Source organism: Manis javanica, chromosome 13 (genome assembly GCF_040802235.1).
Source record: "Manis javanica isolate MJ-LG chromosome 13, MJ_LKY, whole genome shotgun sequence".
NCBI classification, from domain to species: Eukaryota; Metazoa; Chordata; class Mammalia; order Pholidota; family Manidae; genus Manis; species Manis javanica.
In genome coordinates this window covers 50,161,219-50,305,397 of record NC_133168.1, presented here as the reverse complement: position 1 = coordinate 50,305,397, position 144,179 = coordinate 50,161,219, and the positions used below count along the sequence as shown (strand labels likewise).

General features: G+C 40.4%; 1 protein-coding gene across 2 annotated transcripts; it reads right to left on the bottom strand.

Moving 5' to 3' along the window:
• Nucleotides 1-49,518: 49,518 nt before the first annotated feature.
• On the bottom strand, nucleotides 49,519-142,161 carry TMEM200A (transmembrane protein 200A). 2 transcript variants are annotated; one of them, XM_036994073.2, is made up of 2 exons: nucleotides 140,806-142,161; nucleotides 49,519-52,449 (listed from the first exon to the last, which is right to left on the bottom strand). In XM_036994073.2, the coding sequence occupies exon 2, from the start codon at nucleotides 52,431-52,433 to the stop codon at nucleotides 50,958-50,960; it is 1,476 nt and encodes a 491-aa protein (XP_036849968.2). In that variant the 5' UTR covers nucleotides 52,434-52,449; nucleotides 140,806-142,161; the 3' UTR covers nucleotides 49,519-50,957. The 2 variants fall into 2 exon arrangements, with proteins under 2 accessions (XP_036849968.2, XP_036849966.2); XM_036994071.2 differs by lacking the exon at nucleotides 140,806-142,161 and adding an exon at nucleotides 140,004-140,449.
• Between the last annotated feature and the right edge of the window lie 2,018 nt (nucleotides 142,162-144,179).

Genomic DNA, 144,179 nt, shown 5'->3' with positions numbered 1-144,179 from the left:
AAGCAGGAGGCTTCAGGGTCCCAGGGGAACATTTGTCCTGAACTATCAAGGTTGACTGTCCTGAAAAAGAGCTAAATCTTTTCTCCATTCAAGGCAGATATGAGCTAGATGAGGTAGTGTATCAGGGGGTAGTCAAGAGAGATGATTAATTAGGCATATTATTGTTTTCAGCTAAAAATGCAAGTTAAAGTGTGAGAACTAGAAATTAAGGGGAAGACATGACAAAATAGTCTATTTATCACTCTTGGGTGCTCACGGATGAACCCTGCCAAACTGGCAACTCGTTTCCCCAAATTCTTTCCCTGCACAATTTCAGCACAATTCCTTTTAAAATACTGAACAGGGTTCAAATATGTGTGGAGTTCATAGGTACATTGACTTAAGCTGCCGTGGTCTGACTGCCTTTGATGCCAGTTATGTGACAAAGGATGGGCTTCTTTTCGCTACTGCTTTCAAGTTTTGAGCATTTATCAACATGAGTTGGTAGTAATTTCTTGGTTTTGTCTGTAAGGAGGAGAAATGAAATATGGTATAATCTTGGCAGATAGCTGGAATTAGTCTTATAAGACATTAATTTCATAGATATTTCATGTCTTCCAACATATTTGTAACATGTTAGATATGTGAATGCCTCTAGAAAAAAACTTTGAGTTTTAGAAAACCCAGTAATATGGAATGTTTGAATGAATATAATGAATTAAAACATTTGGCATACTATCTTTAGAAGGTTATGAAATAGTATGAATTGTCCCTTTTTTTATTTGGCAATTGTTTTTATCCCATTCACTAAGATCTGTTCACCAATTCACATTAAGTAAAAATGCAGGTGAAAAGCACAATCCTTTGGGTGTGCTTCAGGTCAAGATGGTACAGTTGAGTTTATACACTGAACTCATGCTCCAAACCTATAGCAATGATGGATTAAAACAGAAATCCAAAAATGTATGTCCAGGATGAAAAAGATGAAAATCTTGAAGTAGGAACTGCCTAGAAAGCCACACATAAATGCAGCTGGAGCTACTAGCATTCTGGGATCTGGTTTCAGAAGCCAGCAGTGGTGGCCAGGAGTAACATTTCTGCCAATAAAGGGAGCCAGAGTCCTCTACAAGATGAGGGATTAGAAAGAGGGGTGCTGGGGTGAAGCCATGGGCTCAGGTACAGCTCTCTGACCCATGAAATGAGAATAAATAAATACTGCTAAGCTGCATCTGGCTTTTCAGCTTTGCAGGAAGTTGAGGACCCAGAGATGTGGTCAGAGCAAGTCACCATTTCTTGACCATGAGCTGAACCAACACATCTGCTGGTTCAGTTTCTGCATTTGCAATATTCCCAGTATTGTCACAACACAGAAGTTCCAAAATATCATTATGAGTCCTTGTATTGGATCAGGAGCCCAAAATGCTGGGTGGAAGCAATAAAAAAACTTCCAGGCTGGAATGAGTGAGCTCATATTTGTGCTTTCTGGGAGGAAGGGGCAGCTGTTGCTGAGGAGAGATGAAGAGAAAACATGAGAGAAAGGAAAAGAGAGGAGAAGGGAGGAGAGAGAGGTAGAAGGAGAGAGGAGGAGGAAACAGGGATGGAGAGACAGGGAAAATCACAGATATTTTGTTTCACATTTTAAGCATGTAAAACTAAATTCCAAATACTTGAAGAAATAAAAATATGAGGAACACTAAAAAATGTAAAAGAAAAAACCAGAATGTGAATTCACTACATGTAATATCAAATGTGTTGAGGATGCTTAAAGAGATAAATAAAGAATACAGAAATCCTATTTTTGAATTAAACCTTTTATTTTGAGATTATGGATTCACATTCAGTTGTAAGAAATGATACAGAAAGATCCCTATACCCTTTATCCAGTGTCCCCCAATGGTGACATCTTGCCAAATAATAGAACAGTATCACAACCAAGATGTTGTCACTGAGGCAGACCCAGAAAATTTCCATTACCTCAAGGACCTACCTGTCTTGTTGACCTTTTATAGCAGAATCTGATTTCCTCATGAGATCATTTCTCTCATTCTTAACCCCTACCAACCACTAATCTGTCCTGCCTTTCTGTATTCTATAATTTTGTCAACTTAAGAATTTTTATAAATAAATGGAATCATATAATGTAACCTTTTGAGACTGGCTTTTATCACTGGAGATTCAACCTGGTTGCTACATTTACAAATAGTCTGTTCCTTGTTTATTGCTAACAGCATTCTATGATATGGATGTGCCACAGTTTAACCGTTCACCATTCACTGAAGGACATCTGGTGGTTCATGGCTACTACAAATAAAAGCTGCAATGAACACTCATGTATAGGTTTCTATGTGAGCAAGAGTTTTCATTTCTCTAGAACAAGTGACCAGGTATCCAGTTAAGGCTTTTTATGTGCTTACTATTACCTGTATATCTTGTATGCTGAAATGTCTGTCCATATCCATCACTCATTTACTAATGAGACTGTTTTTTCACTGTTGAGTTTTGAGGGTGTTCTATACAGTCTAGATACTAATCCTTTGTCAGATATACAGTTTGCAAAATATTCTCCCAGTCTTAAACTTGACTTTTCATCCTCTTCATGAGGTTTTCCACATATCAAAATATTTTAATTTTGATGGAGTCCAATGTGGCTATTTTCCCTTTCATGGATCATGCTTTTGTTGGTGTTAAGAAAGGAAAGGGTGTATGACCTGCTGGTGGTGAAAATCCTCACTTTCTGCTCGGTCTTCTCTGACAACACCCCAGTGGAGAGTGGGAGGTACACTTCCTTACTGCCAGGTGGGGTTTGAAGTCCAGGCTTCGCATATGGTCTCCATTTACACTGCAAGATACAGATGTCATGACCATTCAGTGGGAATGAGCCCAGCTTGTCTGGCTCCTGTGTGAGCCAGGAGCACCTCCTTGCAGCCTGGCGAGGGTGAAAATCAAGGCTTCCGACTCAACCTTTGCTGGTGTGAACAGAGTGGAGCCACAGTTTATTCTACAGTGTTAGGTTGGAGAATAGCAGTTATTTTCTGTGTTGTGTCTGGCAAGATTACCCATTTTCCAGTTCTTTGGCTGGAGAGAGCAGGCTTTCTTGGGAATTTTTTTGTCCAGCATCTGGGTTGCTGGCTTCTTCAGCTCCAAGTCTGATATATTTGAGGCAAAATGAAAACCAAGGGATTTCACTGCTGTGTCGTTCCTTGCATTTCAAGGTCTCCAGCTAACCTTCTCTCCATCTTTTAGAGTTGTGTCATGTTTGTTTTATATAAAATGTCCAGGGATTTTAGTTGTGCTTAGCAGCAGGAGTAGGGAAAAGTGTATCAAGTCCTTCTCCTTGGAAAAATAAGTCTTTACCTTCTATTTTAATGTAAGAGAGTTTGAATCAAAATGATCAGAACTGAAATATAATTTTTTAAATTATTAAAAAGATTTTTGAAACATCTGTATGCTAATAAAATTGAAAATCAGCACACAACATACAGATTTCTAAAGGAAAATAAAATGCCAGAAATCAGCACAAAAAAAAATAGAAAAGTTAAACAGATAAATAAATGTTCAATAGATAAAATTAAAAAAATTCCATCCCCAAAAGTTATAAGCTTTATATTGGGAGTTCTACCAATTTCAAGGAATAGTGAAATAGTTGAACACAAATTTTTGTAGAAAATAGAGATGGGGCACTTCCTTGTTCATTTCATAAGCATGGTGTAACTTGATTTCAAAATGAGAAAACAACACAAGAAAAAAAAAGGGCTCATTTTGCTGATGAACATAGAAGCAAAAACTCTAAATAAAATGTCAGCTAACTGAAACAAATAGTGTATTAAAAAATACCATGGCACAAGCTATGGGAGTTTATCACAGAAGATACAAGGGTTGGCTAGACATCAGAAAATGCATCAATGTAATTCTCCACATGAGTCAACTAGAGGAAATATAATATGTTTTTCTTACTAGAAGTGGAAAAACTATTTGATAAAGTCCAACATCTAGTAAGATTCCTGATTATCAAACTAGGAATATAAGCAAATTTCTTCAATTTAGTAAGGATTATGAATCAAATGTCTGTGACAAACATTATATCAAATACCACAGAATCCAAGTCAGTTATCAGTTATGTGACTCAGCATTATTTTATGTTCCACTAACAAAGAGAATTACATACTATCTATGGCTGCTTTCTTGCCACACAACAAAGGTTAAATAATTGCAATGAGAACCCATATGGTACCCAAAGCCTGAAATATTTACAGCTGGCCTTTCATAGACCAAGCTTGGTAACTCCTAATTCAAACCACAAGGGCACTTCTACAAACCAACAACATAAAGTCCAGAGCCTGACTAAAACAATGAGCACCCAAAAAGTCATACAACAGGCACATTAAAAAGAGGCAAATGAACTGGTTACAGAGCAACTGTAGAGATGCTGAAGCTTATTAGAATTTGAGAAAACAAATTCAAACAAAAAAAATTACATTTGTCATGGCAAAATTTAATTTAAAACCATTATTATAAACAGAATTTGGGGGAGGGGGAATTAGTTATTCTATTAATCTGACCCAGGTACTAACTAATTTGACTGATTTTTTGCTTTATGATGTATTTTTCCTGAAGTTCCTGTAAGGATATTAATAACATTTCCTTATCAGATTAACATAACCCCTAGTGATTTGTAAATCTCTCAGAATTGATTTTGCAAACCTGAATAGCTACTGGACCTGGAGATTTAAAAAATTCCAATTTAGTGTCAACAAGATACCAGATAAATGCTTTGGTAAAGTATTATCTTGCATGTATTTTCAGATATGATAGTTGTGATTCCCACACATACATATAACAATAACAATATTATACCCAGCAGTAACAGTAGTATAACACCATTCAGGTTCCTGGACCTGATTCCAGTGTGTGCAAATATGTGGGAGGGGGTCTTCCCACACATACTAACACCCAAGCAATTCTCAAACACCAGCAGGGTGTCTGAGAATTTAACTCTATTCTGATGCTATCTGCCCAGAGACAACACCAGATTCCCAGGTTAAGGGCTCCGTCTTACAAGACTGCCTTCCACCCTGACTTCAGATGCTGGTCGCAAGCCCCAGCAGTTACCTGTGCTTCTGACCTATGACTACAGATTGGGGTTTCCACGACTTCCCCCCTTAGGTTCGCTTATTTTACTAGAGCAGCTCACAGAACTCAGGAAAACATTTATGTTTACCAGTTTAATAAAGGATACCACAGAAGACACAAGTTGACAACCAGATGAAGAGAAACATAGGACAGGGGCCCAAATAAAGGAGCTTCTATCCTGTGGAGCTTGGGGCCTGGCTGAGTGGCACATAGAGGTGTTCCGGTTCCCGTATCGTAAAAGCTCTCCCTGACTGAGGAGGAGGATCCAACCGAGCGATAAGCTCTTCTCAGGGATTTTTGTGAGGGCTTCATTGCGTAGTCATAATTGACTAAATTATTGGCCATTAGTTGATTCAGCCTCCAGCCCCTGCCATCAGGTGGGGGTCCAAAAGCCTCTCATTAACATGATAAAACACCTATTTCACCTTTAAGACTCTGCAGTGTTTTCAGGAGCTGTGGACGAAGAACATATTTACCTGGGAAATATATATTTGGCCATATGAATGACCAAATATGTATTACTTATAACTCATTATATCTCAATAGTCTATTAATTGTGGACTTAATCCACTTGCTAAAACTTGTTATAAGAATGTTCTTACCCACCTCCACCTAGCCCCACCACCACCACCCACCACCACCATATTGCTCTGCTCTGTCATAGGAAGTTTTGATTCAGTCTGAAAATAATGAAGAAGCTATGGTATTTAGGTATGTTCTTATATGTAATCTTTGTAAACATTAAGTAAAATTATAGTGCCAGGATAAACCCTGTACTATTAGATTATTCATTTATTCAGGTATACCACATCCATTTATTTTATGCCAATAAAATGCCAGGTACTCAACATAAAAAAATAGTCCCTGCCCTCAAAAAATGTATAATCTAATTAACCAACAATTGCAGTACAGTCTGTATGTACTCAAAAAGAAGAATAATTTGGATGTTACTACAGCATAGAAAAGAGACATTTAGTCCATCCAGTTGTTAAGAGGGGAGAATATCAAGGAAAATTCCTATAAAACATAATGTCTGAACTGAGACCTGAAAGCCATGAAGTTGTCCTGCCACAAGGGTCTGGGAAATAAGGAGATGAGTTATTGACAGGAAGAGAAATGTAAATAAATTCAACTAATGAGTATTTAGTTTAATGTGTATATCACTTAAGATATCTATATGAGTCAGCTACTGTATATATATATATATATATATATATATATATATATATACACACACATATATATATATATTCATTGTATTAAAAATAATAGTGGATATCATACATTTGGGAGGAGAAATACCTGCTATCTACACTTATCTACTTTCTACCACCAGTAGAACACATCCAATCATCGTACACATGGAAATCTCTTTAAGGAAGCTACTTCCAAACTTTCTCAGGTGCTCTATTACAAGTCTTAAACCTTTGTTATTCAGAATGCTTTTTCTTATACTAAATTTTATAGTCAAAGGAAAATATGAAGGATTTAAGCAACAACAAAAACAAATTCCTTAGACCTTCCTGATGTATTGAGAATTAGTTTTAACCTACACGGAAACACTTTGGAGGATTATGAACCTGGGCAGAGGTCATAAATACGTGAAAAATAACTATACTTTTGGCCATAAGAAGATTAATTCTAACTGAAGTCCTAATCACATTTATTACATTTTCTCTTTGAGATGACTGTCTAATAAATGCAAATGGGTGATCATATTGGTGGTTATAAAGAGACCAGGAAACACTGATGCTCTCACATTTCAGTTGCTCATGTTGATCTTGCTTTGAACTAGTCCGAAAACTTGGAATATGGACATTGGTCGTTTCTTTCCTATGTCCCTTATTTCAGTAGATGGTTCCCCCTTTCAACTACTTGTTCATTCTAAAAACATGGAAGTGATACTGATTCTTACCCTTTCCTCCTCCTTCCCCTATGCCCTCACCCCCAATGCCCCTACCCCCATAAACAGCAACATGTGCATTTACACATACAGTGCATACATGAACATGTCCAGGTGTTTCTATGACCAAAGTATACTTCAGTTCCAACTGTTCTTTTATCTGCACCATCACCTCTCACATGGACTATTACAATAACTGTTTCTTGTACAATAACTTGTACAAGAACTGTTACAATAACATTCCTTTACTGCTTGACTTTCCTCCCCTCCCAATCTAGTCTCTACACTGTGGGTTGCATATATTAAAAATATAAATGATCCATGGTACTCCCTGACTTTTTTGAGGCTTTATATTGTATTGATAAAAAGTCCAGTCTTCTGACCTTTATCTAAAAGCCCTAAAAAATGTGGTACCTGCTTACCTTTCCAATTGCTTTTCTACTTGCTCAGTCTAGTCAATCCACATACCTGCTTTCAGTTATTTGAATGATTAATTGAATGCCAAATCTTTCTGTCCTTTATATATTCAGTTCCCTTTGCCTGGAAAATTCTTTTGCCATTTCTGCATGGCTGGCTTCTAAGTTTTTCTGTCTCAGCTTCCATGTCACCTTTTAAGTCCTACTGACAACCCTACCAACAAATCTGCCTCCTGGCTGTTACTTTCTACTACAAGGCTTTTTGTTTCCTTTATAACCTATCATGTTTTTAAATTATTCATGCCTTTTATTCCTTTACAACCTATCATGTTTTTTAATTCTTCATTTTTTCTTAATATGCTAACTGTTCATCTCTGAACTGGTACTGTAAGATCCATGAGGGCAGAGAATATATTCGTGTAACTCACCACTTCATATTAGGGTAATGGACTCAGTGCAAATTTGTTGAGTGAATAAATGAGTGAATCAATTGATGAATGGACCTGGGTCCTTTCCTTGGACTGCACTGATAATGAAAACTATGGAATAAAATGTCTATTAAGTTAATCTATCATGCACACCTGTGTGGGTGAGCAAGACTGAATAGCAACAGACGTTTCTGAATAAAGGAAATTGCTAAACCATTTTAGTACTGTTCCCCAGGAGGCTTGGGTTTTATTTTTAGTATTGGAATTTTAAGTAAAAAAATAAAAGCATAAAGAATAGAGCTGAAGAAAAATAAAAGCCATGTTTGGCTCTTCTTTCAATTGTATAAACCAAATACTTTAATTTGGTACAAACTAACAGCTGAAATGGAATTGGCAGACTTGTTCAGGATAGCACAACTATTAAATGAATTGTCTAGAAAGTTCTAAATTCTCCCAGGATGGTGACAGTGCATACATTTTTTAGTTTTAGTTGTCATATTTACTCCCTTCAGTCTTGAAAATTAACTACCTCAAGATGCCTATTATTTAGGAGATAAAGAAGACTTATAACACAATGGAAACTAAAGAACATATCACATATTTAGAGCATATGAAATGAAAACACTATATAACTGTGGATAAAGTGAAGCTTCCTATGGCCAGAATTCTCACCTGGCCCTGGTTGGCTAGCTCACTACACACGTGTAGGCAATATGTCATTACTGATGCTATATAAAGAACTCCACCCAGTGCTCTGGGCAACATAGCAGCACAGCTGGTGCATGGCTGCAGGGCTGCAAGGCTGCAGAAGAGCAGAGGCTGGAGTGGTGGCAGCATGGAGGACAGAGACTGAGATGGCTGCACAGGTAGAGCAGGCCAGAGGCAGAGACTGGCTTGCTGCATGCAGACTCACTCTGAGTGGACGGAATCCTAGTGACTGACCTGCCACCATGGGAATAAACTTGGGTAAACCCTTTCACCCCAAGAACATTCCACTGTCATTTCCTTGGTCTCATTGAATCCATGGTGAACTTGTCGGGCTGAAACCCACTGGCAAGACAGTAACTAAATAAAAACAGTGGACTAAGCTGCAAGCTTTCAGAAGGTAAGTTGACATGGATAAAAGTAAAATACCTACGCAGAACAATTGCTCCTTCTTGGGCAATTGAACTCCTTAAGAAACAATAAAGGGACTGGGGAGGATGGGTGGGTAGGGAGAGATAAGGGGGGAAGGAGAAAGGGGGTATTATGATTAGCATGCATAATGTGGGGGGTGGGAGAAAGGGGAGAGCTGTGCAACACAGAGAAGACAAGTAGTGATTCTACAACATTTTGCTAAGCTGATGGACAGTGACCATAATGGGTTTGTGGGGGGGACTTGGTATAGGGGAGAGCCTAGTAAACATAATATTCTTCAAGTAATTGTAGATTAATGATAACAAAAAAAAAATAGAAAGAAAATGGGGATTACTCCCTGATAGGATAAAACTAACTGCAAATCAACGAGTAATGCATGCTTTACATATCCTTAATTTTGATCTTTTAAAGGGTGTCAGATTATCCGCTAAGGAAGTACATTTTTCTGATAATATTCCTTTCTCTTAAAAAAAAAGCAGTTCCTGTGTGGTGGTCTCCAATAGGTTCTTCACAATGGTATAAAGGGCATATCAAAGTGTGGGCAAAGGGTTTGTTTGTGTCTATACAGAGGATCAAAGCCTAATTTGGCTACACAGAAAATGAATTAAGATATGATATGAAGAAGAACTTCCAACATCAACATCTTCTGGAAGAGTCATTCCAGAAGATGATCATCAAAAAACTTCATCAAAGATCCTGGCGCTGCTGCAGTTGTAGTGGCATTCATCCCACAGGTTACTGGACTTGCCATTGGAATGAAGAAGGAGATATCTAAGCTGGCCTGTGCATACAGTAAAACAACAAATTTGACTGGATCTATGCTGTTGGAACTCAACCAAGAATTAGGAGAAGTGCAAGTTGCAGTGCTCCAAAATCTTGCGCCTCTAGACTATCTACTGTTAAAAGAACACATGGGATGTGAACAGTTCCCAGGAATGTGTTGTTTTAATTTGTCTGATTTTTCTCAAACTATTCAAATTCAGTTAGACAATATCCATCACATCATTGATAAGTTTTCACAAATGCCTAGGGTACCTAACTGGTTCTCTTGGTTTTACTGGATATGGCTGGTAATTGTAGGTCTGCTTTTGTTATGTAGCTGTATTCCTATTATGTTAATGTGTGTGCACAATTTAATTAGTAGTTTAAAACCTATACATGCTTATGTTACTCTACAAGAACATATGTCAAAGAAATAATCAATCTGCCCATGTTTTCTTACATCTGCTACTTCTATAGCTTTTCTTCTTCCTTCCTAATTACAACCCTTTAGTAGAATTCATGCGTCATATAGAAAATTACCCAGTATCATAATTCTTCCAAGTGGTAAAAATGCCTCAAGACAAATGCTGGGCATAGAAGCCACAGGGCATAAATCTGCAAAGAAGTAAAAAGCTAACCTTTCAAACAATATTGCTTCTCTCTCACTTACCAACTTTACATTTCCCTGTATAGCCCCGGAAGATGACTGGTTAGCCAGAGACAGGTAAAATTCCTCAAGGGAGGAGCAACCTAAGACAGGCACAGTCACAGGGGGGCCATCAGGTGAGAAATTGGGGATCAACAGAGGGAGGCTTAGAACCTCACCCCCCACCCCCTGTTCTGAGAGAAATCTTCTGCATCCATGGATGTTTTGTTGTCCTTGTCTAGCTTGGATTAATACTTAGTCGTCTATAGGCACAGACCTGATCATCTACATTTGCCCTCTTACAGCACTAAATTATGTTTTCTACTTTTATCTTGCATCTACCTACCACTTCAGTATTTTATTTAAAATAATAATAATAACAATAATAATAATAATAATAAGGGAGAAATGTGGGTTTCACATATAAATCAAGTATAAAAATCAAATGAATAATCATATCTGACTTGATTGTTTATAGTTCATGATGCATGATCAAAACCAAAAATTTCTGTGATATGACTGCCCTTGCACTGTTCATCATGTAAGAACTTATTCACTATGTAAGAACTTGTTCATCATGTAAGAACTTGTTCGTTATGCTTCAGAAGGTTGGAGACTGTTGAGAAATAAGCTTGGGGTTGATTAATGACTGTGCATTGAGTCCCCTATACAGAATTTTATTGTTGTTAACAACCATTTGATCAAGATGCCCTCTCAAAAAAAAAAATATTACTTTTGCAGTAAACTAAATTTATGGGTAAAAAAAAAAAAGAAACAATAGTGATGACCCCAGGAAAAACTGCCACAACATTAAAGATTAGAAACCTATTTAGGTTTATGAAGCATTGTAGGGAAAATGGAAGTTGCCATGTCCAGGATTCTCACTTGATCCTAATCTACTCGCCCACTGGGTACATGTGATGATGTAATACTTAGCCTACTGCACAGGTGCATGCTTGTATACCTATTGGCAGTAAGCCATTATTGCCTGTGTTGCTATAAAAATAGCTCCATCTGTTGCTAACAGCAGAGGAGAGCAGGAGAGAAGAGCCTGGGAGCAGAGACAGAGCCTCTGGGACAGAGGCTGAGGCAGAGGGAGAAACAGAGACCTTCTACTCACAGACTGCTGGGTGCAGACATGATTCTAACACTCAACCTACCATTGTGAGAATGAAACTTGGTATGAGCCCCTTTTTACCCCAACTTTACATTGTCATTCTTCAGTCTCACTGAATCCGGAGGAAACTTTCCCTGAGCTGAAACCCCCTTTGGCCCAGAGCTACAAGAATATACAGACATAAGACAGCAAAGATGTGCTCAACACCAATGGCTTTCAGTTCATCATGCTTGAACTAAAGCCAGCCTAGTTTGGAAGAATTTATATCTAATAATTTAAGATAATTAGCCTCATTTTTAATCTTTCCAAATATTTACTGTCTTTGCTGAATTTCTGTGTCACACTACAACATGTTTAAGACCTTTCCAGAGTGAGGATTCTGATTAACAATCTAGAATGTAGGAAATATATGAAAATAAACATTTAATAAAAAATCCACTTCCAGCCAAGATGGAATAACAAAGATAAGACTTAATCTCCTGCCATGAAAACTGAAATGAGCAAATATGTAGGTAACAACTGTTTTCAGAACATAGTAGTGATGTAGGTATCACAGTCCTGTGATTCCTGAAAGAAGGAAAAAAAAACAAGGTAAGCCCTGTGATTGGACCTAGAACTCATATCAAGACTATAAAGGCAGAGAAGAGGAATGCATACATAGCCCAGCAACCTTGATGAGTTGAGAAGAAAGATATCAGGATCCAGGAGGCTGAAGGATCTGTTGATGGTGGAGCAGAGCTCTGGAAAGGAAGTAGCAATGCAGATAAAGGGCTCTCCAAACTCTAAATAGAGTTCCACTTGCATTTTTGTTGAGCAATAGGCTGTAGATACAAGGAGTAAAACTCCTCAGAACTAGACAGAGTCACCAACTAGTTGTATAGTGAACCAGAAGATATTTTAAAAAAGAAACAGCAATGTAAATGTACTTAATGCTACTGAACTGTACACTTAAAAATGATTAAAATGTTAAATTTTATGTTATGTATATTTTCCCACTAAATGGATCTTCAAAAGGTGAAACATATAGTATCTGAAATGAAAACTTCTATGGGTGAGACGAACAGATGACTATATATTGTAAAAACAAAAAACAAAACTTTTAAAGACATAACTATAGAAACTATCCAAAAATCACAGAAAGAAGACTGAAAAAATTTAACCAGATCTCAGTGACATGTGAGACAATATCAAGCGGTCTAACATATGCATAATTGGAGTCTCAGAAGGAAAAGAGAGAGAGACACATGCACAACAGGAGGGGACAGCAAATATATTTTAAAAAGAATGGCTAAAATGTTTCCAAATTTGACAGAAATTATAAACCCATAGTACAAACTCTAAAACTCTAACTATAAAAGAATACTCAACAATGAGAAAGAGAAAATCTTAAATATAGTCAAAAGAAAAATGTAGTGTCTCTTAAGAAACTCTTAAACTATTTCTCCAAATGTTTATACCATTTTGCATCCTGTCAGATATGTACCAAACCATCTGTTTTCTCACCTATTCAAATAAATCTGAAAAAAGCAAAGTTGCTATATCATGAAAGCATGACTTTTTTGGCCCATTAGATAAATAAAAAAGAATAAAATATATTTGTTCATATAGTCAGTGATTTAACTCCTATAGCACTGGCTTTAAGGTGGTCTTGGACATCTAAGACATCCAAGTAGAGAAATGATAAATGAGAAATGGGTGGGGGTGGGGTTGAAGCCAAATAGCAGGTACTACCCAAGTGCCACCCTTTAATACAATGGTAACTTGAATGCTGTAGCCTGATAGGCATTGTGATGGTTAATTTTTTGTGTTAACTTTACTGGGTCATGAGATGCCCAGACATTTGGTTAAAAATGATTTGGGGGAGTGTCTGTATGAGAGTTCCTGAAGAGACTGGCATTTGAATCGATGGACTACATAAGCCAGATGGCCCTCCCCAATGTGAGTGGGCATCAGCCCATACTTTGAAGGCCTGAATAGAACAAAAATGCTGAGGAATTCACTCTCTACCTGATTAGTTGAGCTGGGGCATCAATCTTCTGCAGCTCTCAGTGCTCCTGGTTCTCAGACTTTCAGATTTGGACTGGTGTCTACACCACTGGCTTTCTAGCTCTCAGGCCTTTCAACTACACCACTGGCTTTCCTGGGTCACCAGCCTGCGGACACCAGATTGTGGGACTTCTCAACCTCATGATTGTGTAAGCCAATTCCTCATAATAAATTTCATTCTATATCACTATTGGTTCTGTTTCTCTGGAGAACCCTGACTAACAGAGGCACACAGGTCCCTAAGGTCCACAATAGGCTTAGGGCAAAGAGACTATTTCTAGATTCACCTGCTGGTAGGGATAGGACTGGTAGACAGAAGCTAGATAGGGCTGACAATAGGTCAAAGGGGGCTCTTCAATACCTGAAGGAGATCAAACAGGGCTGATACCTGCAGCCATGCAAACTTTGTTGTGACATCTAGGACGTCCCATTTTGGAAAACACAGACTAGCAATGTCACCTGGAATGCTTGCAGGCTTTTCTGGTTGGCATGCTGGCAGGCAGCCTCATTTTTGGATCAGCAAGTACTAGTCTGTCTCTACTTCCTACTTTACAGAGAAAAAGGAAAATAACACATTGCAATTGCTATCAACTATCAATAGGTCCTTTGCTTATATCTCATCTCATTTCTACTTACTGTCCATGTTTTTATAATAGTAAATCATGAAACTAAAGTTCAGAAAAATTACCACCTGCTTAAGCTCACACATGAAATCATTAGTTAATTAAATTCACATCTCTCTTCCTCCAAAAACTAATCTTCTTACAACTTTGCAAAGATAAGAGATCATTTTGCCAGAACACCAAAAATTGATAAGACCTATATGGGCAGATTAATACTAACCAAATTCACAGAAGACCGATTCATTAAAAAAGTTCTAATTTATAAATATACAATGAGAAATAAAACTGACAAGGAAGACTAGAGTGCTTATGTCAAAAATGTAGTAAAAAATTAACAAAATTTTATTCAAAATATTGTTTGTTTAGAATGTCAGGAACAGAGGACTGGCATGATCTTTAAGGTGCCTCCATTAAGAGAGATGGAGGCTGTCTTTCTCTCTTATGAATGTGTTGCTATTGGTGGTGATATCCTTTGATCAGAGTTCACTCTCCAGTGGGCAATGCTGAGTACACACTACTACTTCCGTATTACACATACACATCACATGAAAATGCTTCTTTGTTTCAGCATCATTTATATTCATTCATTCATCATATATTATGCATCTCTAATGGCCAGACTACTCTAGGCACTAAGAATATAATAGTAAAGAAAATTAAATTCCCTGTTTTTGATGGAGGGAGTATTAAAAAATAATTTTTCAGGCCCAAGGAAATTAAAACATTGATTTAGCTACAGCCATACATATGCAAATAGAGTTGTTTTTACAAATTGGTTTTCTATAAGGCTCTTCTGCACAAATCATTATACTTCAAAATCTGGGGCTAGCTTACTATATCCCTGTATATATAAGGTAAATGGTTGAAAAGCTAAGAATGTTTTTGGTAAAAAACAGTAGTTCTGGGGTGATTTTTATATTGTAACCTTCCTGATTGTTCCTGAATCTCCTTTTAACTCACAAGCCACTGAATTCTTTGAAGATTTTCTAAATCTCTGAAGAGAGACGGTAAGCAAGAATTCGCTGTAGCATTACTCACACAACACATGTCATCCATTTTTGAGTGCTGTCTGTTCCTGGGAGACTGCTGGCTTTGTTCTCAACTGCCTTTTATGTTTAGACCTTTCTGAGTGAGATACTGACATCACTGTGCTTGCGTCAATGAAAATGCTTCCATAAATTTATACCAGGTGATCTGGGGATTTCATGTGGCACTGTTTTCCTTCTCATCACTAAGAGGATGCCATGACCTTGATTCTGTCTTATTTACTCCATATTCTAGAATTATGTTGCAAAAAACTCCAGCACAGCATTTACTAGTTGAATAGTCATGAACAAGTTACTTAGCCTCTTGATACCTTTGTTGCCTTATTTGTATAAAATGAGGTGTCTTAGTCCATTCAGGCTGCTGTAACAGAATACCATGGACTGGGTACCTTCAACAACCAACATTTGCATTTTTCACAGTTCTGGGAGCTGAGAAGTCCAAGATCATGGTGCCGACAGATTCTGTTTGGTGAGGGCCTGCTTCCTGGTTGGACAGCAGTCTTCTCACTGTGTCCTCACATGCTGGAGAGTAAGGGAGCTCTCCTGATCTCTGCTTCGTAAGGGCGCTAATCTCACTCATGGCCTAATCACCTCCTAAAGGCCCCTCCTCCAAATATCAGCACACTGCAGAGAAGCTTTCAACCTTTGAATTTGGGGTGGTGGGGAGACTCATTCATTGTATGGCACAAAGAGAGTAAAGTACATATTTCATGAGGGTGTTATGGGGTGAAAGGAGTTATTATGCAGAAGATCCTTAGGAAGTACCTGACAAAGCTAAGTGCTACAAATGTCAGCCTGCTGCAAAGGGTGGCTGACTCCATGCACGCCGGCTTTCACTTTTCAACCTCACTTCTCCTTTTCTTCACTCTTCCTTCTCTGGGATTGCACTCCTAAATAAAATCTTAAAAGATACACCATTGTCTGAGGTTTGCTTCCTGGAGATGGGTGGGGATGACCCCTAAGATTCCTTAGACCTATCATGGTGCAAAAAGAGTGTCCTTGCAGTCTGTCACAAGCCTTGGTTTTATGTCACAAGCCTAGGTTTTAATAATACCTGTGTGACCCTGGGCTAGCCATATAACCTCTTCCAATATTGATTTTCTTTTTATTAGATGTGGATAAGATGATTCTATGAAAAACAACTTTCTCCACAAAATGATTGTAAGGACTGCTTGGGATATTTATATGAAAATGGTTTGAGACTGTTGAGCTATACAATTCCGTATCTGTTGGGTGGCAGTCCTCACCCTTTCTACCACACATTTGTATGACTAGGGGCTACCCACAGGGGTGAGCTTTAGGGAGACCTCTTTTAGCTTTTTATTTCTCCTCCCCACAGGAAGCAGAATGGCCCAGGTTTGGGGTGGGCCGGGCACATGGCTCATGTGTGGCAGGCCCTTTGTGCTCAGGCATCTCTGTGAAATCAGACAAGGTGCATGCTCATTAATTTATTCATTCTTAACTTCCTGCTGCCCTGCTAACATAAGCCCATCAATTCCCCCCACATACACAGGCCTATGATTGGTCTCTCTCTCTTCCTGTCCTACCACTGACTAGGTATATGAGGCCACCCTGCTAATCTTGCAGCAGGTTAGAATAGACAAGTGTATTTGGTGTCTGTCCTAGAAATCCAACTGTCCTCACAGCCAGTCCCAACACTCAGGGGGAAGAAGGTCTTACTAGTCTAAACTATATGACTGCCAGAGTTTATAGATGCCTTGAAGTCTAGGGGTGGACAGCAGCTAGTAAAGCTGGCAGTCTGTGAGCCTATTCCATCTGGTTGGAATCTGGAAAGGAAGAAGGTTGTTTCCTCATGGCCCCAGTAGACCCCTCAGCCTCTAGCTGTATCTATAACAAGGAATCAACACTGTCCTCAAATATTTATCACCTTTATGTCTTCACTGATGTTAAATCTTCAAAAGGGAAAACTGAATTTGGAAAGGAACGTCTATACTCAATTTCCTTTTCAAAATAAAAGAAGAAAAAATTCTGCTTAGAGAGCTACACTTTTAACAGGAAACAGACCCTATCTGTGTTGAACTCTATTTAGATGGAAAGCCAGCTCACTACAGTCCAATTGTACTTCCACGTTCCGTTCAGAACTTAGCGTATTTTGTCTGTTCAACAAAATATACCACGAGCAGTAGACGTTGGCTATTTAATATGGGTTTTGAGTATTAGAAACAGCACTTCCAAAAATAATCAGGATAACTAGTATACTTCACTAAAAATCTGTAGGACAGAGAAAGTGATTAAAACACTTGTGACATAAAAGATTGAATGGAGCATACCACTGCTATTTCACACTCATAGAAAGAGTGCTGTCTCATTAGTGGGACCAGTTTCAGTTCACAATGTTAGTTATAAAGATCATATATTCTCATGTATGTATATTATTCCAGCTTAGCTAAAATGTAACTATATTGTCCAGAATCCCTTTCTCTGAATAGTTTCATATTAGCATGGGCCACAAGAGATACTTTCCGTGACATTTGGAAGGCATAAGTGAAGCAGAAGTCATATTCTTTTACACTCAGTGATAGGGTGAAACAAGCTGTTGCATATTATCAACTATCCGCTGACTTCCCTTGTTGGTGTGGAGCAGAGACTACTGGGCAGACAGCTCCTCCGGATCTTCCTTCTGACTTCTGGGGTCAGGTGCATGTCCTAACTCCAAAAGCTCACCCACCAAAGTTGGAAGCTTAGAGCTTGTGAGAGACCAGCATGGTTTCTAGCCCATCTTATGGGGTCTAGGTCGTCTGCTCTCTCCCCATCTTTATATTTATTTTCCTTTCCCAGTGGCCTCAAATGCTAGCACTAGATATAAAGGCAATAACCTTACATAGATTGTTTAACAGGTTCCCACAAATATGTAGGTCCAAATTCTTTCAATAAACCTTAATGGTTTTGTTTTTCTGATTGAAACTTAACTGATATAGTTTTTGGTACTGGAAGTTTTCCACAGAACAGAAACTTCAGGGTAGGCTGTCTGAACTAGGTTTACATTATCTGGAATTGATTTTCTGATATGATTTGACATAAAATCATTAATGACCCTGCTCCCAGTAGTAACAACTAATGAAGTCTAGCAATGAGCCCAGGCTCAGGGAATTCAATCTCTATCCCCCTCAAGCAGATGGCCTGATAGAATGGATGAATGGCCTTTTGAAGATTTGGTAATGGGTGGCAACACCAGGGTTGGGGTGAAACCCTCTAGGATATAGTATGTGCTCTAAATTAACAACCAGTAAGTAGTGACACTTGTCTCATAGCAAAGATTCATCAGTCTAGGAATCAAAGTCCTGGAAATGGGATTGCTCTTTTCATTAGAGATTAACTAGCAAAATTTTTGCTTACGACCCTGGTAATCTTAGACATTTTTAGTTTCCAAGTAAGGAATGTTTCCTCCAGAATACACTGCAGTGGTTCCACAAAACAGAAAGGTGAGACTGCCACCTATTATTTTAGGCAACATGTGCCTGTGCATGATGGTGGCACTGAGATGGGAAATACAAAGAAGCAAGCAGGTCTGGAGGGGATAAGAAGGGAGTGAGAGCCTCCATTTCGGACAAAGGCCTACTGTATTTGATATTTATGGGCAAAATCAAATCAGTGTGTGTGTGTGTGTGTGTGTGTGTGTGTGTGTGTGTGTGTGTGTGTGTGAAATATTTTATTTTACATGGTTGTGAGGTAACAATTTGGAAAGAGCAAGGGAACAGATTCGTTGTAGCACTTGAAAACTATAGTTGGAAATAAACAGACAAGCAAACAAAAAACCAATATCCCCTAAAATTAATTTGTTCAAATCTCATACAGAGTATTGGCTGAGCCTTTGTGACTGATAATGCTTTATCAGTTAATAGGTTTCAGAGATTTGTGGATGCAGATTTTTTCAGGTTGTAATATCAAACTTGGTTCAGGTCTGTGTTTATTTTCTGATGTTCTTGGAGAAGGCTTACCTGCTCATGATTTAAGTATATAGGCAATGAAGATTCAAGGGGAGAAAAAGAAGTTACTCAATAAATAAAGAAATGGGACCATTCCCCTCTCTCTATATTGCCACACCCACTTCAGCCTCAGGACTCTCATTTTTTTCTTCTCTGGCATCCAGGATGTAATATATAAAGAAAAACGGAAATCTGGCAAGGAGATTTAAAAGCAAGCTACTCAGCATGAGCATTAAACAGCAGCTGTAAAATCCTGCTGCCATTACCTATCAGAGGTGTTCTCTGAAGTAAAAGGTGAAAGGCAATGGTTAAATTCAGCCTTTTCCAAACCAGAGGCTATTCACATTGATAACTGAGTCTATAAAGCATGACGTGTTTAATACATTTTTAGGGATTAGAATAGAAAGTGAGGGCAACTTAATTAAAGACATAATTGCAATACGATTAAATCATGGGGTAGGACCTTCCCGCTGCTACAGGCATGGTCAATTTTCTTGCTTTGTGTATTTTGATAAGGCAAAATCAGTTGCACTATTTCAACAAAGGGACAATCTTATAAGAATTATCTCCTCTACACTATGTTTTTTCAGAAAGTTAACTGCAGCACAGGTCTATTTTATGTATGGCATACATACTCACACACATGAACTGTGTGAAAGGCTCTGTGCCCACAGCATCTACTTGACCTTGGTCTTCACACATGACCTGTTCTTTTAATCCTCAGAGAAATGAACTAAACATTTCTTTGTGTTCTGTCTCATCCGAATTCTTATATTTTTAGTACTCTTGGAAAACTTTCAGTTACTTCCATTAAAAGTAAGCAACAAGGAGTTTTACTCAAGATGAAAAATGGAAAGTGATCTACTGAATTAAACATAAAATCATGAGGTGTTTTCACAACTTATGAGAACAGTCATTGTTCTCATTATGAGCCATGTCATTTACCCATTAGTCGAAGGGCTGATAATGTGCAGAGATCAGGGTCTTCAGTCATATGTGGGCTCATTTTTTCCCAACTCATCATTATCTCTGCCACCAACTTGGCTTGGGTCTCATCATCTCTAACCTGGACTGTTGCAATAGCCTTCTAACTGGTTTCCTCTAAATCAGTGCCCTCCTGAAACTGTGCCTTCAAAATATCCCTGTAAGATTCATCTTCTCTGAGCACTGGGCTGTTCATGTCACTGCTCTGCTCAGCAGCTTTATTGTGACCCCACTACTTATCAGATTAAACCTGAGGTCCTCAGTCGCTCCAGTAAGGCTCTTCTCAGCACTGTCCTGCCTTCCTCTTCTAGAATCCTCTCCATATTTACTTTTCTTCTAAATATCAAGCAGACTCTGTCTTGTTCCTATTCATTGAACTCCCCCCCCATATCAAAATGCACAAATTTCCTCCATGACTGTGCTATTTCTTCTACATTAATTGCCCTCCCTTCTTGACTTAAGCCAATTTTTATGCCATGTTTGTCAAAAAATGCTACTAGCCATGCAAGGCCTCTTTCAATTATGACGTCTTTCATTAAGATTTTTTTTCTGACCACTTCCTCCTCCTTATTGAACCAAATGAAACCTTCAGCTCATGCATGTTTTGTGCAACTATCTTATACTGTTTTCTATTAGTTATTTGTTCCTTTAGAATAATGTCTCAATTTATTTAATAAAAGCTCCCTGTTTGAAAAAAAAATTCAAAACTCTTATTTTAATGTTTTTTGGATTTCAAATTATAATAAGGATTACTAAAATTACAAATCAAAATATAGTATTGATTATGCTTTTTAAAGCTGTAATGGCCTCAACAGAATCTGTTAATAATTATAATTCAGTATAATCAGTGGATTACACTGATAATATATATAAAAGCTAAGCACAGTGCTGTTTTATAGTATGTGTCTAATAAATATTAGCTATTTTTATGATTGTGATGAGCTCCTTGAGAGCAGGAATATCAACTATTGGTTGCAATAGACAACTCATCATATAGGCTAGTCTATTAAATGATATGAATTTTACTTCATGGAAATTCACAACCATGTTCTTTTAATAATGATAATCAATGGTAACAACCCACTTCACATTTTTTATAACATGGTTAATGGGCTTGAAGAATAAATGAAATGGTGGCTGAGAGGAGACAATATAAATTGGTACCATAGGGTAAAAGGGCCAAATCACAGTAAATTGATGCTGGGCATTTCTTGGCATTGCTGCAGGTTCAGAATTGGATTGTTCTCCTGCTGAAAGAGATATACAAGACACTCCAGGAATTCAGCAAATCAAGCAAATAGCTATTTCAGAACTTTAAACTGTTCAGTCATAATGAATGGGCTTGGGTGGAAAACATGTGGAAAACATGTGGAAAACATGTCATATGAATCAAATGACTTGTTTAACCCCCACAAAAGAGAATATCTCAGTGTTTCCAAATCACTGATTTTAAATGTGGATTTAGTAACAAAAGGACAAATTAATGATGTCAAACACCCACTTTAACTGTAAAATATTATGAGCTTGGAATCACCCAAACAGGATTTTTCTGAAGGGTTAGTTATAATCATTAGGAAAGAAAGCTCAGGGATTGAGCCAAAATCAAGAGATAAAATGAGATACAAAACTCAATCACCTCTGTTTTAAAAAAAAAAACTACAAGAACATTTCCTTTCCTTGTCAGATGGCTTAGAAGGATGTAATCCAGAAAAGGATGGTTGCACCATGTCAGATGAAAATAGCATCATACCTTCCAGAAAACATTACATTGTCCCTTAAAATTAATTTTATTATTTGTTTTTTAAAAAGCAAACAGCATTCTATAATAAATAAGGCAAACCATTCACTAGTACTTTTCATATTGTTGCACATACTGGTTTGATTATGGAGCTGGATAAAAAACTAGGAGTTCAAAGCAACATACTCACTTGGTTTTGAATCTTACCAAAAAATCGAGTCCTTTACCTCATTTTTTTACTCTCTTATCTTTAAATTGCAAGTAGTTCAACCAATAATTTTCATTAACTTGGTTAAGACTTTTAAACAAATACCCAAGCAGGCCCCCAGGAATGTTACAACGTGTCATCTGTATTTATGCTCTGCCCACACAGCTTCCAGGGGTAGACAATGCCTTTGCAACAAAGGGCTGGATTTGTAAAGGAGTCTCCATCCTATGCTCTGCGGACAGAGACAGTCCAATGGTCTCCCGGTGACCTTCAGCTGGGAAGACCTAGCCTGGGGTCTGCAGGATCAAGGAAGGCTTGCACGGAGACGGCTCCTGTGAGCTGAGAGCTTGGTGATGAGTAGCTGCCTTGGGTGGGAGGCAGTGAAGAATGTTCTCTCTGAGGAGGGAGAACAAGAAGCAGGAGAGCCTGAAAGGAGGCTTGTTGAGAAGCTGGGTATAACAAGGACTCTCTACTTGACCACACTTAAGCTAGACTCCTCTGAGCCCTCTTCTTAACCATGCCTTTGCCTGTCCCTGCCACCCACACCCTCCTCCAGTCCTGTCTGTGGCCTGCCTCACCCAGTTTTAGCAAGAATCCTGATAGGTCAGTTTAGAAGAGCCCCTAATAACTACTCTTAGTGATTTTCCATCACCAGCCTCCTCAGTCTGCTCATTGGCTATAAAGTCCCACTGTCTGTATTCTGTCGGGACTTGAGCCTGATCTTTCTCCCCTACTGTAATAGTCTTGACACCCACTGCAAATCCTGAAGAAAGCCTTCCTTCCCATTTTAACAAGTCTCAGGTCACTTTTTCCTTTAACAGGAGTGTCGAGATCAAGTAGGGGAGGGAGAGGAGAAATAAAGATGGGGTGTTGAAATAAATTTCTAGGCTCAAGAAGGAGCCACTCCTGCCCAGGGTGCCATGTCAGCAAATTGAAACGTAAGTAACTCTCAGGTCCCTGGAAATGCTTTCCTTGATCAGAAACAGATACCTAGCCGGCCAGCCCCCAAACGCCAAGCCAACTCTGGCTTATTTCTTGTGCTGTTTCACTTTCCATTTTTCTCTTCCTCATTCCTCACTTTGTATCTTATAGAAGCATCCTACCTTCCTTCCCATTTTGCAATTCTCTGGACCATTGGGAACAGAGACTGCCCACTTCATGAAGTGGTAAATAAAGCTTGCTTTGTATCATCTAAATTGACTTATATTTAATCATTTTGACAGGGGGACGAGGCAGAGGGAAAAGGAGTCAGGGGTGGAAGCAGGCAGGCGTGCCGCGGCTACACTGGAGAGTTTGGTCTTAATTAAAATAGATTAGAGAGGCATTGAAGAGTTTTAAGATAAAGAGTGGCATGATCAGATTTGCATTTTTGAAAGATCATTCTGTACTTTAACAAAGAGCAACAATATCAGTTAAAAAATTCTTTATGATTTAAAGGACATGAAAGAAAAATGAGGTCCTTTACACCTATGCAAATCTCCACCACAGGAGACTGTATCCCAGCAGGGATTTGGAATCTCGGTCAGTCCACAGCTTTTGCTGCTCCTCAAGTCCATGTTCCCCTACTCCGTCCACCTGCAGGTAAAAGATGGTAGGAGTAAATGGCCGCGACTAATTCAGCTACAAAATTCCCCCTTGGGCTGTGCATATGGGCTGGGAGGGCATTTGCTGTCATTCCAGCAGCCCCACCTGAGACTGGAGGACAGTGCTTGCTCACAGGATAGTTTATTCTCCAGGTTCTATCATAACATATGTTGACATTAAGGTATTATTTTGAGAACGCTCTTTCTAACTGCAAGTCAAGTACCTGGGGGTAGCAGAAGTAGGGGGATGGGGGATAATAACAGTAAAACCATTGAAGACCTTTAACACCCTAGGCAAAGTTGATTCATTGAGGTTAGCAGAATAAGAGCATTTGCTGAGCAAAATAGAATAGAAGAGGTAAGTTTTGGGTGAAGAAAGATCCAAGATTTCCATATCGTGAAACCACATGTAGGTAGGAGATGGGACAAGAGCACTTGGGCATTCAAATGGAGAGCCCAATAGCCCTGAGAGCAGACCCCAGGCAGGGAGGCAATGCAGAGTCTGAAAAGAAGCAATTGAAAAGCATAATGTGCAATCAACTGTATGGGCCTATGTGATCGATTTGTAGGAGATCGTACATGTCTTAGAGGAAACCACTGGATTATCTCACTACATTCTAGAATATTAAGACACCCTTGTTTGCTAGGACAAATAAACTCACCTGCAATGCCTCCCCTTCTGCTTTTCAGAAGAGTACTTTCAAGTACATTTTGTCAATGTTTGGAATTTGCCTCAGAAACACAAGTATGTGTTTAGTATCTCATTACTAAATTAGACTTACCAATAACTGTTTTTCTCTGATTAAAAAAAAATGTGGCTCCATTCATTATACCCAGTAAGATTTTTCCATCCTCTGTTGAATTGTGGGCTGTGGCTTTTCCATTTACGGTCAGCTAATTAGCAGAGCAGGTAAAATTTTCAGCAAAAAATTAGGTATGCATCTGGAAGGGAGCATTTTGCTTCATGATTCAGCTGCCAGCTCCTTTGAGATCTTTATTTTTTATGATTTAGTTATGGTGTATTATCTTTTGCTCCATAAGTGTTTGAAAATAGGAGTGAAATTTGTCAGATGGGAACACGAGTCGTGGCTAACAATGCTTTTGCAATGAGCAATGGAAGCATTTTAAGAAATTGAGCTGGATGCACTTATGTGCTCTTTGTGTGGCTAACTGTGATGATGACAACAAACAAAAGGACTTGCTGTCCTGTAGGTACAAACCAACATTACATTATAACAGCTGAAAAGCACAGTAGTTTCTAATCTGTTATATAAAAATGGGCTGCAATCAAGGCATCCTGGTATAGTCATCACAGAAACACAGGTATTTTTAAAGGCTGGAAAACTAGGTGAGAGTAACCAACATCACATGAATTCCTCCCCGCCCACCACCATTTTTTCTGTGGGTGGCAACTGACCTTAATAGAATTGAATGAGCACTAGGCTAGAGCATCAATTGGTAAGAATTTTGCCTTCATTAAGCAGTAGGAATTGTGACTTCCTATTTGGGTCAAGAAAGCTTGATGCAATCAGAGTTTTAATTAGAAACATGCCAGCTTTAATTACCTGTTTGTCAGTCTGTTTTGATGTCAGTGGAAATGGTCCTGCCTTTGATTTATAGTCCTTGGTTCCACCTCCTACTTACCTCCTAGGGCCAGTTAAATTGGTTGGACTAAAACCTAGAACATTCAGTATCTGAAAATCACCTCAATAGAGGCAAGAGACTGTCATAGGCTAAGAATGCAGATAATTATATAGTGGACTTCAGAAAACCGTCTCTTTTTGTGGAAAGTGGCTACTCAGGAGCATCTGCGGTGTCCTTTCCTGTTCTCACAGTTGGTAGATGATAAAGTTGACTTGCACAAAACAGAGCCAGTTCCATTCCTGCCATCCAGTCCCCAAATGCAGCAGGTCACTTCCCTGGAGCTCACTGATATCAGGCTATCCTCCTCCCCTGCCACACCACCGCTCTTGCAAGTGCTCAAAGCCACCCAGTGCACTGGCTGATCGATGGGCGTAGGTAGAATGATCTTGGAGGAAAAAGTCTGGATGGCTGGGGACACAGTAAACTTCTAGAAAGATGAAACCTCCTTTTTTCATCTCTGACCCCTTACCACACACACACATACACACACACCCTGCCCCTGGGCTTACAGCATCACTGAGCACATTGAAGATGCCTAATGCAGAGTTGTAGATTGATTGATATGATGACAGCCCAGGGAAACTTCCTGACAAGCTAGTCTGTCATACAAGGGAAATTCTGTAATAAGAGATGAAGTGATTTGTGTTCAGGTGATATTTTGAAAAAGCCCTTTTAAACTCCAATGACTTGAATGAAATAACACCAAGTCATCAGCGTTCATCATTAGTGTTTACTAAGTATTACTACATGCCCATGCTGAACACAACAAATTGTTAAATCCTGACCCTAACCTGGTCCAGGTAGACTCTTAAGGGGTGAAAAGAGTCTGTGTATTTGTTTCCTACTGCTACTGTAAGAAATCCCCAAAATTTAGTGGCCTAAAACAACAGATGCCTATCATCTTACATTTCTGGAGGTCAGAAGTCCTAATATCAAGGTGTTGGCATGGCTCTGTTTTTCTGGAAGCTCTGAGGGGCAGAACATCTTTGCTTCCCTCTTCTAGCTTCTTAAGGACACTCGATTTCCTTGGCTTGTGGCCCCACCCTTCCCTTTCAGGGCCAGTAGCATAGAATCTTCCAATCTCTTTCCGTGCTTCTGTCATCACATGGCCTTTTTCTGAATCTGACCCTCTTGTCTCCCTCTTATAAAGACATTAGTGCTTACATTGGGTTCACGCAGATAATCTAGGAAGTAATCCATCTCAAGAGCCTTCACCCAAGATCCCTGATGTGATCAGACCTACAAAGTTCCTTTTACTAAGGTAACATATTCATAGGTTCTAATTCCATAGGATGTGGACATCTTTGAAGTGCTGTTATTCAGTCTATCACAGTCAGTAAAAATCCAAGGTTCTCTAAATCCATTCTGTCTGATTGGCAAAAATCACAAGATTGGAAATCATCTACGTTGTGGGGAATGTGGAGGATGAGAATCAACCCACACAATGAATGAGCAGTGATGGATAGAGAGGAATTATGATCAAAGTTTTAAAAACTTGTATTTGCTTTTGACCAACAGTTTTGCAAGCATGCATTCCTCTGACTGTTCTGTGGTTTTTAAGTGCAGTCTGCTTGGAAGGAAAGGCAGAGGAGAAACTGGCTCCCACCTCTCTCAGGAAGAGCCCATATTGTTTGGCCCTACTTTCCCTCCATGGCTTAGTGACTTTATTTCTTGTCTCTGCAACAGCAACAGCATTCATTCTGCATTTCTTCTGCTTGTATCAGTTCTCCTTTCACTATGTGTACATAAAACGTGTGGTTTTGCATAATGGCATTAGGTATAGTGGTCTAAACTTATTTGTCCCTTTTCCCCACTCTAAGCCATGCATGTTAGAGCCCAGTTCTAATACAGTACACAGAGTCCATGTGTATCAATTCAACTGTGTTTCGCTACCAGCAATAGGACACCCAGAGCTCAAAGCATTCAGAACTCTGTCCTTCAAAACAAGGAGTCTGGGGAGTCTTAAGCTGGACCACAGTCCATAGATGCCATTGGGGCCCGGATTCCTTTGAGTCCCTGTCTCAGTGGGACGGGTGTGAGCCAAAGGACAGACGAGAATGCAGGCTGCTGGACTCTTCTACAGTATGTTCTTCTCGGTGATGTCTGCCTCAGTTTCACCAGCCAGAACCAACTCATTCTGTCAGTCAGGTTACAAGAAAGCACAGGGAGGCAAGCATCACAGCTTTCTGGATTTTCACAGCAGAGGCAAAGAGGGAAGTGGGTGACAGCTGTGGGTGGCCAAGCCAAAGCGTCTGCACCAGAGTGCTCCAGAAGTGCCGTAGGGGGGGGGCTTTGCATTTCTGAACTGAAAAAGTCTTTATCATCTAAGGTGGAGCTAAGTTTGTTTTCTACCAAAGCTGCTCTCATGGTGAACCCTGCCTGCATCTTAGACAGCCTACCCCAAAATTAATTTTTGATAGTGATTGCCACAGTACCTAGAAATTTGTCAGAATTACAATTCTATGAATTAAGGAAAAGTAGAGTATATCTATATCTGTACAATATCCCTACTGAAATTTCATTTATACCATTATTATATATAGGCACTACCAAAGCATGGAATTCAATGACAGTAAAATGCTTCAGAGATTATCCAGATTTACTCTCTTTCACAGATGAGGAAGCAAACCAGAGTGGTGGTGACATGATTTTCCAGGGTTACCCAGGCAGCCTGTGGCACAAAGGGCCAGTGTCCCCAGCACCCTCTCCTACAATGACCGGCCTGGTGCTCAGCCCATGTAGCTGAGCATGTAACATTGTATGTGGGGCTCCATAGCTTACCCAGGGGCCCTGCCCAGGGAGCTTCATAAACAATGGCTTACACAGCCTCTGTCTTTCTTTCCTTCCACACCCAGAAAAGTAATTTCATGCCGTTGCTGCTGTTTCAATCAACACATATTCTAGTTATATTTTTATAAAGGCAAATTTGATTTTAGGGGGAGAAATTTCTAGGCTGGAAGTGAGGAAATTCCAGTGTTTGTGTGTCTGTCTTAATGACAGCTAAAATACACTCCATAAACTACATATCTGCTTGTTAAAAATTTAAATAGGAGCATCTTGAGACAAATGCTTATTTTTAAATATTAAAGATGTTAATATCTCCAGTGAACCACAAAATTAACACATGTAATTTTGCTAAGTAATGTTGCCATAGTAACTTTAGATTCAGGATCAACCTTGAGGTTCTCATATGCTCATATTTTTTTCATTCTAATAATCTCTACTATTGATTTTTTAAAGAGAGAGAAGTTCAGTACTTGTATGATGTACCATCTAGCTTCCTGTCAGATATTAAACAAAATAATTGTAACAGTTCTCTTTTTTCCTAAAATAATTCTCCAAGCAGTGTCAAAGTACATTACTGCTTTGACACATCCTTTTTTCTAAAAAAGCAAACTGATTTCAAGTCAGTAATTTAAAATATGGTGATAGTCATTGTTAAATTAAAAATTTGAAACTCTGCAAGTCAGTCAGGTGCATCCTGTCCCTGTGCCTGCCAGATCAGCTGTGTGACCTCGGTGATGATCTTCATATCTCTGGCTTCAGTTTCCTCATCTGCAAATGAAGTTGGTGGACCAGATTACTGCTGTGGTGCTCAGAGTCAGTGCTTCAGAGAGAGTAGGTAATTCTCACTGTCTTTTTGGTCCTGTGCAATCCTTAACTGTGCCAGTTCAGGAAGCTGAATCTCTAAGAATTATGGGACAATAGATTAATTCCAGGAATTAGACCTCTCACAGCTGTGAGGAGGGGAGGGCACTGGGGAACTGGTGGTCTCATAGGGGAGATGGAGAGTCAAGAGTGTTTGTGAAACCAAACCCATGCGCTGCAGAAGTAGGTTGCAAGGAGGCTGCTGGTGGAGTAGCTGACGGGAGAAATCTGTGGGTCCACAGCCAGGTGGCTGGAGATTGGCGTGGGGCTGCCACTTGGTGTGGGGCTGCTATTGGTCAGCAGAGTCAGAAGTGAGGAAGAAAGGCTGAACGAGAAGCAGAAGAGAGGACATTTAAACTGGAACCCGCTGACACCTCTGACCATAAGACCTTCAGAGGCTGCGGCTTAGTTCTCTCTCCCAAATCTTGCACAAAGCTTTCTTGCGCAGTGTCCTGTGCTAGTTCTAACCTGGAACCACTCAAGGATGGGATCCTAGGAAATAAAGTTGCAGCTTAGTTAAGTTGCTAATAGAACAATTTATTACAAACACAGCCCAACAAAGTGGTGGGATCTTTGTTCTTACTCTCACCACTATTTATTCAATCTTTTTATATTTTATGCATCTTTGTGAATAGTCTCACTCAAATCCTTGGTGCACAAAGTTAGGGAATGAGCACCTTTAAAGTATGGCTGTGCACACATCTGAGGATTTGGGGACCATGTGGACAATCTTAAAGGGAAGTTTTTGGTCTAGAATTAACCTGACAGCCTGCTCCCACCAGCCCCTCCCTCCTCCCAGAGGCCCAGGCTGTGGGAGGGAAGAGTGGGAGGTTTTGCAGAAATGGGACACAGAGCCAGAAGGGAAGGGGAGGCAGTGGGAGGAAGTGGCAGGTGGAGATACAGGATGGAGAAAGAGAGGAGTTTGGGAGACGGGAATAGAGGGATAGGGGTTTGTAAGAAGCTCTAAGGAGAGTGAAAGTTGGAGAAACAACAATCAGACTGAATGTACTTCCATCCGATCTTAATAATTACCTGGGGAACTTCTGTTTCTCATTACAAGGAAATATTTTACATATCCCAAAGAATGCAAATAACATATGTTTAAAGGTTGATGCATTATAATATATCACATAGCCACCACCCTGCTCAAGAGAAATAAAATTACCCTCTATTGAAGCTTCCTGGGCACCAGACTCAGACTGCCTGTCTCTCACCCTGGGCAAGTAATAACCTCTCTCCTGAAACTAGAGCCCAGAAATGTGAAATTGCTTTTCAAAAGAATGCAAAAGATAATAAATTCTGTGAGTCAAATGAGAGTGAATAGGTTGCGTTGAGTAACTTCTCTTTCTCAAGAAGATATGTCCCCGAGTTTATGTGCACTCTGACCTCAACCCCGCTTCTGGGTGCTGCACGGGCTGCCTGCGTGGTCACTGATGCACCGATGAAACCTGAGGAGGCTGGCAGTGGTGACGTTCCTACTCTGACTCCAGGATGTTACACATCAGTGTCTTTTGCATTTTTTTTCCCAAGCAAAGTTGAGTCCTACGTGATTACACCTAAACTAGCACAATAACCTTGACTATGGATAGGTGCTCTCTACAAATTAGAGGCATTAACTGAGATAGTTCTAAATAGAAATGCAGTATTTAATAGCCCCATCGAAGGCTTGTTAACTTTGTAAATGATAAATTAGCAGAACCCTCGTATGAGAGGAACATTGTTCTGTTGCCATTTCTGGGATGGCTAGATTGGTCCCTTTGGGTCTTTTTAGGTTTGTAGGTCCTTAGAAGCCAGTAAACAGAAGTAAATCCTAACGAAGGGGTTTTTAGGTGGGTGAGGAGGAAGCACACAGCAGAGAGAAGGAAGGTGGGGCAGCTGAGGCTGAGAATCCTTAAGGAAGGGACTATCTTATCCAGTTTCGAATCTTTCCCTGTGTCTTATCTCCGCCTGGCACAGAACTGTTTGTTGAATTGTTGAGTTGAAAGGAGACAGACGTAATTGGTCAGCAAGCCTCCACAGCTTTCTAGTTTAACCATGCTTTTCTAGCATCTACTCTGATTCCAACTCCAGTATTTCAGAAAGGCAGGCGGAGTTGAAATCCGCAGAGAAATCTCTCCAGCTTCAGTGTGTCTGCCAAACCCAGTGGTAAGTCAGGAGTGGCCGCACAGCAGCCTGTCGTCCTTCAAGCCTATGAGTTTCATTGCCGCTAAAGGGTCAACGATGAGTCAGCATTTTCCACCTTAACGTCTTTGCACCCAGCTTGTCAAAATGCTTTGTAGTAAAATTCTGAGACTGAGCGGACTTAGGTTGGGGTACGTGGAAAGCAGGCGACAAGCACAAACTTGACTCAAGGGGAGACTACAAACTAAAGGCAGAATGTTCAGAGTTTTGGACCCACGGTTGATGAAGTCAAGGGGGCTGTAGAGCAGGTTTTCTCACCCTTCCAGGACCATGGGAATTCTTTGCCAAGGGGCGCTCTGTGTATTGTAGCTTATCTAACAGCATGTTTGCGCTCTGCCCACTAGATGCCAGTAGTAACCCTCCCCTCTCCCCAAATTGTGACAATCAGAAATACCTCCAGACACTGTGGGTTGGGGTGGAGGGGGGGGGTGGAAATTAACCTCCAACTGAGAACTACTGTTATAGAGAATGTATCTACAGCAGTTTTTCTCTAACCCACATGTATCCAAAACACCTGGTGGCCTATTAAAATGCAGAGTCCTAGAGGCCAATCCAGAATCACTGGGATGGAGCACCTTAGAAATTCTTATATGCATGAAGTTTGCAACCCTGGTCTTCACTAATACTTGAAATGGGCATTTTTTGATAATCCAAATATACATGGTATTTTTTTAAATTTTAGAATCCAATTTTAATTTAGATTTTATTCATCTAAACTCCTACAGCAAATACTTTACATCAATAGCTAGGTTGGAACAATGCTCAACGTTGCTCTATCCCCACCTTGGGGCTTAAGCTGGTTCTACTTATGTTACTGCATGTCGTAGCTAAGATTGTCTGTCACCCAACTCTGCTGATAGGCAGCTCCCACAGTTGCAACTGTGATCCAGAGGGTGTCTATACCATGATGCTGGTCACAAGCCACTTGCAGCATCTCTTCTTGCATCCTCTTTTGTAAACAAAAGCATTTTAATGAATTTCCTTTAAGTGAAGGATTTTGGTTAAGAAAGCATTTCCATGTCCCAAAGGATAGGGCTTGTTGATATCATAACCAACTCTGGTATCACCCCTTTACATAACATTTTCCAAAATTAATGGTAGCCATCTGCCTACCTGACACTGACATTCCTTACTGTACTAATCCATGTCCTTTATTCTTTACTCAGCCCAGCCGGCAAGTCTTACCACTATACATTCATTTAAGTTTGGGCAAAGGGAGTCCCTGTTATTATGTGATCATATTACCTGGCAGAGGAAATTCTTTAAAACTTAGTACCACTCAGTATTAAAGTTAGTCTCAGCATACAGCATGATGGAATGGTAAATAGACATTTAAATTTAGATGAGGGATGAGATGATTCTTGAGTTTTGAATAAGTTTTTCAAAACTAGACAATCTTGTAAGATCCTTCCTGTGAAGGCAACCTCAGTCTTTGGTTCATGGGGCCTGGTTGCTCTGTGCCCAGCTACTTCTAGTACAAGAGTCCTGGGTGTGATGGTTATGAGAATGTGGTACATGGACACTCCTCTGGATGTTGGCAGGTTGATGCTGCCCAATATGATACTGAAGAACTGAATGAAGAACACAAAGACTCTAAACATGGACAGATCATGCCTTTGAATTTTCTAAGGCTGACTGCAAATAACAGCAGCTAACACATGTAATGCACTTACTGCATGCTTCAGGGGCATTATCTAATTGTCTCAGCAGCCCTATGGAGAAGGTTCTCTGCTCTCCTTTGCAGATGAGAAAACTCAAGTTTAGAGGTAGAATCATGACCTGAAGACAAGCCTCTCTTCTCTAACCCATGTTCTTCACAGTCACATCATGGGCTGCCTACATTCCAAAGAATCTGACTTGGAAAACACCCTCTAGGGCACAAAGGTTGTCAGGCTTCCAGGTAATCCTATGATAACGGCTTTTGTTTTGGTTCACAACTGGGGCTCCTACTGTCGCAGAGTCACGTCCGCGTGCTCAGATCTGGTGGGCTGTGGGTGAAGGAGCAGAGCTGTCCCAGGGGTGAAGTAAGGCCCAGGAGGAATGTAGGTGGAGTCAGCAGGACCATCCTCCAGGGAAGGTCAGCAAGGCCTCGCACCCAGGGGACTGTGGCCCAGGAGGCAGTCCTGCGATTGCAAATGCAGACCAGAACACTTTAAACAGTTTGGAGTCATCTGATTTCTTTATCTAGACTCTGCCCTTCTGCTGCAGGCTCTTTTCTGCTTCTTTTCCTCTCCAACACATTCTCTTTCATCTGAGAATTCAGTCACTTAAAAATAAAAGGGAGGCGGGGAGGATGATTCTAAGTGATTTTTCCAGCTCTGCATGCCCACCGGGAAGACAGAGGCTCTGGAACTCTGCAGAGACCCCAGAGCAGTCTACCAGTCACCCTGGCAGACAAAAGGTCAGGGCTGAAAGGAGGGTGGCCACAGAGCTGAGTGTCTGGAGAGGAAAAGCAGCAAGCTTGTTTAATGTGAAAGGGCAAGCTCCCAGATTCTATTTCAGTCAATTGGGACCCAGATCCTACCTCAGCCAATCAGGACCTGGATCCTATTTCACCCAATCGGAGCTTGGTCTCTCTCCTCTCCAGTCAGCGAAGAGCTCACCCACCACCCTTAGACCCTGCCAATTGACCAGAGCCACGACCTATCACCCCACCAACTACCCCTAGATCCAGCCAATCAGCCAGGGCCATGACCATCACCCCACCAACTGCCCTAGAACCCCATAAAACCTTTGTGGTATTGAAACTCACTCTCTTTCTCTGGAATCTTGCCACTGTGTTGGTGTAGATGAGAGATTGAGCTCGAGCTAGCTCGAATAAAGGCTCTTTGCTTTTGCATCAGTGTTGTCTCCTTGGTGGTCTTCTGGGATTTGCGACTTTGGGCACAACAGTGTACAGCAGGAGACACAGCGGGAGGGAACACATGGTATTTTGATGGGACTGTAGAATGTTACTGTCCAATCCAGTGTACTGACATTATAATTTGCTTGTGCCGGTCTACTCTGTCCTTCAAGATTCTGTCATCTTTGACATCTTTCATTTCCTTTGGTTTTGCTCCCTCTGTCACCTGGTCTGAAAAACTCGGTGCCTCTGGAGGCAGGACCTAAGGCAATGGCAATGTGCTAGCACATTGTATTAGCTGGTGTCCAGCTTGAGCTCCCTCAAAATTCAACTTCCCCAGGTCACATAGAAAATGTCCATTTGAGCTATATTTGCCTGCAAAACATATGACACCCCTGCAGTAGGGCACGCCCCCAAGGGCCAGCACTTGGCCTCAGGCCTGGCTGCACACACAGCTTCCCCAGCTGCTCCTCCTTGTCTTTCTTTCTCTGCAAGGCCATCCTGTAAACCACCTGCAAATCCCAAATACTGTAACTGAGGGCTTTTCTTGTGCTTATTTCTGGATCTCTTGTTTCTTCAGGTTGGTGCACTTACACTCCTCCTTAGGGGAGAATTTGCCTCTAAGTGAGCCACTTAATACCTGTTTGTGCAGGGGGCAGGTCAGTGGGGAGGGGAAGCTTCCATTCCAAGGCCATGTGACCTGTACCCTGTAAGTACTCCACATTGTTAAGTGTCTTTGTGCCCCTGTGTTTGGGACGAGAAAAATGATCAAAACTGAAAATAAATAATGGAAGTAGAACTTCACTTCCACACAGGAAGTGACTCATTTCCACAAAAAGTTTAAAATAAATAAACAATATATAATAAAGGACAAAACGGAAAGAGTAATGTCTGAAAACCCAAATTTCCATCCACCCAGTTGGAGAGTAGCCACCACCAGGAACCCAGACGCTATAGCTAATTTCGTCAAATAATTTGGTTTTAAAGAATCACATCAATCTTGTCTATTTTAAAGGCTTCCCCCCACACACAACTCTGTGCCCTCTCTGAATAGCCTCTGCAAAGATAAAGTGCTTCCTTTCAGAGAACTGAACTAATTATATTCATGTGTAATTCAAATGATCCCTTTTATCATGATGACAGAACTTTGAAGTCAGTCTGAGATTCTATGGGGATTTTCCCAAGAAGGAGCATAAAACCATGACAGAGAAGCAGACCTAACAGTGTTGTTCTTTTTGGTGCCCTCCCCCCACCCCTTTTATAACAGAAGCATTGAAACAAATGACAGAATGACTTAATTCTTGAATTTCAAATTTTGGAGGAAGTAGCTAGATTTAAGATGGAATTCATTCTGTGGTCATGTTTCATATTTAGAGATACCCATTGTCTATGAATTAGGAATATTGTAGAAAAAGTTCAAAAGTTTGGTCTGTACAGCCTAGGAGATGGCCCTTTCTTTGAAATTGTGCTCCTTGCTAGAAATAAGTGCTTTCCTTTCATCTTTTTATAGTGTATTTTCTGAGCACACAGTGGTTTAAGACCCTTTCTGGGTGTTCAAAATTCCCTAAATTTTATCTCTGTAACCACCAGGCACCAGGCACTTCTGAACTTCCCAGGGCAGCTGTCACTGGAGGACCAGAGAGGAGTCCCCGGCTGTGTGACCCTTCTGAGGGGCTGATCCGCAACTGGTGCCTTCACTCTCTGTCCTAATATTTCCCCCTTTCTGCCCCTGCTTACATCACTCCCTGCCTCCTGTCCTAGAGATGACAAGGACAGGTTACTTAGAAGGCAATGTGCAATTCTGGGGTATCACTAGCAATGGAAAAAAATGGGGCCAGTTTTGTGCATAGACTGTATGGAAGATGCCTACATGGCATGATTTCTTTAAAAGTCTAGGAGAGCTCAATAAAGTTTATTGGTCTCATGGGTTAGTTGAATATTTTAGATGACATGCAGGATGAAAAGAACTTGAAGAAATATGACAGGGATACAGACACTATTAATTCAGGATGAGGTCCTATAATTCTGCCCCAGGCCATCTTTCAGAAAAGGCTTTCTTTCACTTTTGAATCTATCTAGGTGTAAGATAACCTGCTTGCTTCCACTGTTCCCGGAGACTTTCTAGGAAAATCTTGATATCTGGCACAATATTTATTACATCTGATGAAGACAGGAAAGACCAGAGACTTCCCTTCATTCACGATTCACTCCTGAATTTTATTAATTTCAATGAAATTTAGAAACTTTATTTCAATGTCAGTGGGGCTTGATTGATATCTGTTTTGAAGAATATATAAAGTCATACTTAATATTTATTTTCCCTTTCTTTGAGAGAGTTTTACCTAGACCTCCTTGGTCTATTTCCATATTAATATGAGAGTAATACATTATGTATGTTTAAAGTTATGAAAATTTGGATGCAAATACCTGAAGCTTATTTAGTCAGCAGAAAGCTTTTGGACTTTAAAGCCTGGTTACCTGGGACCCAAAGACTGGGTTGGCCCAGAATGCTTTTGTAATTCTGTTGTCTGAATACAGATTAGTATTAGATAGTTGGATGTGGTGAACTGGTTTGCCAACATTAGCAATGAGAAATTTATGACAGACTTAACATTTCAGGATTACTCTGCCTTCCCACCCATCAGAGACCAGCCAGTTCTGTAGTGCAAAAATAAATATTACAGTTACCATGGAAACTGAGATCACCTTGGAGAGGATTAATATCAGTAGGGCTAACAGTGGAGGTTGCAATCACATCATTTCTGGCCAAATTAATCATGACCAAACAAAGAGCAGCAAACAGTTTTGCAAAGGCATTATGAGCCCAAATCCTCTTTTCCAGACCATTGAAAAATTATCAAGTCTTGTTCTCTGTGAGTCAAGAAGTCTCCTAGTAAATAGTTCATTTCATTAACTGAGCAACTTTTGATTAGCTGAGTTGTAGGGGATGTTGAATGATTCAGAGCACAGAAAGAAAGGTTTGATAATGAGAGTACATCTTATACAGGAAAAATCTCAAGTTTTTTTTTTCTATTATTTTACTTTTGCTATAAATCCTCATCTTTTGAGAATCTGGTGACTCTAGATTATTACAGTCTTGGAGATTTTAAGTGTCTGGGGCTTTCACAGAGATAAATCTTGAGAGGGCTTTTCCAAACCATCAAATACATGAAGTTGCTATCAAGAAAGTCTATTATTGGACAGGAAGAAATTATTACTGTGTAAACAGAAGAGGTCTTAATGGAATGTAGAAACAACATAAATATCTTTGTTACCTGGCATGGTTGGTTGGAGATAAGGCTCTCCTGGTTTTAAAGATAATAAAATCATTATCAACACAGAGATTGTTCCAGTTAATATTTCTCTCAGAAAGTTTAATATCAGAGGGAAAAATAATAATAGAAATCATTATGCTTTCCAGGTACAGTTACATTATGAAAACATTATTAAAAATTGGTAATGTCTAAGATGATTGTTTTGATGCCTATAATTTACTTAATAATGTTTCTTCCAGACAAAGTGATATACTATAAATATATTTGTAATTATGATAAGTAAGATGGTTTCTGTAGTAGAAAATTCTAGAAATCTCAGATGTTTAATTCACATACAGATTATTGCTCAAGTCTAATAATACAACCTAATTTTAACAGCCCATTTAACAATCTTAGCATCACAAAAAGAGACCCTGGTCTATAAGCCTCCTAAGAGGACCCAATGAGAAGCACACAATACTATCTATAAAATACTCTTGCCAAAAACCTCACTGATCAAACAACCCAGACACAGGACATGTGGGACAGAGAAACTTGTCAAAAAACACCAGGGGCATGCAATCAGCTAAATCCAGAATGTGGAAAATAACAGAGGACAAGTGGTCTGTTTTCTTCAACAGAAAAACAGCAAGACCAAAAAAAAACAGGAGGAGGAGGAGGAATCTTAAGATTAAAAGGGTCTTAAGAGATATTAACCAATTGCAACATGGGTCTGTTATTTGGATCCTTAATATAAAGAAACCACCAGAGAAACATAAAAATTATGAAACAATCAGGGAAATTGTAATACCAAGTGAATATTTGATAATATTAAGGAATGAATGTTACTTTTTTAAAATGTGATAATGGTAGTGTGATTAAATTAAGATGAAAGAAGGCTCCTTTAGGGATAAATGCTGACACATTTACAAATGAAATGATATGTCTGGGATCTGCACCAAAATAAGTCAGTGGGTAATATAGTTGGGGTGAGACCTATAATTTTTTGTTCTTTAATCTCTCAGCAACAGCAGAGACTTTGCTAATTAGTGTAATGCTATTAGAAATGTGTTTCCATTATTATTGAAACCTGTGGCTTTCTAAAAGCAAAATAGATGTGAGATGGGCTTCCACTTGTGGAATCCATGGTAGTTTAGAAAAAAGGATTGGCTTCGATGCTTTGGAGTTATGCCTATACTTGTGTGAACAGGTTTAGAAGTCCTGGGATCCCTTTAATTTCCTTCTTTATCGTTCACTCTTAAGGACAGCGCCTGAGGTTTTATTACTGAACTTTCCCATACCCAGATATTGGTTTAGAGGATTCCAGTTGCTTCAGCTCGGTTTTGAGGAACCAATCCTGACTCTTGATCTGTGATTCTGAAAATATGTTTCTGGGACCTCTGGGGGCCCTCAAGACTTGAAAGAGGTCCATGAGGTCAAAATGATTTTCCTAATAACAAAGTTACATTTACTTTTCTCACTCTCTTTCTCTCAGCAGTGCACAGGGGAGTTTTCCAAAGGCTACATGATATGTGCAAACAGCATTGCTCTGACAGCTAGTGATATTTTCAAAAGTTACCAGTTTTTTTCTTACAATACAATAAATATCTGTAAAAACATAAACAAAATCTCATTGGAGTCTTTAAAAAATTCTAAGAGTGTAAAGGGGTCCTGAGCCCAAACAGTTTGAGAACCCCTACTTTAGATTGTTACCATGTCTGCTTTGTGTGAAACTGTCATACAAGGTGCTGATGGAGTTCAAGACATGCTACCTCAAAGTATGGGGGTATATTGAATATCTTTAGCTGAAAGACTTTGAGAAAACAACAGAAGCAGGGATGTCACTCTGACCTGCCCCCTCCACACACATTCTTGCCCTTCTTCCCAGAAAGCAGGTGATAAATCTCCTATGTGAAACGTACCCTCCCTTTACTGGGAAGGAGACATCCTTACCACCAGAGAAGGGGATTCAGGGCTGAGAAGGCTGTAAACAAACCTTGTTACTTTTTCACCATTTAATACCCATAACTTAAACCCTCTTGTCTTGTCAGTTCTTCACAAGTTTATTGTTTCTTTGTCTGAAAGGTAGAAAACCTACCTGCTTTGCCACTTCTTTGGGTCTTTATTCTCTTATGAAGGCTCCCATGTACTTGTAAAAATTTAATAAAATGTGTATGCTTTTCTTTTGTCTGCCTCTGTCAGTTTCATTTTCAGACTCATCCAGGGACTCTAAGAGGGTGGAGGAAAACTTTTTCCTCCCCTCCAGTGTAATAGAAGCAAACACATTTTTGGAAAATTAGGACTTTATCAAGCTTGCCAAACAAACTGTTTTTCACTCACTTGCTGATTCTATATTGTCGCTGAACTTGATCGGACACTTGCCTTCTTTATAACCTGGTGGCAAAGTAAGAGACTAGCTGGAGTGTAACTATAAATGAGTATTATAGCCAATCAAAAAGAACTTGATGGTTATTTGTGCTCACATTAGCTTAGGTCAGAATGTACCAGCAATAAAAACCATAAAGCTTAGCTCAGGAGACTTGAAAGAGAGGGTTAGGAAGTTGGTGAAGGAATAAGGTTAAAGGATAAGACTGTACAATGGAATCCAAATTCAGACAGAAACACGATGCAGAGCAGAAGGAATTGAGGGAAGGGCTAGTATAGTGGGAAGTCCTAAGTATAGAGGTTGTAAGTCCTAGAAAAAGTGGGTGATATGGGATAAGGCTCCTCCATTCCCAGTTCCTAAAACAGTTCTCTGGCAGCTCAGCCAGCTCTGGTTTTCCCTTCTTGAGAAAGGAGTTTCTAGAAGAGTAGAGCCTGCAGAACTATAAATTCCCCTTCCTGACCTGCTTGCAGAGCCTGGGAGGATTTGCTGGAGGACAAATATATTCACTTTACAGCTAGAGATTAAAGGCTTAAAATCGAAGTGTATCAATTAACCAGCATAAATGATCATTTTAGATCTTTTTTTCTTGGGAGCTCATTGGGTGAAGTTGCTCCTAAAGAGCCAGGTGTAGAGAAAGGAAGAGGAAAGCATGTGGAAGGCTGGGCTGCAAAAGGATAACAATTTCCTTGGTGTGGCTGGGTCAAGTGCGTGTCCTCGCTTCCGTGCTTTTTCAAGTGTGACTAAGAATACGTGCTACTCTGCTTCTGGAGGTTTGAGAAGATGTTGTTTTATCCTAAAGGACTTTTTCTTCTTCTTTTTTTTAAGTAATGATTTTTGTTCTCAAAAGATCTATCACTGGGAAAGCAAGAAATTTATAATATAGACAAATCCACTCAATTATAGGTGACATGACTTAATAATTTTTGAGTTCCTGGATCATCTCAGAAATAGTCTTCTCAAAACTGTTTGCCTTTGGTCTTCCTGGCCTCCTCCAGCCTCTCCATTCTGAGTGCACTGCTTCCACCTCATCATCCCTCATACTGTCAGCAGAGGCTTCTGTGCATCCTGTGCATCCGCAGGGCTGGAGCAGACCAGAGAGGCCAGAAGGTGACCCAGGCCAGAGTGGACGGTTAGTGTCCAGAGCTAGGTGTGAACTAAAGGTCATAGGACAGGGCTATGTCCATGCAGGAAAGGAGGATATGGTTTTCTGGGCTTTGTAAGCTTCCTGAAGGATAGGCAATGTCTTACTTGGTTGTTTTCACAGCATCTAACACAATGCCTGGCAAACAACAGGATGACGAAAAGTGATCATTTCAGGGGCCACGAAAGGGTGGGTCATGATGGACATTTCACTTTCTAAGTTATTTAGTGACATTTTGTTGGGATGTGCTTTTGAAATAGTGACCACACCTTATTCCCATAACCAGTAAAATCATGCAAATAATTTTAAATGTATGAATAATAATTGAAGAAAGTTCTAGAAGCAAAGATGAAGTAGTAAGTGTCAAATCTTGGGGTATCAAATCAAAAGGAAAAACCTAGACATGGTTGAGAGACTAAATAGACAGGGTACAGTTAAACACTGTAGAAGAAGCGAGAGAGGGATATGTGACAGGCATGGCTCAGGTAAGAATCAGTATCCATTGTCCATATGAGGCTAGACACAGATGTGGGTTCAAGATATACTCTGGAGGGCTGGGGGGAGGGAGAGAGTACGAAAAAAAGGTAAACCATGTCTACTATCTCAGATTTCCGAAGTGAAGAAGGCATGCCACCTGAGCTAGGACAGGGGCAGATGACGCTTGATCTAGGGTAGGGGTAGCATCTGGAGGAAAAGCAGCCCAGGCAAAAGAGCCTTGAGGCAGGACAATGTCCGTTGTGTTCTATGAACAGTGAGAAGGGTGAGTGGCTGGTGCTGGGTAAGGGGAGAGTAATAGATGAGGTCAGAAGGGTAACAAGGGACAGATTATGTAGGATCCTGCCAGGGGTAGGAAGCCAATGTGACATGGTTAATCTGGCTGCCATGTTGAGAACAGACAACATGGAAGCAAAGATGGGAAGTAGGAAGACAAGTGAGGTATTTCAGGATTCCAGGAGATACAATGACGGACAACCACGGAGGTGGTAAGGAATGTTCAGCTTGTGGATATACTTTGAAGGCAAAACCAACAGCTGAAATATTGATGTGGGATGTGAAAAAAGACTGGAGTCATGGGTGATGCTAAGGTTTTTGGGCTGAGCAATTGGAATGATGGAGTTGCCATCAACTGAGAAGGGGAAGACTACAGATGGGCCAAGTTTAGCAGGAAAGACTGGGAGTTCTGTGTCTGACATGTTACATTTCATCTGTCTGTTAAACATCCTGGTAGAAAAGACAGGAGCCTGGAATAAAGGAGAAAGTTTGGAAGTCACTAGCATATGTTGGTTTTAAAAGCCATTAGATCACTGAGTGAGTAAGGGGAGGTGTAGCAGGGAGAAGCGGAGACTGAGCCCCAGACCATACCTAGTGAAGAAAGTAGGAGAAAGGGCAAAATGAAGTGAAGTGGAGGAAGTGAAGAAGAAAGAGGAAAGCCTGTCATGGAGGCTGAGAAGAAGGGACTAATAACACAGGAGAACACAAGGGAAGATGGGGTACCCTGGAAACCAAGGATGAGGGAGAAAAAAACAGATGGCAAAGTAAGTAAGATGATGACTGAGAATCGAACATTTCCCCATTCCCGTTTCAACTACCTTGATCCAGGCCCCGGCTACTCTCGTTTTCTCCTTGCTTCCGATATTTTTCAAACCTTCCTGTGGATCACCACTAAGTTTATATTCCTAGAAAACATCCCTCAATGTATTTCTCTGTTGCTTATAGGAAGTCTCACCACTGTCCTGGGACCTAGTTCCTTGGCCTGGATTATGAAGTTACTGCTAATCTGAACTCCACGTTCCTTTCCAAATTATCTTTTCTCCCTCTCCAATTCAAAGTCAACACTCCAGGCAGGCAATGTGTCCACAGGCTTTACTTCTCCCTGATTCTAGGTCTTAACCTTGACTGCTATTTCTCTCTAAAAGGTTGTCCTTGAAATATTTCCTTGATTTATAAAAATCTTCTGAAGTCTATCTCAAGTTGTTTTATCTTACAGAGCATTATTTGCCTTTTGATATGCCTTCTCTGTGTCAAGGACAGTATATGTCTCAGAGTTAGCTCCCAATACCATGAATAAAAGTCACATGAGTGTGTTTCAGATACTTGGATCTTTTCAAAGATCTTTTCTTTATCTCTTTAATAAAATGAATAATGCCAAATTTTTTTCTTACTCAGCGTAAAGAGTGGAAGAGTGAAGCTTGCATTTTAAATTTCTGTTTTCCTACTCTTCTGGTATCTGCTGGTAGCTCATTCAAATAAAATTTCATTAGAGCAAGTTTCTATTTCAGGTTCACATTTAAGAAATGAAGCTAATTTGCATGCTCAGGTAATGTTGGAATTCTCAGGAGTCGAGAAAATGAGGAAGATGTATTGTGCCAATTACAGGACCTTGGTAAATGGACTGTAACCTTCAACTCTCAAGAAACACTAACTGAAAATGATCATGTTGACTTACAAATTCATGAAATTGAAATATTATGTACACTTGGGTAATTTTTTCATTGATGAAATGGAACTATCTGCTTTATTTCAAATAGGGCTAGGCCTCAAATGTTAAAAGGTAAATATATGGGACAAAAAGATAATACAAAGTTAATGTTTCATAAAGGTCACTGAACAACTACACAAGTACTAAATGCCTTTTGCATTTCAGAAATAGCTTTCTTGTTCTCCATGCTTTTAAAAAGACATGTACAGCTTTTGAAATTACTTTCTTGTTCATTCTAGGATCAAATAACCAAGAGTACCACTGGATTAATTCCTCCTTTACCTTCCTGCAATTGGTTTATAGGTTTATATTCCAGTAATGTAAAACTTAAAATTTTATAATCAGCCCACATATGCTCTTCCTTTGGTATCACAGAGTATTTTTACAAATTGATCCATAAGTGTAGGATAATGAAACTATCATGAACTAAAATGTACACATCGGGCCCATTGGGAGCCCAGTGTGTGCCAGCATTGTGCACGATTCTGAGGCATTTGGATGAATAAAGTCTGATGCCTAGAGGAATAGAAATATTCAGAAAAGAGTCTACAAAGAATATGCTAAAAATCAATTCCAGAATTACTTGGACTTTCCAACATACAAATAATTCAGTGACATACCCGAACTGACAATAACCTCCATTCTGACCAAGATCAACTCTTGGTTAACTATTGCAACAGGAGTGAGAGAACAAAAAGAACACATATGAAGTATTTTCTTAGAAATATGCCACATTGCACCTTCTCAGATACTCTCCCTTTTATTCCATTGTGAACCTTATACAGCAGAATGGTCAATAGTCAATTTTACTATCAACCAGAGAACATAGCCCTAAAATTGTGCTAACAAAAGTAAATAATGAAATACATCAATAAAGAAAATACATTGAAAAGGAGCCTGAATGATCCACAAATTAAACACTAAATATTTAAATGTTCAGGGTAAGCTATACTTTTAGAGCTAGATTTTTTTAGTGTAATTTTATAAGCATGCAGTAATTTTTGAATCAGGATTTCTTCGTATGTTTCATTGTCAGAACTCTAGCATAAGCAAAGAATGGCTTATATTGAATTTACTTTGTAAGTTGCTAAACATTTTGTTAGCCAACAGAACACAAAATGTAGTGCTCACATGCCAAAGAGAATATATTTACTTAGATTACTTCATAAGGGAGAATTTTTTCCTGTCTGTTAAATGATAATGAGCATGTTACACTGTGAGGGATGATTAACTATAGCCTACACTGAATGTGATCCATGTTGTAAACATCCTTCATATTTTTTTCTCACATATATTTTATTTGAGGCAGTACTAGAGGCCCTGAGGCAGTAATAGACCATAACGACAAACTCATAAAATGTAAGAAACTTTGAAAGATATTTCCATAACTCTTCAACTAACTGACTGGAATGTTATCATGACTTCCCCAGTCATCAACATTATAAATGATAACACAAGGTAATACACTTGGAATTTGGAAAAGCTTTGGGAAAAATGTATACCTAATGAACACAGAATATATCTGAGTGCAGAAGAAAAAGTGATTTCATTTTTGAAAATAATAATCTCTGAACACCTTTGAGCTATTGATGACTCATTCACTGACAACCTCAAATTAATGATTAATTCACTAACACTTAGGGTAACTGATTCAAATGAGCTGGGTAATAAATACTGTTAATATCTACTAAAATGTATTTTAAAATCAACTAAGAATATTTTCTCACTGCTTCAGTTATTAAAAATTATGAGCTTTGTTTAATTTTGAAATAAAGTAAAAATAGAATGCCTTTTGCTGTGCATGGGTTTTCAATAAGCAGTAAAAACATACGGCATTCTCATCTCTCAATCCCCCAAATCCCACACTTCTCCTTTCCCTCTTCCTTGTCTTCCTACCTTCCTTCTAGTACATGTAGTTCATTGAATATGGGTGGAAATGACTCATTTTAGTTCCACAGATCTTGTTCAAAGATAATATAATGGCTCAGAAGGGCATAATGGCATGATTTTCATGGCGTTGTTGTAGCTAATATATTAAAATACAGGAAATCAATGTATAAAATAAATACTAAAAATTCCCATTCCAAACGCTGCGTCCTCTAAAGACAGTCTCTAGTGTATCAGCCTTCCCAACTACCCCCACACACTTCTAACAGGTGATGAAAATTTCAACACTGTTATTTTCTGCTTGAAACTTTAGATACTTTTCTCTTTACCAGTCCTGATAAACCCAATATCTATTCATCAGATTTTGAACGTACGTTTTTAAAAAATTTGATTTGATTTTAATTGATACAGATACTGGGCAACTACAGTCCTGGATTCAAGTACTGATTTTGCCACTTGTGCATTCCACTGGAAAGTCAGTTCTATATCTTCATTGCTTCTAAATTTCAGGTTTTTATGTTTCCATTAGCAAGTATTTGCTCTTTTGTATCACAAATATTGTGAACTTGTCTAGGTTATGAACAATTACAGTGTAAACAAAAATCTCTAAATTTAATTCATAGAACACATACACTGCTGGAGACACAATCTAGACTGTTTAGAAATAAGAAATAACAAATTAGAGAATTGTCAGAAATCTCAAATTATTAGGTGGTGAATTAATAGGGGAGAAGACAACATAATAGTAATTTTCTTAATCATTTTTAATGTAAAACAACTACTGAACCAACCAGTAGTAGAAAGTAAAAAGGAGAGAATATAAGTTTAAGATTATAAAGAAAACCAACTTGATATTTTGAGAACGACAAGATTCTATGTGTTGAGGTTTCCTGTTTCCTCTTCATTACTTATCTTTTCTTGCTCTGTCAAAAAAAAAAGAAATACAAGTAAGTTTACCAAAGATGTGTTTCATGAATAGGAATTGATCTGCCAACATACCAAGGTTGAGTGACCTAATTCTGTCACTTTAATGAGCCCTGTTCTTGGGCAGGCCTGATTTTTAAATTACTACGTCAAGAAGACATCAATGAGCATACGGGGCTTCAATAAAGCTGGCCTTTTTTCCCTTGTGCCACTATCCTGAGAGAAATGGCATATAGAGAGAAACCAACTGAATTATATCAGTTTGAATTCAGATCACAAAGGACTTAAATAATTAAATGGGGATCTGATTCAATATCAAGGTTATATACTATTATTGATATAAGGTCTAAAATAGAATTACATATTGGGGGGAGGGTAACAGGGCAATTCATTGAAAGTAAGAGACAGGATAATCCATGTATGGCTGTTCTTACAGTTCCCACTAAGAGAACAAATGATTAAGATCTTTGACTCATCCAAATACCATAGCAGCTGGGCATATATCACCGGGCAGACCAACACTTAAATGTTTAAAACCAGCAGGACTGGTTTCTATACAGACTTTGAGAGGAAGATTCATTCCCATGCTTTTTCCAGCATCTAGAGCTTCGTTCCTTGCATTTCTTGGCTTATGGCTTTTCCTTCCACCTTTAAATCCAGGATTGTAGCATCCTCCATTCTCTCTGGTTGGGTGACATTATCTCTTCTCTAGTTCAATCTTCCTCTACCTCCTTTTTATAAGGGCCCTTGTGATTACACTGGGCCTGCCTGATAACCCAGGATAATCTCCCCCATCTCCATAACCTTAGAGTTGCAAGTCCATAGTGCCATATGAGGTAATATGCACAGGTTCTGGGAAATAAGACACGGACATTTTTAGGAGGTCTTATTCACCCTACCACAGGGTTTATACTTGGGGATAGGGTGGAGACAGGGTAAAGATTAGAAAGCTGTTAGGTGGCCAATTTCAGAGAGTAATAGCACAGATGTCTTGAATGCTCACTATGTACCCACCCAGACACCATTCCGGACCCTCTATAAGCATCAACCCATTTAGTCTACAGCAACTGGAGAGTAGGGCTGCCAGCTGGTTGGTCCACACCAGTGGTCTTGCCTCAACACTTCTCAGCACTTCTGATGGTCAGTGTCCATGCTCAGGCCACTCAACCAGAAAGTGGCAAAGCTAGGTGCAAATCCTGGTCCTCTGGCTCCAACATCCATTGAGTCCAGCCACTCTGCTCTCCTGCCATTCCTGCTCTTGTCATTTGAGAAGTAAACTGCAGCAAAGAGATAGTGACAGGCAGGGGATCTTCACCTAAAGGCACCAAGAACCCTGAATCTTTAGAGTTAGGACTTTGTAGCTTATGATTTTATTAATCGCACTTCACAGTTGAGGAATTTAAAGCTTGAAATTAAGAAAGTAAATTAAAATCAAATTAATCAAAATTGAGAGATTAAGTGATTTCTCAAGGCTACACAGCTAGTGTGGTAAAGCCATTGGGGACATCCTGTCCTCTTCTTACTTACTCAAGGCTAAGAACAATCACTCAGCTCTTGCACTTTTCATAGGCACACCCCATTTTATGGGCTGAATTATGTTCCCCACCCCCAAATTCATCTGCTAAAGTCCTAACCCCCTGTACCTCAGAATGTAACCATATTTGGAGATTGGTAGGGCCTTCAACAAGGTGGTTAAGGTGAAATGAGGCCTATAAAATGGGCTGCAAATCCAATATGACTAGTGTCCTTAAAAGAAGAGAGAGACACGAGAGATGTACATGCCAAGGGAAGGCCCTGTGAGGACACAGGGAAAAGACAGCCTTTTGTAAGCTGAGGAGAGGAGCCTCAGGAGAAACTGGACACCTTGATTTTGGAGTTCCACCCTAAATCTGTGAAAAAAACAAATGACTATTGCTTAAGCTATCCAGTCCATAGTATTTTGTTCTGGCAGCCTCAGCAAATGAATATGCCCCATGTATGTAGGCCACAGGCCTTAGAAACTCCGGGTTGGAGGCAGCTTATCCCATGGTCCAGATTCCTGGGGTTTCCCAAAGAAAGAAATGGAGTTCCTAGATGATTTTCAGTATTTATGAAACCCTAAGGGAAATGTACAAAATGCAGTCTAACTAAAATTCCTTTTGGGTGTACTTGTATCAAGTTAGTATGGTAACCTCAGCTGTCTGATATTAATCTGAGGCTTTAATTAGCAATGTGTATCTGATTAACTTAAAATGAGAAAGTTAAGATTTGTATTTATTCTAATTATTTATAATAAAGTCGATTTGTTTGGTAAACAAAAATCTCAGGCATTTTAATGGAGAGAAGCTTGAATAGGAATCACTGCTTTGAGCCCCACTTCCTGTATTTCAATCCTCCAAGACCCATGCTGTTTAATCCTCTTAAAATTGACAGAGCTCTTTCATGGGTGAACTGAGCAAATTATATGGCTTTAGTCATCTGTCACATAAGGAGTGCTGAGAGCCATTGTTTTCAAATCTGCGAGTATCACTGACATTTGCTAGATGCCATATATCTGGTTATTTTTCTGAGAGTCAATGAAATCTAAAGTGAAAATGATCCCAATTGTATTAATGATATATATAATGATATGTATATGATATATCATTATATCATGAGAGCCAATACCTCTGTGTATGTGTGTATATGTATATGCATACACATACATACACACACACACACACACACACACACACACATACACACACACACACAGATTTATTTTGAGGGATTGGCTCTCATGATTGTGGAGGCTGAGAAGTTCCACAATTTGCCATCTGCAAGCTAGAAAGGCCCAGGGAAGCTGGCAGTGCAGGTGTAGTCCAAACCTGAAGGTCTAAGAACCAGGGGTGCCAAAGGTGTAACCCATAATCTGAGGTTGAAGAGCCAAAGGATCAAGGGCACCCATGTCCAAGGGCAGGAGAAGATTAGATATCCCAGGTCAAGCAGAAACAGCAAATTTGCTTTTCCTCTGCCTTTGTTCTCTCCAGGCCCTCAACAGAGTGGATGATATACACCCAAACTAGGGAAGGTGATCGTTTTTTACTCAGTTTACCAATTCAAATGCTAATCTCTACTGGACACACCCTCACAAACACATCTCAAAATCTGGGGCATCCTTAGTGCAGGCAAGTTGACACATAAAGTTAACGATCACACCATGAGAATAAAATATGAAAACAGCCTAATTCAAAAGGTGGAATAGACCCAGCTCTTTAATCTAATAGAAGCAAAACAAAAAAGCCACAGCACCAACATGTCCTAGAGTATCAAGCATAGATACTGTCAATAGATGTATCTGAAAATATACTCATGTATATTTTTTAAAAAGTATATACTTTCAAAGCATATATTTGAAAAAAAACTTTAAACAGAAACACACTATTTCAAAAAATCATAGCAAATGTATGAAGAACACAAATTTCTATGAAGAACAGAAGTTTATTAAATGCTTTATAGTAAAATATTGGGCCCACTCTGTTACAATACACAGGCTTGATGTTCTAACAAGTCAGGAAAACTCATGATGCCAGTACAGGTGGATTGTGGGGAGCTACAAATAGAAATATATCTTCCTTTTCTTCCACAACAACTGTAATACTGATGTTCAGAAATGTTTAGGCATTGGAAAAAGCCTATAAAATTTCCTGAGTATGCCATTAAACAATTCTTTAAAATTATGTTACCTTAATGGAAAACATGAAGATATTTTGATGGAAACATCTATTTGAATATTTATTATCTTCAGTAACTGAGAACCACAATCCTAAAAATGTATTATACTATAAGAAAGTCTTTGGAGTTATCATAAGGCTTTCCAGCACAAGGTAAATTTCAAGGCAATTTGTCAAGGACTAAATTTTCTTGAACCATCAAGCTAGTGATATGCGAAGATAAAAAGAAATGTCAAGGTAAGCTGATTATTTCCCAAATAACAGGATCCAAAAAATACTGGGGGGAAATAGGGTGTGGGAATGAGTGCATATTGGGTGATTATACAAATGAGTAGGAAAATGAACTGAGACTAGTTAGCATTAACTACCGTATAATATATTTTCATTCATTAGTCGACATTTTCTTCATGTATATAATTATTTCAGGAAAGCATTTCTAAAAACTAAATTGGTTCATTCATCAAGCCAAAGTTTGATTCTGAATATCTAAATTTATAGCTAACAGCATTTTGATATTTACCCCTAAGAGTGGCTGGCATTCTTAGCATGGTTCCCAAATACCTGGCTTCTTGATAAAATATTACTAAAATAGAACTGATGTTGAAAAATACTACCTACCTAGAACTCACAGTACGAGTCACAACCAACTGAACCAATTCATATCAATTAGCTCACACAGAACTAAACCAATTTAACCAATTCATGTTAGCTCACCCTGTTCTGAAAGAAAATAATTTTACTAATTCTATATGAAAGCAATTACTCAGAAAAATCATAACTAAGATTTTCCCTTACACTCATTTATAAAGACATATTGAGTCTTGGGCCTAAATTTGGTACTTCTAGTCCACACTTTGGTATCTTACCTTTTCCAAACTGACCATCAATGGAAGAACTTAAAGCAAAGGAGCTTTACTTCAGATGGAAGCATTTTGTAATCATATTAATAAGAGAAACCATGCCTTCAATGGAATGGAAAAAAATAAAATCCTATCTGATAATAAAGAATACTGCATTCCTAAGTAACCCAAACATACAACCACCTCCATCAGAGAATTAAGCAGTCAGGTCTAATACACTACAAACCATTTGATTAAAAGGGTTTATAACCAATGCCTTAACAAGGAAAGACTGGTGAAAATAGTTTTAAAATATATAGCCTTGTAAAATGATATCTTTTTTAATATTAAAACCTTGTTTCAGAAGTTCCCCGTTTTAGGTTGTTACTCAAGAACTCATCATGTTCAAAACTCAAATTATTGTGAGATCTTGAAATCATAAGAAGCTTCTCCTTATTGGTAAAGTCTTTTTTCATTGCAGCTTGGGGCACAAGCAACCTCTCCATTGGGTCCTCTTTGTTCTCTAGTTTCATATATCCTTTGCTGTTGCTTCTATCCAACCGGGGCCAGCTTGGATGCTTCCGTTGTTCTGCCTGAACAGTAAGGGTGGAGGGACCCCGGTCTAAGTCTAAAGATTTTGAATGGGATGAGAGCAAATGCAAGGATGTGTTGGACCCAAACTGTCTCCTAGCAGCCCCGGGAGACAAGAGCTGTCCAGCCCCAGGTCCAAGGGCCACAGAGGACTTGTGCTGACTTGACAACGACTCCCCCATGGAATTATTCCGCGGGAACACTGTGCTGACCGGCTTGAAGGACTCACTGGTGTTGGGCAAAGGGACCGCAAGGGAATCCATTGACAGGTTCCTTGACCTACTTTTGAGGTTCTCAGCATCCTCGGTGATGTTATCTATACTGGGTTCATCAATAACACAGTTATTAAGCTTGATCACAGGCAGTGTAAAAGCACTGATGGATGATGACACAATTGTCTTGGTTTCACATTTCTTAGGGGCATTGGTCTTATCATTGGTTGTCTTGGAGGAAGGTGGACAGAGGCCAAAGACAGACACAGAGCTGTCAGACAGCAAAGGTGGCATAAGATGTCCCAAACTCTTGCTTTCATCGAGTACAAGTTCATCCTCCTCAACGGAGCTGTCCATCCGAAAACTGCTCCTAAATCCCGAGAAAGAGGCAATGGTGTTTGCCGCCAGTCTCGAGGCACAGGAGTTTCCGTTCTGTTTTACTTCAGTTTCTCCCATCAAACCAGTGTAGATGCCATTCATATGCTTTTGCTCCTTGATTCTTAGCGTGTGGATGTCGATGACGGTGGAATAGATATCCCTCATGTGGATGATTTTGGTTTCTTTGTCACGGTTCTCGTGAAGTATGGCATTAGCACAGATGAAAACAAAAATGCCGATTCCCATTGTGAAAGGACCGAGTAGTTTCATTTTGTCCGAATGTAAATGCTGCTCAAAGAAGCGAACCACCACACCACCTTGGTTCCTAATGACCTGAGTTTCGTTTGTTGACAGTGTTGTCTCAGCATCAATAAAATGTTCTTTTTGGGGCCAATATCCAAGGACAGCCATTGCAATTCCTGCAATGGAGATAAGCACTCCTAAAATGAGGAAAAAACCAGATGGGGAATAAAGCCGGATTTTGCCTCTAACAACCACAACGTCCGCCCGAGGCCGACGCCTGACTGGTTTCTTCTCTTGAGTAGCAGGGGATGGGCTGAGGTTGACATGATGCTGTGACCTGGCCGAGTCTTGCCTTTTCAACGCGGCCAGGCCAGTTATCACTCCACCAGTTGCTATCATAGCTTGGTCTTTTATTCTGAAAAGAAGGGAAAAAGATGATAATCTAAATATGTTGGGGGGTATGCTCATCAGTTCAACCATTATTTATATATTTTTGTAGTTGTTTCATATAATGAAATGGAACAGAAGAACATATTTTTGACATAGTTTTGTTTACTAACTAACATACAATTCTGTAGATTTCCTCTTTGGCTGAATTAGTGTTTCTTTTATCAATGAAAGGTGAGCTCAAGGTATATTGTACTCAAATAATTTTATCACTTATTATATGAAACAGTCTCCTGGTCACAAGATACTCTTTCTCTTGCGCGCGCACACACACACACACACAAACACACACACACACACTCCTATTGATTATCTGTGTTATTTTAAAGAAATGGAAAAATCCCGAACACTTAATAGGACCCAAACAATCAAACCATAGACTTAACAAAAAGAATATATTGCACCAACCCATGATTCCCAGACTACTCTTATGAAAGTCATCAGTGAACTCCTAACTACCACATTTAATTTCTCCCTCTCAATTCTCATCTTTCTCACTTCTCTGTCTCCATGACAACTGATGACCCTTTCTTTCTTGAAATTCTCTCTTGTCCAGTCTTTTATGACTCTAAGTCTTCCCTGGCTTCACTGACTATTTCAATTTTGGCTCAACGTCCCTCACCGTAAAGGTACATCATCTTCCCTTGAGAGCCGTGGCCTTGGCCATCTACTCCTTACAGACTCCCACGGCATTCATATCCTCTCCTACACCTTCCACCATTTCCTTTATGCTAATGGATCCCAAGTCTGTATTTCAAATCATAGCCTAAGTTTCAATTTCACATTTCCAGCTCTCCACTGGAGAACATATGTACATTCCTGCACTGCCCAGCAAAGCTGAGCTCACATCTCACAGGTCTGCTTGCCTTGTCTGACTTTTTTCATGGTGTCAGTTCCCAGACTTGCCTCTTTCGTTATCTTTAAATTCTCCCTTTCTTCTTCCTCTCATTTTTCAGTCAGGTTCTGCATCCCAGACATTTTTACTGTATAATGCCCCTCAATTCTACCTCTCCATTCCAATCTTACTCTTTGCAGCCCAGTGCAGCTCTCACTATCTCTTACTTGACCATTACAAGACCTCCTGACTGGTCTTCTAAACTCCAATTTCTCCTCCTCCACAATCGAGCTCACACACTGAAGGCAGATTCATCATCTGTTAAATTATCCTATTACACAGCTCTCAAGTTGTTTAAAGATGGAATAATGGATAAACTATTCCCTACCACCTACCAAAGTTTAATCTGGGATTTCAGACCCATGAAATTTAGCTTTATCTCTTAACTGCTCCTTTTCATTTATGTAAAACTAAAGCCCAGTAATACTCCCTATACTCCATACTACACTGTTTCTGAGACTTTGCTAATGTTCATCCATCTAGATTCTCTAGCTAGACCCCCTTCACTTCACATATTAACATGTGGCTGCTCATAATCCACTTCGGTAAAGCATCCTCTGGCTGATTCAGCAGTCCCACACAAGTTCTCATTCTCAGAGCTCTCGTTCTTCATTTTAGCAAGTTTTCTATGGCACTCGCTGTATTATAATGTTTCTGTTCTTCTACTTGTGGTCAAGAGTCAAGTTTAACTCATATATTTATTACCAGAAACATTCAATATAGCACCTTGCACATAACTAGTATTCAAGAAATACTTGCTAAAATGCTCAATAAGGGGGGGATAATTCTTTTTCTGAAATTTGCTGGATGACCCTATTACTATACAACTTTCCCAGTTAAACATATGAACAAACAAATGAACACCAAAACAAAAAGCAACATTTTGTGAGTAAAAATTCTGTGGTAAAATATTTGTCATTATTTGTAATGAACATTTCTCAAGCTGCCAGATCTGGCTGGTAGGAAATGGAGGATATTTTAAGACCCACAAGGTCTCAGGCAAATTTCTGAGAGTGTTTCTTCATGGCATTAGCACTGGGGAAATCGAGTTCTTCCTTTGAATGTCTGTTTATGATTTCTGAATTGTGTTTAAATAACGGGGTTGTGGATGGTATCTACAGTTTTAGTTAGCTGAACAAGCTGGTGAGTAAAGCAGTCTTCACTGGAATTATAACTAGGATTAAAATAGTTTAACACTGGAAGAACAAACATTGCAAACTATTACAACCCATAGCTCTAGTCTGTGAGTTTACTGAAGCACACACACTGTAGTTTAGAATTTCTCACAAACCTTGGCTAAAACAAAGCTTAGTTTCAACCTCTGTTTTCTTGAACCAAAAATAGTTGCAGATGTTTGAGTACAATGTTTAGATTAGATAGCAGCCATCTCCCTCAGTTATATCCATATAGCAGGGTAAGATTTCATCTGAAATCCTTCTCAATAGAATGAAACAAGGGAAGAAGGCTTTCATCTGCAGTAAAAGCAGCCACTGTGAATTACCATTCCACACAGATTCCAAGTCCTCCCCCACTTGTTAAACCATTCTCTGCAAAGCATTGCCATTTTCTATTCCTATGGCTCATAGAGGAAAGGTGGCTAGAAGAGAAAAAAATATTGTGAGAAAGATAGAGAAGGATAAATTGGTGGAAAAGAGCAATGAGGGACTGGGCTCCTCTGAGAGCAAGCAAAGCAGGTTAGACTAGACAGGGAGAAAGAAACAGGGCACTTAAGAGTGTGGACACTGATGGACAACAAAAGGACAGAAGACTCCTGGAGGAGTTCAGGAGTGAAGGATAGAAGGGGGAAGTGAAAGGGTCACAGAGCTCTTCAGCCAGTCTACCCATGGCCAGGCCCAGACAGGGGCAGGCACCACTAGGGGTCCACGACTCCTGAGGATTGGCAAGCTCAGGCTGGGTACCAATGAAGTATGGTTGATGTACAATATTATATTGGTTTCATGCATATAATATAGTGATTTGACAATTACACGTATTTACCTTGAAGAGAATAAATGTTCTCCTTTTATTCCACTCAAGGCAATTCAACACTAAGTGAGCCTTTGTTATGAATCACTGCCCCAAGCTGACCCTGAGGGGAAAGCAAAGGTGGGTAAACTCAGTCACTGCTTAAGAGCCAGAAACCTCCTGGAGGAGATAACATAGCTAAGCGAAACCCAGTGAGATAACCCCTAACCCCTAGCAGGCACGTTCAATTAGGGAGGCCCTTTACAACAGGCTTCCTGAAGGGAACAGCATTCTAATATTTACCTCAGGAACAAAGTCAAGTGAATGGCATTTCAGGTGAGGTCAAGATAAAGAAAGCCTGGTGAACAGTCTCTGGCCTGCCTCCCGTCCCCAGCTCAGTGCTGACAGAGGAGAGCGGATAAGGCTTGAATGGAAGGGCTGGCCTAGGTCTTGGAAGGTAGCAAGTGTCATTCCTTGATGCTTGACTTTTACACTCCTACTCAATGGAGTTGGAGTAAGCAAATACTACGTGCATAATCTTAGGAAAATTAATCTCAACTTGCAGATAAAAGCAGTAAGGAGGGGCTGATCTTGGGAATGGCATGTGGATGCTAAAGGCAGTTTTACAATAAGAAACCCAGTGAATAAAAGAAAACCATAAAACCCAGAGTTACCTGTGTCTTCAACCTGCAATGTCAACTTGCTCCAAAGGGCTTCAGTATATGCAGGAACAGCCTTAATCTTTTTTATTTATGCTACAAAGCCACTTGTCCCCAACCCTACACTTTTATCCCTGCCTTTTTTTTTTTTTTTGATGTTGGGGAGATAGGGACCCTGTTGACTACAGTCTTCTTATTGTTACAAACTGTAAGATTCTTCTAAGTTTTAATAGTAACAATTGTAATAATAATAGTTACACACACTGCTTGTGGTCAGGCACTGTTTTAAGTGCTTTAGGTATAGGAACATACTGATTCTCACAACAATTCTGGAAGTGGGTAACATCATTATGATCTCCACTTTGCAGATGAGAAAACTGAGGCCCAGAGAATTAAGGTAACTTGTCTGAGGTCATGCAGCTTAAGGGTAGGTCCAGAGCCTGTGCTCTCACAGAATCTGAGATGGAACTAGGCCTCCAAATTTGCTTCCATTTCAGGTTTTCTTTCCCAGGCAGACTTCTTATTTTGATTCTGGTTTCCATCAGAACATACTCTAAAGAATGCTCTTTGACTTTACAAATGTGACTATGGACCAATCATCTTCCATTTCTCAAGTTACAGTAACCACCTGGGAAAAGCCATGGGGAATGGATGAGCTTGAAGGCTGTCCTTGGGTGAACATCTGGCCTCTGACCCGTCTACATCCCCTTCAGCATATGAAGGTGCAGACTCAGAACACACCCCTCTATACCTCTATACTCCTCCTCTTTGCTCTCTACCATCCCTGACAGGGAAGGACTGGGACACACATCCTCAAAGTTCCAAGAATCTTACTACACTGAATTTCATTTTGTTAACTTGGGCAGAGAGATTTTATTTATCAATCTCTCTTCATCCAAAATTTCACCCAAACTTTTGGAACTTGAAGAAAAGCCCTGTGGTATTTCACTAGAAACCTCCTCCTAGATAGACATTGTTACTTTGTGTAGATATTCATTCATGTAATTACCAAAACTGATACCTGATACTGCAATTATAGTTATAGGGATCAAAATATGTATCCTGGTCTGAAGAATATCATGATTAGCAACTCTCTATTTGAGGAGGCCATTTGCCTAGGTGTAAATAAACTTAAGCAGAAGGTCAGTCACACTCAGTTTCCCTATTCTCCAAAAAGATACCATGATTTTGTTAAAAGCCAAACTAAAAGACAAGTAGGTATATATTCTTCTCTTGACACCAAAAAGAAATTAGTTTGGCTACATGTTAATCATCCTGTTTTCCATTCCCAGTGTTCATAAACTAGCCACAACTTTGTTAGCAACAGCCATCAAGACTACCAGTTTACAATTGCACAACACACCTTCTTCCTCACTGCAAATCTGGATCCTGCTGGGCCATTTCCAGGCCTTTACCATCACAGCCATTATTTGCAGGCCTTGGAAATCATCAGCAGGAACTCAATCTCATTCACTACCTTTCTCACTGAGATACAGACTCTTGCACTCATTCAAGCACTCTATTCTTCTCTACTTGCCCACCTAGTGCTCATCTTCCCTCTGGACCATATTCATTCTACCCCTTTCAGCTGAAAGCTCTTTCTCCTTGACTGAGAGGATTTTTACTTTGTGTATCAGATGTTAACATTACACCATGCCATCTAATCATCAGGCTTATCCTCTCTGGTACTTGCTCTGATAATAATTTTACAAGCCTTGTTTGTTGTCCTTTACCCATTTTACAAGCTCAGGAACATTCTGGAACTTGCTTTTCATGGCACTAACGTATACTGGTTTTTAGTATTCACACCCTCATGGAAGTTTACCACACTGACCTGTTCTGACCACACTGTGAGTCTATAGATGTCAGGTGTGGCTAAAGATGAACTCACACACTTATATTTGAGATAAATATAGGTAAATAGACTTACAGAGTAGAGAGATTTTAGAAGTCTTTTTTGAATTAGACATTCCTTTTAGCCAACTAAGGACCAAGAAGAATGTTGTCTAAGATCTCACAACGAATTATCAGAAAGAATGGGACTGGAATTTAAGTTGTCAGATTCCCAGTCCAGTATTCATTCTTGGTTAGTCTTCTTCCTTTTGTTTTTCATGCTATCCCAATGCCTTGCAGGGTGTCTGGAATGTAATAAATGCTCAGCAAGTTTATCTGTTGAACGTGACCTGACTTGAGAAAGCTTGAATATGACTGAAATGTGTTAACCAGTGGGGACACGAAGTTAACAACTGGTCCTTGACTTCAAGGAGTATGGAGTCTGGTGGAAAAGCAAAGTACACATTTAAAATGAAATGAACTATACAGGAGGATGCTTTTCCCCACAGTCTGGAGGTATTAGTGGGGGCTTCCAAGAGGCAGCAGCAGTTCATGGAGGCTTGGCTCATTTTGCCATGAAGTTGGTCATGCAGACAGATTCTAATTCAGCCTTGTTCCTCACTATTTCACAAGGGTCCTTGACTAATGATTTTTCTTCATCTTCTCACCTAAAGTGTGCCTATTATTTTAAATATATTTGATACTGTCTAACTTACATGTTTTAATTTTTATTCTTATCTTGAAGGTTAAAAATTCACCAGAATGTGAGGCTCTCTGCCAAAAGGAAATAAAAATGAATCTATGCCTTCAGGACCAAACACAAACATTCTATAAAACCCCATGTGGTACCCACAAATGTGACAGATGGGAATATTTTCTGTTCAAGCTAGAACAGTTTTAGGACTTTCTTCCCTGTAGAGGCATTTTAAACCTTTAGAGTAAGATTTTTAATATATATCTTTACCAGGGTTGAAAGAGAAAATGTCTATGGGTGACTAAAAGTTCAATCATATTAAATTTTAAAAAATAAGAATAGAATAGAAATCTTTTTTAATGTGTGTCACAACAGTTTTGGACATGGACATTGGAATCAGACAGACTTGGCAGCCACACAACCTTGGACAGTTGTTTTAAAATCTCCTTGTCTCAATTCTTCCACCTGTAAAATGGCAAAAACCTTTAATACACAGCATATGTATTCTGGAGGCAGAAGACTTGGGTGGGAGGGTGAATTCCCTACACACTACTTAACAGCTACATTTGAACTGAATCAACCTCACTTTCCCCATCTGTAAAATGGGGACAGTAAAAGTACCTATCAGGTTTTGTAAAGCAAAGAAAATAAGCTCAGTGCCTGACAACTAAGCTCCACATTAGTGCCATTAGCTGTGTCTAATTTTTAAGGGTAAAATGAAGCAATATATGTAAATGTTTACAGAGTGCTATTTACAATAAATTCTCAATAAACAACAGCTATTATAGTTAACTCTTCATTACTCAGTAATAGTAACTCATTGTTCAGCTGGGTAAACCAAAACACATTTTAATATAGAAAGTTAAATAATTACTGATGGTTCACAGTATATGGAGAGGAAATTATGACTTCAAGTTTGTACTGGGACTTAGAGTCAAAATCTATCTAAAGGGAGACTGTAGAAACTGGCAGAAGCATTAATAATTCAGTAGTTGCAAAGAAGAGTTGAGTTTATATGAAGAGAGAGGCAGTTGGGAGAGTATAGAAAGAATAAGGTATATGTCTTTCTTTTTAATTCACTCTGTTTCTTCAGATTTGGAGAACTTGTCTTATGACAAAGGAACAATAGCAATAATAAAAACAAGGTAGAAAAACCAAAACCAGATTATCTGATATTTTTGCTTATCTTTGTGATGCAATTGAATTAACATGAGTAATCAGTTCTGCAAAGATCAATTCTGTTTCCAGTGGGACACGTGGGCATAAAACAGACTGAAAAGGAAGAGGAATATGGGGCTTGGGGCTATGGGGACTAGAGAAGATGCCATAAGGGTGACAGAAAGTGAAAATCTGAAAAATGTTAATTATGTAACAAGAAGTTTAAGCTATGATTTCACATATTTGTTAAGACCTTTGCTGGTGTGCCTTGGAGAGAATGGTTTTTTAATATTCAATGGATTCCTACATCTGGATGAGTGCTGGAACTAAAGGAAAGTACAGAACTTTTATAATGAGCAGAATGGCACTCAAGTCATTAAATATAAAATATCACCTTATGGTCAAGTATATCCTAAGCATGCAGAAAATGCTAGGAATAGAGATTGCACTTGGAAATCTATACATGTTCTTTGCTGCTGATGCCCTCAAAACCTGCTGGCCTGAAAAAACAGTAAAATACAGGCCCAAACCAATTATGAGCTGTGTAACAATGACATGGAACAGCTACTCTCCACAAAGTAAAAGTCATAAGGCCTGCGGAACACAAAAGCCTTCAGGAGGCCAAATAACAGATCCATAATGAGCTGTTAGAAAAATCCCTGCTGAGACCAAGTGGGAGATATTTTCTGCAGGAACAGAAGAAATTAGAAGACTATTTCTCCCAAAGTAGAACTAACCTTCTTGCCTAGTACCCTAATTCCTCAAATCTGGACAAGCTCTTACAATGACTGCCACACTCCCAGTTTTCTGTGTTTCCTGGCAGGAAGTTGATTTGAAATTGGTGTTAAGAAGTTATTGCTAAGCAAGTCACAAATTACTAAAATGCAGGAAATTAGCTGAGATATTCCTGAATAAAGAGTTGAAGCATTTAAAATCACAAATTGGACATTTTATACAGATTCCTCTTCTACAGAAGAATATATGCAGTGACTTCACTTAGCATTATGGATCATTCTGTTGGGTTTGCCAGTTTAAAATTTTTTAAAAAATTGAAGGCTAATTTAATGTAGACTTTGAGATTAAAAACACAGAACCAGAGAAAACAGAAAATGGCTAAAATCACTAACCAGACTAAATCAGAAATTCACAAAGAGAAGATTTACTTATAAACTCTAAGCACAGAGGACAATTCTACCTACTGGGTGTAAGGTAACATAAAGGATGAATTAAGAATTGGTATCTGTCTATAAGAAATTTATAATCTAGAATATGCTCAAGGATAAAGCTGTGCATCATAAAGCAAATCCTTTATCAGGACTTATTCGTTGCATCTGTACCTGGGTCACCCGACTTATTCACAAAGCTCCCTTCCGGCCTTCAGAGGGAGTGTGGCTTTATTTCTTCCCCCAAAGCTCAGTCCTCACTGATGATCTTTGGTTACTCTAGCTTGACAACCTGGAGTCGCTTATGGAAATGGCTTCTGTTTGAGAATACCCTGAAAATTCAGAGTATTATTCTCATAACACATGGAGCAGCAAAAGGTGGACAGAGATCTTCAGTCTTATTATGAGAGGGAAACTGGACTCGGGTTTTGCAAAGGGTTCTCCTGCTTAGCCTGATTTACATGCATCTCCTCATAAAGATGACAGAGTAAGACAGAATTTCATTTAATTTCATGCTCTGTAATTAAAGCTTTGTTCTGACCCCTCCATGTGCCCTGTTTCATCCCTTGAGTGCAGTACACCCTTGTAAGTCTACAGAGGCCCATGAGTCATCCCAGTGGGGAAGAGTCTGTGCTGGCAGAGCCTTACAGCAGGAGCAGGGTAGGGTAGTGGGAAGGGGACAGTCCCTCGCATGCCAGGTTAGCCCTTGCCCCTTTTTCCTCCTTCATCTGAACCCATAGAAGGTATATTTACACTGAACTTTTCCTCCAGGGCCTTAACATCCCTCAGGCTTATTTAAGATGAGTCTATGCCAAGGTTGAGCTGTTCGATAATTTTATGTAACTTCAATCTGAGTTTTAAAAATGTGTTCAGTCTCGATTTTAGTCATGAAAAAAACTAAGAAGGATACACACACACACACACACATGCTTTTTAAACAAATACTTAGCATTTGTTTATATTTTTTATCCTCAATGATACCAGATCCACAGACAAATAGAACTTACTAATTCTTTAAGCATTTTTTTAGGCTTGCTGTAGTTAGATGCTAGACCACAGACCTCATCTGTAGCCTACTGGAATTTAATCAAATGTTTTTTGGCTCATTCACATGTTGACTCACTAACTCCTCACAACTCTGAAAAGTAGTTATCAACATCCCCCTTATACCAATGAGCTTAGAGTCCAAGAAGATATGTAATTTGTATGTAAGTAGGTGTTTTAGGTTAAGGCCTTTCAAGTTCTGACTATACAACTTCTGTAGCCATTACATTACTTCTGAACTGGCTATATCTTCAAAATGAAAATGATATACAGAATTGAAATAATTGCTCAGCTTGTACAGGCTTCAATGTCTTTTGCTTTAAACCATATGTTTACAGGGTGCCTGGATTATCTTTGTATTACTTTTTGAAGAGGACTCCTTTTTCTTCCTAAATCCACATAAGATAATTAAATTAAGTAATTAAATCAAATATGATTAAATCAAAATAACATTCCTGATTCTTACAGAATGATGCTAATTGGTTCAAATGTCTAGTTCATTTTGGAAAGCAGAGAATCTCACTCTCTCTATTTAGCACTGCTTGGCCTGCTTTTAATCCAGATAACCACTTATAATAATTTCAACCTTCTATGTTCCTTTATCTGAGGGATCCATGCCAGTGATGTTGAACATTTATTTCTGCATTCAACAGGTATTTATTGAGGGTCAACTTTGTGCCAAAGCTCTGACGTGAATCTGACATCCTCTGCTCTTATCAGGCTGAAAACCTAGAAACAGGAAGGCAAGCAAGTGCTAAGAAGCATTTAAAGCACAATAGTGGAAGTATTCATGAGGCACGAGGATGGCCAAAAGGAGACAATGACCTTGGGGGTGGGGGAGGGGAGAATTAGCAGGAGAGGTTTCAGGATGAAGGTGGCCCTCAAGCTGTCCTCGAAGAAGGGAGGGAGAAAAGCAGAGAGGCAGGAAGAAATCCCAGCAGAGAAAACAGAGAGAAGACGAGCCACAAGCAGAGCACAAATGGACTTGGATGATTTTAGAGTGGTTGGGGATTTGGACCAAAGAAGTGTATCTCTGAATTGGCAGTTCTCAAGAAGTCAGATTTCAGTGGTAAAAATCTCTAAGTCTTGCTTGATGGAGACTCCGGTCAGCATCACAGCTCCCCCACCCAGCCCTGCCTGGCTGACTTGGGATCTCGGATAGTAATTTCTTCTCATAAAGTAGTTGAGAGGAAGTCATTTTAGGATTCATTCAGATTGAAATGGAATAAAGCTGACTAACCTAAGGTCACCAGCCTTACTGAAATCAAACTAAATATTAGTTAAATGATGACTTTTTAATAATGATGAATTCCAGAAAGAAAGAAAAAAGTTTTATCCTAAATCTTTTCTAAGAGAACTGCCAAGAAGTTCAAATTATTTGTCTGGAGACTTTGAGGGAATGTATTGAAGGGTCCCCACCAGTAAGATGGCGAACTTCCGGCTTCTTTTCGGGGTCCTCGGTTCCCGCCGGCGCCACCTGAAGCCCAATCACCTCTCGCCCCCCCTCCCAATCCCAGCACCTAGCCAACAGCCACCAGCCCCGTAGAAGTAACACCACAATCACCCTATGCCCCATCCTATATATCCCAGCACCTTTCCCTAATAAAGCGGAACTCTCCGGTAAATTGCTGTTGTGTGTCGCTCCTTTCCTTTCATTGGTGCCGAAACCCGGGAGACGGGACACCCCAACTGGTCCCCGTCTTCCCCCAACACCAGCAGCAGCTTGCCCTCGTCCTCTTTTTCCGGCGCTGGCTCATCACACTCACCACTCCTCTCTGGCCTTTAGGTAAGTCCCCCCCCCCCCCGGGGTGGGCCACTCTTCCCTGAGCTATCGCAGTGCCATTGACCGTGATCGTCCGGCAAGGCCCTGACGCTCGGGGACGAGGAGGGAACGCTCCCCGCCTCAGGCCTTCACGGCTGCGGCGGACCCTCAGGCCCCTCCTCCAAAAGCCATAAACCCCCACCTCAGCTGAGACTTTTTAAGCAAAACCCCCCCGGGGTGGGCCACTCTTCCCTGAGCTATCGCAGTGCCATTGACCGTGATCGTCCGGCAAGGCCCTGACGCTCGGGGACAAGGAGGGAACGCTCCCCGCCTCAGGCCTTCACGGCTGCGGCGGACCCTCAGGCCCCTCCTCCAAAAGCCATAAACCCCCACCTCAGCTGAGACTTTTTAAGCAAAACTTCCCCGGGGTGGGCCACTCTTCCCTGAGCTATCGCAGTGCCATTGACCGTGATCGTCCGGCAAGGCCCTGACGCTCGGGGACGAGGAGGGAACGCTCCCCGCCTCAGGCCTTCACGGCTGCGGCGGACCCTCAGGCCCCTCCTCCAAAAGCCATAAACCCCCACCTCAGCTGAGACTTTTTAAGCAAAACTTCCCCCGGGGTGGGCCACTCTTCCCTGAGCTATCGCAGTGCCATTGACCGTGATCGTCCGGCAAGGCCCTGACGCTCGGGGACGAGGAGGGAACGCTCCCCGCCTCAGGCCTTCACGGCTGCGGCGGACCCTCAGGCCCCTCCCCCGACAGCCATAAATCCCTGCCTCAGGCCCTCACGGCTGCAGCGGACCCTCAGGCCCCTCCTCCAAAAGCCATAAACCCCCACCTCAGGCCTTCACAGCTGCAGCAGACTCTCAGCCCCCCCCCAACAGCCATAAATGAGGTGACTCCTTTGCGGATGAGAACGCTCCTTTTCCCGCTCCCTCCTCCTTCTGTTCCGTCCGCCGAAACCTGTTCGGCCTGCCGAAAATGCCTAGCGCTAGGTACCTCGTGACTCCGGCACTCTGCCTTCTTAGGGAAGTTTGGGTGACGACCCACACTTCCCAAGAAATTCCGACTCGTATACGAGTTTCCGCAGACCACCAAGGATCATCGGGGACGCCCTTTGTCTCCTTGTGGTCTGCCTCCAGTCCGAGGATCCCCGTTCGTCTTCCCCTGTTTGTCTCCTTCTCTGTCCTTTAGCCATTTTGTCTCCTTGTGGTCTGCCTCCAGTCTGAGGATCTCCGTTCGTCTTCCCCTGTTTGTCTCCTTCTCTGTCCTTTAGCCATGGGAGCCTCCTCATCCCTCCCTGAAAGTTCACCTCTTGAATGCCTGCTTAAGCATCTGGCTACCCTCTCCCTGACGCCTGATATAAAACCAAAACTTCTCCGTAAATATTGCTCCCAAGATTGGCCGACATACCCCCTAGACAATAACAACCAATGGCCCGCAGGGGGAACTCTTGATCCTAACATCACTCGCAATCTCTTTAACTACTGCCAGCGCCTGAAAAAATGGAAGGAGATTCCCTATATCGAAGCTTTTCGCCTCCTAGCTCAAAATCCCAGCCTCTGCACCACCTGCTCCCCGCCCCAAGTTCTCCTAGCCTGCAAGCCGTCTCCCTCCCCTCCACACACTCCCAGTCCCTCTTCAATTACCTTTGACCCGGCCGACGAGCCTCCGCCATACAGACTTCCCCCTTCAGCCCCTCCCCCTCCTACAACCCCTCCACCCTCCGCCGCCACTGCCGCCTCTTTCCCCATGGCAGAAGCCTCCCGTCCTCTCCCTTCCCCTTCTTCTCCTACAACAGCCCCCCCCTTCCTCTACCGTCGCCACCGCTGCCGCTTCCCCCGCGGCAGAAGCTTCCCATCCTCTCCCTTCCCCTTCTCCTTCTACAACAGCCCCTCCCCCTTCCTCTACCGCCCCCACCCCTGCCGCTTTCCCCGCGGTAGAAGCTTCCCATCCTCTCCCTTCCCCTTCTTCTCCTACCACAGCTCCTCCCCCTTCCTCTATCGCCGCCACCGCCTCCACCCCCGCAGAAGCCTCCCATCCTCTCCCTTCCCCCTCCTCCACCATCTCCTCCTGCACCTCACCACCTCCTCCTCTGTCCCCCTCACCTTCCCCCCTCCCGCAAATCAAGCCTGAGCCTTTCAGCCCCCCTCTAACTAAGTTCCAAGAGCCTCGTCCATCTTTGCCCCCTCAGATTCGGTCCCGAGAGCCTCCCAAAATTATCGCGGCTTTGCCCCCATTACCTGTTTCCCCTGCACAGACTGAGCCAGAACCCTTCAGTCCCCCTCAGACTCGGTCCCGAGGGCCTCCCAAAATTATCGCCCCGCTCCGGGAAGTAGCAGGATCCGAAGGCATCTTGCGTGTTCACGTCCCTTTCTCCTTAGGAGATTTAGCCCAACTAGAGAAACGCCTAGGTTCCTTTTCCACTGATCCCACGACCTACATCAGGGAGTTTCAATGGACCCTCCAGTCTTACAGCCTCACGCATCATGACATCTTCATGCTCCTGGCCAATACTCTCCTCCCTGAGGAGCGTAGACGAGCTTGGGACTTCGCCCAAATGCATGCTACCGAAACCCACAGGACTGACCCCACCTGTCCCCCTGGTCCCACTGCTGTCCCCGAACAAGACCCACACTGGGATTATAACACCGCTGTGGGTCTCCACTCTCGAGATATTTTTGCCTCCTGCTTAATAGCAGGTCTAAAAAAGGCAGCTCGTAAAGTAGTCAATTTTCAAAAGCTCCAAGACATAATTCAAAAGAGAGATGAAACCCCCTCCGAGTTCTTAGATAGACTCACTCAAGCCCTATTACAGTATACCAGCCTGGACCCAGAAACACCTGAAGGAAGACAGGTCCTTATGACATACTTCCTAGCTCAAAGCTACCCCGACATTAAAGCTAAACTCAAAAAGTTAGAACAGGGCCCCGCTACCCCACAGACTGAGATCCTAACCGTGGCCTTTAAAGTCTTCCATAACCGGGAGGAGGAGAAAGAACGCCGTAAACAAAAAGCTGATCAGGCCAATTTCCAGATGTTGGCCCAGCTGATAAAACCACAACCTGGGCGCCCCTCTACAGACAAGCCCCCCCAAGGAGCTTGTTTCAAGTGCGGAAAAGAGGGACATTGGTCAAGGGCGTGCCCCTCCCCCAGATCTCCTACCACCCCATGCCCCAGATGCCACAAAAAGGGCCACTGGGGGTCTGATTGCCCAACCACCCAAAGGGGAGGCTGGACGAACAACCCCCATCCTAAGCCCACCGTAGTGGGGCTGGCAGAAGAAGATTGACGGGGCCCGGGGGCTTCTCGCCCGACCATTTCCATCACCAAACAGGAGCCCAGGGTTACTTTAACAGTAGACGGTCGCCCCATCTCCTTCCTCCTAGATACAGGAGCCACCTTCTCAGTCTTGCGAGAATACCGGGGCCCTACCACGCCAGCCATTACTCCTATAGTCGGGGTAGGAGGTAAACAGATTTTCCCATTAAAACCCCCCCCCTTTTATGCACAATCCTAGACAGTCCCATACCTTTCTCCCACTCCTTCCTAGTTATGCCCCAGTGTCCCATCCCCTTACTAGGACGGGACATCCTTTCCCTCCTCCACGTTTCCATAACTATATCCAATCCCACAGCCCCCAGTACTCCCTTTCTGATGGCCCTCATAGCCGACAACCCCCCTCTACCCAATGAAAGCTCCAGTTCTGCCCTTATACACCCTGTAAATCCCAAAGTTTGGGACATTACAAGCCCCTCCATGGCCCTATGTCCCCCTGCTTCTATCAAATTACGTGACCCCTCTCAGTATATCTGTCAGGCCCAATACCCCCTAACCACTTCAGCCCTCATAGGCCTCCAACCCATCATTCAAGATCTCTTAAACAAAAACTACCTCAGACCCACTCACTCCCCATTTAATACCCCCATATTAGCTGTTAAAAAAAACAACGGATCTTTCCGCCTTGTCCAAGACCTTTGCCTCATCAACATAGCCGTTGTCCCTATCCATCCCTTAGTTCCAAATCCATACACCCTTTTATCGCAGATCCCTGCTTCTGCATCCCACTTCTCAGTCCTAGATCTCAAGGACGCATTTTTTTCTATTCCCCTAGACCCCTCCTCCCAAGATTTTTTTGCCTTCACCTGGACGGACCCATACACCAGACATTCTGTTCAGCTTACTTGGACAGTTTTACCACAAGGCTTCCGAGATAGTCCCCATATTTTTGGACAAGTCCTAGCTCAAGACCTCAAACAGTTTCACCATGATCACCCCGAGTCCACTTTATTACAATATGTAGATGATCTTCTGCTCTGCAGTCCCTCGTGGGAACAGTCTCAACTTGACACTGCGTCTCTACTTAACCTTCTAGCTTCCAGAGGTTACCGAGTATCCCCTGCCAAAGCTCAAATCTCTTCCCCTTCTGTCACTTACCTTGGATTCCTTCTGTCTCAGCAAAGAAAGTCCATTACCTTAGACAGAAAACGACTCCTCTCTGACCTGCCCGTTCCCAAAACCAAGACAGAAATCCTTTCCTTTCTAGGCTTGGCTGGGTATTTTAGAGCGTGGATCCCTAACTTCTCCCTGTTGGCAAGACCCCTATACGACCTCAGCAAGGGCCCCCCTGAAGAACCATTATCATCCTCACCCCGACACTCCTTCATTAAGCTCCGTCAAGCCCTTGTAAAAGCTCCAGCTCTCCATCTCCCTGATTTGTCAAAACCCTTCTCATTATACATTCATGAGAGGTCCAGTCAAGCTCTAGGAGTCCTAGGCCAATATTATGGCCCATCCTTTGCCCCAGTAGCTTATCTCTCCAAGCAATTAGACCCCACAGTTCGGGGATGGGCCCCCTGCCTACGGGCATTAGCCGCTGGACAGCTCTTGCAGAAAGAAGCTCATAAACTAACATTCGGAGCGCCACTTACCATTCTGTCCCCACATCACCTAAAAGATCTCTTAACCTACAAAAGTTTACAGACTCTCCCCCCCTCCAGACTCCTCACCTTACTGTCCTCTTTCCTCCAAAATCCAAACATTTCTTTCCTCCCCTGCCCGCCCCTAAATCCAGCCACTCTTCTTCCTCTGCCCTACTCTCCTCATACTCCCTCGCATGATTGCCTAGAAGCCCTTCACAACTTCCTTCCATGCCACTCCACGATCTCCGAAGGAGCCCTCTCACACTCCGACCTCATCTGGTTTACTGATGGGTCCTCCTTTAAACATGAGGGCATCCACTACTCAGGATATGCAGTAGTCTCCCTCGAAGATGTCATTGAAGCACGAGCCCTACCCCCTGGTACAACCAATCAGCAGGCTGAACTCATTGCAGCCACCAGAGCTTGCACTCCGGCCCGGGACACGTCTCTCACATTGTACACGGACTCCAAGTACGTATTCCACATTCTCTTGTCCCACGCGGCAGTATGGAAAGAACGAGGCCTCCTCACCACAAAAGGGAATTCCATAACTAATTCAGCCTTAATTACTAAACTTTTAGAGGCTTCACAACTCCCACACCGACTAGGCATAGTCCACTGCAAATCACATCAAAAAGATGACTCCCCCATTGCAAGAGGTAACAACAAGGCCGACAGAGTAGCCCGGTCAGTTGCCCTATCAGAAAACGCACCAGGCAACAATCCGTCTGCCCTTGCAGTTTTAGCCTTATCACAAGATGCCCTCTGCTCTCAGGACAAAGAGTCTCTCTTCCGCCTCTTACATGACCTGTTCCACCCCAGCCCCCAATCCTTAATCCATTTTTTACAATCTTTTTTTCCTCTCTCTCCTGAAGACAAAACCCTACTTAACCAAATCACCTGCAAGTGCACCATCTGCCAACGCACTAACCCTAATACCCCCCTCAAAGCCCGACCCTTCCCGGCTCATCAAGCAAGGGGTAATGTCCCCGCTGCAGATTGGCAAATAGACTTCACTAACATGCCCCCTGTACGACGTACCAGATACCTACTCGTGCTAGTAGATACATTTTCAGGATGGGTTGAAGCTTTCCCCACCACTGACAAACGAGCATCCGTAGTTGCCTCTATCCTCCTCACCCAGATCTTTCCTAGGTTCGGGATGCCCACTTCCCTCCAATCAGATAACGGCCCTGAGTTCACTGCCCAAATTATCCAGAACCTCTCCAAGTCGCTCTCGCTCCCCTGGCATTTACATTGTCCTTATCGACCACAAGCTTCAGGAAAAGTAGAAAGAGCCAATAGGACTCTAAAAGACATCCTGACCAAACTATCTCTAGAACTACACCTTGACTGGGTTCGCTTACTTCCCTTAGCTCTACTCCGCATTCGAGCCCTCCCAAAGAAACCTTCCTTCTTGTCACCCTTTGAGATCATGTACGGCCGCCCGATTCTACCCCCGGGGCTCCCTTCCCACAAAGGACCAATTCCTCCCAATATAGCCCTTCCACTACTCTCTCTCCTCCGCACTGAATTGTGGAAATATCAAGATTGGCTCCTTCCTGATCCATCCGCCTCCCAAAATCCTCCTGTCTTACAGCCCGGCCAACTAGTGTTTTATAAGCCACCAGAGGATCAGCCCTCTCTCACCCCGAAATGGGAAGGTCCACACCCAGTTATTCTCTGCACCCCCTCGGCTGCCAAGCTCTCACTGCCTGATAACTCTGTCACCCCTTGGATTCATATCTCCAGGTTGAAACCAAATACCCAAGACTCACCTTCTCTGGACACCCAAGACCCATCAGTCACAATCCAGAGTCCTTCGGACACAGCCCAAGACGCTGTCTACTCTACCACGCCTCATCCCTCTGATCCCTTGAAGCTCCACATCTCCCGTGCACCCTCTTTGCCATCCATACCTGAATCATGACTTTTTCCTCCTTTACTGCTCTCTCGCTTTTTTCCCTCATTCCTATTGTCTTCCCTGCCGCCCCATCCTCCTTTGTATGGCGATTCAAAGTCAAGCAGACTTACACACAGCATCAAACAAAAGTTACTGCCCTCATTGCCACATCAGACTGCCCTCTGAAAGGCTGCTCTGAGCCTTTGTACCTCCACTTTCCTCCCTCCACTGAAGTATTCATTTACAGCTACCTTTATTCTCCCTACCTCTGCTTCCTCTATGACCAAAGACAAGCCTATTGCAGGCGATGGCCAGACACCTACGGGGGATGCCCCTACTGGTCTTGCACCATTCACTACATGGGTGACTTCCAGTACCCACAGTATTACTCCTCCAACCGTTTCATGAAATATCCCAACGGCTCATTCTCCTTATCAATCCCAGATCCCTGGGACTCTCGATGGGCTGCTGGAGTAACAGCCTCAGTTTACTACAAGGGGTCCTCGACCCCCCACGGTACCCTTCATATCTCTCGAGAGTATGTTCCCTCTCGCTCCCAGATCTCTCAAGTTGCATCAGATATCAGACATTCCGAAAAAGTCATTATCCAAACTCTTGATGGCGCCTCTTCATCTTATTCCTCCTACTCTTGGTTACAGCTCATTCAAGACACCACCATCTTTCTCAACCACACCCTCAACACCGCCAATTGTTTCTTGTGCGCATCACTACAGCGCCCACTGCTGGCCGCCGTGCCCCTTAATATTTCCAACTACTCCTTCCATGCAGAAGGACAACCCCTCTGTCCCCTGGCAGACATACCCCTATGGGAGCCAGAATACCCAGATAATCTCACCATCCACCACTGTGTAGGCCCAACTCCACCCCCCTCCAGTGCACTTCACTGCCTCTCTATCTACACCCCTACCTCCGGCTCTAAGACTTTTTTTTTTTTTTTTTTTTTTTTTTTTTTTTTTTGAGAGGGCATCTCTCATATTTATTGATCAAATGGTTGTTAACAACAATAAAATTCAGTATAGGGGGGTCAATGCACAATGTACAATCATTAATCCATCTCAAGCCTAATTCTCGTCAGTCTCCAATCTTCTGAAGCATAACGAACAAGTTCTTACATAGTGAACGAATTCTTACAGAGTGAATAAATTCTTACATGGTGAACAGTACAAGGGCATTCATCACAGAAACTTTCGGTTTTGATCATGCAATATGACCTATAAACCATCAGGTCAAATATGAATATTCATTTGATTTTTGTACTTGATTTATATGTTGATCCCACATTTCTCCTATTATTATTATTATTTTTATTTTTAATAAAATGCTGAAGTGGTAGGTAGATGCAAGATAAAGGTAGAAAACATAGTTTAGTGCTGTAAGAAGGCAAATATAGATGATCAGATGATCAGGTGTGTGCCTATGGACTAAGTATTAATCCAGGCTAGACAAGGGCAGCAAGACATCCACGGATGCAGAAGATTTCTCTCAAAGCAGGGGGGGTAAGGTTCTGAGCCTCACCTCTGTTGATCCCCAAATTCTCACCTGATGGCCCCCCTGCGACTGTGCCTGTCTTAGGTTGTTCCTCCCTTGAGGAATCTTACCCGTCTCTGGCTAACCAGTCATCTTCCGGGGCCATACAGGGAAATGTAAAGTTGGTAAGTGAGAGAGAAGCCATATTGTTTGCAAAGGTTAGCTTTTTACTTCTTTGCAGATTTATGCCCTGTGGCTTCTATGCCCAGCACTTGTCTCGAGGTATCTTTACCACCTGGAGGAATTATGATACTCGGTAAATTCGATATGAGGCACGAATTCTATTTAAGGTTTGTAATTAGGAAGGAAGAAGAAAAGCTATAGATGTAGCATATGAAGGAAACTTGGGAGGATTGATTATTTCTTTGACGTATCTTCTTGTATAGTACCTTAAGTATGTATAGGTTTTAAACTACTAACTAATTTGCACACACATATTAACATAATAGGAATACGGTGACATAAACAAAGCAAATCTATAATTACCAGCCATCTCCAGTGAAGCCAAGAAAACCATTTAGGCACCCTAGGCATTTGTGAAAATTTATCTATGATATGATGGATATTGTCCAACTGTACTTGAACCATCAGACAAATTAAAGCAGCCCATTTCTGGGATCTGTTCACATCCCATATGTTCTTTTAACCATAGATAGTCTATAGTCATGAGGTTTTGGGGTGCTACAACTTGCACCCCTCCCAACTCCTGGTTGAGTTCCAACAGTACAGATCCAGTCAAATTCGTTGTCTCACTGTATGCACATGCCAGCCTAGACATCTCCCTCCTCATTCCAGTGGCAAGTCCAGGAAACGGTGGGCTAGATGCAGCCACAACCGCAGCATCGTCCGGATCCCTGTGGAGGCTTTTTGATGATCATCCCCCGGCACGAGTCCTCCAGAGAGTGCTGATGCCGGAAGCTCCTCCTCATATCGTATCTTAGTTCATTTTCTGGGTATCCAAGCTAGGCCTTGATCTTCTGCGTAGAAACAAACAGACCCTTTGCCCACACTTTGACATGCCCTCTATACCACTGTGCAGAACTCATTGGAGGTCAGCACACAGTAACTGCTTTTTTTTTTTTTTTTTTAATTAAGAGAAAGGAATATTATCAGAAAAGAGTACCTCCATAGCTGATCATCTGACACCCTTTAAGTGATCAACATTAAGGATATTTAAAGCATGCGTTGATCTTTGATTTACCAATAGTTTTATCCTGTTAAGGAGTAATCCCCCTTTTCTTTCTTTCTTTCTTTTTTTTTTTTTTAATTTTTAATCTACACTTACCTGAAGAATACTATGTTTACTATGCTCTCCCCTATATCAGGTCCCCCCTAACAACCACATTACGGTTACTGTCCATCAGCTTAGCAAAATGTGGTAGAGTCACTACTTGTCCTCTCTGTGTTGTGCAGCCCACCCTCCCCTTTCTCCCTCCCCCCCATGCATGCTAATCTTAATACCCCTCTTCTTCTTCCCCCCCCTTATCCCTCCCTGCCCACCCATCCTCCCCAGTTCCTTTCCCTTTGGTACCTGTTAGTCCATTTTTGGGTTCTGTAATTCTGCTGCTGTTTTGTTCCTTCAGTTTTTCCTTTGTTCCTATACTCCTCAGATGAGTGAAATCATTTGGTATTTCTCTTTCTCCACTTGGCTTATTTCACTGAGCATAATACTCTCCAGCTCCATCCATGTTGCTGCAAATGGTTGGATTTTTCCACTTCTTATGGCTGAGTAGTATTCCATTGTGTATATGTACCACATCTTCTTTATCCATTCATCTACAGATGGACATTTAGGTTGCTTCCAATTCTTGGCTATTGTAAATAGTGCTGCGATAAACATAGGAGTGCATCTGTCTTTCTCAAACTTGATTGCTGCGTTCTTAGGGTAAATTCCTAGGAGTGGAATTCCTGGGTCAAATGGTAGGTCTGTTTTGAGCATTTTGATGCACTTCCATACTGCTTTCCACAATGGTTGAACTAATTTACATTCCCACCAGCAGTGTAGGAGGGTTCCCCTTTCTCCACAGCCTCGCCAACATTTGTTGTTGTTTGTCTTTTGGATGGCAGCTATCCTTACTGGTGTGAGGTGATACCTCATTGTAGTTTTAATTTGCATTTCTCTGATAATTAGCGATGTGGAGCATCTTTTCATGTGTCTCTTGGCCATCTGTATTTCTTTTTTGGAGAACTGTCTGTTCAGTTCCTCTGCCCATTTTTTAATTGGGTTATTTGTTTTTTGTTTGTTGAGGCGTGTGAGCTCTTTATATATTCTGGACGTCAAGCCTTTATCAGATCTGTCATTTTCAAATATATTCTCCCATACTGTAGGGTTCCTTTTTGTTCTATTGATGGTGTCTTTCGCTGTACAGAAGCTTTTCAGCTTAATGTAGTCCCACTTGCTCATTTTTGCTGTTGTTTTCCTTGCCCGGGGAGATATGTTCAAGAAGAGATCACTCATGTTTATATCTAAGAGGTTTTTGCCTATGTTTTTTTCCAAGAGTTTAATGGTTTCGTGACTTACATTCAGGTCTTTGATCCATTTTGAGTTTACCTTTGTATATGGGGTTAGACAATGGTCCAGTTTCATTCTCCTACATGTAGCTGTCCAGTTTTGCCAGCACCATCTGTTGAAGAGACTGTCATTTTGCCATTGTATGTCCATGGCTCCTTTATCAAATATTAATTGACCATATATGTTTGGGTTAATTTCTGGGGTCTCTAATCTGTTCCACTGGTCTGTGGCTCTGTTCTTGTGCCAGTACCAAATTGTCTTGATTACTATGGCTTTGTAGTAGAGCTTGAAGTTGGGGAGTGAGATCCCCCCTACTTTATTCTTCTTTTTCAGGATTGCTTTGGCTATTCGGGGTCTTTGGTGTTTCCATATGAATTTTTGAATTATTTGTTCCAATTCATTGAAGAATGTTGCTGGTAATTTGAGAGGGATTGCATCAAATTTGTATATTGCTTTCGGCAGGATGGCCATTTTGACGATATTAATTCTTCCTAGCCATGAGCATGGGATGAGTTTCCATTTATTAGTGTCCCCTTTAATTTCTCTTAAGAGTGACTTGTAGTTTTCAGAGTATAAGTCTTTCACTTCCTTGGTTAGGTTTATTCCTAGGTATTTTATTCTTTTTGATGCAATGGTGAATGGAATTGTTTTCCTGATTTCTCTTTCTATTGATTCGTTGTTAGTGTATAGGAAAGCTACAGATTTCTGTGTGTTGATTTTGTATCCTGCAACTTTGCTGTATTCCGATATCAGTTCTAGTAGTTTTGGAGTGGAGTCTTTAGGGTTTTTTATGTACAGTATCATATCATCTGCAAATAGTGACAGTTTAACTTCTTCTTTACCAATCTGGATTCCTTGTATTTCTTTGTTTTGTCTGATTGCCGTGGCTAGGACCTCCAGTACTATGTTAAATAACAGTGGGGAGAGTGGGCATCCCTGTCTGGTTCCCGATCTCAGTGGAAATGCTTTCAGCTTCTCGCTGTTCAGTATAATGCTGGCTGTGGGTTTATCATATATGGCCTTTATTATGTTGAGGTACTTGCCCTCTATTCCCATTTTGCTGAGAGTTTTTATCATGAATGGATGTTGAATTTTGTCAAATGCTTTTTCAGCATCTATGGAGATGATCATGTGGTTTTTGTCTTTCTTTTTGTTGATGTGGTGGATGATGTTGATGGATTTTCGAATGTTGTACCATCCTTGCATCCCTGGGATGAACCCCACTTGGTCATGGTGTATGATCCTTTTGATATACTGTTGAATTCTGTTTGCTAATATTTTATTGAGTATTTTTGCATCTACATTCATCAGGGATATTGGTCTGTAATTTTCTTTTTTGGTGGGGTCTTTTCCTGGTTTTGGTATTAGGGTGATGTTGGCTTCATAGAATGAGTTTGGGAGTATTCCCTCTTCTTCTATTTTGTGGAACACTTTAAGGAGAATGGGTATTATGTCTTCTCTGTGTGTCTGATAAAATTCCGAGGTAAATCCGTCCGGCCCCGGGGTTTTGTTCTTGGGTAGTTTTTTGATTACTGTTTCAATTTCTTTGCTTGTAATTGGTTTGTTTAACTTTTGTGTTTCTTCCTTGGTCAGTCTTGGGAGGTTGTATTTTTCTAGGAAGTTGTCCATTTCTTCTAGGTTTTCCAGCTTGTTGGCATATAGGTTTTCATAGTAGTCTTTAATAATTCTTTGTATTTCTGTGGAGTCTGTCGTGATTTTTCCATTCTCATTTCTGATTATGTTGATTTGTGTTGACTCTCTTTTTCTCTTAATAAGTTGGGCTAGAGGCTTATCTATTTTGTTTATTTTCTCAAAGAACCAGCTCTTGGTTTTGTTGATTTTTGCTATTGTTTTATTCTTCTCAATTTTGTTTATTTCTTCTCTGATCTTTATTATGTCCCTCCTTCTGCTGACTTTAGGCCTCATTTGTTCTTCTTTTTCCAGTTTTAATAGTTGTGATGTTAGACTATTCATTTGGGATTGTTCTTCCTTCTTCAAGTGTGCCTGGATTGCTATATACTTTCCTCTTAAGACTGCTTTCGCTGCATCCCACAGAAGTTGGGGCTTAGTGTTGTTGTTGTCATTTGTTTCTATATATTCCTTGATCTCTATTTTGATTTGTTCATTGATCCATTGATTATTTAGTAGCATGTTGTTAAGCCTCCATGTGTTTGTGAGCCTTTTTGTTTTCTTTGTAGAATTTATTTCTACTTTCATACCTTTGTGGTCTGAAAAATTGGTTGGTAGAATTTCAATATTGTGGAATTTACTGAGGCTCTTTTTGTGAGCTAGTATGTGGTCTATTCTGGAGAATGTTCCATGTGCACTTGAGAAGAATGTATATCCTGTTGCTTTTGGATGTAAAGTTCTATAGATGTCTATTAGGTCCATCTGTTCTAGTGTGTTGTTCAGTGCCTGTGTGTCTTTACTTATTTTCTGCCCGGTGGATCTATCCTTTGGGGTGAGTGGTGTGTTGAAGTCTCCTACAATGAATGTATTGCAGTCTATTTCCCTCTTTAGTTCTGTTAGTATTTGCTTCACATATGCTGGTGCTCCTGTATTGGGTGCATATATATTTAGAATGGTTATATCCTCTTGTTGGACTAAGCCCTTTATCATTATGTAGTGGCCTTCTTTATCTCTTGTTACTTTCTTTGTTTTGAAGTCTATTTTGTCTGATATTAGTACTGCAACCCCTGCTTTCTTCTCACTGTTGTTTGCCTGAAATATGTTTTTCCATCCCTTGACTTTTAGTCTATGCTTATCTTTGGGTTTAAGGTGAGTTTCTTGTAAGCAGCATATAGATGGGTCTTGCTTTTTTATCCATTCTATTACTCTATGTCTTTTGATTGGTGCATTAAGTCCATTTACATTTAGGGTGACTATTGAAATATATGTACTTATTGCCATTGCAGGCTTTAGATTCGTGGTTACCAAAGGTTCAAGGTTAGCTTCTTTAGTATCTTACTGCCTAACTTAGCTCGCTTATTGAGCTGTTATATACACTGTCTGGAGAGTCTTTTCTTCTCTCCCTTCTTATTCCTCCTCCTCCATTCTTCATATGTTGTGTGTTTTGTTCTGTTCTCTTTTTAGGGGTGCTCCCATCTAGAGCAGTCCCTGTAGGATGCCCTGTAGAGGTGGTTTGTGGGAAGCAAATTCCCTCAGCTTTTGCTTGTCTGGGAATTGTTTGATCCCACCATCATATTTAAATGATAGTCGTGCTGGATACAGTATCCTTGGTTCAAGGCCCTTCTGTTTCATTGCATTAAGTATATCATGCCATTCTCTTCTGGCCTGTAGGGTTTCTGTTGAGAAGTCTGATGTTAGCCTGATTGGTTTTCCTTTATAGGTGACCTTTTTCTCTCTAGCTGCCTTTAAAACTCTTTCCTTGTCCTTGATCCTTGCCATTTTAATTATTATGTGTCTTGGTGTTGTCCTCCTTGGATCCTTTCTGTTGGGGGTTCTGTATAATTCCATGGTCTGTTCGATTATTTCCTCCCCCAGTTTGGGGAAGTTTTCAGCAATTATTTCTTCAAAGACACTTTCTATCCCTTTTCCTCTTTCTTCCTCTTCTGGTATCCCTATAATACGAATGTTTTTCCTTTTGTATTGGTCACATATTTCTCTTAGTGTTGTTTCATTCCTGGAGATCCTTTTATCTCTCTCTATGTCAGCTTCTATACGTTCCTGTTCTCTGGCTTCTATTCCTTCAATGGCCTCTTGCATCTTATCCATTCTGCTTATAAATCCTTCCAGGGATTGTTTCACTTCTGTGATCTCTTTCCTGACATCTGTGATCTCCTTCCGGACTTCATCCCACTGCTCTTGCATTTTTCTCTGCATCTCATCCCATTGCTCTTGCATTTTTTTCTGCATCTCTGTCAGCATGTTCATGATTTTTATTTTGAATTCTTTTTCAGGAAGACTAGTTAGGTCTGTCTCCTTCTCAGGTGTTGTCTCTGTGATCTTTGTCTGCCTGTAGTTTTGCCTTTTCATGGTGATAGAGATAGTTTGCAGAGCTGGTACGAGTGACCGCTGGAAGAGCTTCCCTTCTTGTTGGTTTGTAGCCTTTTCCTGGGAGAATAGCGACCTCTAGTGGCTTGTGCTGGGCAGCTGTGCGCAGACAGGGCTTCTGCTTCCTGCCCAGTTGCTTTGGGGTTTATCTCCGCTGTTGCTGTGGGCTTGGCCTGGCTGGGGCTGTTCCTCCAAAATGGTGGAGCCCCGTTGGAGGGGGAGCAGCCAGGAGACTATTTATCTCCGTAAGGGGCCTCTGTGCTCCCTGCTGCCCAGGGGGTTAGAGTGCCCAGAGATCCCCAGATTCCCTGCTTCTGGTCTAAGTGACCTGTCCTGCCCCTTTAAGATTTCCAAAAAGCACTCCCCTTCACAAGGCGCTGGGTTCTTGCAGGCGTGGATGTGGTCTGGATGTTGTCCTGTGTCCTGTGGTCTCTATTTTAGGAAGATTTTTCTTTGTTATATTTTCATAGCTCTATGTGTTTTTGGGAGGAGATTTCCACTGCTCTACTCACGCCGCCATCTTGGCTCCGCCCTCGGCTCTAAGACTTTTACACAACCGGGACACTTCTTTTGGTGTAATGGCAGCCTTTTCAACTCACTGCCTCTCAACTCCGATACACCCTGCATTCTCGTCACCCTAATCCCACAGCTTACACTTTACAGCATGGCAGAATTCCTTGAGCTCCAACCTCCCTTGCACTCGCGCACAAAAAGGGCTGCTTTCCTTCCCATCATGGTCGGTATCTCTTTAATCACCTCAGCCATTGGGGTGGGGTTTTCAGGAGGAGCCTTGGGTCACTCTCTATGGGCAGTTAGAGATCTCGACGCCAAACTTGAGGGAGCCTTGGCATCCACTGCCGATTCCCTAGCCTCTCTCCAAAGACAAGTCACTTCGCTAGCTAAAGTCACCCTTCAAAACCGGCGGGCCCTAGATCTGCTTACAGCCGAGAAGGGTGGCACCTGCGTCTTCCTCCAGGAAGAGTGCTGCTATTACATCAACGAATCCGGCATTGTAGAAACTGACATCACCAAACTCACTGACCTTGCCTCCAGCCTCCACTCTGCTTCCAATTCCAACCCATTCTCGTCAATACTAACAAACCCCCTCCTCACCTGGCTCTGGCCCATTGCAGGCCCCATAATAGTCATTCTTCTTGTCTGTCTCTTCTTACCCTGTATAATAAAGTTCATCAAATCCCAAGTCGGGAAAATCTCTAATCAAGCTTTCAACCAGCTTTTACTCAGGAACTACCAGCTTCTGGCCACGGAAGACCCCTCACCCTCACGTGACCTCCTCACCACATGCTGAGATGGACCCCTCTCTCCGCTGGAAACTGTTCCTGGAAACAATAGCCGCAGACGCCTGGCTCCTGACACCCATATCCTCTTGGCACCATTAGAATCAACAGGTCCTCAACCTATGGTTACAGGGAACCTTCATTGATTTCCAACCTGAAGAAGTCCACATCTACTCATCCTTACTGTGGGGAGTCCTATCAACCCTTTCCTCCCAATCCTCAAACCCTCAGTCCCTTCTCCGCCCCTGTTCAGCAGGAAGCAGTCAGAGAGAAAGCAACGTCCACAAACCCATAGAGGAGAAAGGGGGGAATGAAGGGTCCCCACCAGTAAGATGGCGAACTTCCGGCTTCTTTTCGGGGTCCTCGGTTCCCGCCGGCGCCACCTGAAGCCCAATCACCTCTCGCCCCCCTCCCAATCCCAGCACCTAGCCAACAGCCACCAGCCCCGTAGAAGTAACACCACAATCACCCTATGCCCCATCCTATATATCCCAGCACCTTTCCCTAATAAAGCGGAACTCTCCGGTAAATTGCTGTTGTGTGTCGCTCCTTTCCTTTCATGTATGAAAACTGAAGAATGAAAAATGAGAAATGAGAGAGGAACTAATGTTGTTTGAGTTCTGATGGTTCTCAGGAATTTAACATATATCACCATATTTAATTTTCAGAAAAATTCTAGAATCGAGGGAAAACTGCACCATTTCATTAAGGCTCAGAGAGGATAAGAGAATCTCAGAGTGAGATTCTCTGCTTTCCAAAATGAACTAGACATTTGAACCAATTAGCATCATTCTGTAAGAATCAGGAATGTCATTTTGATTTAATCATATTTGATTTAATTACTTAATTTAATTATCTTATGTGGATTTAGGAAGAAAAAGGAGTCCTCTTCAAAACGTAATACAAAGATAATCCAGGCACCCTGTAAACATATGGTTTAAAGCAAAAGATATTGAAGCCTGTACAAGCTGAGCAATTGTTTCAATTCTCAATGTCACACAGCCTTGAAGTAGAAATGCAAAGTTTCAAATTCAGATCCACTTAGCTTAAAGAGCATGGGATTTCCTTCAATTATATTTCACAGGAACTGTAACAGGATTAGAAGAAGGAGTAATAACTGGAAATGTTGAGAGAAAATAAGGAGAAGAAGGGAAGAAAGAGTTTATGATTATGAGGTTAGAACACAGTGAGGAAAAATATGTGATAAAAAGAAAGATCAAAGTAGTCATTTAAAGAAAAATATGGAATACAATTTTACAATATTTAATAAAATTTTATAATGTACTTAAAGGGAGAAATCATATGCATCTCAGAATTGCATGGCACAGTTCTATGACCTCAATACATATGCAAATGTTGGTTATGACAAAATGAATTCAAATTCTAATCTGTATAAAATCCTACTTCTATAAAAATTATGAAAAATGTAGTAAGAAATAAACAAGTTTATTAAAAAAAACCTCAAACCACATCACTCAATGCATAAATAAAACAAAGGTCAACTATTCCAAAAAGTAAGTAATGTTGGCAACATTCTTAATCTATTTAGTTTCTTATGGATCTTATTACTGTGAGGAATAATTTTTGGTATCTTATCTCTTTACTGCTGCAAATTTTACCATCTGTCTCCAAATCTGAGAAGGATATTAAAAATGACTCCTCTCACCCTAAGCTGACTGATATTTTAAAACCCAATCCATTTAAAGATTTCACTTTTTCCCTTCAAGTAACACATGAGAAGTATACACTAAGGAAATATCAGCAACAGGTTTTTTAATTGTTAGCAATGTTTATATAAACGTTTTTTTCCCTTTCTAGAGGGTAATATGGTACAAAGTCCTTTTTCCTTCTTGTCAGTTATTTAACACAATGGTTTGACCAACTATTTATGCTACATTCAAATAAAAGAATACTAGGTCATTTTTAAAAATCTACAAAATCATTTAACAACAGGAAGAAATGTTCAATAAATACGTTAATTAAATACAAAAAAAACCCCACTATGTGGTAAGTAATCTTATTCATTTGAAAAAATGTATTTTATGTATATACACACACACACAGCTAGAGAACAGGCCCCAAAATGTTCACCACTGTCTACTACTAACTGCTGACTGAACTACACAGATGTCCCTGTTGTAACTACAGGCACACTAGGGAAAGATATACATGGAGAAAATATCCAGTTAAGCCATATGGAAAAGACCTCACTCTACAGTCTAACTAAATACAATTTTTAGTTTGCTCATCTATTAATAAACATTCCAAATATAAGATCACTTAAAATCTGGATTCTCATTTCTTCAGGCTCATGTGAATCTTTTTTCTTAAAAGTCAAACTACTTTGTTGTGACATCAAGATCAGTTTAAGAGCTACAACTCTGAATTTACAGCATGAATCAGTCAACCAAATGATCAAACTTGTACAAAACTGTGGACACATTAACTGTTTTTTAATGACTTCAAAAAGGCCAGCTGACTAGCTAGATACCAGAAGTATAATAAAAACACTTATAAATTTCTTAAAGAGTCCAAATGTCTTTGCTATAAGAAAATTATCCCTTTACTATTCTGACCAAACACAGCCTACCAAAGTGCTTAGGAGTGGGCCCCCTTGACTTTCTCTCTCTGTAAGGTCTTCTGGGACAAGAGAGCTCCAATGCTTGGGAATTCATAATCCCTAACATTCTAGATAACGTCTGAGCAGACATATAAAAGATAATGCTGTCACTTTTTACAACAGCCAACATATGGAAGCAACCTAAGTGTCCATCAGTAGATGAATGGATAAAAGAAGATGTGGTACATATACACAATGGAATATTATTCAGCCATAAGAAAGAAACAAATCCTGCCATTTGTAACAACATGGATGGAGCTAGAGGGTATTATGCTCAGTGAAATAAGCCAGGCGGAGAAAGACAAGTGCCAAATGATTTCCCTCATTTGTGAAGTATAACAACGAAGCAAAACGGAAGGAACAAAATAGCAGCAGACTCACCGACTCCACGAAGGAATCAGTGGTTACCAATGGGGAGGGCGGGTGGGGAGGGGTGGAGAAGGGGACTGAGGGGTATTATGTTTAGTACACAGGGTGTGGAGATCACGGGAAAACAGTGCAGCACAGAGAAGGCATATAGTGGATCTGTGGCATCTTGCTGCACTGATGGACAGTGACTGCATTGGGGTGTGGGTGCAGACTTGATAATACGGGTAAATGTAGTAACCACATTGTTTTTTCATGTGAAACTTCATAAGAGTGTATATCAATAACACCTTAATAAAAAATTAAAAGAAAAATGATGATGCTGTATATGATTTCAGACAAAGAAGTAATTAGGCTCATTTGAACAGTTCAAAAGCAACATGAAAAAACTAAGCAAAACCAGTACCTGAAAAGAAATTAGCAACAGAAGTCTTGGGGAAGAAGGAGCATTGGACGAGCTCAGACAGAGGATTGACAGTTTGTCAGTACTGGTATAACCTGTGAGCTGGTTAGAAATGCACACTCACTGGCCCACCAAACCAGAAATGCTGGGGATGGGCCCAGCCATCTGTTTCAACAAGCCCTCAGGTGACTCTGATGCCTGTCTGAGTTTGAGAACCACCAAGAAGGAGGATTTTCCTAAATAAATCCACCTGCTACCCAGATGAAAGAGTGGAGAAGGGACTGCTGACTGTATTTCTTCTAAAACAGGATTCTTTCCCTGGGGTAGAATGAGGTGGGGAAAGGAAAGCTGTTACAGAGAAATACATCTCAAGGCAACAGTGTCCAGCAGTGCAGGAGGAAGGGACACTTCTCTTTGCTTCCCGGTGGTCATGGGCTGGCCATGAAGGATGGAAGACATGAGTAGGAAGGAAAAGACAATTAGCATAGATTTCAGGGCTCCCTGCAAAGAGAGTGTCCCCTAGTGCTCTCCCAATGCCTGAAATTCCTTTAAACAGGGACAATATCTTTATTGTTCATTTGTTCTATTCATCATTCACAAAAGTGAAGACAGGCTAAGTTCCAGATGCTGCTGGGCACTGGGAACCCAAGACTGAAGAATGACAGGATCTTCACTCCCGAGGAGCTCACAGGCCAGAAAAACTCATTTAAGATGAAAGTGCTGGTCATTTCCAGTAAAATGTAATTAATCAACCACAATCCCAATGACTGATTCTCCCCTGCTTGGAAGGAAAGGGTGAAAAAATAAAGCATGAGTAAGGTCTCCACCCCAGGAAGAAAAGGAGAAAGAGGATTAATTTTGTCTAAGTTGTTTTGACTATAATCTGACCTGCTTACTATCAACCTGGAAACCGGATGGCTATGTATTTTGCAGCTTAACATGGTGCAAAGCAATGTGCAGAAACAGGGTTGGACACCCAAAAATAACAAAGTAGGCTCTATAAAACAAAATGTGTAATTCTAACCCTTTTTGTTCTTTAGCGAGTTTATAAATCACAAATTTTCCATCTGGACAGAAAAGAATAACTGACCACTGCCACTTGTAAATCATCTGAGTTGTTCTGCTATGTCTGTGTAATACAAGCAAGCATTTCCATCATATGAAATTATGCAGCCTATTTCTTTTCCTAGACACAGTCTTTATTTCAGAAGTTTCATTTTCTTCAGAGATACTACATGCAAGAAGCCGAAGTAAACTTCAAATCATCATTAGTAACAAAATTTATAACTGATGTAAGTCATAAAAACCCCTTAAATTTACTTCATTCTTGTAAGGACCCAGGCATTGTACCTACCATTTTACATTCAACTTAGTCCTCCTGACAATCCTAAGAGGGCCAGGTGGTAGTGATTAGGGCTGTTCACTGATATTCCAGTTTTCCTTCCAGACCCATAGGCCCAGTGTTTGATTGTATTTTCCCAACCCTGTGAAGGTGGACAAGACAGGTGGTTTGCTTTGGTCAGTGAAATGTGAGTTGAAGAGATATGTGTCCTTCCTGGCAAAAAACTTTAAGATCCAATGTGTGATTTGCTATGATCCCTTCTCCCTTTTCCATGATAACCTATAACCTTCTAGATGGTAAAAAGTCACTCATCCCAGGTTCTTATGCAAGGGAGGTATGGGAGAACTACTAGTCAACCCACAATGGACAAAGTGAATGAGAAAATCACCTTTGTTATTTTTAAGTCACTGAGACTTGGGTGTTTGTTACTGTGCATAACATTTTGACTTATATAGGTAGGTACAACTATTATTCCAATGTTATACATAAAGAAACTGAGAGTCAGAAGGCTAAAAAATAACTTTCTAAAACACTGAGGGGTGGTGTCATCAGGTAACTGTCTTTTTGTTTAATGCCTGATCCTCTGGTTTCAGGAGCTAAAGGAAAGTCTTTAGTTTATTCTTCAAAGATTCCCTCCTATATGGTTCTAGTTTACTTTGCTATAAACATATACTGATATGTGATAATATCAAATGACCAGTAATTGCTCAGAGTCTGCCCTATCTAACAAGATTAAGCATATTACTCACTGTAACTCAGCTAGTATGTGACCAAAAGAAGAGCCCAGGTTAACTTAAAGATGGCAGTGTGAGAGGTGAAACAGAAACCTCCTCCCAAAACCAAATATATTATGAAAATATAGCAAATACAACTGATCCTGAAAAAGCAACAGGCAAGAATGCTGCCACAGACTGCCTACACCTGTGGAAAAGAGCAGACCTCACAGAAAAGGGTAAAGTACCAAAGCTGTGATCTGGCAGGCCCCAAGCCCTGCCCCCACCCCAACTCACCAGTGGGAGGAGGAGAAACAGAGTGGAGAGGGGAGTGGAAGCCTGAACACCCAGCCCTGGAGATCTGCTCTGGGAACACGAACCTACATTACATGGTGCTCTGGAGATTAGTGGGTTTGAAAGCTAAGACAGGCAAAATACTCAGAGAGTGAGATTCCAGCCACTTGTGGAAAACAGGCACCCACAACCAGCAGCTCTAGCACAAAAGAAAGGCAGGCATTCTGAGAGACTTCCCAATAGCAAGAGCGCTGCCAAAGGGCCAAGGATTGTACAGAGCTTGCTGCTCAGGAGAAAGAACAGGTCAACAAAACTGTCCCGGTGCACTCAGCCCAGCAGGTTGGGAAGTTTCAGGAGCTTTGGGCACTCCATCCCCATGGCTAGCAATGTAGCTCCAAGGCACCCCACAGCAATATGCAGCCTGCTGCTCCATCCTCCTGGCCTGCAATGGTTTGCAAATGTGTTCCCCTGCCATTGTGCCAGGCCAGCTGGAGGGCAGCTCTGCCTATGGCAGCTACAAGTGCATAGCATAGAGGCTCTTCCCTGTGTACTCGGCCCACTGGTCCTGACAGTAGAGGCAGGCACTGCAGCCAGGAAGCAGGAAAGAGCTCTGCCCTCCCAGTAGGAAATAGCGCTCCTCACCTGTGACCCCCACCATTGCTCCAGGGGCTAAGCAGTTCCAGAGAGTAGAGCTTCTGGGCACTAAAGGGTGCCACCTACAAATATGAAATGCAAAGGACCCTGGTTGGAACCAAAATCCCACAAATACCAGAGAGAAGGCCAAGGGAAACTGAACTCACCAATCTTGATGAAATATTTCAAAATAAAAATCATAAAGATGCTCACAGAGCTAATGAAAAATATTCAAGACCTCAAGAAAGAATTCAAGAAAGAGATAGAAACTTTGAAAAATACAGTATCCAAAATGAAACATACAATGGAGAGATTTAAAAGCAGGCTAGATGAAGTAAAGGAGATGGTAAATGAAACAGATATTAGAGAAGAGGATACAAAGAAGCTGAGGCACAGAGAGAAAAAAGGATCTCTAGGAATGAAAGAATATTGAGAGAACTGTGTGACCAATCCAAATGAAACAATATTTACATTATTGGAGTATGAGAAGAAGAAAGCAGAGAAAAAGGGACAGAAAGTGTCTGGGAGGAGGTAACTGCTGAAAACTTCCCCAATCTGGGGAAGGAGATAGTCTCTCAGGCCATGGAGGTGCACAGATCTCCTAACACAAGGGACCTAAGGAAGACAACACCAAGACATATAAAAATTTAAATGGCAAAGATCAAGGATAAAGAAAGAATATTAAAAGAAGCTAGAGAGAGAAATAAGATCACATACAAAAGAAAACTCATCAGGTAATCATCAGACTTCTCAGCAGAAACCTTACAGGCCTGGAACCAAAAATACTCGACCCAGCAAGATTATCATTTAAATTTAAAGGAGGGACTAAACAATTTCCAGATAAGCAAAAGCTGAGAGAATTAACCTCCCACAACCCACCTCTACAGTGTATTTTGGAGGGACTGCTATAGATCGAAGTGTTCCTAAGACATAATAGCTGTCACCAGAGAAAATAAAACCACAGTAAAGGAAGTAGACCAATTAATTACTAAGAAAATACAAAATTAAATCAACTACCCCCAAAGTCAGTCAAGGGACAAACAAAGAGTACAGAATATGATACGTAATATATAAAGAATGAAGGAGAAGGAAAAGGAAGGGAGGAAAAAATAAGAACCTTTAGATTATGTTTATAATAGCGTACTAAGTGAGTTAAGTTAGACTGTTAGATAGTAAAGAAGCCACCCTTGAACCTTCGGTAACCACGAATCTAAAGCCTGTAATGGCAATGAGTACATATCTATCAATAATCCTCTAAATGTAAATGGACTGAATGCACCAATAAAAAACATAAAGTTACTGAATGGATAAAAAAACAAGACCCATCTATATGCTGCCTACACGAGACTCACTTCTAACCTAAAGACATAAACAGACTAAAAGTGAAGGGATGGAAAAAGATATTTCATGCAACTAACAGAGAGAAAAAAGCAGGAGTTGCAGTACTTATATCAGAAAAAATAGACTTCAAAACAAAGAAAGTAACATAGGACAAGGAAGGGCATTACATAATGATAACAGGGTCAGTCCAACAAGAAGATATAACCATTATAAATATCTATGCACCCAACATAGGAGCACCTATATATGTGAAACAAATACTAAAAGAATTAAAGGGGGAAATATAATTCAATGCATTCACTTTAGGAGACTTCAATACACCAGTTAATCCAAAGGACAGACCAACCAGAAAATAAGTAAGGACACAGAGGCACTGAACAAAACATTCGAACAGACGGACCTAATGGACCTGTAGAGAACACTCCACCCAAAAGCAGCAGGATACACAATCTTCTCAAGTGCACATGGAGCATTTTCAAGAATAGATCATATACTAGGCCACAAAAAGAGCCTCAGTAAATTAAGAAGGATTGAAATTGTACCAACCAGTTTCTCAGACCACAAAGGTATGAAATTAGAAATAAACTGTACAAAGAAAACAAAAAAGCCCACAAACACATGGAGGCTTAAGAACATGCTCCTAATTAATCATTGGATCAATGACCAAATACAAACAGAGATTAAGTCAAATATGGAGATGACTGAAAACAATAACACAACATCACAAAATCTGGGGGAACGCAGCAAAGGCCACGCTAAAGGGGAAGTATACTGTAATACTGGCCTACCTCAGGAAAGAAGAACAATCCCATATGAAAAGTCTAAACTCACAATTACCGAAACTAGAAAAAGAAGAACAAATGAGGCCCAGTAGAAGGAGGGACATAATAAAGATTAGAGCAGAAATAAATAAAATTGAGAAGAATAAAACAATAGAAAGAATTAATGAAAGCAGGAGATTGTTCTTTGAGAAAGTTAACAAAATAGATAAATCCCTAGCCAGACTTATCAAGAAAAAAGAAGACTCTACACACATAAACAGAATCAGAAATGAGAAAGGAAAAATCACTACGACACCACAGAAATACAAAGAATTATTAGAGAATACGATGAAAAATTATATGCTAACAAACTGGATAACCTAAAAGAAATGGACAACTTTCTAGAAAAACGAAACCTTCCAAGACTGACCCAGGTAGAAATAGAAAATCTGAACAGAACAATTACCAACAACAAAATTGAACTGGTAATCAAAAACCTAAGAACAAAACTCCTGTACCAGATGGCTTCACTGCTGAATTTTACCAAATATTTAGAGAAGACCTAAAACCCATCCACCTTAAAGTTTTCCAAATAGTAAAAGAGGAGAGAATACTTCCAAACTCATCCTACATGGCCAGCATCACTCTAATACCAAAACCAGGCAACCACAAAAAAATAAAATTAAAGACAAATATCCCTGATGAACACAGATGCAAAAATACTCAACAAAATATTAGCAAACCAAATTCAAAAATACATCAAAATGATCATGCATCATGAAGAAGTAGGATTTATTCCAAGGATGCAACGATGGTACAATATTTGAAAATCCATCAACATCATACACCATATCAACTAAAAGGACAAAACTACATGATCATTTCCATAGATGCTGAAAAAGTATTAGACAAAATTCAACATCTATTCATAATAAAAGCTCTCAACAAAATGGGTATAGAAGGCAAGTACCTCAACATAATAAAGGCCATATATGACAAACTCTTAGACAATATCATACCTAACAGTGAAAAAGCTGAAAATTTTTCCTGTAAGACCAGGATCAAGACAGATGCCCACTCTCTCCACTTTTTAACATAATAGTACTGAGGGTCCTAGCCACGGCAATCAAACAACCCAAATAAATAAAAGGCATCAAGATTGGTAAGGAAGAAGTTAAACTGTTACTGTTTGCAGATGACATGATATTGTACATAAAAAACCCTGAAGAATTCACCCCAAAACTACTAGAACTAATAACTGAATTCAGCAAAGTAGCAGGATACAAGATCAATACACAGAAATCTGTTGCATTCCTATACACTAGCAATGAACTAGCAGAAAGAGAAATCAGGAAAACAATCCATTCACAATTGCATCAAAATGAATAAAATACCTAGGAATAAACTTAACAAAGGAAGTGAAAGACCTATACCATGAAAACTACAAGACATTCATGAAAGAAATGAAAGAAGACACCAATAAATGGAAATACATCCTGTGCTCGTGGAAAAGAAGAATTAATATTGTCAAAATGGCCATCCTGCCTAAAGCAATCTACAGATTCAATGCAATCCCTATCAAAATACCAAGAGCACTCTTCAATGAACTAGAGCAAATAGTTCTACAATTCATATGGAACCACAAAAGACCCCAAATAGCCAAAGCAATCCTGAGAAGGAAGAATAAAGCTGGGGGGATTATGCTCCCTGACTTCAAGCTCTACTACAAAGCTACAGTAATCAAGACAATTTGGTGCTGGCACAAGAACAGACCCATATATCAATGGAACAGAATTGAGAGCCCAGATATAAACCCAAGCATAGATGATCAATTAATATATGATAAAGGAGCCATGGATATACAAAGGGGAAATGATAGCTGCTTTAACAACTGGTGTTGGCAAAACTGGACAGCTACATGTAAGAAAATGAAACTGGATTACTGTCTAACTCCATACACAAAAGTAAACTTGAGATGGATCAAGACCTCAATGAAAGTCATGAAACCATAAAACTCTTAGGAAAAAACATAGGCAAAAATCTCTTGAATATAAACATGAGGAACTTTTTCCTGAACACATCTTCTTGGGCAAAGAAAACAAAAGCAAAAATGAACAAATGGGACTACATCAAACTAAAAAGCTCTGTACAGCAAAGGACACCATTAGTAGAACAAAAAGGCATCCTACAGTATGGGAGAATATATCCATAAACAACATGTCCGACAGGGGGTTAACATCCAAAATATATAAAGAATTCACATGCCTCAACACCCAAAAAGCATGCAACCCGATTAAAAAATGGGCAGAGGATATGAACAGACAGTTCTCTAAAAAAGAAATTCAGATGGCTAACAGACACATGAAAAGATACTCCACATCACTAATTATCAGGGAAATGTAAATTAAAACGACAATGAGATATCACCTCACACCAGTAGGATGGCCAACATTGAAAAGACAAGGAACAACAAATGCTGGCGAATATGAGGAGGAAGGGGAACCCTCCTACACTGCTGGTGGGAATGTAAATTAGTTCAACCATTGTGGAAAGCAATATGGAGGTTCCTCAAAAAACTAAAAATAGAAATACCATTTGACCCAGGAATTCCACTTCTAAGAATTTACCCAAATAAAAGAAGATCCCAGATTAAAAAAGACATATGTACTCCTGTGTTTATTGCAGCACTATTTACAATAGCCAAGATATGGAACCAACCTAAGTGTCCATCAGCAGATGAATGGATAAAGAATAGGTGGTACATATACACAATAGAATATTATTCAGCCATAAAATGAAAACAAATCTTACCATTTGCAACAATATGGATCGATCTGGAGGATATTATGCTCAGTGAAATAATCCAGGCAGAGAAAGACAGTACCAAATGATTTCCCTCATGTAAAAACAAAGCAAAATTGAAGGAACAGCAGCAGCAGACTCACAGACTCCAAGAAGGGACTAGCAGTTACCTAAGGGGAGAGGTGTGGGAGGGCCGGTGGAGAGGAAAGGAGAAAGGGATTGAGGGGCATTATGATTGGCACATATGATGTGGGGGTTTCACAGGGAAGACATTGTAGCACAGAGGCAACATGTAGTGACTCTGTGGCATCTTAGTACTCTGTTGGACGCTGACTGCAATGGCGTGTGGGAGTGACTTGATAATAGGGGTGAATGTAGTAACCACATTGTTTTTCATGTGAAACCTTCATAAGAGTGTATATCAATGATACCTTAATGAAAACATAAATAAAGAAAATAAGGTATATAAAAATAAACAAAAACAAAAGAAGAGCTCAAACCTAGATTTTTCTGACACTGAAGTTTGTGATTTTATCACAGTGCTACTTTGATTTTATGGCTAAATGTATTCTGAAAAGACTAAAAGTTCTGGGCCTTAATAGCTGTAGTCTTGAGGTAATAATTTAAGTTATGCTTCAGGTTTTTATTTGTAAGTGGAGAGTATTTACCTTCCCATTTTCACAAGTTGCTATGAGTTAGATTGAGTTTAAAAGACTTGAAAAACAATACATTAATAGAATTAGGTCTAGCTAATAGTAAAACTTCGGCTCTTGGAAACTCCCTGATTAATGAGTGAAATAATATTTGTTTTCACCTATTTTAGAAGAAAAGCTTTTTACTTTCATTATTTGAGATAAAGATATTTCTAAAACATAATGTTTCATTTCAGGCTTCTCAAACAATATAATCATAATTCAGTTTTCTCTTGATGTCACAGAGCTGTTTTGCTTATGATTATCAAGTATGTCATGGTTTTGTACAATTTGACCTTGTGAAAAGCCAAGGTCTTTATTTAAGTTGCTTACGATCAAGAATGGGAAATGACTTTTTAAAAGCACAGTCATGTTACCAGGTGAACACAGTTAATGCCTGTCACACAAATAAAGTTCCACACAAGTCTGGAGGAGGGCAGCCGGCTGACAATACCATTGAAAATGTTGAGTTACTGCCCTGTTTTTGTTTGGGGCTTTGGCCTTAGAAATGAGAGTCAAGTCAATAGGTTTATTGATGCTATGAGCAAATTAGAAGCAAGCAAAGCGTAGAGAAGTCTTTGGGTATACGTTGTGCTTTGGGTCTTATGACATTCATTTAACTGGGTTTTTGACCTTTTGGGTGTGTGCCCACTTCCTGGTTTTGCTTCATTCTTAATAAGTCTATTAATTTTCAGTGAGTGTAAAGTCATTATGTTGAATCAGCCTTTATATGTTAGAGAGCTGTTTAGATATGAGTGGGTGCATAAGTGAATCTAAGAAGACCAGTTAGGAGGCCCTACAGCAGTCCAGGTAAGAGATGACAGTAGTTTGAACTAGGATGGTGGCCATGGGGTGAACAGAGTGAAAAGAACTGAGAAGGCAGTTTAGAAGGCAAATAAAGAGATCTTGGCATTAGATTAAATATGGGAGATAAGGGAAAGGGAGTTGGAAAGACAATGTCCAGTTGCTAGCTTGAGCAACTGGATAGAAAACACCTTTTAGAGAAATAAGGAATGAATGAAAAGAAGCTGTTTGAAGGAAAAGTTTAGTTTTGAATATGTTATTGGCTCTCATATTCCTAGACTTACCATTAATTGACCACACACACACACACACACACACACACACACACACACACACACACACCAATTCTATAATCAAAAGCTGAAAATTTAATCCACTGATAAAACAAGCATGAGCCTTCATTAATATGATCATATGTTGTTTTTCTTAGTGAAACAGACTCTGAAAATCTTCACACGAAGTCAAATACTAAATGATGGATGTTATTTTGGAACTAATTTCTGTTCTCTTGCAGCATTATTTACTTTGTAAGTTGAAGGAGATTCTCAACAGCAAGTAGTAGGGGATAATTATCAAACCTAAATAATATACTATTAAGAAACCAATGATCAAAAAAAGGTTGCTCCCATAATAAAAGTCTTAATAAAAAAATCAGTGTAATTATGGCATTGAAAATGTAAAAGGGAACCAAAAAAACCCAGCAATGTCTGCAAAAGATTCAGTATATGAAACACTTTGAAACCTTGGAAGAAAAGAAAATTCAAAATATTATCATTACCAGATTATTTCTAGTTTAATTTTCAAATGATTCATTTCAATGAAGATTAATTTTCACTAATGATGCTTATAAATACTATAATACTTCCTTTCCCATTCAGAGCACAGTCACTCATTTTCCACATCAGATTGCAGTTTTCTTTTAGATAAAGGCACAACCTCAGACATCCTCTAAGAGTTGTTTTGTGGGAAGCAGGGACAGAGAAGGCTAATGACATGTAAATAAAGGAGGGAGCTCTCTCGAGCAGGAGAGGAGTGGGCAGATTTACTATCATTTAGTAAACTGGGGAAGTGGGGCTCAAGAGAGTCCCAATGTCCTTTCAAAACTTAAGGATCTATTATATCTATTATGCTACAGAAACTTTGGTTCTGTCTTTTCTAACTACTGACACGTAGTTCTCTTTAAGTTGTAAAGAGCTGATTCCTTCACCAAGGAATGATGCTCTTCATTAATATTTAAGCTTGCTGTTGCCAAGTCAAGAATACAGAATTGAGAACATACTAAGCAGCATAACCTTTCAGGTTCTAACTTTATCTCAGTCTCTACAGGTGCATGGGAAATAGGGGCGGGCGAGGTGCCTTTCCTCTCTGCTGCTCGCCCTCCCAACTTGACACTAACATGCACTTGGCAGGAGAAGAAAACCCCTCCTCTTCAGACCAAACCTCTGATCTTTCCATCTTGCCCTGAACCTGTGTCCCTGGGGCTCTTTCTTTTCCTCCTGCTTCCACAGAGGCTAAATGTGAAAGTCCTCCCACCCCACTCAGTTCTAATCTGGATGGAATGGAAGGGGTAGGCTTTCAGTTCTCATGCATAAATTATCTACAAAACAATAAAAATTTTTATGCTGTCCCAAATAATTTGCCTCCTATGAGTGAATATACCAAAAGAGCCTCTGACTCTTCTTATCCTTTATTTCATATTGGTTTGGAAGTATATTCTGGCTTCAGAGAAAGTGTTTATGAAGAAATCTTTCCAGCCACATATATGTATTTGCTGGCTTATATGTTTATTATGTGTCTCCTGTGTTAGATCATAAGCTCTAAGAGAATACTTGTGTTCACAATTCCTAGCATCGCACTTGATGCAAAGTATACTCTCAAACAGTATTTACTGAATGAAGTGGAATCTAGAGAACTGGGCTTGGCCAAGTGGTGCTACACAAGTCACTTCTCTGTGCTCATAAGTTTGGAAATTCAAGTGAGACAATGCATGCACAAATTCTTGTACACTGGATTGTGCTATGTAATTATTATAGTATTTACAAACACCATTAATAAAAATTCATCATTATTGAAATGAGTCATGTGAAAATGAAGCTAGTAATTATTCAGTAACAATAATACTTTGAATTCCCTTTTTCCTCCAGGGTTTCAAAGTGTTTCATATACTGAATATTTTATAGACACAGTGGCTTATTATCTTTTTTACATTTTAAATGTTATAATTACATTGATTTTTATCATGACTTTTATTTTAGAAGTAGTTGGAAGCAGACTCTTACTGTTTCCTTAATAGTAAATAAAATTTACCAATTATTTCATACTAACTGCCATTGAGATTCTCCTTCAAATACATATAAATAATACTGTAAGAGAACAGAAATTAGTCCCCATATCACACTCATCAGTAAGCATTTAGCTCTAGTGTGAAGATGCAAGGGTTCTATTTGGAATAGGGGAATTAATGATATTGTAGGCAGATGATGTTCAAAAACTCTAAGGTAGCAAAAAAGTGTGATAGTTCCAGGAACAGAAAGAAGATCAGGTGCTGAGGCACTGATTGTGGACAGCAGAAGATGAGACTGGAGAGATGGACAGGGGGCTTGGCATGCAGCTGTATGCAAGCATTGTGGGATTTGTTAAGTGTGTTTAAGCTGATTAGTGACATGATCTGATACACAGACATCACTTTGGTAGCTGCAGCATTGGCAAGAATGAAGTAAGAAGTAGACCAGGTAAAAGATGTTGGTGGGTTGGAGTAGGGTTTAGATAGAAGGTGCTGAAGAGAATAGAACAGATCACAGAATGCACTGATCTATGCTACATTAGGGATGAAAAAGGGCCAAGGACATTTCCAGATCTCTGGCTTTGGGATGGTTGTGCCATTTACTGAGACAGGGTAGATTGGGAAGAAGAAGGTTTGTGCTAGGGAGGGTGATATTGGGAATCAAGAGTTCAGGTGTGGGCATGCTGAGTTTATGCCTGTGTGACATGAAAATAGAGATGTCACATAGGCACTGGCTATAGAAGCGTGAGGCTCAGGGGATACCTACTTGACCTCCCCGTTTTGATACTTCACAGGCACCTCAGTGACAATGTTTTGGCACAATTGAGACAAAAGTGTAGTACAAAAGAGAGGACTTTGAAGGTAGTTCTAGGGCCAACATCTGGGCTAGAAAAATTAATTCAGGCTCATCAGTATATATTCCATGTGTAGAATGGGAATTGCCTAGACCTTTTGATTTAAAAGACCACAGAGCTGATGAAACATAAATAAGGAACTGATGATACTTGGTTCTTAAGTTTTTATCATGGATTATTTTGGGCAGAAAATCCTCTGAAGACAGCTTACTCTTAAGTAGTTAATGCACATGTATATTTAGAAGATACGCTATAAATAGGTGCTCATTTCTTATTGAACGCAGAATAAATTAAAACACCAAAAGCTTTTGCCTTCCTGAAATGTATATATATATATTCACATTTAAAAAATAGATCTTAATAAATAAATGATATGAGGCAACTTAAAAATCATTTCTTTTCAATTATCCATTCCAGAATCTTGGTTAAAAAATATGAACACAGATCCTTCAAGTTTGGCAAAGTATTAGGTTACTTCTAAATCAGCATTTAAAAATGCATTGAGTTCCATTTCCTTTCATGAACAATTCATTCCTAAAGCCATTTGGTGGAGCTGAGCAAGGCAGAAATCCACACAGGAGTAAGGGAGTCACAGTGAACAGGAGTGTCAGAGCCTGGCTAGTACGAGGAGGATGTTTACTCAGCGGGATGGCAGCGCCAACTGGGGTGTCAAAATCTGAGCACAGTAAAGAAGGCATCCCCACAGGGAGGGGATGGAGGCGCCCAGGCACAGAGTTTCGGAGCCCAAGCAGAGCAACGAGAATTTCCACATGGGCTGTAGCCCAGCACAGGGTGTCAGAGTCCAAGCAAGACATCCCTAGTGAGACAGGGCAAGATGGCCTGACACAGATGTGGAGATATGAGCAGCTGGAAAGAGAGTAGTCAAGCACAGAATTCCAGCACAGGGAATCACAATACTACCAGGGAGGGGGGAGTCCCCATGGTTTGGGTCGAGGGCAGCAGTGTAAGAGCTTGTTTACCTGCTGAGAGGCTGTGGCAGCAGCAGCAGCAACATCCTGATAGCAATGAGCACACCTATCATCCAGATTTGGGTTTCTAAATACCACTCTCCATGAAACGGCATCTGGGCTCCTGGGAGAAAGAGCTAATTTCAGAGCTGGGCAGGGAAAATACAAGATGATCTCAAAGCAATGTGTGACTCCCCAAAAAGCAAGGTAATGCTCAAAGAAGGATGGGAGTATGTCAAAAGAACACAGAAACCAGTGTGAATGAGCTCCCACTGGCCAAATAAACAATGATAGTAAAGGTCACAACCTATTAAACCATGAGACCATGATGATATAAACTAACAAATTTATCAATAGGAAATTTAAGAAGGAACAAGATGTTTACATAAATTCAAAATACCCCCTCACAAAACACTTAATTAAAAATGGAAAACGATGTGAAACTTTACAGTGGCAAACACCCCTTAATCAAGTGATCAAAGTGAACATCAGTATCATGAGATTAATTGGAATTATGCACTAACTGACACAATGAGAGTTCAGCACCATGATGGGACCCAGAACAAGCCACTGTGGCATAAACATCATGGTAAGCTAAAGGCAATTAAATTGCTGATATCCCTTATCTCCCTAAAAGCACAGCCTCTCAAAAGAACTAAAAAAAAAATTCAATTGTCATAAATCCTATCAAGAGGAACAACTCCACTCTTCTCTTTCAGAGACTTCTTGGTACAACACCCAAACAGACACTGTCGCAAAACTACCATATTTCCCATCTATTCTCCTAAGAGCCTGTGTATCTTTCCAAAATTCATTTGTTTTTCTGTATGTGCCCTTTCTCTCCACCTCCCCTGTAAAAACTCATTCGTTCTCCCAGAAGTGCCCCTTTGATCCTTCCCATTCCCTGTTAAGATGGTCAAGAAGCCCCAGATCCTAACTGCCTCTGTGAGTTACATTTCTTTGTGACCTCCTGTGCATACATAATTAAATCTTTTTCTTTCCTCTTGCTAATCTGTCTTTTGCCAATTTAATTCATAGGCCTCCAAACATAGAATTTAAGAGTGTAGAGGGAAGTAATTTTCTTGCCCAACAACCATACCTGGATCTAACAGCAAGGAAGCACGAGACAAACCCACCTTGAGAGACATCCTATGATGACCGGCCTTTCAAGATCATGAAAGTCTAGGAAAGACTAAGGGAACATTCCAGATTGAAGGAGACTAAAGAGACATGACCATGGACTCCAACACATGCTTCTGGACTGGACTCTTTTGTCAAAAAAGACAATATTGGGACAACTATGAAACTTGAGTGGGGTCTCAGGAGTAGATGGTAGTAATGTACCAATGTTAATGTTTTGAATTTGATGGTTATATTGTAGTTATGTAGAGAAAGTCTTTGCAAAAAATGCACATTAAAGTATTTGGAGGTAAGGGTATCATGCCAACAAGTTATTTTCAAGTGGCTTAAGAAAATAAATTCTTTATAATATACTTGCTAAATTTCCGAAAACATGAGATTTAAAGACAAACACTTTTTAAAAGGGCACTGATTTGCCTACCCATGCACCATCCCAACATCATCAATTACTAGCTTGAAACAAATCTGCAGTATCAATGTGAGATGCCATATTGATTTTCCACAATTTTCACTTGACGTGGGCAAGCTCCCTTATTGTAGCAGCCAAGTCTACAATCCACTCTGGTTTCCCTGCAGCTACAACACTGATAACTTACTCTTAATTAAATAAGAAGGTCATGCCCCCCCAATTTAATCTTACCAGATTTAAAACATAAATTCATTAACATTTCACTTGGGCTTTTGGAAATAATCACTTTTGTCATGTTTGCTGATTATCATTTAGCTTTGTTTAAACAAGGAAGGGATTTGCCACACTGAACTGGAGGAACATCTCCTTTGTGCATGGGTTCTAAATTCTGCCACATCATAAAAATCACACGAAAATCCTTTCACCAAAAAAACTTCTGCACCATTAGACAATTTCACAGAAATGTCAGATTTTCCTTTAATTGTTCCTTTACATTTAAGCTATTACTATGTATTCTCTTTAAATGAAAATTTACTAGAAAATGCCCACAATTACAATGAGATCATTTGGACTTAGAAGATTATTTTTTAAATGGAAAAGTTAGCATTAAAAACATTAACATGGGATCACTTCACAGACTTTTCAACTGATTTGAATTTTTGTTGGCCTTTTAGGTGTCTCTTGCTGAAGAGATTCTAATGCGTAAGATGAGAGCAGAGCAGTGCAGCCAACACCATGAGACTTGTCCTCAGCCCTTCCCTAAACCCTGGATCACACGGGGCATTCCTGTCCACAGCCAACTCACAAAGGAGCTCTGACCACGGGGATTCCTGAAGGTCTGCCCAGGAGATTAGCTAAAGTTCAATTCCACAACTTACCTCAAACACATTCGTTTCAGTTTCAAAGAACATGATATTCAACCTACTATTTAATTTAAATAAATGTAGTGCACAATTTTGCTGTTAGCCATATTATCTAAACTGCACCAATATGACAGGCCTTCCAAAAACTAAAAATTAACTTCCATACTTTTCTGAGGTTTGAAGGTGAGAACCTACTTCGAGAACATGACGCGCTGTTTTTACTTAAACAGTGAATTTTTATTAAAAAGAGAGAGGAAGTGCCTTTCAATCATAAGGCACAATAATATTCCATGGAGAAAAACTGCCTCAAAAATCACATGCTAGTTTGCCATAATTAACCCTGTCCTTCCAAATGCTGGGTCACAGGCTTTTAAGACACTGCATTATCTTCCTCTTTTACCTAACCACGTGCTAGTTATGAGATATCAAACTACTTTATATTATAAGAAGGACAGTCAGGAAAAAAAACGCTATCTGTCTGAAGCATTTCCTGTCCATCAACTCTTCGAGCCTGCGCCAATCCTGCCACCACAGGATGTGGGCAATACATTACTAAGCAGAATTAAGTAAGGCTGGCAGCTCAGCACTAGTCCTCCTTCTGGGTCCCAGGTAGTTGTAAAGATAGAGTTGTGCAATGAAGCTTGGCATGCCCAGGGGTCCCATCTGTCCTGGGAGTCTTTAGAGATGACCTCTGACTTCACCAGTTTATTTCACATGAAGGAAAGTATGCTCGTTCAAAGGTAAAACATAATAACCACTTAAAGACATATACTACAATTTAAAAATAGACTTCGAGGCATCATGTATCAATTCATGTCGTTTGGGAAGCAGGTATCAGTGCAGAATCAGAAACGGGAACCCCTGGGAGATGAAGTGGGGACAGTAGAGGAATAGGCAGAGGAAGCCTCAGACCACCATGGACCTGTGGCGTCTGGGAAAGAGAGGAAGAAGGAGCACTGAGTGGGGGAACAGCAGATCGGAACAGCACTAAGAAACCTGCTGCCAGTGCAACCACAAGCAGAGGCTGCCCCCTGGAAGAGTCCTGTGTGGGGCAGAACTGGCCTGGCGCTAGTACCCCGCATGCTCAGTCACTGCTGGGGAGCAGCCCAGGGAGAGTGTGGCCCAGGGAGAGGCGGACCCTGTGGGAATGGTGTTGCCCATCATTAAGATGTGGCACCTGAGGGCTGGTGACCAACCACTCCTACACTATGTCCTCTGCTGAAGGGAGATTGAAGGGGTGCACTTACTCAATGGCTTCAATGCAGAAACAATTAAGCTAGTAAACAGTATGCATCTACTACTCAAGTCTTTTCATATCTATCACTCTGTTTCTTAAAACCCTTTCAAGGTTCCCCTATTACCTATATAATAATGCCCAAAGCCGATGTTAATTCATGATGTGGACACAGCTTTTCTGATTAACTCCATTTCCCTCTCCTTCTCCATAAGTGCCCTACCTGTGCTCAAACCATGCACTGCATATTTGTTCATGCTCCCCGCACACCTCATGCCATTTCTTCTTCCCTGACTTTTTACATGCTCCTTTCTTTTTTGTCTGTCTGATCCCCAACCCAGTCTAAGCCATAACACCTGCAAATCCATTCTGGGCTCTGGCCCATCCAGAGTCTAGAGACAGAAATCATGGAAAGGAGGCAAGAAAGAGAAGGTCTGGATTAGAGGACGATGGTGGAGACAGAAGCAATGCCAGAACTGAGCACAGGGTCTGGGAGGTTTGTTATAGACTTTCTCCTGTCGTATGTGTAGTGGGCAACTTCGAAAGGTGTCCATGTGAGCAAAAAACCTAGAGTGCTCTCCTTTTGTGTTCCCCTGGTAAACTTCTATTCATCCTTCAAGAGCCCATTTCAGTCCTGAAACCTGTGCAATCTGCTCTACCTATTCAGTCAGTGTTATTCTTCTCTCCTTTGGGTCACTGTAGTATTGTGTACAATGGCGCATTTTTCATACTCTACTGGGGTAAATATGGTTTCCATATCTGTCCCCTTACTTCTGAACTTCTCAACCATAACTTATCAATCTTTGTATGTCCACACTTTGTAGAGCAACATATTCAGTCTTCAACACAAGTTTAATGAGTGAACTGCACTCATCACAAATGTTAGGATAGGATGCAGATGGTAAGAAAATAATACATCAATAGTTGTTATATAAAAATAAAACAGATAGAGGATAGAAAATTCTGAGACCAGGTCTGAGATACAGTACCTTAAATCTGCTTCAAAAGAGAATAAATTTGAAAGTTTGAAAGAGTCAAGCTCCCTTTCTACAAGAACCCTTATATACCTTTTCTGTTTTTTAAATGCCATTTGTAGTTTGATTTGCAATATAATTAATCTACTTTATTTTTCTCTCCCCTAGGTAGGAAGCACCCTGAGGGCTGTATTTCTGGTTCATCTCTGGGTTTCTTAGAGCACCAATCAGTGTTTTAAATATAGCAGCCATTTATGACATTAACCAAGTCAAGTATCTTCACGTACGTAGGTGTCGACATGGGTAATTGATGTTAAATTACTAAGATAATTATGTGAATAGAGATAACTGAGGCAACCAATTTTGGTTTTGAATTACTGGATTATTACCTTAATTCTCTTTGCTAAACTTTGCCAATACTGACCAAAGTGATTTCCTAAACATCAGCAACCCTACCATTGTAGGGTCCTTGCTCAATGAGAAGAAGCCATTCATCCTGCTTCCAAGCACACATGGTATTTCACAATCTGGATGCCTGCATCACCTTTCAAAGTGAACTGATTCCCTAAATAAAAGGAAACACTAGATTAGATTATTTCTAATTAATTTTGCTTCTATCTCTTATTCCAAAAATACTTAAAATATGTTTAAGCAATTTCAGATGCAAGGCCAAGCCTCTCCATCCTCTCTCACCCCCTTATCCATACAGGCTTAATACGACACTGTGAGACTTGCAGAGCACAATCCTAAATCCAGGAGGCTTTTACATTATGGAAGAAAGTCTTCACTCTACCCATTTGTAAATAAAAGGAATGTTGCATTAAAATCAGACACATTGTGCTCAAAACTATGAAAACCAGATTATAAACTCTTTGAGGCTTACATTTAGCATTTAACAGAGGGGGAAAAAAGAGCCCGTCATGAATGAACTTTGTCAAGAAAATCATAGGAGAATATTTTAAAAACATGGAGAGGTCAACCATCAAGAGGTCAAATAAAACCTGAATGGGAGGCTAAGACAAAGAGACAGTCAAGTATGAATACTTTCTCTAAGATTTTAGTATGGAAGTAGAAGAGAAAGGCAGAGCAGTAATTAGAGAAGGATATACAATTAAGGAGAGGGGACTGGTTTTCTATTTAAGACAGAAGTGTTAGTTTCTGGAAACAGGCTGAAAAGTGAAACAACATAAGCTATTCTCAGGGAATAAAACCTGAGAAGTGAAGTTATTTCATTTGGACTTCAGGACATTGTGCATCACATATAGAATGTACAACAATCGGGAAAATGGGGACCAGATGAAAGGAAACGACTTGAGATAGATTCACCTCAGAATTGTAATAGTGAGTGAAAAAGCTGGTTTCAGAAGACCATCTACATTATCATTCCATTTAAATTAAAAAACGTGAGAGTAAACAAAATATTTCTAAGAGATCCATACACACATGATTATAAAGAAAAGCAAGGGAAAAATAATATAAACTTCAGGATTTTGTTTGGAGGGATCAGAGTGGAGGTTCAGACACAATGGGTAAGAGTCTAGCTTTAAGCTGGGTAGTGTTCGTTACACTGTTATTCTTTCAACTGCACATATATTTTAGATTTCTCATTTATACATGTGGTATGTTATCTATAGGTTTAAAAATAAAATATAAAGACAGAAAAGACTTGGCTATATTACAAGTTAATGAAAAGGAGCCAAGGAGAAAAGTTAGAAATGGAAGATAGGAAAAGACAAGGAAAACTGATGGAGGCAGGTCCTGGCAGAGAAAAGATTGATGGGTTCCCGAGAGGGATGAATAACTTAGACATGAGGGTCATCTATTCCAGAAATCAGGAAACAACAGAAGGATGAAGATAAGCATGCCTTCACTTGAAGCAGGTGCAACTGCCAGTTTTTTGAGTCATAACCAGTCATACACTGGCAATTTTGTATGGGTACATCCGAGCTGTGGAGATGCAATAGTCAAGGGAGGTGTTCACCGTCGCAGCGCTGTCATCCAGGAAGCAGTGGGTAAGGAGAGCTGGGCAGGGTGGTGAAAGCCAGCACAGGAGGCGGACAAGAGCGCACAGAGAACTGTGAGCAGCGCTGCAAGCGTGCCTGGGGCTGCAGACCACAGCTGTGTGCTGGCGCCCGTCCACAGTTGCGGCATTTTCTCCAGCAACACTGAGCCATCCAGCTGTCAGAGGTGAGTGACTGTTCCCCGGGATATGAGTGCACGTAATTTCTCATTCTTAGAATGAGTCTCCTACCGTGACACAAAGTCAACTAATGGAAAGTGAACTAGAAGAGGAAATCAAAATAACTGCAGTAATGGATTTAAGTGCTAAGAGCAATTCTTAAAAGTTTTTGAAATTACATTTCATTCAAAAGTCATAGCATAATCCATGCTTTTTCACTTAAAAATACAAGTTATTCAAGATCATGTTTCTCATTCAAAATTCCTTAAATAATTTGCTTCTTCATATACATACATACATATATATATATATATATATAAATGATCTGACTATGTAAATGATCACCAATGTAAATTAGCAGGAAAAAATTTCCTTGAAGTTAAAAGAAAAAAACTATTTCTGGACACCATTTATCAGAATAATAACAATAATAAGGGAGCACTCATGATTATAGTATCTAGAGTTTACTTGGTAGGAAAGTAATACATTCCTTGGTTAGACATTCTTGCTGAACAACTGAGATTTGTGATTTGATGTCATCAAAAATTAATTATAAAACATTCTTGTGAATGTTTTGTTACATTTATCAACAGAGTTCAAATGCGGAATCAGTGATCACTAATGCAGTCACAAGCCAGATACTTCTCAGAATGGAGGGGAACATTACTGTGAGGAATCCAAGCTAGAACTTCCCATCCGTGTGCTTTACCCAAGTGTTTTGACCTGGTGTGGCTGCACCCAGAGATAGGAGAGAAGGAGGAAATGAAGGCACTGTGTATTCAGTGGTTGGAGGCTGGTAAATAGAACCAAGAAAAAAAATTAAAGCAAAAGTGACATGAGAGGATAGAGAAAGGAGGTGAACAAGGGCTCTTCTATATAGTAGATAATTTAAACAGACAATATTTTTATAGTAACATATTATACAAATAAAATTTCTAAAAGAAACAGTATTTCCCTTCATCTAATATGTACTTTTAATAAACTTTGTATATCAATTTCCTATAAAATTAACTAAATCATAACTGTAGAAATTACCTTGCATTTTTTTGAGCAATTTAAACTGCATGCACACATTGTATATTTCCCTTCTGCTTCTGCAGTCTACCTCACAATAAAAATAGATGCATTTCAAAAAGTCTTGGCTATGTTGTATGCTGAAGGACAGGAACCAAAGGGAAAGGGGAAATATCAAAGATACAGGAAGATGGGGATAATTGGTGGAGCCAAATTCTGGAAAAGAAAGGGGATTATGGGATCTCAAGGAGGATAAGTGAGCCTTGGGTCTTCCCAGAAGCTAGGCTTGGAGAAGAAATGAGGCAGGAGGAGAGAAGGACAAAACTAGCTTGGTATGAGGTGGAACCAGATGAAACTGCTTATATTGCAGGGAAAAAAAGATCAAAACATCAGCAACTCCATACGTATCCATCTGCTAAGTCAACATTATCACCCACAAATTATTTTGGGGGGCCCAGCAGGCAATCAACACATGTTTACTGATAATAAACATACATATAAGTTCTTTCAAACTGAATAGACACCCAAGTAACTCTCATAAGCATAATCAAAAGTTCCTTTGTAGATGCTGTCCACGTAATAATAAATCCCTAGTAGTATGCAATTAGATAAGTTAATTGTGGGTTTTATAATCTTTTATTTAGATCTACTGCATCCAAAACTTTTTTCCATTTTTTAGTCAACTGATTCCCATTTTACATAAACAGTGCTGTGGTCTCTCCACCAAATGAATAGTGTGTTAGTTTATTCCTTGAAAAGTATTTTTCCAGTTGCAAAACATGAATACAGATTAAGTCTGAATGATGGGGTCATAGGTGCCTCCTATTTCCTGCATATGTTTTCATACTTGAAGTATTCCACTACTAACAGAAAACATGAGCAGACTGAAAAATAGATACATGGTGGTTCTATTTTTGTTAAATATATTAAATTTGTAAGTGTGTATGTGTGTATATCTATATATCTAATATATCTAATATGTATACATTTTTATATGCTTTTTTTTTTCAATCAGGAAGGTCATGCCCAAAATATGAATAGACAATTTCTCTGGAAAGAAAGCTTATTGCTGACTTTTACTTATTCTTTATGCTTTTCTAAATTATCCGATTTGTTTTTTAAAAGGAAAGTAGTAGTATTTTCATAAAACCAAGAACAATGACCACAAAAAACCAACTCCCTCATTTCCTCTTGAGAAATTTGATGACTTACAACTTTTATCTCACCAGTTTGGAGTATTCTTAGTTTCAGAAAATAAAACAACTGGTCAAAATCCAAAATAGCTCTGAGGAATTTCTCAAAATTCCAGTAGAAAGGAGGCGGAGCCAACATGGCGGCGTGAGTAGGACAGTGGGAATCTCCTCCCAAAAACATATATATTTTTGAAAATACAACAAATACAACTAATCCTAAAAGAGAGACCAGAAGAAACAGGACAACAGCCAGACTACATCCACACGTGCGAGAGCCCAGCGCCTGGTGAAAGGGGTAAGATACAAGCCCCGGCCCCACAGGACCCGAGCACACCTCCCCCCATCTCCCAGTGGGAGGGAGAGGGAGCCCAGGACTGCTAAACACCCAGCCCCAGCCACCTGCACCAGAGCGCAGACACAATGCATGCATGGAGGGCTGGAAACTAGGGAAATAGGGCAGCAAGACCTCTGAGCGGGTTCCGAAGCTGATGCCCCTGTGACAAAGAAAAGCAAGTGCTTTTTGAAAGTCTTAAAGGGACAGGGACATAACAGCTAGACGGAAACAACAAAGGTCACAGACCAGTGGCTGGAAATTACAGGGAAAACTGGGCACACTAACCCCCTGGGCAACAGCTCTGAGACCCCTCACGGAAGTAAACAGCCAAACAACCCCTCCATCCATTACCCCTCCGGGCGCTGCAAAATCAGAGAAGCAGCCTAAGGCAGGCCCTGCCCTCAGAAAGGGAGTTTTCTCCATATCGGTCGGGCAAGACACAAAAACCCAGTCTACACGCAATTACCCAACACAAGCCACTAGGGGTCACAGTTGTCCCAGTAAAGAAAGGCCAGCAGCAAGTGAAAAGTTTGGCCCTCCCAGCTGACAGTCATTAGCACCTGTCAACATGAAAAGGCAAAAAATATGATCCAGACAAGACTAACCCAGACAGCTTCAGCATCTGCTACATCTTCCCCTGAGAAGGAACCTGGGGAGATAGATTTAACCAGTCTTCCTGAAAAAGAATTCAAAACAAAAGTCATAACCATGCTGACGGACTTGCAGAGAAATACGCAAGAACTAAGGAAGGAGAATACAGAAATAAAACAAGCTCTGGAAGGACTTCAAAACAGAATGGACGAGATGCAAGAGATCATTAATGGACTAGAAAACAGAGAACAGGAACACAGAGAAGCTGATGTAGAGAGAGATAAAAGTATCTCCAGGAATGAAAGAATTCTAAGAGAGCTGAGTGACCAATCGATATAGAACAATATCCGCATTATAGGGGTACCAGAAGAAGAAGAGAGTGAAAAGGGGATAGAAACTGTCCTTGAAGAAATAATTGCTGAAAACTTCCCCAAACTAGGGGAAGAAATGGCCCCTCAGACCACAGAGGTACACAGAACTCCCATGACAAGGGATCCAAGGAGGGCAACACCAAGACACACAATAATTAAAATGGCAAAGATCAAAGACAAGGACAAAGTATTAAAGGCAGCCAGAGAGAAAAAAAAGGTTACCTACAAAGGAAAACCCATCAGGCTATCATCAGACTTCTCAACAGAAACCATACAGGCCAGAAGAGAATGGCATGATATACTTAATGCAATGAAACAGAAGGGCTTAGAACCAAGACTACTGTATCCAGCAATAATATCATTTAAATATGAAGGAGGGATTAAACAATTCCCAGACAAGCAAAAGTTGAGGGAATTTGCCTCCCACAAACCACCTCTTCAGGGCATCCTACAGGGACTGCTCTAGATGGGAGCATTCCTAAAAAGAGCACAGAACAGAACACCCAACATATGAAGAAGGGAGGAGGAGGAATAAGAAGGGAGAGAAATAAAGAATCATGAGATCGTGTTTATAATAGCTCAACAAGTGTGTTAAGTTAGAGAGTAAGATAGTAAAGAAGCTAACCCTGAACCTTTGGTAACCACAAACTTAAAGCCTGCAATGGCAATAAGTTCATACCTCTCAATAATCACCCTAAATGTAAATGGACTGAACGCACCAATTAAAAGACACAGAGTAATAGAATGGATAAAAAAGCAAGATCCATCCATATGCTGCTTACAAGAGACTCACCTCAAACCCAAAGACATGCACAGACTTAATGTCAAGGGATGGAAAAAGATATTTCATGCAAACAACAGAGAGAAGAACGCAGGTGTTGCAATTCTGGTATCAGACAAAACAGACTTCAAAATAAAGAAAGTAACAAAAGACAAAGAAGGACATTACTTAATGATAAAGGGCTCAGTCCAAGAAGAGGATATAACCATTATAAATATATATGCACCCAATACAGGAGCACCAACATACCTGAAACAAATACTAACAGAACTAAAGGAGGAAATAGAATGCAATGCATTCATTCTAGGAGACTTCAACACACCACTCACTCCAAAGGACAGATCGACCAGACAGAAAATAAGTAAGGACACAGAGGCACTGAACAACACACTAGAACAGATGGACCTAATAGACATCTACAGAACTCTACATCCAAAAGCAACAGGATACACATTCTTCTCAAGTGCACATGGAACATTGTCCAGAATAGACCACATACTAGGCCACAAAAAGAGCCTTAGTAAATTCCAAAAGATTGAAATCCTACCAACCAACTTTTCAGACCACAAAGGTATAAAACTAGAAATAAACTGTACAAAGAAAGGAAAAAGGCTCACAAACACATGGAGGCTTAACAACATGCTCCTAAATAATCAATGGATCAATGACCAAATAAAAATGGAGATCCAGCAATATAAGGAAACAAACAACAACAACAACAACACTAAGCCCCAACTACTGTGAGACACAGCAAAATCAGTCTTAAGAAGAAAGTATATAGCAATCCAGGCATATTTAAAAAAGGAAGAACAATCCCAAATGAATGGTCTAATGTTACAATTATCGAAACTGGAAAAAGAAGAACAAATGAGGCCTAAGGTCAGGAGAGGGAGGGACATAATAAAGATCAGGAAGAAATAAATTAAATTGAGAAGAATAAAACAATAGCAAAAATCAATGAAACCAAGAGCTGGTTCTTCGAGAAAATAAACAAAATAGATAAGCCTCCAGCCAGACTTATTAAGAGGAAAAGAGAGTCAACACAAATCAACAGTATCAGAAACGAGAAAGGAAAAATCACAACAGACCCCACAGAAATACAAAGAATTATTAGTGAGTACTATGAAAACCTATATGCTAACAAGCTTGGAAACCTAGGAGAAATGGACAACTTTCTAGAAAAATACAACCTTCCAAGACTGACCCAGAAAGAAAGAGAAAATCTAAACAGACCAATTACCAGCAACGAAATTGAAGCGGTAATCAAAAAACTACCAAAGAACAAAATCCCCGGGCCAGATGGATTCACCTCAGATTTTTATCAGACATACAGGGAAGACATAATACCCATTCTCCTTAAAGTTTTCCAAAAAATAGAAGAGGAGGGGGTACTCCCAAACTCATTCTATGAAGCTAACATCATCCTAATACCAAAACCAGGCAAAGACCCCACCAAAAAAGAAAACTACAGACCAATATCCCTGATGAACGTAGATGCAAAAATACTCAACAAAATATTAGCAAACTGAATTCAAAAATACATCAAAAGGATTGTACACCATGACCAAGTGGGATTCATCCCAGGGATGCAAGGATGGTACAACATTCAAAAGTCCATCAACATCATCCACCACATCAACAAAAAGAAAGACAAAAACCACATGATCATCTCCATAGATGCTGAAAAAGCATTTGACAAAGTTCAACATCCATTCATGATAAAAACTCTCAGCAAAATGGGAATAGAGGGAAAGTACCTCAACATAATAAAGGCCATCTATGATAAACCCACAGCCAACATTATATTGAACAGCGAGAAGCTGAAAGCTTTTCCTCTGAGATTGGGAACTAGACAGGGATGCCCACTCTCCCCACTGTTATTTAACATAGTACTGGAGGTCCTAGCCATGGCAATTAGACAAAACAAAGAAATACAAGGAATCCAGATTGGTAAAGAAGAAATTAAACTGTCACTATTTGCAGATGACATGATACTATACATAAAAAACCCTAAAGACTCCACCCCAAAACTACTAGAACTGATATCGGAATACAGCAAAGTTGCAGGATACAAAATCAACACACAGAAATCTGTGGCTTTCCTATACACTAACAATGAACCAACAGAAAGAGAAATCAGGAAAACAACTCCATTCACAATTGCATCAAAAAAAATAAAATACCTAGGAATAAACCTAACCAAAGAAGTGGAAGACTTATACTCTGAAAACTACAAGTCACTCTTAAGAGAAATTAAAGGGGACACTAACAGATGGAAACTCATCCCATGCTCGTGGCTAGGAAGAATTAATATCGTCAAAATGGCCATCCTGCCCAAAGCAATATACAGATTTGATGCAATCCCTATGAAACTACTAGCAACATTCTTCAATAAACTGGAACAAATAATTCAAAAATTCATATGGAAACACCAAAGACCCCGAATAGCCAAAGCAATCCTGAGAAAGAAGAATAAAGTAGGGGGATCTTACTCCCCAACTTCAAGTTCTACTATAAAGCCATAGTAATCAAGACAATTTGGTACTGGCACAAGAACAGAGCCACAGACCAATGGAACAGACTAGAGGATCCAGACATTAACCCAGGCATATATGGTCAATTAATATTTGATAAAGGAGCCATGGACATACAATGGCGAAATGACAGTCTCTTCAACAGATGGTGCTGGCAAAACTGGACAGCTACATGTAAGAGAATAAAACTGGACCATTGCCTAACTCCATATACAAAAGTAAACTCAAAATGGATCAAAGACCTGAATGTAAGTCATGAAACCATTAAACTCTTGGAAAAAAACATAGGCAAAAACCTCTTAGACATAAACATGAGTGGCCTCTTCTTGAACATATCTCCCCAGGCAAGGAAAACAACAGCAAAAATGAACAAGTGGGACTATATTAAGCTGAAAAGCTTTTGTACAGCAAAAGACACCATCAATAGAACAAAAAAGGAACCCTACAGTATGGGAGAATATATTTGAAAATGACAGATCCGATAAAGGCTTGACGTCCAGAATATGTAAAGAGCTCACATGCCTCAACAAACAAAAAACAAATAACCCAATTAAAAAATGGGCAGAGGAACTGAACAGACAGTTCTCTAAAAAAGAAATACAGGTGGCCAACAGACACATGAAAAGATGCTCCACATCGCTAATTATCAGAGAAATGCAAATTAAAACTACAATGAGGTATCACCTCACAGCAGTAAGGATGGCTGCCATCCAAAAGACAAACAATAACAAATGTTGGCGAGGCTGTGGAGAAAGGGGAACCCTCCTACACTGCTGGTGGGAATGTAAATTAATTCAACCATTGTGGAAAGCAGTATGGAGGTACATCAAAATGCTCAAAGCAGACTTACCATTTGACCCAGGAATTCCACTCCTAGGAATTTACCCTAAGAATGCAGCAATCAAGTTTGAGAAAGACAGATGCATCCCTATGTTTATCGCAGCACTATTTACAATAGCCAAGAATTGGAAGCAAACTAAATGTCCATCGATAGATGAATGGATAAAGAAGATGTGGTACATATACACAATGGAATACTACTAAGCCATAAGAAGAGGGCAAATCCTACCATTTGCAGCAACATGGATGGAGCTGGAGGGTATTATGCTCAGCGAAATAAGCCAAGCGGAGAAAGAGAAATACCAAATGATTTCACTCATCTGTGGAGTATAAGAACAAAGGAAAAACTGAAGGAACAAAACAGCAGCAGAATCACAGAACTCAAGAATGGACTAACAGGTACCAAAGGGAAAGGGACTGGGGAGGATGCATGGGTAGGGAGGGATAAGGGGGGGGGAAGAAGAAGGGGGATATTAAGATTAGCATGCATGGGGTGGGTGGGAGAAAGGGGAGGGCTGTACAACACAGAGAAGACAAGTAGTGACTCTACAACACTTTGCTATGCTGATGGAGAGTGACTGTAAAGGGGTTTATAGGGGGGACCTGGTATAGGGGAGAGCATAGTAAACATAATATTCATCATGTAAGTGTAGATTAATGATAACAAAAAAAAAAAAAGCAGTTCCTGTGTGGTGACCTCCAATGAGTTCTACACAATGGTATAAAGGGCATATAAAAGTGTAGGCAAAGGGTTTGTTTGTGTTTTGAGGATCAAAGCCTAATTTGGCTACCCCAAAAATGAACTAAGATACTATATGAAAAAGAACTTCCAACATCAGCACTCTCTGGAAGACTCATGCCAGAAGATGATCATCAAAAAACCCCAACAAAGATCCACGTGCTGCTACAGGTATAGATGCACTCATCCCACCTGTTCCTGGACTTGCCATGGGAATGAAGAAGGAGATATCTAAGCTGGCCTGTGCATACAGTAAAACAACAAATTTGACTGGAGCTATACTGTTGGAACTCAACCAAGAATTAGGAGAAGTGCAAACGCTCCAAAATCTTACAACTACAGACTATTTACTGTTAAAAGAACATATGGGATGTGAACAGTCCCCAGGAATGGGTTGTTTTAATTTGTCTGATTTCTCTCAGACTGTTCAAGTTCAGTTGGACAATATCCACCATATCATAGATAAGTTTTCACAAATGCCTAAGGTGCCTAACTGGTTTTCTTGGTTTCACTGGAGATGGCTGGTAATTATAGGTATGCTTTGGTTATGTAACTGTACTCCTATTATGTTAATGTGTGTGTGCAATTTAATTAGTAGTTTAAAACCTATACATGCTGAAGTTACTCTACAAGAAGATATGTCAAAGAAATAATCAATCTTCTCATGTTTTCTTCCGCCTGCTACTTCTATAGCTTTTCTTCTTCCTTCCTAATTACAACCCCTAAATAGAATTCGTGCCTCATATCGAATTTACCGTGTATCACAATTCTTCTAAGTGGTAAAGACACCTCAAGACAAATGCTGGGCATAGAAGCCACAGGGCATAAATATGCAAAGAAGTAAAAAACTAACCTTTTCAAACAATAAGGCTTCTCTCTCACTTACCAACTTTACATTTCCCTGTATGGCCCCGGAAGATGACTGGTTAGCCAAAGACGGGTAAGATTCCTCAAGGGAGGAACAACCTAAGACAGGCACAGTCGCAGGGGGGCCATCAGGTGAGAAATTGGGGATCAACAGAGGTGAGGCTTAGAACCTCTCCCCCCACTGTTCTGAGAGAAATCTGCTGCATCCGTGGATGTTTTATTGCCCTTGTCTAGCTTGGATTAGCACATAGTCTACAGGCACACACCTGATCATCTACATTTGCTCTCTTACAACACTAAACTATGTTTTCTACCTTTATCTTGCATCTACCTACCACTTCAGCATTTTATTAAAAATAATAATAATAAAGAAAGAAATGTGGTATCCACATATAAATCAAGTATAAAAATCGAATGAATATTCATATTTGAACTGTTTATAGTTCATAATGCATGATCAAAACTGAAAGTTTCTGTGATGACTGCCCTTGTACTGTTCACCATGTAACTTATTCACTATGTAAGAATTTGTTCTCCATGTAAGAACTTGTTCGTTATGCTTCAGAAGATTGGAGACTGACGAAAATTAGGCTTGGGTTGGATTAATGATTATACATTGAGTATTGAGTCCCCTATACAGAATTTTATTGTTGTTAACAACCATTTGATCAATAAATAGGAGAGATGCCCTCACAAAAAAAAAAAAAAGTACACACTTCCAATTGTAAAATTAATAAGTAACCGGGATGTAATGTATAGCATAAGGAATATAGTCAAAATATTGTAACAACTTGGTATGGTGATAGCTGGTACCTAGAATTATCATGTATATAAATGTTCAATCACTGTGTTGTACACCTGAAACTAATGTAATACTGTGTGTCAACTACGCTTCAATAAAAAATAATTATCTAAAAAAAAATTCCAGTAGAAATATAAGCAAACAAAAATAATAAATAAAAAATTAGGGTGAATGACTTCCCTTAAAATTTTTAATCTCCTTTATCATTACCTACTACTATCCATAGTGCACCCACTACATGTAAGAAACTGCTGGCTCCATATACATGAATGTCAGAAAGATTAATGAGAAGTCTGAGAGTGGAGAAATTTTTTAAGAGCTTTAGTTGATATTTTTAAGCTAATAAATAAATAAACCATTTTTATTTTGCTCACAAACTCATAAGTATGTATTATACTTTTCTCTGAAAATGATTTCAATGCCAAATGACCTTTCTCACTATTTTCATATTTACTTCAGAGAATAATACTAAGATGTTCAAGTGTTAAGTTTTAGCCACTAAGAGTACCATCACATGCTTGAAAGCCCTGCCCTCTTTCACAATGCCATCAAAAAAATGATTATTGTCCTAAATGAAAACACCATTACTCTACTCGTATTTTAACTGCCATTACATGTAGCATTTGCTTTAAATTCAACCTTACTTTGATCCAGCTTAAGTTATCTTCTCGGATACAAAACACAATGCAGTCAAGGAAGTTTGTGGTGAGAGCATGTTCTATAATTATTACCAGCAAAACCTTCTCCATCTGACCAATGAATTTAAAAGCTATTGTTATGAACAGAAATTTAGTTTGTTACCCTTTAATTGAAAAAAAAATGACTTCCTAACATCAGGTTTAATAAGAACTTTTTAAAACATTATTTAATTGAGCACTTAAAATTCTCAACCATAACCTGAAATGTTTTCCGAGGTATTTGCACTCAAATTAGTTGTTTATATAATCATAGCCTCTGAAGAAACAATTTGTGGGATCTGTTCTTCCTGAAAATGTCTTCACAAATCTGCTATTAATGTTTCAGACAGTATAACAGAACAGACTGCCCAGGGCAGGCGATTGGAACTGCTTTTCCACAGCCTCAAAATTACAGATTGATTTTGACATGTTTCAGCTGGCTGGCATTTCAACTAAGGTTCCAACCACCCAGGAGAAGGGAAAACTACTGACCCCTTTTCCAGGCAACTCAGTCTAGCTGCAAGAATTACAGCCAACCCATTCAGTATGGCCGTGTAGCTAGTCAGAATTTTTTTGCAGGGGAAAGGGTGAAAGGTGTTTTTTCCCCCATCCTATGTGCAGAACTGTGAAGACAGACATTTGATAGACTAATACAATTTAACTGAGGACCTTCTACTTTCAAAATATTGTGATAGAGCGAAAATAACACAGGACAAAGACCGAAATTCTGCCATAGGCGGTAGCAATGGACAGCTGGATGACCTTGGGCAAATCACTTAAGGGTTCCCAGCCTCAATTTCCTCAGCTGAGAAACGAAGGCAAAAGGTCACGCAAACTTTTAATTCCTTCCCTGTCTTCAAGTTCAGGACTACGTGATGCACCACTCACTAAAGAGTCTGGAGACTTCTGCAAGTAAGCAAGTACATCATATGCACTATCGTCCACCCAGTACTGTGACTTCTGTTCCAAAGAGAGAACTAACATCCCCTACCTACTGGAAGCACCCGAATGTAAATTCAGCCTTCAGTCCAATGCTTTGTGTGTGCCTTCTGACACCTTTAACAAGTGCAGAAAGGATGCCAAAAAATAAATTAGCAAGGGCGCTGTCAGCCAGCCGTGAAGAGAGGATACTCTGTACCAAAAAATGTCCTCCTACGTGTAAAGAAACTGGTAATTGGAAGTAAGAGGAATCCCCCACCTCCTGGAGCAGCCTGTGCAGAGGCGGGGCGCCCCTGCCAGCATCCAAACCTTCGCCAGAAGCAGAGGCCCTGTGGTAAAAGAAGAAAGCTCTTCCGCCTCTGCCACTCTTGAGTATTTACAGGGAATTATTCCAGTTCCTGGCAGGAACCTCCTGGAGGAGGTAAGTAGTCCCTTCTGCAGCAATGGAAGGGAATTTCAGTATAACAGTTGTGAAACAGCAAAATCATACCAAGCCTTGATAAAAGCTCTTTCTTGCCAGTCAATTCAGCATCGTCCGTTAGGCAGGCTCAGGCTTAACGGACTGGAGGCTGGGTTTAGCGGAAGGGTGTCTCTTTCCGCACAGAACAGTCTTGAGCCAGATCATCCGGGGTTGGTATAAGGTATTTGAGAACTGGACAAATACTGACTTCAAACCCTAACAACTGACTCGAGGACAGTTTACTGCATCACTCAGTAGAACCAGGAATGTGATTCATTGCTGTTTTATCTCAACAACAAAGCAGTGTACAAAGAATGTAAACGGAACCTGGTTCATTATTCTAATTGAAGATCAGTATGTGATACTCAATCTGCAGGATCGAAAACGGCAGCGCAGTTCTTTCTCAGAAGGTGATACGAGATTTCAGAAGATAAAACGTGGATGTTTGAATGTTACTTATGAAAGCACATATTTGAGCACTACAGAAACACATTCTTTGCCCCAACCAAACACCACCATTCCTTCAAAGAAATCATCAGTCAAAATGGCTACTGATGTTAAGAAATGATATTTTGGTCACCTCCTTAAAGCTGAGAAAACTATGCCCTATTTCCCTATTTTACATTACAAGCCTGAAAAATAATCTTCCTAAAAAAGGGCTCTTGAGACTATTGCTTTTAGCAGCAAACTAGTCTAAAAATGCTTAGCTAGAAAATGAGAAAACACTGGCCCCCTTTGTGGCTGAGGCCCCGTGATTTCAGAGCAGTCTAGCCCACTGAACGTAATCTTTGATCAGGCTCTTTCCGTGAAGCTGTTATTGACACTGGAGGCTTAAAACAGATTTAAAAAAACATCTGCCCACTGCACATGGGCCTCTGATGTTTGAGCCGGTCATTTCTGGTTGCCAGGCAATGAGGTGACTCAGTTTGTTAAAAACTTACTTTCTCTCTATTGCCATAACACTAGTAAGGCACATACCTTTTTAAATAGCACTCCATTGGAAGAATTGATTTTTTTTTTTCTGGTGTTTCTCCCTCATGACATCAAGTTCCATGAAGTCAGGGGTCAGTAAAAGAAGGCAGCATTCCTTAACACAGTCTCCTTGCTCTTTCTCCTTCTACAACCTATTGCAGATTATCTCACTCAGATAGGACCTCTAACTTGATCCCAGCTTTAAGATTCTATTTTAGATTCTGTATCTACTTATCTCCTGGTCCTATCCAATAACTATACCTGCATGATTTCTTCATTCCTAATTTTGCTGGTTAATTCCACCAACTCATTCTGATTCAATTTTGTACCTACAATTTTGTAAGTCCATACTGCTGGATTCAATCTTAGGGAACCGTAGCTTTATTTGACTATGGATAGTTATTATACAGATACTACATGTCAAGAAATGAGCTACTCACCACAGAAACCAAAATGAATGGGATGTCAAACAATTTCAGTTTTCTTTATACTAGGTTTGTTTGAAGTTTGTGGAATATATAAAAGGAGATCATTAGTAGGGCTAAGAAACCTGATTCTGGTATAGGTGGTAGTTGAAGGTGTTACAGAGTTTAAGAGAGAAGTAGAGAGTGAGAGAGGGGTGCTTTTAACCACTGCCTGAACCTTGAAGTCTCAAGTATCCAATCCCAGATTTCCCTCTACTTTGAGTGAACCCACTGCAAAATTCTGTCAGTCATCAGATGGGGACAACAGAGAAAAGAATGGAGGGAAGAAAGATCTGAGAGGAAGGTGGAGGTATTCATGGTTTCAGGAAAGAGACCTGAGGTTACACTGAGTCCTTGCCCTTTTGGTCCAGAAGGAAACAAAAACCCACTGCATATAATGGACCAACCCAAATCCTACAAGTATCTTTTTACAGCATCTTTTAAGTATGTTTTCCTTTTTCCTTTTTCTATAATTATTGCTCTTATACCAGTAGCATGGGTGGTCGGAGAAAAACCTAGCACTGCCCTCTAGGGGCTGGCACTCTGGTGGTAAGGGGGCACAGGCAAATGGATTATTACATTGCAAAGCAGCGGATACAGTAAGACTGCTGGTTGACAGTAATTCTCAACAGGATGCAATTTTGTCCCCAGATGACAAGAAGCAATGTCTGGAGACATTTTGCCCCAACCAAACACCACCATTCCTTCAAAGAAATCATCAGTCAAAATGGCTACTGATGTTAAGAAATGATATTTTGGTCACCTCCTTAAAGCTGAGAAAACTATGCCCTATTTCCCTATTTTACGTTACAAGCCTGAAAAATAATCTTCCTAAAAAAGGGCTCTTGAGACTATTGCTTTTAGCAGCAAACTAGTCTAACTAACTTGGGGTGGGGCATTACTGGCATGTAGTGAGTAGAGGCTACCGACGTGGCTAAACACCCTCACAGAGCACAGGACCACCTCCCACAATGAAGAATTATCCCGTCCTAACCATCGATAGTGTGGAGGTTGAGAAATCCTGCTGTGATGAAGGACAGCCGACAAAGACCAGGGCAGAGGGTACCAAACCTGAGCCTGGAAGGTCAGAGCAGCCTCACAAACACTGAAGTGACTCTCGAAGAAGGAATTTGCCAAGCAATGAGTAGTTATCCTATCTCAGTGGACATCTGCTCCTTGGCGGGCAGTACTTTTTTTTCACAATCCCAATATATTATCAGCACTTATTAAGAACCTACTATATGCAATGCATTTCTCCCCATGCTATGAGGGAGAAATATTCATGAGAAGGACAAGGTTGGCACCTGTAAGTGTATAAAGAATACCAACTTTTGCCAAGCTTTTCCACATACTTCATCATTTAAACCTCAGAGCAATCCTATGAAGTAGGTCGTACTCGTCTCACTTTGTAAATTTAGAAACAGCTCACTGAGATTAAATGATACATAGCAGACCACACAGAAAGTGGCAGAGTGGCTCTGCATACAACTTACTCTCCTGCCCCTTGCCCTCTGCATAACAGCACCCTACAAAACACGGGCCACATTCATATGACACAGCAAAAAGCACTAGTCATTTCACCAGATTTGCTCTACGGTTACAATTAAGAACCTCAGAATGCTTCTTGGTTAAAACTGGATGACTGAGAAGTATAATAAGATCTTGTTTCTCCAGGACCCAAGCAACAGAGATAAAATAAATAAAATTGCATGATTTATAAGCATGTCTATCAGGCCCTGAGATTCTGTAATCAAAGAAAGATTAAATTATAGTTAAAAATAGTTTAAGGGCTGTTGCACATTCCCTTTTCTTTACTTTTTTAAAAATTGATAAAGCATTTATAATAATTCTTAGATAAGCAGAACACCTAAGAAACCAAAACAAACATTTCTGGCCATTTTGGACATGTACTTACTTTATTTGGAAACAGAATAATTTTATTTGCAATTCTTAAGTTACTAATAAAATATGAGCAATTTTTACATGGCTAAATCTTCTTAAGAAAAGCATACTAACACAGTAACTGGGTGGAGATCCTATACTTTATTGTAACAGTGGGAATCCACATAATGAACTCAGCCCATGGAACCATGAATGTATGTCCCTTACTTAGAACAACTGACCTGAAAATTTCACTAAAAAATTTGGAAATTTCTGAGAAAATCCAATAATCAGTGAATCATCATAATCAACTGATGTTAAAATCTGGCTTGTGATCTTTCTCTATCTACAATTAATGATTGCTCAAAATTCTAAAGAGCTATATCATTGCTTTTCTCCTATCATATTGAGAAATTGTAGGAGGAAGACCTCGGGATCCATGTTATCACCATATATCACTTTCAATTTTATAACATTTTCTTTCTCTTAAATTTTTTTCTTATAATTTGATGACAAAGTTGTGGGTAGAAGGAGGAAACACAGTACAAAAGAGCAAGAGATCTGGTGACAAACTCCTGACTTGGTAAGTCATCAAGGGTCAGTTCCTGCACTCTTCTAGAATATTCTTAGATGGGGAATTGTTACCTCACAGGTTAACAGTGAAAATCAAATGAGAAGGCATGAACAAAGTACCTAGCAGAGTACACAGAGTATGCACTAACAAATGCTGGGTATTTTCATTCACAAAATGATGAGATCAATTTCTAAAGTAATATTTACCTCATGCAGTCCTTTATATTTGCAAGACTACTTTCCACAGTAGTCATGGAGAGTGGAGTTGGCTCAGGAAACTACAGTCCCACCCCTCACTCTCCTTAATACTTTCATGTAGGCTTATGCCTCTCTCTTCTCCTAATGGTACAAAGAGTGAAATATCTATTATTCATTATTCCCAGCATGTGTCTTCACTGCCCTTATCAAAATCTACACTTGGCATTCTGGACAGCACATTACAGTGGAATGTGTCCTGGGCTGAGAATCAGGAGACACCCTCCTCCCCAACCTGGCTCCTGCTTCCACTAGTATCTTGCTACATAATTGAGGCCCATTTCTAAATCTTCATTTCCTCATACATAAAAGCAGAGGACTATACTAGATTTTCTCAGTCTGTCTAAATCCAACAATCTATAGTTCTAGTCTAAAATTATATTCTAAGGTTCTAATTTATTGAGAGCCAATGAAAATAACATCGACTTGATTTATGGTCTAAAGATAATGGAGCTAGAATATACTGGTATTTTCATATATCTACTTTGTATTTTCTATAACATTTATTTATCTCATATTTATATTCAATATATCTTTATCAGATGAATGGTGGATTTTTTTAAAGTTTCCTTGTCTTTTCCTTAAACATAATGATTACTATTATAATTATTGTCCACCTAATGATATGCCAAATGCCAAGAGTTAGTTTTATTAGTATATGTATACCTACAGGGGTTGATATAATTCACAAAAGTACAGTAATTTATGCTTTCAATAAGGATGACGTTTTTAAGGATTCAAATGCTTTCTATTTTCAGTCTTGGTAATTTTAGTGTTTATAATTAAGCAATGCATGTATTTTTTAAGTACTGGAATTATTTTTTTAAATATGTAAATATATAAATTAATAGTCATTGTTTCTGATAAGATGAGAAAGCATGATTATCTAATTGTGACACTCACTTAAAGTCTCAATCAGTGAATCACCATAATCAACTTCTGTTAAAATCTGGTTTGTGATCTTTACTTTTTCCGAAATAGAAAAAGTAGGAATATATGAATTTAGATTGTGAAATACTATACATGAGTGAAAACATACATAAGCAAGAATGCACACAGAACATCAACAGAAACAGAATTTACCTAAATGATGGGTTGTCATACCCAGAGGAGAAGTCCCGTTTTCTGGAAGGGCAGACATAATAACTCTCTTGACAATTCCTTCTGAGATTTATCAACTTAGGTAGGAAAATCTATATATAGTTATTTCCTAATGGTGTCATTGTTAAAGTGTGTTTCCTTTATAATTGGTTTTTCCCTAAAGAGAGAGATTTCTTATTGCTATGTTTTAAAACCATTAATACAAGCCTCTTCTCCAGAATAATCCTAATTCCTTTCATATTTTCCAACTTCTTAATCAAGCCTTATTGCTCACCTAAAACTCCAACTCTTTCGCTTCCCTCCTGATATGTAGATTACTGAAGCCGACATAATAACCTCTACTAGAGTACAGTATAATAAAGTTATTAAATTTTAAAACTTTCCTCTTTCCTTAGTGGTATTTTTCCCTTCCACTCCCATACTACTCATGAAAACTTCTACCCGTCAAAGGAAAATTATTTTGAGAAGCAGAAACTAGCTGTAAATTTTCAATTCTCTAAGACATTGGAATACCTACCCTCACTTTTTTTTGGAATATATACTCTTACATTTTTGTGTTCTTTCTTATCTCTACAAAAGAAAAATTGAACTTTAAAAGCTTCCAAAGAGAAAACCTCCTAGAAATTGGACAGCGCTATAAACCACTTGTCAGAGAGTTTAAACCTAAATATCCCCAAGCCCAACTACCAAAGAGCCTTGTGTATGACCATTCTAAGGAGACATACTTACAGGTATGGAAACTGTGCCGTGATTTTGGTCTAGAAGTCCCTCCACAGATCTGAGTTCCCTTGGCTCAACCAATTGAGCAAACAAACTTGAGAAGCCATGGGATCAAGTCCTCACGAGTGCACCCAAACTTAAAAGATACAGGGTTGCCTACCCTTTAAAAAGTCCTATCTAAACAAAACCATTCATTCTGCTACGAAGAAATTAGGAGAGTTTTTCCAAAGGGCTTTAATGTTCATATATCATTTTTATTATAAACACAAGAGGCTGGGGGACGTTACAGGCAGGTGATTCCCTCATTCTTTCAAGCATTTCAGTGACTTGCGCTGCCACCTTTGAATTAAGAAAGACATACTATCATGAAATGATACAGCTAGAAAGAATCTCAAGGTCAAATCCCCTTACAATTGATCATTAAAGCAAGGGCCCTCTTGTACCCACTCACTTTATTGATTAATGAATTGCATTGTGAGGCTGCCTTCACCAAACCTGAAAGGTTTCAGGTTTAGAAAGAGGTTCCCGGGGAGGGAGTGCCGGGTAAGAACCACAGGGGAATCTATCAATGGACCTGCTTTCAGATGCTGCTGATGAAGAAGGAATATGGCCTTTGGAGCACAGGTTTAAAATAACAGCATTGTAATGCAAAGCAAATGGGTTTTATTACAAAATGTTCCATGGTCATTATCTGTTGAGACAGCATTTTTACTAGTTTCTTTTTCCTTTTTTGGGGGTGTGTGTGTGTGTGAAAACATGTTTCAGTGCTAATCAGCTAGAGGAGCTTTTAAAGACCTCTGGACTCCTTTTCTGCACTAGGTTGATGTTAAAGGGACAGAGATTGGGTTGGGCAATACTTCATCCATGGAGGAGTAGGGGGCTGACATCTAAGATGAAGAGTTTACAAGGCTTCTCTACTCACTTCCTCGGATTCTCTCTACTGGTCTGAAAAGATAATCAGTCCCCATGTGCCAGTCCTTACGGCTGACAGCAACTGGGTTTCCTGGAGCAGTTCTAAAAGGACAGACCCTCCTGAGGTAATCATAGCTAACTCTGCCAAACGGAAGCTCAGGCAGGAGGAGCTTTCCCCTCTGCTCCCAGTAAACTTAGCTGCTACCCCTTCTGGCAGAGATTTCAAAACACTGAATGAAGCACTGCCACAGGCTCTCTCTTCCCTGCACTCCTCACCCAGCCTCTGAGCTTCAGCGAACAGGACTGGTCCCTGTTTGAGCTCCTGTTTTACTTTGCTAGAGACCATTTACCTTTCAGGGATGGAGCTGGGATTACCTGAGAGAATGGAAACCAAAATACTCTTTCAGTACGGTAGGTATTTTTCCCAGCAACAGTATGTCTGTTACTGAATAAACCCAGTTACATACACACAAATGAAATAGAGAACACAGGCACAAGACTAGGTGGTCCAAGTTTGAGAGTCCTCCCCTCACAGATGTATGAACGGTTTCCCCCAGAATATCAATATGGTTTCAGAAAAAGGGGAGTTTCTTCCTCTACCTAAGGATAAATATCTGAACTGCTCATTTTGCATTGCAAAGCCTGCAAAGGGCAAAAGGTTGCTCCTGAAAACTCATCTGATAATCCTTCTTGCAGTGTATTCATAATAATGTGAGGTCACACAACACTATGAGCTGGCTGATACTCTTAGAAAAGGTTTTCAAGAAGGAAAATGGCAGGCAAGATCACTGGGTATGAGGTTATAAACCTCCTTTTTCCCCCAGCAAATAAAATGTAATTCTAAAATTAGAGATGTGCAAAGAAATTATTTTTTTCTTTAGATAATAAGCTTCTAACTAAGGGCATTTTCTTTTGTGGATTTTGATTTGGAGATGAAAGAACTGAAGGAATGGGGAGCAACCCTGTTAAACAGCTTCCTCTACAAAATGATCCATAAACTAGTTTTTACAGTGTGTGTTTTACTAGAGTAGTGACTTGTCTTTATTGTGCATTAAAAGTATTTATCAGAAGAACTTTGACTTGGCAGAATACAACAACCACTTTATTTAATAAGAATAACAAAAAAAAAATGGTCTGACAAATCCCTGACAATAAACTCAGTTTAGAATTTAAACAAACTCTGTTAGATCGCAGGAAGAATAAATAGATTATAAAAATGATCATAAAGAGCTAATCAGTCCCCCAGGGCCCTGGGATCATCCCTCCGGGTGGCTCACTCAACTCCGCGGCTCAGCGACCCAGTAGAGAGCCCCGGCTCTTTTCAGTCCTGGCAGTGCCTCATATGGTAAGAAATTTACAGTTTTATTATGCAATCCCCTTAACTGACAACACCCCAAAGCATATGTATGGAGCCTCAGGTCAACAATGCAAATCCCTTTCTAAAGACTTCTTTTTTCTGCCTACTTTCTTGCAAATTTTTATTTGAAGGACTGAATTAAAAGTGACTGAATGGTTTTCCTGTGTTTCTTATCACTGGATGAGATGCTGGGATAGAGATGAATCCTTTTGCAAAAAGATATTAAATAAAGGTTCTCCAAATGTAAACTTTTGTAATATTAGAGAAAAAGCAATAGTAAGCCCAAACTGACACTTGGAAGCTTCTAACAAGAGGAAAAGAGAACAAGTCATCCGGAAACTTTAGGGAGAAGTGTCTGCTGATTGGCAGGTGAACTTCGGTGTGATGTGATGATCACTTCAAGTGCTAAGCTTCATAAAGAATGCCAAAATATCCAGCGATGTACCTGGGAGACATGCTTTTCTTTCATCAGTCAAGGAAACTGCATGGAAAAGTTCCAAACATCATAGGAATTAATGGGTGCCTTTTCATTCATTAAAAACTGTAATTTAAAAACACAGGTAACAGAACATAATGCAGCCTTTAAAAAGGTGTGTTGCCAAAACTTCAGTAACATGACCAGTGTTTATAATAAACTAAAAGAAATACATTCATAAGGGTAAATTGATTTCATATAAAACACTAGCAAAAACAATTGACAATGTTGAGAAAGTACTTTAGAAGTGATTTCTTCTTTCTTGTATTATTTGAATAAATTATTCTTCTTGACTTCTTTGGGTTTGTTGGCCCTCAAAGTTTTCATATGTGTCTGAATTATTCAGTACGTTTTAAAAGGGAAAATAGTCCTTTGTCCTCATAATGAAGAGAGTGTTCACCACTTTCTGATATTCATTTTTATGTGATTAGCTAAAACACTAAAAATTAAAAGACATTTACTGGGTTTTGGGCATGACAACTCATAATTTATTGATCAGTATTTTCAGAGAGCTCGGGAAAGCAGTATGTAGTTCTGATGAGGTATGATGGCCCTGGGAACCCGATCATCTGCCACTGCCAGGCAGACAAGTGTTCAACTTTCAATTTTATTAAGATGGCACAGTGGATGTTTCAAAACATCAAAATGAAAAAAGGACAGGAAAAGGACTGGAATATCTATTGTCATTTCGCATTCCCCTCCTGGCTATGATTTAGAATGCCAGTGTGCCCAGACTTGCGCCTCAGAGGGTTTCCTTACCTTCGGGATGGCACTGCTGGCTTCTTAGCAACCAGGGAGAAGGAAATTTCTTAGTCTAGGGTGGCTCTTGCTCTGAACTAGTTAATATCTTCAGCTTGATAAGACTGTCCCCTCAATCAAGGTGACACTATCCTGCCAGATGCCATAGTCCCTACAGAATGCCTCAGAGCTGCTGTCCTCGTTCAGTTTACTGTGACAACCCCATAACCTCTGAGAGTAGTCATAAACATAGTGGAACACCACATCTAGCTTTAAGGAGCTCACAGAGTTCACCAGGTAAGAAGGCTTGCTTCAGGTCTGGAGCTCTGGGGCCGGAGCAGGTGCCTTGAGGGGCCTGGCCACAGATGATGACTCAAGAGGAGAAACCTAATAGCAGAACCATAGCAGACTGAACAGCAGAAACGTTCCTGTTTAGTGCATCTACATTGCCCCTGCCCCACCAAGGTGGACAGAGAATTTGCTTGGGGGCAGGGAGGGGGTATTCCCTGTGGGGCTCCAGCCTTACTTCAAAGCCCTGGTCTCCAAAAGACAAGTGATCAACTCCCCATCAATAGACTTATAGGAGGCTCTATTTTTTGGTAACATTGCTCATGGTAACACCATGAACAAAAATAATAATAATAATTCCCCTTCCTCTCTCCATTCAACTTCTTTTGTTGTCTTGAGGAAGATGATAGGTCCCTTTATACTGCTTATACCCCTGGGACTGGGATGGCCAACAGAAGGTAGACAAGCCTCTCCTGGGGCATCAGGCTTAATTGCTGGCATAAGGAAGGAACCTTGAAAGTGCTAGAAAATGAACCAATTATCCCAGTGGAGGCACGGGACAACTCCACAGGAAGAGGTTCATTCAAGGTGGATCTAGACAAGTGAAAAAGTGCTTCCCCTAGCAAGGATTTTCCATCCAGGCAGAAATAACAGCTGTTTCATACAGAGCATCTGTGCGCAGCAAGGTCATCCTGGTGGAAGTAAAAGGAGAGAAGGGACCACACTGGGCAGTGTCACTTCATGTCACCTACTTTGCACAATTACTTAATATGACCTTTAATAACCCCAACAACAGTTCCAAGGAGGTCATGTTCCATGCCACAAATGAGTGAACTGGGGCTCAGCAAGGTTGAGTAACATGACCAAGGTCACATAGTGCTCAGGTGGTAATGCTTACATTCTCCAGTGATTTTCAAATTATGCATGGCAACAGAACTCTTTTTTTCTAAACAAAATCTCACTTAAATCATAGTAGCCCAGATAATCAAAAGTTGACTATACTTTTAAAAAAATATTTTTGAAGGACAGCCACCCAACTAGGCAGCCAGATGGCAGCAAGTTTCTGGGAAGAATGAAAGAGAACACAGACCAGAGATAGGCTCCCTCTTAGAGAAGCTCCGGGCAGGTCAGCTAACCAGCCTTTCAAAGGTTAACTTTTAGTTAGCAATTCATCAAATCCTGTTAGATAAACTATAGAAAACTAAAGAATAAAAATCAAATAAACCTTCCTGGTCCCACCACTAAAATTTTTAAATGACTCTTTGACTCTTGTCATGAAATGTTCTTTATACATGCAATTTAATTTTTTTTTAGAAGGTTGCCTCCCATTATCAGGGTATAATATCATGCTATAATGCTTGTCTGGCATAGCACAGGCGATTTGGGGTTGTCACTCTCTTTTAAATTATATTTTCCTTACAGAGTCCTGGAAAATAGAACAGCTTAAACCTCTTCTTGTGGTTTTAAAAACACTGATCACAAAGACAATGAGCTAGTGATGCTTTAAAAGGTATATACAGATGCATTAAAGAGTATAAAGACCTACTAAACTGGAAGGCAGCAGTGGAGTTGATAGAACAGATTAGTAGTCAGCACGATAATGAAAATGCCCTTCAGATATGTTATTCTACTATCACTTTACTGTGAAGGTATGACTTGTTCATCTACTCTGTTCCAATTCAGTATCAATAACTATAACATGAAACTCAAAAATTTAAAAAGATTTTCAGTAATTTCTAAGCCTATTTCATCCCAAAGTTTGAAGGCTATACTTCAAACCTCAGGGATGCAATGGAAGATAAAATTAGAGAAAGAAGTTGAATTGTGTCCTTACAAAGCTTTGTTGCTAATATCATGTACCGTTTATCAGTGACCTCACACTCCTAACTTTTCTCTTGCCTCCAGCACTGCTAATTCCTTCTATGCTTCTCTAACCATCCTAAGTGTGGAAATCCCCAAACCTTCCTCCTAAGCCCTTTACTCAGAATAAAGTCCAAAGTTCGTTGTGGCCCCAAGACCCTCTATGAGCCTCTGCTTTGTTTTAACCATGCTGGCCTCTTTGCTATTCAAATATTCCAAGTCAGCTCCCACTTCACAGGCTGCCTCCTCAGGACCTTTGCACTTTCTGTTCCCCTGGGCACTCTCCTCCCCAGACATTCTAATGATTCCCTCACTTCCTTCCTTCAGGTCTCTGTTCAAACGTGTGGGGCTTTTCGGTGACTATGCTACTCCAATCCCCATTCCGCTCACTCTCTCTCCCTGGGCCCTACTTTATTTTTCTTCTTACTATTTCTCACAACAAATTATAGGTGTATTGTCTGTCTCTTCCAACTATAATGTAGGGCTTTGTTTCCCGTTAGACATCTGGTGCCTGCAATTGTACATAGTAGGCACTCAGAAAATACTTACTGAATCAATGAACAAAGGAATGAGTGAGTGATGGGCTACCAGAAATCAAGAAGGCAGCAGGGCTGTGAAGGTCAAGGAGGAGCACTGCCAGTGAGGACTGAGAGGAGCAGCTTAGACTGGTGGATCCCAAGGCAGGGCAGCCAAGCAGCTGGCCCCCACTCTTTACCCCGACCCCCACCAAAGCAAGAGGCTAAGAAAGGAGGGCTGGGTGCCTGGGGAAGCAGGCAGGGTTGAGTCCCGGGAGCCTACCAGCCTGCAGGTATCCTGCCAAGTGAGCAAGGAGCCTCTGGCAATTGAGGCAGGAAAACTGAAACTCCTCAGGGTAATATCAGTTGCAGTGAGTGTCAGGACGCCGGTGGCTCTGTTATCTGGAGATGGATGGCATGGGCTGCCTTTCCTCCTTTGTCTTACTTTGTAATCTATCTTTTAAAAACCACTTAGCCACATTCCGAATTTAAGGCTTCAGTGAACTAATCCACCATTTCATTCACTACCACCCCTTTCCCCAAGCTTAGACTCAGAGAGACCCACCCAGATTGCCTTTCAGACTGGGTCCTCGAGAAGCCTGTTCTGCCCCCACACTGACCGCAGCGGCTGGCAAGTGGCATGCTCTTGACAAATGCGTGATGACTCCATAAGTATACCTGAACTAGATCTCCCCAAAGACACTGAACTAAACATTCTTAACAAGCATAACTAGTTTATATGCTATTATCATATTAACCATGCAGGTGTTGGCAGAAGAATTCTGCACAGAGGTTAGTTCAAGGAATGGGAGACTCATGAAGTAAATAAGGCATTTCCACGTGTCAGGTGTGGCAAAACCAACTGATGCTAATGCAACCTTTAACTAATATGTGGTCTTTCCAGAGATTTCTGTTTATACTGGGTGGCAGGGGGGAATGTAAGCAAAAGATATAATTATATCTGTGTATTCTATTTATATGTTCAATATTTAAATTTTTAATATTTTGAATAATTTTTAAATATTATTAATATTCAGAATACAGTTAACATTTTATCTAAACTTTTTCAAGAAATTATTGTCTTTTCATAAAAATTTGTCCTTTATTTGAGATTTTATATCCTAGAGTGATTTTTCTTCTGACATCATAGAAGATTCCATATAATTAATTCAGCAAACATTTACTGAATGCATGAATATACATGTCACTAAGCTAGGCACAGTTAAAAAATATAAGCTTCACATAACAAAATACAGTGGACTAAGTCATTTATATTCTACTGAAAGGAATGTATTTGTATTAATATTTAACATTGTTATTTATATTAAAACAGTGGATACACTTATATGGAGCGTCTTCAGCCACATTATGATATTTGGCATATCTTGAACATTACTGCTCAGGGAGCTTCTAATGTAAATGTTGCTTTTACTCCCAAACCCAATATCATCATTACAGTGAGGTATGACTTTGCATTCTTTATTTTTTTTTGTTTTGTTTCAATATTATTGACTATATTCTCTCTATGCTGTACTTTCATTCCTGTCACTAAGTGATATTATGAATGAGTTTTGTGCCTTTTTATCTCCTTTGCCTATTTTCCCACCTTCCCCACAAACAACAGTCCCCCTCACAATCCATGGAACCAGTAGTCACTTATCAGTGTCCATGAGTCTATTTTGGTTTGGTTAATTTGTTTCTTTTGTGTTTTTAGATTCCAAACATAAGTGAAATCATATCTATGTGTCTTTCTCTGCCTGGCTTATTTCAGTTAAGCATAATACCTTCTGGATCCATCCATGTTGTTGCAAATGCAAGATTTCTTTCTTTTTTACAGCTGAATAATATTCCATTGTATATGTGTACCACATTTTTATCTGTTTATCTATTGATGGGCACTTTGGTTGCTTCCATATCTTGGTTATAATAAATGATGTGGCAATAAACACAGGGTGCATATATCTCTCAGTGATTTTGTTTTCTTCAGGTAAATTCCCAGAAGTGGAATTGCTGGGTTAAGTGATATTATTATTATTATTATTATTATTATTATTATTATTATTATTATTATTATTATTATTATTTTAGTTCTTTGAGGAACCTCCATACTGCTTTCCATAGTGGCTGCACCAACTGACATTCCTACCAACAGTGTAGGAGGGTTCTCTTTTCTCCACCTTTTCACCAACATTTGTTATTTCTTGTCTTTAGCTAGTGGTCATTCTGACAGGTGTAAGGTGATATCTCATTGTGCTACACTGCATTCTTAACCTCACCCCGTTTTTCAATAAATATCCTCAAACATGTTCCAAAAGAAAAACCTTCCAATGACTTCCTACTGCAGTGAAATAAAACCTACCTCCTGCTCCCCTGCCTCACCCCCTACCACCAGAAATGTAAGGCTGGCTCTTAGCTTGTAAGTTTTAATTCAAATGACTCAAAGAGAGGTTTTCCCTGACCAGCTGATTTACAAAAGCCCAGGCACTCTATTATATCAAATTCCTCTACTTCCCTATAGCACTTTCCATTGTCTGAAACTGTCTTGCTGGTCTCTCCCACCTAGAACGTGTGCTCCACCACAACCTTTGTTTTGATCCCTACCCTATTCCCAGATGCCAACACACATTATTCACTGAATCAATTATTCATCAGTGAACTTCCTACAGAGCTTGAGTGGACTATCTTACGCATGTTATGAGAAACTTCACATATCCTTTCAGTAAGCACATAATAAATGTATAGGTTATGTTTGCCTATATAGTTTTCCATATTATCATTATGTAAGTGCCTCACATTTGACAAAATGTGTCATAAGTAGAATTTAACAGCAACTCCTGAATGAATCTCACTAAATAGTGAGTTGGTAAACAAATGAATAAAAATAATTTTCCTCAAATTTATTGACTGAGATCCATAAAAGGAAATGGAGTTAAAACACTATGAAGTCTCCTTCAACTTTGAGAAGAAAATACAAATTATTTTTATTTGAGTTGTGAATTATTTTTGAGGAAAAACTGCAGTTGTGGAAAAACTGAAATTGGCACACAAACTCCACCACAAACTGACTGCTATGGTAAGGCTGGTAGCTCCCTTGTAATCTCAAGCAATGTTTTTGGACAACAAAATCCTACAGGGATTTAGGAAAGATCCAAATTCCTCCTTCTTGTGGGATGAGTCAAAGTCCATCAGTATAAACACCAGAAACTATAATGTGGTTGGCTTTTCTTTGGAAGGGGCAATAAAATAAGAAGGTTTGAAATTCAGGATCTTGGCTTATTTGGGGGAATCGATTTTGAACAGAGCAGAGGTTCTCTCAGGGGAAAGCTCAAACGTTTTTACTTTCTATCTTAAAGCACATCCCACCTCACATTCTACCCAGCAGGGCAACCTGGTTACCTGCTGGAAACACAGCCATAAATGAACAGACACTGGCCTGCACTCACTTGGGTCACAGCCCCTTTGCATAGCATAGGAACTATGAGCACAACACTTACATATCCCACGGCTGCAAGGACCTGACCACTCGGCTCCAGACGCAGAGCTAGGGAGGGTTTGCCCTCAAAGCTGGGCTTGTGCCCTGCATCACGTGGATCCCCAGGTTCCCACCACTAAGGTCTGAAGAGCACCCACACAGGAGGTATATATTACTGACTTAAAAAAAAAATCATTCACGAGCTAATTTTCCTCTGTCTGAAGGAACACTTGTAAATAAAATTTTTAAAGTTCAGTGGTTCACCACAATATTTTAACAGTCTACATTCTAAAAGAGAGTTTTGGGTAACAAAGGAAAGAAATCAGCAGTTAGCAGAAGCTGTTACTCATTTTGAAATGGCAGCTTTTCTCATTAAAAAAATAAATAAATAAAACTCTAGGGCAGGCACGGCAGGCATGGTGAGGAGGTATTTCCATACACTATCAATCACAAGTTCAACTATTCTGAAAACTGGGTTTTCATTAAGTATCTCAAGTTTTAAGACATTCATACCCCTTTGACCCAGGAATTACTCCTCCAAGAATCTTGCTTAAAAAAGTAATCTGAAATGCGAACAAAGATCTCATCAAAATGCTATTTATAATACCAGTTATTTGGAAATAGCCTAAAAGTACAATTTAGGGGGAATAGTTAATAAATTATGGTGTATCCATATGATCAAATATTATACAGACATAAATAAAGCTTGCCTAGAAGTTGGAAAATATTTAGGACATAAGGTGAAGCAAAGAAAGCAGGTTGTAAAAATGTTATTAACGATGGAAAAAATTCATTTAAAATAAGGAAGGGGAAAATGCCAAAATGTTATGGGGGCCTTTGGGTCATGTTATTACAGGCAAATTTTCTCCCTGATCTCTTATCCTTAATGTATTTTCCTACATTTTTATTGGAGGCATGTACCGCTTTTATGATTAGAAATGATAATACTACTTCAAAAATAAAGTAACTCTTATATTACAAATACTTGCACATGTATGTTCAGTTTGCTGATCTGATAGGTGGTTTGCTAAGGGAGCCAAATTTGTGCCCCTCCTATGCCAAAATCACACAGAGTATTGAGATTCTCTGGATCCATCCTACATTTCAGCCCAGAGATGCTGATTCTCAAAAGGTAAAAACTTCTTTACAGCTGCCAACCTATCAGCACCTCTGTGATTAGCTGTTTGTGAAAGAGCCTGTTTCTTTTTGGCATTACTTAGATCCTATGAGCCTCTAATATTCTTTCCAGCTTTATTTCAATGTATTATAATCATTGGTTTATATCTGGCTCTCCCATGAAATTATGAAATTCTTGAGATCCTTGTTATCCTGATATCCCCAGAATCTGAGTACCTGGTAAACAGCGGGCACTGAATACATGTCGTTAAACAAACTATTATAATATGAGGAGAAATTACCTCAATAATCCCAAAGAGAAACATTCACTAACAGGATTCTATTGTAATGGAAATCTTGGTTGGTGCATGGAATCAGGTACCTTTGGAATGTAATTTCCTGTTCATGAAAGAGCAGAGCTACCCCTGACATCCCCGAGCAGTCCTGCCACTCACAGCTAAGGCCCTGGGGTTCTCCTGTTGGACGCAAACAGTTTCTCAGAACATCAATACAAGACAAAGCCACTCTGTGACCATGACAGCTCAGAACAGAAATAAGACCACTCTGTCATCATGTCGGAACACAAACAAAACCATGAGCATTGTCCAATCCTCAAAATGACCAATACTCCCCTAATTTGGCTGAGTGACTGCTGCTGCCTGCCAATTACAGTGTTAGCCTCTCTAGTCTTGCCTCTTTTGTGGTAGTTTGTTAAGATACAAAATCACAGGATTATCCCTACTTCAATCCAGACCAAAGCCCTGCTTCTTTAAACACTCTCTCAATCACATAAAACAAGCCCAAATCCTATAATAACTAACTTCTAACACCCTCTTACTGAGAAGCCCCACATTTCTCTGTGATATATATTCTTCCCAGGTGTAGCAAATAGCAAACCCTACCTGTTCGACCACAAGTAATTTCCCGGTGGTCTCCAGCTGAAGGGCACCAATAAATTCTCAGTCCTACCTGGATGTTCTCCTCTTATCTCTCTGACTATACATAGTCACCACAATTTACCTCTTCCTGGAAGCCTCCCCAGGTTTCAGATAGTTCCATTCCTGTTAGTCTCCCTAATATTTATGTTCAACTACTACTATTAAGTTTGTACTTCATAATTCTAGCTAGTGCTGTCACCTTGATTACCCTCTGAAAGATCCTTCCAACTTTCAAATCATATTATTCTACTATGTTGCTTTAAAAATCTTATGCATGGCTGTTTTACCTTCCTAAAAAGGCTGTGAATTCTCACAGATATGCCTCGAATATACATTCTCATATATGTTCTCATTCCTTTTCCTGTTACATACACATACACACACAGTCCATTGCACACAACAAAATTTGCATTCAGTCCTGTGTCTAAGCAGATAAAAATTTGACCTTGCAGTTGCTAGAGAATGACAGGATGTCAATGATATTCCATTAGTAAATAATTCCATTTGGAGTATCTTCAAGTATAGATGGTTATAGCTGGAGTGTGTTTCATGTACCTACTAATTCAGTATGCATGCTAATACTCTCTCTCTCTCTCTCTCTCTCTCTCTCTCTCTCTCTCTCTCTCTCTCTCTCTCTCTCTCTGAATCTGTTTATCATATTTCAGGGCAAGCACCTGTATGTATAAAGGTAAATTCAGGCCATGGCAGTTGGTAAAAGTCCCTTCTCTTCAACTAAAATCAGTGACTAAAATTAGGCCTCCCAAACATCGGACTTGCTGATCTATCTGTCCTGCATAATGATAGAGATCCTGCACTGAGGGGAAAAACACCCTACTAGATGATTAATCTAACCCCATCTTCTTCTAACATCAGATCTGATCCTGCTGGGCAAATCCTTTTCTGACCTGCTCTCTTCTCACATTCTGATGTCTAAAAGTTGACTCCTGGTCTCCCTTTACAACCACACACCCCTGCTGACTTCCCCATTTCTGCCACCCAGACTTGAAATTGGCCTTGCTCTGCCCGGACCAGCCTGCCTCCCTGATGATGCAGGATGAGGTCTAGATTCAGACAGATCTGGGTTTCCATGACAGCTCCTTCATCTTACAGTCTGGCTCCAGAAACTCAAGTAAGTAAGTAATTTAGCCTCTTGAAGCCTCCATTTCTTGACTTGCCTTGAAAAAAAGAAAAAAGAAGCCACAGTATTTACCCTCACAAGGGCTGTAATGAAGATTTGGTGAAATTATCTATCTATGGCACATGGCAGATGCTCTACAAATATTAGCTCTTTTTTTTCCTAACAGTGCCTGACACTAACAGAATCCTGTCTCCCTCTGAGGAGCCACCCATTACATATTCTTATTGACTTACACCAGGAAGAGTATTTAAAACAGGGCAGATGGGAGAGTTCCTGTTCTCAGAAGAACAATCAAGTTGTTCTATTGATCTGCCCACCTGTTCAACTTCCTGATGTTCCTCCCATCTAATTTCCTTGCTATGCTCCAAATCCCAAACCAATAATCCACACATGATATTTTACTTCGGCATCCGTGTCCAGTTTGCCGCTGAGCAGGGATATTTGCACCTTCACCCTGATCACCTTTATTCAATCCCCTCTGGAACTTCTGTCACTCTGGTTACCTATTAGAGGGCCTGACCTTGGCCCGTCCTTCAATCTGGCCTGATATCCTGGATTCTGACCTTGAGCTTGAGAGGTAGTACTGCACAGTTTATTAAAGCCCAGGCTTTTGTCTTGGACTGCCAGGGTTTGAATCCCAGAGCTACCACTTCATAAGCAAGTTATTTACCTCCCTAACTTTCAGTTTTCTCACCTTAGAGAGCTTTTATGAGATCTAAGTAATATAATGAATTTAAAGCATGTAACACAGGACCTGGTATACTAAATAGGTCCTCAATAAATATCAGTGCTATATATATAAAAGTTTTGCCCTAGGACTCATGGTAACCACAGGCCTCCTTTCTACACAGTCCAGCTACCATGACTACCCACAACGTACAGCCACTTCACCTCCTGGCTCGGCCTGTCTTCGTGGTCTGGTCGTCCTTGATCCAGTTCATCCCACAGATACTTCTGTCAACAGAGATGCTCCTTCATCCTCACATACAACCTCACCAGAGGTTCACAATGTTGCTTATACATGCCGAAATTCTAATTTGGGACCTGTAGCTTTAGGCCACCTAAGTGATGACTGTAATCTATTCCTACTGCCTACCCTCTGCCTATCTCCCACAAACCCAATGAATTTGCATAAACAATTGTCCTGTGTTCATTAATCCACTTTTCTGTGTCAACCTTCACTGCATCTATAATGCCCCAAATAGGTGTCTTGACTCTCCTGATCTCTGATAACCAGGATTTCTGGAAATGAAATCCATAGGCTGGAGATAAAGCACAGGAGTATTTGCTAAAAGTACACAGATATGGAGAAATGGTGGGCTCCTCATTCAATATTATTCTGGGAACCATAATCCTTTCAGCAAAGTCTAGATACAGAGGGCATTATTTCATCACTGGGATTTGCCCTGGCTGGGAGGAGGGTTCCACCTCTGGATTATGCCTGACCTTGGGTACCTGAGTTGGCTCCATGTACAAACATCACATCATTTTGCTGTCCCAGAAAAGGGAGAATCTTCTTCAATAATAGACATGTTGCTTTTGACTGGCAGCATCATTAGCTTGGGAGAATCACATCTCTATGTGGTCTTGACAAAACTGTTCACCATGGTGCCCCTACCAGCCTCCTCCTACCCACCCCACCACCAGCACCACATACACACAGTGTTGGGCACATGATTCAATCCAAGACTCACAAGTAGCACTCTCTATGATAGATGTAGAGACTGATTCAACAACCACTGCAGCAGGACTAATCACAGCCCTTTCAGGAGATTTCTACAAATGGGACCTGGAAGAGACAAGACCTCTCATTCTTATGGCTCAAAAGCCCAAAAATGCAGGCTTGGAACTACTGACAGTCCTCTTCCTCAACACCTGGAAAGGGGCCTCAGAAAGAAGCTGACACAGAGAGGAGAGGAGAAAACAGAGAAAGACAGAAAGAACACCAACATAGTCGTGTGAGTCTCTGGCTTCCAACTATGACTGAAGCAAGGTCCACCTTTGGACTGTCCAGCCACATGAGCCTAATAGTAAGTCTGTTTCCGCTTAACCTAGTTAAATATAGATTCCTCACATCTATAACCAAGCAAATCATGACAAACTGCCTTCCCCAGGAACACGGTGGGAAGTGGGGGTAATTGTCCTCTTTCGGTGAAGTTAATGCTTGGTGCAGAGTATAATGCCTCTATAGGAGGAGAGGTACAGACCCACATCTTCACACCTTGCTCACATCCCTTCCACTCCTCTCTAATTTCACCTCTGGCAACAATGTTTTGCAAAAAAAAAAACAAAAAAACACACACACAACTTGCTACTCAAACTTACCCTGTTGATTAACAGTACAATGTCCCAAGAAATCCCTCTTTTATACAAGAATTTCCCTTTCTCAGCTGCACTCACAGCTCTTAGTAGTCTTACCAATGACTCTCTAATAGGCAAACCCCAGAATTCCTGCTGGCAAGGGGAGGGAGGTGAGGTGGGAAGAAAGCACAGAACAGGAGTCATTAGACTAAACACCAATGATCAGAATTCAAGACATTTCAGGAGACCTCGATCTCTTAATTGGAGACTCTTATCTTCCAGAATGTAATCTGAATTTTTATTCCAAAATTAGAACTTCCACTAAAATCTGACAACAACCTTCTCTCTCTCTCACGCTAACACAGGGTTTCCAAAGCATGTTCTAGCTTCTCGTATTGCTACAAACCCCACAGCAGGGCAGTGGAGCACACTTGTGCTTTGCACTATTAGTACTGGTTTCATCATCTTTCTGCTCTAATTACCTCCTCGGTTGTTACAAAAAATCAATTGCAATTACTTGTAAAAATTCATCAAAAACCATCAAGTATTAAGTGAAAGGTGGTATTTATTATTTTCTTATGTTTTGTGAACTCAGATAATCAATGATGGGTCAGATGCCCCAGATACGATCTCCTTCAACCTCCTATTAGCAACATTGCTACCTTTCTCTACTTCCAACAGGGCCTTCAGCCTGTCTTCCCTGAACTGAGACTCTACTAACTAAATCCCTGCACACTACAATCTGATTAATTCTTTCCTTAATTCTACCAGGGTTCATCATGCAGCGTTTTAGAAAGAGGATGGGAAGATCACAGTCCAAAGCCCTCGATCTGCTGATTAGGGCACAGAGATCCAGAAGGGCCAAGGGTCCATCCAGGGCCACATAGTCAGCAGCTCAGGAGGACAAGTTGGGTTTTCCTACTCCCCATCTAGGGCCCTGATGCCCAAGGACCATCCCAGGTGCTCACAGCTCTGTGACACGTTTTCCAGTCTTCTCCCCACCAGCCTATGGGAGGTCCCATGGGAGAGGTTACTGCACCATGCACTGGCTAACACCGCACCTAAGGAGTGTTCGTCCGTGTTCTCTGAGTGCTTGGGTACATATCAGACCTTAGCAGGCAAAACTCATCCTAGGTTCTGAAATGGATACAGTTGATAAAACTGCAAATCATATGTTCCTTAATTAAATGGAGAGTCCATCTCTCTGCAGATTGTTTTTTTTAATCTCTACACAAGTTCTTTTTCCAAATGTGTTTTGCCTGATGACGGCTCCCCACATTGTCTCCTATTTAGAGAAAATAATACTAAATGAAATTTATTTTTAAACTACCTCTTTGAGACTCTACATTTTGTTTAATAATTTATGTGCATTACTATGAGGACTTATGTTTTATCTTCTACCAATTGTGCTTAAGAAATGTAAAAGCTGACATCGGATTTTATCTTTGTTCTTATCTATTTTCCTAAGATGAATATGAATTTCTTTTCCTTTATGCTGAGAATCATCGTGAGAATTTAAGCAATCAGTTTGGATTCACTCTCCCTATATGTCAATAGTTATCTTTCTCTGAGTTGTTGTCATAATTCTGGAACTACACAAGTCCAATTATAGCAATCTAATTCTTAGAGCATTTAAAAGCTTCACTAAAAATTATTCCAAGTTAAAATAACAAGTAAAGCTACCCGTTACAATGATCTTTCCTGGAGATCCCTCTTGATCATGAGTACTTTTAGGCTACTACACGCATTTACCTGGAACCACCTCAGAAGCAACAGGTAGAACTTTTCTATGCCTACTGTCTGGAAATTGCACACACAGACTTCCCACTCAACAACTCTTTTTCACTGAAGGCTTTCCCAGCCTAGGATACAAAGCTAATTATAACCACAGTTACAAATCATAGCTAAATCATCTCATAATTTTGAGCTCTCTAGTAGGACTTGGTTAGAGAAAATCATTCCTAACAACCTTGGTATATATTTTTAAGAGTAAAAAAAATGTCATAGTATTAAATTGCTAAAGCATTTAACGATAGTTTCCATATAATGGAAATATTATTTTCTATTTAGAAGAACTCCTTCACTTAAGTTGTTTGAAAAGCATGAAACTATAAGCAGATGCTTCTGTATGGGTAAACAATAGAGGAAAATAAAGTAAGGTTTAAGAAGGTTCCAAATCTAGCCTACTTTTCACAAAACGGTAATATATTCTGGTATCTATAGCCAAAAAACAGCTGAAGGTCATTCAGTAGTATTTCCATAATGCAAGACATGACAAACCATCAAAGTAAGTAGCTTTTCCATGAGCAGGTAATATTTATGCATAAAGCACTACAGAAAGTTTACCTCAGAACTTGGTTTGACTGCAAAACTGAAAGAGTTCAATACTCTTACTGACAAATTAGAATAGTTGCCCGTTCTTGAAATGTTTTCTATGTATATAGTTGTCCACAACTACTTTTGAAGGTCTTCAGAAGAAAAAACAGGGTGAGACACACTAGTACAACATATTTAGTTCTGAGATATACAACAGACTAAGGTGTATTGGGATTGACTCCAATTAGTAAATTACATATAGGTGAAGCATCTGGCTTTCTGGCATTACTAATGCCTGGTGTTGAACAATTAGTTGTTTTTATTACAAGTATCACACACACACCTAACCTTGTCAGTCTACATTTATGGGCAATAAAAACAGAGAGCTTGCACCTATACAACGTGAAACACTGGCTTGGACAATTTATAGCAAAAGAATGATTAATGAAGTAAATCTTGCACTCCCTCAGCCCCTTCTCTTTAGGACAGACTATACAATTAGAGTAGGCTGAACTGGGCAAATAATTGCCTTAGCTCCTTATTTTGCCTAAGGAGCTGGTGCCACATACAGATACTGCTTTAGAAAACCCTGACCACACTTTGCTCCTGCAAGGACGACGATAAATTAACGCTGTGGACATCTTTGCAGAGAATGCTGACTCTCTGGAACGGAGACAAAGGAAGGTGTAGCTTGGAGAAGAAACCCAGCCAGGCGCTCCGGGATCTCGGAGGCTGCCCCGCACCGCTTCTCTTGCCCAGCGGAGACCGAGCAGTCCGGAACACGGCGTACTTGGTTTATTTCCCAAACTTCAGGAAACAGTGCTTACCCTAACTCTGGAGACTGAAGCAGGGGACAGTAGGGCTGAAAGGGTGCCCCGTTTCAGTTGCAGCGGCTGCCCACCCACATTTGCACCTCGGCAGCACGCGTTCCTTCCCCCTCACCTGTCCTGAGCGCGGGGCCTTCGAGATCCAGTCGCCCCTCCGGGCTCTCACTCCAGGAGCTGTTGGGACGTCGGGTGCCTCCGGAGACGAGCGAAGGCGGCGGCAGGCCCGGGGGCGTCAGCGGGAAGCTCGGCAGCCGCGAGCAGCCGCGGTCTCCCTCCCCATCCCGGCGGGGCTCGGGCAGAGGACGCGGAGCGGCCACCGCGGGCGGATGAGTCAGGCGAGGGGGCGGGCGGCCCGCTACTCCCGAGCCGCGGGGTGGCGGCGGCCTCGGGGCGGGGAGGACGCCGCCGCCTGTGCCCGCCGCGGGTCGCGGGGCTGCCGGCCGCCCCCACGGAGCGCACCGAGCCTGAGCGCCCCTGCCCTCGGAGGCCACCGGCGCGGCGCGCGGAGCGGAGGACAGGCACGCGCAGCTCAGGCGCCGTCGCCGCCTCCAAGACAAAAGGGACCCAGAGGCTGGGAGGGGAAAAGTTTTCTGCTCGGCCTCAGACAGATCCCAGCCTAACCTCACGCCCCAGGCGCGGAAGAGGCGGGCTGGGGGCGGGGGCGGGGCGGGCTTCCAGGAGCACCGCGGCCCCGTCGCCACCCGGGTGCGAGCCGATCTCGCCACCGCCGCCTACGACCCGTGGGAACTACCCCCGCCTGCTGCCCTCCCCTCTCGCCTCCTCCTCGAGGATGCTGACAACACCCACTTCTCCCCCACCAGGACCCCCAGTTTCTGCACTCGTCCCCCGACCGCGAAGTTACACTTCTAGGACCGGCGTCACCGCGGACAAAACCCATCTGAGAACGAGATACTCACTTTCCAGAGCTCTTCTCCGGGCTGAAAGGCCAGAACGGGGAAACGGACACACCCACCGTGGGGCACGCCTCTCGTTGCGGGGGACCCTGGGTCTGAGCCGCAGCCCGGGCCCGCAGGTCCTCCCGAGCAGCAGGGGACCACCAGCTGATTGCGGGCGTTCTTGGAGCAGGCCCCTCCGCTCCACGCCCCTCGGGCTCTTTCTTATTTGACGCCGCCTGGGCGGGTTGGGGTCCCCCTGGCGGGCTGCGCTGGCGCTGCGCGAGTGAAGCCAAACCCGGCCCGCAGCCAACCCTGTGAAAGCCCCCTCGGTCTACACTGCCCTAGAGCTCCAAACCAATTAGTCGGTCCGCTGCGTGAAGGCGCCCTAGGAGAGTGGCTTGAAGGCGAGGGTCATGGGCAGGTGGGACGAAAGCGAACCGGCTCGTTGACGGCTTCAGTGAGCAGGGCTGAGGTTAGGCTCTAAATATCAAGGGTAATGAGGGGGACAGGTTATTACTCCTTTCCCTCAAACATCCAGTGAGTAGAGATTGCGCCCTGTTCATAGAATAAAACAATATGATAATTACCACCAGTTTGGCAGAGACAGAAGTGATGAATATATATGTAGGTCAATTCAGTAAGTTAAGTTTCGTGTAAACTCTGGATTCTCAGATATTCCAACTGTGGCACTGGCATGTGCCGAGCACACTAGCCCCCAGCACTGGGAATGGGAGGTAACTGTGTGTCTGCTGAGTGTACTTTAGGGGATGGACTGAAGGCAAGCATGGCATTGGGGTGCAGTGTATGTGTTAGAGAGAGAGAGATTGAGAGGAGAAGAGAATTCCATGAAAACTTACCAGAGTTAAAAAAATATGTATAGATGTATTGGAAATCAGATATGGCAGTGAAGACAGACTGTAGACATGGATTTCCTGTAATACAGTTTTCCTGTTTTGACCCCAAGAAGTTGGAGATTTGGCATTTTTAGTAAAAATTTCACAATCAGAGTGTAAAAAAGGAAAAACTAAACTAAAGGAGTCGCGGGGTGTGTGTGTGTGGGGGGGGTGCAGTGTGAAGAAATGAGTCACCTCTGTAAACCATCTGTAGTTTTATTTTTACCCTACCTGCATCTAGTACTCTTTAGCCCACAGTTGCCTGCTTAATTCTGTTAGGTTTTCTTACACATTTGTCAGTGTGTAAGAGGTGCCCCTCCAAAGGGTTGTGATTCCACTGGGTCTTCCTTCTAGTTGTAACATCTTTATATTATAAAGAAATACCCTGAAACCACATTTTTTCATGAAGCTCCTAAGAGTGGACATCTGGTTACCTTCACTAGCTTCCTAGGGAATGAGTACCAGGCTCCGAGTGTCCATACAGATCATTAAACACGGCCTCCTATCTAAGACAAGTGGTGAAACATTTTAAATGGTCATCTAATCATTTTACACGTTTAATGAATTACTGAGCCTTCCTCAAGAGGGAGTGAGGAAGGCCATGAAAGAAGGAATAAGCACATTCTTACGGCCACAGATACTGACGATCATTTCTGAACTTAGCTTTCGGTGATTCAACCAAAAAGGAAGCAGAAAGATAAACTACATGAGACCACAACAAAGGGATTACTTATATTTCTTTTAAGTATAATTACTATTAATCTCAGAGAAGATTGTCTTATAAGTAGAAGATTATCTGCAATTCAGAAGACCAAGAAATTCCCAAGATATTAGCTATAAATATTCCTCTGGTATTGTGCTAGAGGCAAGCTCAGGTAAATTATTAAATCTCTGCTAATGGCCAGTATCTCTCCATCTGGAAAAACAAAACAAAACAGTGAATATGTGAATATACCATGCCACTAATGGATTTTGAATTTATCTCCATACCTACTGTTGAAATAATGGGGGGAACTCTCACCATCAAGCTGCAATACACTTTACACATAATATTTTTTGATGTATCCTTGTGAGATATATAAATTTCCTATAGAACAAGCCCATATTATAAGAATGCATAGTGTGAAGAGAGTCCTCCTTCCTGTAATGTAATCTCAACTACCTACTAACAGAGACTTTGCACCTCACATCTGCCATCCCTAAGTAGGAGCAAAGTACTTATTTCAAATAATGTGTTTTAGTATAAATTGAATGAAACAATACATATAAAACTCTTCTTGTCTATGACACAGATCATTAACACATATTTAAACACACACATGCACATACTCCGAACTTGTTTTAATGCTATTAACATAGTAGATATAAAAAAAAGTCTTCCTCTGGAATCAGTAATTAACTTGAGAAAAATGTTGAAATATGAAGGTCAATATTTCCACTCTTGGTACAATTTTAATGTAAGCCCCATTAATGGCAAGAAATTTTTAATGAATTAATTTTGAAAACATACACTGGAATGAAAAAGAATGAGCTCTCTTAAATAGAGTATGTAACAAAGTTAAGGGAATGCCAATTTTTTTGCCATAAATGTAGTCTATAACATCTTCAGACCTGAGAAGTGGTCCTCAACCAGAAAATAAAAATATCTTTAATGGAAAACAAATGGAATTGCCAAACTCTTACCTGAATTACTTTCCTCCACCTGTGAAATAGACTGATAGTCTTAAAGCCCCCAAGGTATCTCTGCTGGAAGCCATAGCTTCTGTTTCAAAGTAAGAAGTAAAGAAAGACAAAGTCAACCAAAGAAAATAATCTATCTGACTTTATCCTTAAAATATGGAGGGAATACGGGAGAAAGAAAAAGCTAATGGAAATACATTTTTTTTAAATTTTAAGGTCATTTTTATTTCACTGTGATTTAAATAACACTTTGCCATCACTGTTTATTTTTCTTTCTCATTATGTACAACTGACTAATAGTTCAGTAGATTTAGCAGCAAAAAGATGCTAATTTATTTTCATCAAATGTGCAAGTGAGAGTGCTAACCCTTCTCATATAGATGTTTTTATAACATTGAGGCTGATTCTATTCCCTAAATATTTTATTAATTCTGTATTAACTTCTTTATTTGACAATAAACCTGATTAGATTCTTTTTACCTGAGGAGCACTGGCAGTATACCTTATAAAAATGCAAAAGAGGCACCCTCTCTTCCTTCTAACGCCCCAGTTGTTTCCTCTGGACAGATCTGTACCTATATGAAGGAAAAGATCACATCATGGCTGCTGGCAATCCAAGAGGCACTTTCTTTAAAAGTTTCTGACTATTTCGTTGCAACAGTCTATCCACAGAAGATAATAAGAGATTTGACTGAAATGGGTACCCACCTGTTCCACTGTCCATGGTACTGAATCATGCATTGAGCATTAGAGCCTCGCTATTCAAAGTGTGGTCTGAAGATTGGCAATTTTGCATCACTGGGGAGTTAGAATAGCAGGATC

Excerpts from the sequence above, each read along its gene's own strand:
- TMEM200A (XM_036994073.2), bottom strand. The coding sequence starts at position 52,433 with ATGATAGCAACTGGTGGAGTGATAACTGGCCTGGCCGCGTTGAAAAGG.